Source organism: Salvelinus sp. IW2-2015, linkage group LG14 (genome assembly GCF_002910315.2).
Source record: "Salvelinus sp. IW2-2015 linkage group LG14, ASM291031v2, whole genome shotgun sequence".
In the NCBI taxonomy this organism is placed as follows: Eukaryota; Metazoa; Chordata; class Actinopteri; order Salmoniformes; family Salmonidae; genus Salvelinus; species Salvelinus sp. IW2-2015.
Window position 1 is genome coordinate 12,135,199 of NC_036854.1, and position 144,179 is coordinate 12,279,377.

A 144,179-nucleotide genomic window follows, 5' to 3' on the forward strand; every position below is an offset into this window, starting at 1 on the left:
TTGGCCTGTAATGCCTTTTTCGTTGTGTCAGACTCCGGTAAGACTTGCTGTTGCCATTGGCTTCGGCTAATGAATCTCCAATCCCTTTCCTTTCCTAATGGGGATCCATTATAGTTAATTTTTTCCAAGTTAATCACCAACCATCTATCTCCACCATACTGTGGGAGATCAAATGAAATGGATACCAAATGCTGTCACGACTGCAGTTTGGTAAAAGCCATACAATTGCCCTTTACTAAACTCCATAAAGATCTTATTTCCCACTGTGATCTTCTGACAAGGACACATTTCAGTCTTGAACCAGCCTTCATCATAGTGAAATGAAGAGACCTTTTTTCTGCTGTGTGATGCTGCAACAGTCCTAGCTGCTCTTCAGCTTCAGCCCTGCTAAACACAACAGCTGTCCTCTGGAGCCCCAATCCCCAAGCCTGCACATTGAGCCTGGGCTTGGATCCATGTGACRCACTAAGAACTTAACACCAGCCAGCCTGCAGGCCCAGGCCCTCCGCTGAGGCTTCAGGGGGAGAAGAGAGGACAGGGAGGCAGAGAGGACAGAAATCTGCGTCCAGATGCACCTCGACCTGGGCCAAGACAAGTTCACAACCTTGGATGCCCTTTGTGTCATGAAAGAGCTGCCAGCTGAGGTAAAAGAGGCAGTCTATCACTACTTAGGGTTATATTAGAGGCAGTTTGGCTCCAGAGGCAGTTTGGAACTTGGTAATGAGTGTTGCAACCGAGGACAGATGATTTTTACGAGTTACGCGCTTCAGCACTCCTAGATGTTTCCACTTCACAATAACAGCACTTGCAGTTGAGCTCTAGCAGGGCAGAAATTTGATGAACTGACTTGTTGGAAAGGGGACATCCTATGGCGGTGCCACGTTGAAAGTCATTGAGCTCTTCTGTGTGGCCATTCTATTGCCAATTTGTAACGGCTGTTTTCCTCCTCTTCGTCTGAAGAGGAGGAGTAGGGATCGGACCAAAATGCAGCGGTTGATGAATACATGAAGATTTATTAAAGCAAGACGAAACACGAAGAACACTTGAATAGATTACAAAATAACAAACGACGTAGACCGACCTGAACATAAGAACTTACATAAACACGAAGAACGCACAAACAGGTACAGACTAGCACAAACGATACAGTCCCGTGTGGTAACAAACACAAACACGGAAGACAATCACCCACAAACAAACGGTGTGAACAGCCTACCTTAATATGGTTCTCAATCAGAGGAAACGTAAAACACCTGCCCCTAATTGAGAACCATATCAGGCAACACATTGAACCCAACATAGAAACACATAACATAGACTACCCACCCAGCTCACGCCCTGACCATACTAAACACATACAAAAACAACGGAAAACAGGTCAGGAACGTGACACAATGTTTGTCTATGGAGATTTCATGGCTGTGTTCTTCATTTTATACACCTGTCAGCAACGGGTGTGGCTAAAATAGCCGAATCCACTAATTTGAACAGTTGTCCACATACTTTTGTATATATAGTGTATGTTGATGTTGGGGGGGTGCTGGAGATGATAAATATGAAAATGTAACATTCTGAAATGTTCCTTTAACATCTCCCTAAAACCTACTCTGAGCTAGGAGTATTTTCTTTCAGGATTCCAAGGACATTTTCTGAGATGCTTTGTGTTTACAGGCCCCGTTCTTCTGTCTCAGAGAAAGACCTACCGATAGAAAATGATGCCTTCAGACAACCAACTTCGTATTTCTTTCCAATATAAAATGTATAAAATATACCCACAATGAAGAATACAAACAGCGCAAGAGCTGTTACTTACAGTAGGTAGCGCTATGCAGGGGCCCTTTTAAGACACCTTTAGTGCTCTATTCTTCTGTTGATGGATGATGCAATCTCAGACACTCTTGCTGGGTTTTCTTCCTCTCACGGAGACTTGGTAACTCAATTGACGAGGAGCAAACATGCCTTCATATAGGCTGGCCACTAATTTAAAGCCACATAAACTTTCCACCAGACTTAATAAACTGAGCTCACTTACACACTCCTCGATAGCAGACGGGAGGTGAACCAGCCCAACACAGCACTATATCACCATTTCTACAGCAGCTGGGTCTATACGGAGGGTACAAAACATTAGGAGCACCTGCTCTTTCCATGACGAATTTAGACTGTTCTGAACGCAAAACGGGGTGCAACTAAATATTAGGCATGGTGTTCTTCGTGTTTTGTACACTCAGTGTATATCATACAGTCATGTTTTGGATGGGCCTGAGCCCTTTTTGGTATGGTGAAAATGGCTTTACACATTACACCCTGCTAAAATGTCCACTCCACCCTCCTAAAATGTTGATTTACTTGAGAAAGCGAAAAGGTTAGGGATTGGTGTGTACTCTACCGTACTCTACCTTGAAATGTGAAACTCAGCTAGGGCCTGTGGTGAGGGTGACAGGGGGGCTGGAGGGTATTCTCTTGTGGCATAGCCACACTGTCCCTGGCTGGCCCACTGTCCACGGGCCAAGCACACCCAGCAGGTGATACTGGTAGCTACTGTTTATGAAGCTGTTTTGTGGGCAGTAAAACCCAAGAAGAGGGTTATTAAGCCCTGTCTATGTCTGAGAGACCCAGGCCAAACGGTTCAGTAATTACAGCATATAAATGTTCAACTGCTTTAATTTTCATTAATTGTTGCTGAGCCCAGCAAAAAAAAAAATATTGTTGGACAAACATACCTAGTGTGTAAATTACTGAATGGCTGTCCTCCATCTATATTGACTCAACTGACTGTCTGATACAGTTCCAATGTGGGAGATTGCTAGAGGTTCAATAAGGTTTTCCAAACCAATAATGAATGGTACTGAACCAGGATACTGTGACTGAGTGACACTGTTGCTCACCAAAACATGAAAGAATTTGTTTGGAAGAGACTTGGCCAAGCCCACCTGACTGACTTCCTCTGAAATACCGTGGGAACATAATGGTGGGAACGTTCAAACTGAAAAGGTGAAAATAATAATTTCCTCAATAATTATGTTTAGGCTAAACAAACCCGAACCATACATAGAATCACATGATGCGTTGGCAGCATAACATACGATTTCATAATCATGGAGTAAACTTTGTCTGGGTTCAAGTTCATGAACATAACATCATTTTATTAAAAACCAATGTTGTGGGCAAAGAATGGGCTTAGTCTTCTTGAAAAACAAAAGAACGGCACATTTCAAGGTTTCATGTGGGATTTGAATTTCAGGTCTTTAAGAGAAGTGTACGTGGTTGGTAGTGTAATCCTATTTTCCACAGATACAGTGTTTCTGTTCTGATTAAGTACAGATCAGTCTATGTACTACTTTCTGCTGTATTGCTATTGTAATTAATTATCATAATGCTCTCTTCTATAATAGATTATCTATTATAATTTATTGTGCGTCATTTCGGGAAAGTTGTCTTGCATTCTCACAAACAACAGCACGCACATCAAACAGGGCTCATAATAGTAGACATAAATCACAAGTAATTTACAACAGACAACAGACAACGTAATGTCAGTTTGTAAACTAGGACGGGGAGGGGGGGGGGGTGGTTGAGCAGTTATTATTGAAATGACTTATGCTGTTGGGTGATTGATTTCTGGGCTCCGGCGGTTGTGCAAGATGGACTCTGTATGGGCGCCATGATGATAGGAGCTGGTACTCGCTGGTTGGGGGGGAGGAGGTGTGGAGGTGGCGGGTGCGTGAGGAGGGGGTTGGGTGGGTGTCGTGGTTGGGGTTGGCGTGGTTCCGGTCGGGGCAGATCTCGCTGCTGCTCTCACTACTCTCTCCAAGAACAGTGCTTCTAATGGAAGTATATTTGACAAGAATATGCTATATCACATTTTCCTCTTCTGCGCACTTTTTTCTTCACACGTAGTGAGAAAACACTATTTCTATGATCTGAAATAAATCATGAAAAGATGTGCAGGTCTTTCCTCTAGACTAGAACTAAAGGCTATCAGAACATTGTGAGAAGAGTGTTTGTACATACAGGAAGGAAGGATATAACATTTGATGAAAGGGACAGCGAGCCAAATGAAACACTTGTCTGATTTGCTATGGTTACCGTTCTTCACACTTTTCTATGGCCTGTGGACTATATTGGTACAAAGGCGTGCAGACATCAAGAGCTTAGTGCACTCACCTCTAGTACGTGGAGGGATGAACCCAGTCTCCTGGAGTGCACTTTCTGTGCATTAGCTTAGTTAAATGGTACTTAATCTTACTCTCACATTACTACCATGAATCATTTTCCATCTGAGAAACTATTTCAAAGTATACATACATATATGTACTACAGCTGAAGTAATTGTTGACCATAACAATGACTGAAGCATAAAGATGTGGTCATGCCCTAATTTATATCCACTTCTCTAGATGAGATGAGCTCATTGCTTCTGCTGTGCATTTTTTAAATCAACCCATAGAAATGATAATTGCTGTATAAATACATACAGTACTTTTGGACTCAAAGGTGTTTCTTTTAAAACCTTCATAAAAGCATACAGAGCTTGGCAGTGCATTTAAGTATGTGTCCAACTCTTTGTTGCCAATATCCCGAAGACTGACAGCAAGGCATTCGGAGGCGTGCGAAGCAGAGGTGGGGTTGCGTAGGAAAGAAATTCCTGATTTGTGCTCATGCGGGGAAAATTTCAAAAAGCAAAACACATTTAGTTGCGCATGTGGGAGGGTGTCTGCAGTTGTGCGCCATTTTGTCTTTCCATCAAACACATTGAGACTAAATACTTGCATTCCTTAGGTCTGTCACTTTACATGCTACTGTCYAGGGCAATGAGAGCTCATGTCCGTGAAGTATAAATCCTGAGTGTGTGCCTGGGTACACAGCTCCATTGTTAGTAAATAGACTTTGAATGGGCCTTCCCTTGAGTAAGGGCTTGGTTTTATTTGTCAGCATCATTTTGAATCAGCATTTTCAGCTGATTAGTTCTGGCAGTGGGATTGGGTTGGAACGTTAGACATTTGCCAATATACTTTGGGTGAGGAAGGATCTCTCTCTCTCTGGCTGTACTCAAGTCAAAGTGAAGGATTTGACGTCTCTGCTGAATCCTGGAGTTAGGTGGATTGCTTGCAGTGGTACCTACTCCCCTGTCCCCAATCCCTGTGCATATTAGCCGTTACATCCAGGTCTAATCCAGTGCATGTGCTTGGAGATAATGGGGGTCGCCAAGGCAACACCTCATTAGCTTCACCTCAAAATAACAGAATAATTAACAGATTAGACCTACACTACCAGTCAAAAGTTTTAGAACACCTCCTCATTCAAGGGTTTTTCTATATTTTTACTATTTTCTACATTGGAGAATAATAGCGAAGACAGCAAAACTATGAAATAACACAGTTGGAATCATGTAGTAACCAAAAAAGTAATTTGACCCTGAAGGCCTGGTTCACACAGTCTCCTCTGAACAGTTGATGTTGAGATGTGTCTGTTACTTGAACTCTGTAAAGCATTTATTTGGGCTGCAATTTCTGAGGCTGGTAACTCAAATGAACTTATCCTCTGCAGCAGAGGTAACTCTGGGTCTTCCATTCCTGTGGCAGTCCTCATGAGAGCCAGTTTCATCATAGCGATGGTTATTGCGACTGCACTTGAAGAAACTTTCTTAGTTCTTTAAATCTTCCATATTGACTGACCTTCATGTCTTAAAGTAATGATGGACTGTTGTTTCTCTTTGCTTATTTGAGGTGTTCTTGTCATAATATGGACTTGGTCTTTTACCAAAATGGTGCTACCTTCTGTATACCCCCCTACCTTGTCACAACACAACTGATTGGCTCAAACTTTAAGATGGAAAAAAAATCCACAAATMTACTTTTAAGAAGGCACACCTGTTAATTGAAATGCATTCCAGGTGACTACCTCATGAAGCTGGTTGAGAGAATGCCACGCGTGTACAAAGCTGTCATCAAGGCAAAGGGTGGCTACTTTGAAGAAGCTCAAATGTAAAATACATTTTGATTTGTTTAACACTTTTTTGGTTACTACATGATTCCATATGTGTTATTTCATAGTTTTGATGTCTTCATTATTATTCTACGATGTAGAAAATAGTAAAAATAAAGAAAAACCCTTGAAGGAGTAGGTGTTCTAAATCTTTTGACCGGTAATGTATCTAAACTGCTTTTATTGTTATGACAGGACACAAATCCTCAATTATTTTCACCTGATTGAGATTAGATTTGGGAAGATGGCTGGCCAAGAGAAAGCTATGTCTTGGATATGGCTACCAGACTACCATGGGTAGTAATAGGGTGGCAAAGTCCATTCTGCAAGAGGTTGTGCCATTTCCAAGCCTCTTCAAAGAGTTCTCTGTGAGTTGATTACTAATTAGCGTCTTGTTGGTTCCCGGTTTAACATGTTTGTTGTTTTGTTGTTGTTTGTGCCTGGCTCGGTTGTTGAAGGCATTTGCCTTGCTTGGCCTTCTCATCGTGCAGTAAGTGTTTAGCTCTTGTTCATACAGTACCTTAATAGATTTCTAGAACTCTCTTTCCATATCTCTCAACCCAACCCACTTGGCACAGACGTCAATTCAACGGCTATTCCACTTTGGTCCAATGTAATTTCATTGATATTACATGGAAACAACGTTGATTCAACCAGTGTGTACCATGTGGGAAGTTTTTTGTTGTTGTACTTCCATTTAGTAATTCCACTGCAACATGCTGTGGAAAACATGACAAATTATTGTCTAACAATCCTTAATGAAACATTTTGTATTTGTTGATGTTTTAGTACACAAACCATGCCATAGGGTCATTGTATATGCAGAGTTTTGGAAAATAGCAATGAGATCATTTAAGAACATAAACCAAATGGATTATCACATTAGTCCTGAGTACAATTACCATTTGTCTAGGATGATGGAGAGGAAATATGGCAGTATCTCTGATGTTTGGAGATCTCATCACTATTACTGCCCCAAGGTAGTGGCACTAGCATCTTATATTTTTTGTCCTCTGTTTTAAATGCCATTTAATCCTGTTCATTTGTGCTGCGTCCTCCTTCCTTCCCTCTTGAACATAATACACTGCTCAAAAAAATAAAGGGAACACTTAAACAACACAATGTAACTCCAAGTCAATCACACTTCTGTGAAATCAAACTGTCCACTTAGGAAGCAACACTGATTGACAATAAATTTCACATGCTGTTGTGCAAATGGAATAGACAAAAGGTGGAAATTATAGGCAATTAGCAAGACACCCCCAAAAAAGGAGTGATTCTGCAGGTGGTGACCACAGACAACTTCTCAGTTCCTATGCTTCCTGGCTGATGTTTTGGTCACTTTTGAATGCTGGCGGTGCTCTCACTCTAGTGGTAGCATGAGACGGAGTCTACAACCCACACAAGTGGCTCAGGTAGTGCAGTTCATCCAGGATGGCACATCAATGCGAGCTGTGGCAAAAAGGTTTGCTGTGTCTGTCAGCGTAGTGTCCAGAGCATGGAGGCGCTACCAGGAGACAGGCCAGTACATCAGGAGACGTGGAGGAGGCCGTAGGAGGGCAACAACCCAGCAGCAGGACCGCTACCTCCGCCTTTGTGCAAGGAGGTGCACTGCCAGAYCCCTGCAAAATGACCTCCAGCAGGCCACAAATGTGCATGTGTCAGCATATGGTCTCACAAGGGGTCTGAGGATCTCATCTCAGTACCTAATGGCAGTCAGGCTACCTCTGGCGAGCACATGGAGGGCTGTGCGGCCCCACAAAGAAATGCCACCCCACACCATGACTGACCCACCGCCAAACCGGTCATGCTGGAGGATGTTYCAGGCAGCAGAACGTTCTCCACGGCGTCTCCAGACACTGTCACGTCTGTCACATGTGCTCATGTGCTCAGTGTGAACCTGCTTTCATCTGTGAAGAGCACAGGGCGCCAGTGGTGAATTTGCCAATCTTGGTGTTCTCTGGCAAATGCCAAACGTCCTGCACGGTGCTGGGCTGTAAGCACAACCCCCACCTGTGGACGTCGGGCCCTCATACCACCCTCATGGAGTCTGTTTCTGACCGTTTGAGCAGACACATGCACATTTGTGGCCTGCTGGAGGTCATTTTGCAGGGCTCTGGCAGTGCACCTCCTTGCACAAAGGCGGAGGTAGCGGTCCTGCTGCTGGGTTGTTGCCCTCCTACGGCCTCCTCCACGTCTCCTGATGTACTGGCCTGTCTCCTGGTAGCGCCTCCATGCTCTGGACACTACGCTGACAGACACAGCAAACCTTTTTGCCACAGCTCGCATTGATGTGCCATCCTGGATGAACTGCACTACCTGAGCCACTTGTGTGTGTTGTAGACTCCGTCTCATGCTACCACTAGAGTGAGAGCACCGCCAGCATTCAAAAGTGACCAAAACATCAGCCAGGAAGCATAGGAACTGAGAAGTTGTCTGTGGTCACCACCTGCAGAATCACTCCTTTTTTGGGGGTGTCTTGCTAATTGCCTATAATTTCCACCTTTTGTCTATTCCATTTGCACAACAGCATGTGAAATTTATTGTCAATCAGTGTTGCTTCCTAAGTGGACAGTTTGATTTCACAGAAGTGTGATTGACTTGGAGTTACATTGTGTTGTTTAAGTGTTCCCTTTATTTTTTTGAGCAGTGTAGTTTGTTCCACATTGGATCTTTGTGTTCTGTCCAAAAACACTTGGGATTGTCTCCTTTCTATCACAGCGTGAACATTTTGAGAGTCTCTTTTTATTGAACAAAGGATGTTGAGGGTTCCCAAAAACTGTCTGGATGGTATGCAGGAACTAGCAGGATCAACATCCTCAGTCTTCTTTCATGTTGCTTTGCAAAACCTGTCCAGTCCCCATTGTTGGAAAGCACACGTACCCTCCACTTCCTGTTCAATTTCCGCAGTGGCCTGTCTCCTCCTTTTCTACATGAGTTGCTTACGCTCTTTTCCTCTCTTTTCATTCTGCTTCATCCAGCTAAATGGCCACGTCCCCAGTGTGCAGGTTTGTATGCTAATAGAAAAGCAGTATGCTCTAAGAATGCGTGACTCATTATCAGTAGCAAAGACACTGCCCCGGTAAATCTACTACAACTACAATCGCTTGAGAGGCAAGACAGTAGCCTATCATCTTTACATTTCATCTTCATTACATCTTCAACATAATCTACGCCTCATGTACATAGCCTTATATTGTGTAATAGCTTGCCAATGAAAATAAGTTCTGTTTTGACATTGGTGGATGTGTTCTTCAACTTGTTTGTTGATTGCATCCACAGCTTTAAAGTGGTGCTATGTTATACTCAGCATGCGGTATTGGCCTCTGAAAGTCATTTGTAGCCTACAGTCCTCACTAATCTGCTGAATCTAGTTAGCCCTTTCCTGCAGTCAATGACCAAAAGTGATATATTTGGCCTCATTGGTGGAATGTTATTAATATTTTTCATAATTTCATAGTAAATACATAATTTAAAAAAAAATTCTACAAAAATCCATTGTTTCTATGTTAAACAGTTTTGTTATATTTCAGTCTTCAGTTATGTATATAAAGTGTAATATTGGATGCAAACTCAAAATGTAATACATTTCAAGTCTATATCTGACATTGTACAGGTGTCTTCTTTTTTTAAAGCCCATAACCATGTGTGTGAGGTGTATACTTTTGTTTCAAAGTAGATTTGTTTAAGACTACCAAGAATCACTGTGTGGCCCTGATTTAGCCCACTGCAGTAAAAGGCCAACTAACCAGCCTGGCCTCAGAGCCATACGAAGCATACTATATATATTTGCATGTACCTTCAAGACGTATGAAATGTACTAATGGTCTAGTTAATTTAGTAGGGAGGTCGGTTGGGGAGGATGGGTGGGCGTATACCGTGACAGTCTAGCAATCCAAATGTTGCGTGTTGGAGTCAGGTTGGAGACAACTGTAGTATTTTTTACCTAATTCTCCTTTTTCATTTTAGTTCTCCTAACCTTTTACGTAAGTTATCCTAACCTTTGTTGTTAGTTCTCCCAACCACCAACCTAAATTGTCCCCCATTTTCTTCTTTGTTGTTATGATGCAACAAGCAACCTGGTCTCAGAGAAATATGTATAATAATATACGTCCTCCAAGATGTATGATAAATCGCTTCATCCAATTCATATGCTATTCTCGAACGGGTAAGACGTATGATACCATACGTCCTCTAATTATTATGATATTATATAACCGCTATTACCTTCATAATGTAACCTAACGTAACATAATACAGTATTACATACTAACTGGAGGTTGCAAATTTACAGACCAAATCCTATGGAGGATGTATATTATTATACATATTTCTCTGAGACCAGGTTGCTTGTTGCATCATAACAACAAAGAAGAAAATGGGGGACAATTTAGGTTGGTGGTTGGGAGAACTAACAACAAAGGTTAGGATAACTTACGTAAAAGGTTAGGAGAACTAAAATGAAAAAGGAGAATTAGGTAAAAAAATACTACTGCTGTCTCCAACCTGACTCCAACACGCAACATTTGGATTGCTAGACTGTCACGGTATACGCCCACCCATCCTCCCCAACTGACCTCCCTACTTTGCCCTGAGGCCATGTTATGGAAAACTCCAAAGAGTAATATGAAAACAAATATACATGTCAGAGGGTTTAAGGGTTTGCATTCTTGGTGTGATTGCAAAGTGTTTATGAATTGTATCTTGTGATATAGGCTACTCTGGTGATGAATACTTGGGCAAACTAAGGACTGTAGTCATTTGGGTGAAGGTAAGCTTTAGCTATTGCTAAGAGTTAGTGCAAATCCAGATTTAGCTTAAACACCGGATTTAACTGGTTCTGATTATCAATCATAACAGAATGATAATCAGAAAGTTTTTTTTTCCCTAAAGGAGATTTGGATCAGTTTACAGTGAGTAACAGTTTCCACTGGGCAGTCTGTTCTGCTCTGCACTCCTCCTACTGTCTAAAGCCATCTCACTTGCTTTGGGATTAAGAATTATATGTTACTACCAACTGGTCTTGTTTCGTTTCATTTGCATGAGAGGCCAGGTGGTATACAGTATGTACTGTAGGGTCTTTATTTTGTTACGCAAGTGAGAGGTTGACTTTGGGCCTGACCCAGTGACTCTCCAAGCCATTAATCACACATTACCTCTGGTTATTTCACTCTGTTCCCTCAGCGAGAGCAAGCGTATAACTGCTTACAGACCTCTCCCGGTGAAATTATTGCTATGGCGAATATGTACAGCATTGCCAAAAGAATCTTGTGCTTCAATGTGAAAGTGATTCAATCTCAAGCATATTAGGTATGTGAAATATAATGTAGAACTCGCCATTCCTGGCTGGATTTTCGAGATTTGGATCTTTCCATGGAAAACCAGGACCCAACTGGCTAAATATAGACTAACCAGCATTGCCTATGCACCAACCAGGCTACATTGTTAGCGACTGCTGATGTGGAAGTGTTAAGAAAATATACAGAACAGTATTTAGTGAGATGTGGAAATACTTGTGTGTGCCAGGAAAATTAGCTATGGTCTTTGTATGCATGCTACATACTGTACTTTCTTTATCATGACCTTTCAAAGAACAAAAAGCTGTCATGGTTCAAATTTTACGATATCCCATCCATCTAAATCCAAATACAGTATCTTGATTCATGGGCAGTGGCTTGAACTGGCTTCTAATACTTAGGTTAACTTGGACACCTTTCATGTTACCCTTAGCCACTGTACTGGCGCCGCGGTGGATAGCAGATGTTTTACATGTGTTTTTTTACGCTGACCTTAACTTTTTTTGTACATAATGTCTCCGCCATAAATTCCTATGACCGAAAACAGCTTCTGGACATCAGAACAGCTATCACTAACCTCAATTTGGATTACAATTTCTACTTCAACAAGTCGTCAGCTCTGGACGATCTGCTTACTCTGGACCAGGCCCTAATCCCCGGGACTTCGAAAGAGGCAGACGAGCCGGCATCCTGACTTGACTACGTTGGTGAGCAAAGAAGACGCTTCTACCCTCCGTTCTATTGGCAAACGTACAGTCACTAGAGAACAAACTGGACGAGCTCCGTTCAAGACTATCCTATCAACGAGACCTGAAGAACTGTAACCTTCTATGTTTCTCAGAGTCGTGGCTGAACAAGGACATGGATAATATACATCTTGCTGGTTTTTCCATGCATCGTCGAGACCGGTCGGCAATGTTCCCTCTAAACTGCACACGGGCGCACAGCTCCCCCGGGACTGCCATGCAGAAGAAATATAAGCCAGTGCAGGGAAGCACGAGATAGAACTTCACTCAAATTTCTAGAGTTTTCCCCTTTAGTTAACACTATCAACATTTCCCTTTACTGTGGGAATTGTGATCAAATCAACACAATATTAGCCACTTTCAATGGATCATACAGAAACAAAACAAACTCTGCAACACTTAGTATGCAAACTAACTATGCAAGAGATTTTGTAGAAGGCCGAGAGCATCGGAATAGGATTCTATTGCATTGACAGGCACGACTCAGGCCTTTAGTCTACACAGACCGGTGCGCTATAGGCAATCAGAGCCAGAATAGGCCTATATGCAAATAGACAATTTTTAAAATGTATTTATCCTATATTTAACTAGGCAAGTCAGTTAAGAACAAATTCTTATTTTCAATTACAGCCTAGGAACAGTGGGTTAACTGCCTTGTTCAGGGGCAGAACGACAGATTTGTACCATGTCAGCGCGGGGATTCAAACTTGCAACCTTTCGGTTACTCGCCCAACGCTCTAACCACTAGGCTACCCTGCCGCCCCAATTGKCATATATGGATTTGTGCCATTCACTTTGAACTGGACTGTTTTACAGCATGACCGGTTGTGATTAGATGCATTTGTTTTGAGATCAAAGCGAGAGCTACATGTAGCAACATGTGCACATTTGTTCATATCCTTTGCTAGTTAGTAAGTTATTATCCCAGTTATAGCAGATTTGTAGTCAGCAAAGTGGGAGTGATTGCTTCCTACAAAACCACAAAACGTACATTTCTAGCCATCTTTTTAAAGCGAGTCAGGCAAAGATTYTTTTTTTATTTAAAGGGCAGTGGTGTATTTTGAGACAGGCTTGTATAAGCTAAGTAGCAAATAGGCAGAGGGTAGCATAATTTGTCAGATTTTCTGTAATAATGGTATTGGAATAATAATGAATTGTATTTTGTGAAGTGGTTTCTTGCGTCAAACAACACAACAACATGTTCAGTCACCTCATTGTCGGAAGGACAAGTGGATAAACAGGTTAATGTCAAGACCTGCATGTTTTTTTTAAAAATCTCAAGTAATTAGGCTTACATTGAACACCACACATGGTAGGCCTACATTATGATCAAATAGCCACAGTAGTCTACTTGGCCACAGTTAAAACACTAAATAAAAAATGATAACGCACGCTGGAAGTTGCACAGAAGTTTGCGCTCAGCAAACCTCAAATGTTCTCAGTGCCCGAAAACGTTTTAGGTGAACATTAGGTCGGCAGCCTTTGGTAAGATGTTAAAAACAGCTGGTGCGCGATCTATAATGTTAAGTCTCAAGTTTTTGCTTGCCTGAGTTAGAATTCCTCATGATACGATGCAGACCATACTATTTACCAATAGATTTTTCATCTATATTTTCCGTAGCTGTCTATCACAAACTGATGCTGGCACTAAGACTGCACTCAGTGAGCTGCATAGGGCCATAAGCAAACAGGAACATGCACGTCCAGAGGCGGCGCTTTTCGTGATCAATGATTTTAATGCAGGGAAACTGAAATTTGTTTTACTTCATTTTTACCAGCATGTCACCTGTGCAACTAGAGGCAACAGAACTCTAGATCACATAGATTACTCCACACACAGAAATTCATACAACGTTTGCTATCACCCTTCCTGACGGGCCACCCCCAGGTGCTGAGGGTAGGCAACAACACATCTGCCACACTGACCCTCAACACTTTGTCCCCTCCTGTACTCCCTGTTCACCCAAGACTGCGTGGCCGTGCACGACTTCAACACCATCGTTAAGTTTGCCGATGACACAACGGTGGTAGACCTGATCACCGACGACGATGTGACAGACTAAAGGTAAGATGTCAGTGACCAGGAAGCGTGGTGCCAGGACAACAGCCTCTCCCTCAACGTCAGCAAGAGAAAGCTGATCGTGGACTACAGGAACAGGATGGAGGAGCATGCCCCATCCACATCAACAGGGCTGCAGTGGAGTGGGTAGAGAGCTTCAAGTTCATCGGGTTCTACATCACTAAGGAATGAACATGGTCCACACACACCAACACAGTCGTGAATGCACAACAATGTTGCTTCCCCCTCAGGAGGCTGAACAGATTTGGCATGGGCCCTCAGATCCTCAAAATGTTCTACAGCTGCACCATTGAGAGCATCCTGGCTGGCTGCATCACCACTTGGTATGGCAACTGCTTGGTCTCCGACTGCAAGGCGCTACAGAGGGTAGTGCGAACGGCCCAGTACATCACTGGAGCCGAGCTTCTTGCCATCCTGGACCTCTATACCAGGCAGTGTCAGAGGAAGTCTTTAAAAACTGTCAAAGACAACAGCCACCCAAGTTATAGACTGTTCTCTCAGCTACCGTACTGCGAGCGGTACCGATGCACTAAGTCTGTAATCAACAGGACCATGACCAGCTTCTACACCCAAGCCATAAGACTGCTAAACAGTTAACCAAATAGCTACCTGGACTATCTGCATTGACCCTTTTTGCACACTTTTGTGTAAGGACAGAAGCTAGGAGATGAGAAGCAAGTACAGAGAGTGAACATTTCATAAACAGCAGACATGAAACAGAACACGGACAGTGTCTGGACAGGGTAAACAAAACAACATTAATGCAGACACGGGAAGAAACTGAGGAAGTGACAGATATAGGGGAGGCAATCAATAAAGTAATAGAGTCCAGGTGAGTCCCATGAAGCGCGTAACGATGGTGACAAGTATGCGTAATGATGGGCCTCCTGGCGCCCTCGAGCGCCAGAGAGGGGGAGCGGGAGCAGGCGTGACACTTTTGACTCATCACATAAGCTGCTGTTACTGTTTATTATCTATCCTGTTGTCTAGTAATTTTACCCCTACTTATATGTACATGCCTATCTCAATTACCTTGTACCCCTGCACATCGACTTGGTACTGGTACCCTGTGTATATAACTAAGTTATCGTTACTCATTGTGTATTTATTTCTCATGTTATTACTTTTCTTTTCTTCTCTATGCATTGTTTGGAAGGGCCTGTAAGCGTTTCACGGATAGTCCACACTTCTTGTTTACATGTGACAAATAAAATTAGATTAGATTTGATTTTGATTTGATTCCAGCTACCTGAGAGACCCTGTTTTTGTGCTCAGTGCTTCTTCTCTGCATCTCTCTCTGCCTTAGGCTCCAGTTGTGTGGGACAAGGAAGCTCATTAACCATATGCCTCATATGCTGCTCACAGACTTCAAAAGCAAAAATGTCTGGGACACAGCTTTCTGCAATCTGTGGTTTATGTGCCTTGAAATAAATGCATAATAAAAATATGAATGTGTTGTTCTGTGTGTGTGTTTGTTGTGTGTGTGTGTGGTGTGTGTGTGGTGTGTGTGTGTGTGTGTGTGTGTGTGTGTGGTGTGTGTGTGTGTGTGTGTGTGTGTGTGGTGTGTGTGTGTGTGTGTGTGTGGTGTGTGTGTGTGTGTGTGTGTGTGTGTGTGTGTGTGTGTGTGTGTGTGTGTGTGTGTGTGTGAAAAATGTAATAAAAAAAGAATGCATTAAGTTTAATGAAGTGATGTTTTATGGCTGATATTATGGTAAGAACCCCTAAGAATGCTTTTAGCTTTCAGTGTCTGGTAACTTTTCCACAATTATTCAACTCTTCTATTTAAGTCAGTTCATAAAAAAATGAACTAATAAAAACACATAGTTCAGATACAGAACTGTTTAACTTTTTGTGTCCTTTTCCGTGGGAGGAAACGCTGGGGGCACATGCTCCTATGCTCTGGGACCCCACATTTCAGCACATACATCCTGCTATGGCTCGACTTATGGTGGACACTTCCAGGGCAGATCCCTAATAGATTGGGCATGGTGTTGTGTGCTTGTCTAACTGACAGTAAAAGTGCATTCGCACAAACCTACTTTGACTCAGTGCATGTCCTCGTGTTCATGAGACATGTTTGGAGCAGCTTTCCCGTGTTTAATAAAACCACATTGCTCTGTTTGGGGGCCTCCGTCCGGCAGAGGAAAAATTKAAAGAAAATGTATTGGGTATGAATCCAATTTGTAACCACAAAGAAAGCTGAGACCATTTGAGATCTGCTACTCTTGCCATTTAAAATTGGAAGCATCCTATTGTTTTCCTTTCCTTATGCTTATATAAACAGTTAGGAGTTTGTAGACAGCTCAGGAAACATGACTGAGCATGATATCTGCACTCACTGTGGATCTACCCATTAAAGAAGATCTGAGGTTACAGTACACAGGTAGCACAAACAGTGACTATGAGATCTCCTACATTTTCTCACATACATGTGGAATGGTTAGGTTTATCCAGCCTGGGTTTATACTCTCCGTGCTCGGTTTGAGTCTGATGAAAGACCTGCTTGAAGGGATGAGACATGATGCTCTGTTTCACCTATAATCCCTGCAACTGCCAGCTAGCAGCAGGTGGGATATTTCCATGCTGTGATTTTGAAAAAGCTGCACGTCGAAGTTTGTTAGCTGACCCAATAATGGTGACTGTAAAGTAAACAGGGTCAAGTCTGTGTTGTGTCCACAGCTTTGTCCTAACAAGAGATGGGAAACTGAAAGGCATGTAAAAAATTWAAATTAAAACTCGTAGGTCAGTTAAAAAATGAATGCTATACTGTCTAGTCAGGTCCATAATTATTGGCACCATTGATAAAGATGAGCAAAAATATTTATACAAATAATGAGCTGCTAAAAAAATATATATTATTTTATACTAATACAATTGCTCAGAGAAAGAGATTTTGTGTAACAAATAATGCAAAATCTTAAAAAAGAAAGGGGTCACAATTATTTGCCCCCCGTTTTCTATACTCCAGAACCCTCTCTTTGCCTTTTTCTAAAATGTTTTATGAGATTGGAGAATGCGTTGCAAGGGATCTTACAACCATTCCTCCATACAGAATCTTTCCAAATCCTTAACCCTACAGTATCAGTCCCGAGACCCCAGCAAAAATGGTATTTTCATTTATCTGACTATCATTTATCTGCATGTCCAGCTCTTCTATTTAGCCTCACAATTAAATGTTTTACCATTTTATTTTCAGGACAACCAGGGCTACAAGTAGAATACAAAACAACTTGACATAAACAATAAAATAATGTCCGCCAAAGCAAAAACCTGATAAAAAAAGGAATTTGTATGAATACTGTAATTACAGAAATGGTTTGATCAGTGGGGAAATTAATATCAAACTAGTCAATGACAACTGTGTGGAGTTTGGAGTTTGTGACAACAACTATGTGAGCTTAATACAGTATTATAGATCTTCTATGTAGAAGAACCCTTTATCTTCTAACGACTCTTGTGTAGCTTGTGAGCATCACAGAGGAAAACATACAGTACAGGTATTCGTGGGATTCTCAGCTTTTCATAAAGAGCTTTTAATAGTTTGTAGCTCAAACCATTCAGACTCTACAGATGATTTTGTAAAAAGACCCTGCCACAGGCCCCTTTGGGATACGTCCTTGTCTCACAAACACCGCTTTAGTTATGCCCCCATTAATCACACAAACTAAGGCAGAGGCAACCAGGTTTTTGGCAAAAAATGTCCTAGCACTGGGTAGAGTGCATGATGCCCTTGACCTTAACAAGGGCCCCAGAACCAGTGGAAGCAAAATATCCCCATAACGTCAAAAATCCATCACCGTATTTTACTGTATGGGGTACTTTTCTACATATGCTTCTGTTTTTCAACGCCACTAGTGTGCGTGGCCAAAGAGCTCTATTTTCATTTCATCTGATCATAGCACCGGTTCCGATCTAAGTGGTGGATTTGGCGTAGAAAAACAGAAGCATATGCAGAAAAGTACCTCATACCCACGGTAAAAAATGGTGGTGGATCTTTGATGTTATGGGAATATTTTTCTTGCAATATGCAATATAGCTCAGTATTTGTATTATATATTTCATATAGTCTTTTTTGCTCATCTTTATCAAAGGTTGCCAATAATTATGGACCTGGCTATATCTACCATATACAGTACAGTAGATAGTTTATCTCACTTCTGATGTGTTGTGCTACCCATTCATCTGTAGTTTTGCAAGCTGTCTTTCCTTTAGAGGGCAAGGGAATGGCTAATCTGTCAAAGATGCCTAATAAAACTKATTTCCACCCTACTGACATGATAAAAGGAATAAATAACTTTTAAAAGCTTATTTTGTGACGTGAAATATCTGTCACGGCCGTTAACAGAAGAGGACTAAGGTGCAGCGTGGTGAGCGTACATTTTCCTTTATTAATAAAAATGACGCCGAACAAAACAATAAACACTACAAAAACAAACCGTGAAGCTAAAGGCTATGTGCCCTAAACAAAGTAAACTTCCCACAAAGACAGGTGGAAAAAGGGGCTACCTAATTATGGTTCTCAATCAGAGACAACGATAGACAGCTGCCTCTGATGAGAACCACACCCGGCCAACACAAAGAAATAGAAAAACATAGAAATAAAGAAAACTAGAATGCCACCCTAGTCACACCCTGGCCTAACCAAAATAGAGAATAAAAACCTCTCTATGGCCAGGGCGTGACAGTACCCCCCCAAAGGTGCGGACTCCGGCTGCAAAACCTGACTCTAAAGGGGAGGGTCCGGTTGGGCTTCCTTTACGGCGGCGGCTCTGGTGCGGGACGTAGACCCCGCTCCGCCTCTGGCTCCCCCCACTTTGGTGGCGCCTCTGGTGCGGGGACCCTCGCCGGCGACCCCGGACTGGGGACCCACGTGGCGGGCCCCGGACTGGGACCCCTGTAGCGGGCCCCGGACTGGGCACCCTCGTTGCGGGCCCCGGACTGGGCACACTCGTTGCGGGCCCGGACTGGGCACCCTCGTTGCGGGCCCCGGACTGGGAACCCTCGTTGCGGGCCCCGGAATGGGAACCCTCGTTGCGGGCCCCGGACTGGGCACCCTCGTTGCGGGCCCCGGACTGGGCACCCTCGTTGCGGGCCCCGGACTGGGCACCCTCGCTGGGGCCCCCGACTGGAGGCCGTCGCTGGAGACTCCGGACTGAGAGAACGTCGCTGGAGGCTCCGGACTGGAGGCCTTTGTTCCATGACTCCTCACTGGAGGCTCGTGCCATGGATCATCACTGGAGGCTTCGTGCCATGGATCATCACTGGAGGCTTCTTGCCATGGATCATCACTGGAGCTTCGTGCCATGGATCATCACTGGAGGCTTCTTGCCATTGATCATCACTGGAGGCTCTTTCCATTGATCATCACTGGAGGCTTCTTGCCATGGATCTTCACTGGAGGCTTCGTTGCCATGGATCATCACTGGAGGGAGGAGACGTATGGGCAGTCTGGGTACGTTGAGCTGCCACAGGGCTCACCAGGCTGGGGAGACATACGGGAGGCACAGGCACAGGACTCACCAGGCTGGAGAGACATACAGGAGGCCCTGTCCTAGGCAGAGGCACCGGATACACTGGGCCGTGGAGGGCACTGGAGTCTCGAGCTAGGAGCCTGCACAACCCGTTCTGGCTGGATGGTTACTTTCGCCCTGAGATGCGGGGCGCAGGCACAGGACGCACGGGCTGTGCAGACGCACCGGAGACACAGTGCGCAGAGCCGGCGCAGGATATCCCGGGCCGTAGAGACGTACTGGCGGCCAGATGCGCTGAGCCGGCATCCTCCGACCTGGCTGGATGCCCACTCTAGCCCGGCTGATTTGGGGAGCTGGAAGGTAGCGCACCGGGCTGTCCACGCGCACTGGAGACACCGTGCGCTCCACCGCATAACACGGTGCCTGACCAGTACGACGCTCGCCACGGTAAGCACGGGGAGTTGGCTCAGGTCTCCAACCTGACTCAGCCCACCCAAAAAAACACTGCCGCCTCGCTCTTGCTGCCTCTAGTTCCTCCCGTGGACGGCGATACTCCCCAGCCTGCCTCCAGGTCCCTTACCGTCCAGGATCTCCTCCCAAGTCCAGGAATCGTGGAATCGTGCTCCTCCTTACCACGCTGCTTGGTTCGGTGTTGGTGGTGGGAAGTTCTGTCACGGCCGTTAAATGAAAGAGACCAAGATGCAGCGTGGTGAGCGTACATTTTCCTTTATTAATAAAATGACGAACAAAACAATAAAACACTACAAAAACAAACCGTGAAGCTAAGGCTAGTGCCCTAAACAAAAGTAAACTTCCCACAAAGAAGTGGGGAAAAAAGGGCTACCTTAGTATGGTTCTCATTCAGAGACAACGATAGACAGCTGCCTCTGATTGAGAACCACACCCGGCCAAACACAAAGAAATAGAAAACATAGGAAATAAAGAAACTAGAATGCCCACCCTAGTCACACCCTGGCCTAACCAAAATAGAGAATAAAAACCTCTCTATGGCCAGGGCGTGACAATATCACGTGAGGTCTACACCAGGCACCAGCTGTTTCTACTAGCTTTACTACAGTATGTATTGGTAGCACCGCCCTGGCCTTGTGGTCTGAACGGTTGAACAGGCGGTGGAAATGTAACTCAGACATTGAGGTTCACAGTAGTCTGTGAAGAAAATAAAGTTTAAAGCGCTGTAAAGCTGTTCTCATTTGAATCCTTGTTGTCTAAAAAGAAGCAATGAAACATGCATAAACACAGTAAAATGTTGTCTTTCTAACCTGACCACTGCACCAATGCAGTTACAATCACAGGACTTTATTTGACATTTATCAAGTATGCATGTGGTTAGCATCTGCGCCAGAGAGTCAGAAGTTGTAGTGCTATCGTTATCCATCACCTTCTGAATGCTTTCAAATGTGCTAGGACTACTGTTTGAAATGTGAAAATGCTGTGATTTAGTTTTGCTAATTTTGTTTTACATTTGAACTATTTCTGCCATTTAGTACTCAACAGTAATGCATTTGCTTTTAAACAGAGAATACAGATTGTTGAAACACATTTAAGATAACTTTATCTTAATTGAGTAAACTGCTGCTCTGTTACTTTTCAAACTCTGGCAACAGTTCTTAATTGGTATGTTCTGTTATGTAAATACATTATGTAATAAATATTTTTATTTTAAATGGTGTGTTTCYACTGTTTTTGTGTCTTACAGTGACATCTTGTTTAAAAGTCCTGATAAAAAGTAATTGTTAAATTAAAAATGTAGATTAATTAGCATCGGATCAAAGTCAAGCTTTTCTATTCGGCTCCAGCCACATGTGGTCTACAGACTGGATCCAAACATGTGGTTTTATTTAGCTTTGTGGAAAGGTTAAATAGGAAACTTGGATAACAGAAAAAAGTGCTGAGTCTTTGCATATTATGAAGTTTTCAAAGTCTCCAAGGCATTTTCACAACATATACTATATAGTACTTATCATTCTCTTAATATCCACGAGCAGGGGATCATATATGATCATTTGGGGGGAGGGGGGTTGTTACCTATGATAGAAGAAAGGCTACTGTAGTCTCAACACATGACAAATGTATCTTTTGACCATAATATCTATTTAATACCTATTTTTAAGGCACTTAGGTTCTGGTGGCCCAATGAGTCTGGACTATAGACACATAGACTGAATCAAGAAGAGGAAAGGCAGAATGAGGTGCATATGATGACAGACTTGTAAAGAAAGAAAAAATCTTTATTGGTTAAAATAGCCTTTCACAGATATAATTAATGAGTTTTGTTTCTTGCTCTCATGCACTTACACACTGTACAACAGTGGATTTCCATGGAATGACATTATCTGACCGCATAATTAAACAAATGTACACTGAAGTGTGTCTTGTATTCTGAATGGAGGCCCTTTGCTTTAGCCTTTTGAGATCATAGAAACCAGCGGTCACAAAAAAAGCCCTGTCAATGTATGTACTGTATTGATTTCTGCCTGGTGTAGTAACATGAATTAGTAACTTACATATCAGAAAACATTTGCCACTTTTTTTGCCTCATATTACACCGTAGTCAAGATCTCAGTGCAAACACCATTGTAGCTGAATAACCCATGAAACTCTCTGTTGACGTACCGAAATACCATGATGCAAAATTGGGAGAGAAAACCCCCCCACAGAAAACATGAAATCCCATCTACAAATGTTTGGTAGTTGTGGAGCTACATTGGCATATACCTTTTAATATATTTGACTAAATATTAGTCTAGCTCTATAAGCAGTCTTCTAAAAACTCACATTGGTGAAACAGTTAGCTTGAATTACAGTACTAAAAATCTATCTCTCAAGCAGCAATGATTACATTGAGTTCAAAAAAAAAATGTCACTCCAAAGGTAAAAGACAAATAATTATTCTACTGCCCTCTACCATCCTACAGGAAAGAAAAGAAAAAGCAGACGTACACTTTAAAATTAGGAAAAAATAAAGGCTTTCTTTCAAAGATGCTTCGAGACCCAAATGTAGCAATAGAAAACTGTTGCTCTGTATTTCTCTTACAGCAGCTTGAGTCCACAATCTGAAAGCAACCTCTTACCCACAAAACCCCAAACAACAAATATCAAATAAAACAACCGACACCACATAAATTCAAAGTTTATCAGGAAATGACAGTCCACGATAATAAAAGCAACCTCTTATTTGTTGAGAAAAATGTATTGTATTAATAATTTTTTATTATTATCAATAAATATGCAGTTGGGTGTAGTGACTTTATATAATTTATATGGATATGACCTTGGATAGTAGTACATTTTTATCTAGTGGTGGATGTACTTTTACTAATAAATAAATATTAATTCATGAAACTGAGCATCCTTCTTACAATCCTGTTTCACAAGACAGACTTGGAAGTCATACAGAAGATGAGTGTGACGGAGACATACAAGCCAAATGTTTTCAAACTACTTGCAAAGCATGGAAAAAGACACATTGCTATTATATTGAAGTGCAATCTTTCTAAATGGAATGTAACTGTGTGAGGCTATAAAATGAAACCTACAGGTAAAAACATGATAACTAACACATCGCCAAGGCATATTCTTCTAAAGTGAAACGTGGGCACAGTTATCGGAACAGGATCACATGTTCTTCGCCCACTAGATGTTTTTGTTGTTAAAGCTTGTTAGCTCCACTAGTTTCAAAGTCATCAATAAATGTATAGTACCTCCAACAGTGTAAGTATTTTAATGTCTCTTTATTGACTCTCTAGTTAGGACAGTGAATGGGCTATGCCCCGCCCTGCCCCGCCCCGCCCCCCTTGTACTCTCTGTTCTCTGGCACCAAGGCCACCGACAGGGGGGGCTGGGGAGGGGCTAGACATCTAGATCATCTGGCCTTGGCCGACTGCTCATGCGACTGCTGGCTCGACTGCAGGGCCTGGGGTCCATCAAGGCCAACGGCTGCAGCTCGTGCCCTGGGGTCAGTTTCTTACTCTCCTGGGTGTCGTCAGGYAAGTCAAAGGCCTGTGCATGGGAGTTGGAGATGGTGCTGCCATTCTGGCCCAGGCGGTTCTGCTCCGTGCTGTAGTTGGCCCAGTTTTGCTCGTTGGCTTGCTTGTTGTAGTTGCGAACGGAGTTGGTTCTCTCCCCAGTGGCCAGCTTGTACCCCGGGGGTGACATGGGTGACAGGGGGGCAGTGGGAGAGGAACAGCCATTATAGTAGGCATACTTAGTGGTGGASAGATCCTTGGGAGTGGGGCTTAATGTCCCYGTGCCAGGGTAGTGGARGGGCGGTTGTTTCCCCTTCACGCGGTCCTTGATCCTCTTGAACGTCACGTAGAAGAGCTCAATGACGTTCAGAACCAGGGAGACCAGAGAGACCACCAGCATGAAAATGATGAAGACGGTTTTCTCAGTGGGTCTGGAGAGGAAACAGTCGACTCTGTGMGGGCAGGGGGACCTCTCACAGGTGTAGACAGCAGCCAAGCTGAAGCCGTAAATGTACCACTGTATGACCAGGAAGCCCACCTCAAAGATGGACTTAAAGAAAATGCTGACGATGTAGGTTCTCAAGAGGGCTCCCTTCATCTTAACCTTCCCATGCTCCTCCAGCCCATGCTTGAGCTTTTTTAACTCAATCTTCTTCAGAGGTACGTCCACGTCGCCTCCGTCGTTCTGGATGGTTTTCAGCCCTTCCTCTTTGCGGTTAATCTTCTGCTCTATTCGCAACAGGTAGAACACATGGGCAAGGTAGAGAAGAGTCGGCGTCGAGACAAAGATAATCTGTAGCACCCAGAACCTTACATGTGATATAGGAAAGGATTTGTCGTAACACACGTTCTCACAACCAGGTTGCTGGGTGTTGCACTTGAAGGCGGATTGCTCGTCCCCCCAGGCAGACTCCACAGCCGTCCCCAGCACCAGGATCCTGAAGATGAAGAGGACAGAGAGCCACACCTTCCCTCCAGCCGTGGAGTAAGCCTGAACCTTGTCCAGTAGCCTCCCCAAAGCACTCCAGTCACCCATGATGGAGTTTTAGCTGCAATTAGACAGAAAATAATGAATATATTGTAAGTGTTCAAACATATTCCTATATACAGTAAACATGGTTATATAGCACTATATCTCAAGTTACATTTGTGAATCGGATCAAATCAAATCAAATTTTATTTGTCACATGCGCCGAATACAACAGGTGTAGACCTTACAGTGAAATGCTTACAAGCCCTTAACCAATGATGCAGTTTTAAGAAAATACCTAAAAAAAAAAAAAGACCAAAAAAAGTAAGAGATAAGAAAAACAAATAATTAAAACGCAGCAGTAAATAACAATATACGGGGTACCGGTACAGAGTCAAACCTATGTGTCAAACACATCTCAATGTTTGAGGAAAATGTGTAACAACTAGGAGTCTTGTGATGGCTGTAGTGACGCACAGAACAAATCCAATTGCCGGAAAAGACCTGAACAAGACCAATGTCAACGACCACCTTTCACTATGCTTAATAATTCATCAATCCAGAGAGCCATTTTAAAGCCTATTGTCTTCCTATTGGAAGTAATGAGAGGAGAATCACATTGTGTGGTCCTACCAGTGTTGATGGAACTTCTTAAAATACTGAGTAAGTGAACAGTGTAATGGTAGATGATAGGGCCCAGGTTGGTGAAACACAAGCGCAGACATTTGTTTCCCCTTCATCGGCAGAGTATGAAAACATGCGCCGGGGACCTGTTTCTCATCAAACCATTGTTTGTTAACAACTGTAATAAACATGAAACAAAGTAGAAATAAGAGACGCCGACCAAATTAAAAGATGTCAAATAGCGTGTATGTAAGCATTTGTCAATGTTAAATTGTGCCGTACTGTGTAATCTAAGGATTGCTATGCAAATACCCCCCAGTCTCAAAGAAATGTCGTGCAGTTTTAGACACGGTTACTGTTCCTCACATAACACATGCATTTACTAGTCAGCGGAGAAAATAACTAACCGATCTTCATAGTAGATGTGTCATTTTTATCCTCATTAACTATCATCCTCAGTAGATATCATTCCCAAAATCCGGAAGAAACTCCACCTATAACAGCCTATGAAGGAAGTGGACAGTGTACTAAGGCACGATACTGTAGCTCTCTGCTCTCAGTGTAAGCCTAAGACTGGGGACCAACAGCTCTCCTGCTGGGGAGTGTCTGGAACGCGCTCTCTCTGAGCCTCTGAGTCTAGAGCACAGGGCCCCAGTTCATTGTATGCATATTAGCGACCTGCCTAGCTCCGCTACAAAGACACAATTCTTACAGATACTAATGACACTGCATGTCAGATGGGAATCAAGTTTGAAAACATGAATACCATCTGAATGAAGATTCTGAGTGATGCCAGTAAACAAATGAAGTCCCTGGAATGACTGCACAATAAACAAACATAGATCAGTAAAGCGATCTGTTGGAGGGTGTACCAACAGCATGGCTTCACAGCTACTACTGTACTGCCTACAGTATAGTGGAAAATAACCAAGGACTGCTTCCTACTCAACAATGATGGTACTATGATAAAAATATCTATATATATATATATATGTTTCACTGAGTCATTTATAGGCCTATTTAATATCACAGTACCATTTGGAAACTTGAAGAAGAAGAAACACGTCCATGTAGACATTGCTGATCTACAGTAAGAAACCCACCGATGCCATCATCCGCCTGAGATATCTGATCTTGACATTATGTTATTACAGCAATTGAAACGAGAAGTTGGGTGAATAAAGCAATTTGTAAGGTTGTAAGCACATCAGCTCAACTTCAAGATGTCCTGACATTGGAAGAGGATTTAAACTGTGCTCTCAAGATGCAAGGAAGACCTTTAAAAATCTGAGTAGCCCAACTTGATCCCATTTCACGAAGATTTTCTATAAGGCCAAGGAAAAATATCAATGAAGCATGTCAATATGCTTGGTTACGATGTAGCTTGTTTTAAAACAAATCAATCCTCAGTTTACAACGTATACGCTGTTCAGTTAAAGTCCTCTATAAAGCTTGTAATAATTATTCATTCCATGCTGCTTTGAGTAATTTGCCTCAGGTTACTCGTTTATCTTAAAAGCACTCAACAGACGAAATTGGAAAAATAAAACAGCAAAAGAAACAGATGGATCATTTAAACTTTTGCTTGTTAAACCCAGAAAAAATGGAATGTTTTATAAAGGATATATTATGGACCATACTATAGCAGATAGCCTATAGAAATGCAATGCGTCTGGATTGACACAGTGTGTCTGGATTCTGAGCGCAAATTAGTTTCTCCGCATAACTTCTGACAGTGACAAAAATATATATAGATACGAATTTTTACTTCTTCATGTCAATAATGGCAGTTGAAATAGCGCAAAGCTTACCTGGAAAGTTACTGAGAAGTCAGAAGAGAGCCCTTAAAAGGACTTCTCCGTCACTTCTTGAAAACAGTCACCGCTTTCTTGAAATCCAAGTTCGGGACCACGGAGAATCTGAGACTGACTTGTCAAACTTTCCTTGCTTATAACAGTCCACATACGGGCTGGGGGAGAGAAAAAAAATAAACGATGGAGAGAAAAGTTTGGAGTCAGTCACCTGACCCCTACGTCAAGACTTAGACATCCTTACGCTCGGTTTCTGTACTTTTCTCCTACTGAAATGTAATTGTGCAATAGAATATATTTTTTTATAACAAAGATTAATAGCACCTTTTTCAGACCAACATGAATTTAAAACTTTACCAAGATCAAGTCTACAGCCTATACTAAAGCGTTCTGTGTTAGGTCCTGTGGGCAAACCTGTAAACTAATAGCCTAGTTGTGGAATTGGCTATGTTTTAATGGGTTAAAAGAATTCATATTAATCGCATGTAGATCAAAACATATTTGATAATCTTGTTTTTCATCATTTCTTATGCCATGCTATGTTGTTGTCCTAGGTCTCCCATTATGTAGTGTTGTGTTGTCTCTCTTGTGTTTTGTCCTATATTTATATTTAATGTATTTCTAATCCCAGCCCCCCATCCTGGCAGAAGGCCTTTTGCCTTTTGGTAGGCCGTCATTGTAAATAAGAATTTGTTCTTAACTGACTTGCCTCGTTAAATAAAGGTTCAATAAAAATGACAGACCATAAGTGTGAGTAATTCATGAGAGTAATTCATCAAGAAGCCTAACGATTTTATGTTGCACTATAATACGGAACTTTGACATGAAAGGTAACTTGTGTTGCGTGTGCTTATGTACATAGATCTAGACCTATAGATAAGACTATAACATATAGCCTATACTGTACTGCAGATCAGCAGTGCTGTTCACGTGATCTCAATCACCAAGTTTATGCTGCCATCTAGTGTATGCTCTGGGAATGAGTGGCTGTGTGGTGTTTTTCGAATTTCCTTTTACAGTATACATAGTCTGCCAAACATTTGGCATCACACTGTCAGCATAGAAATTAACTGTAACATGAACAAACACATACTCAATTCACTGGAATGTAACTTTACACTTTTTATATTACTTGTAGGCCACCCATTACAGTATGTCACTTCACAGAGCAGAATATCATCAAGTGAAATCTATTGGAAGCCTAACAAATGTTTTTCTCTTCCTCCAACAGTTCAGCTTCACTCTGGACTCTGTGAAGTGATGAGTGAGTGATCTTTATGTCCATCCATGTTACCGTGCCATGCTGATGCTGGATTGTAGAGGGTGGCTGTGTTCTCAGATGAGTTAATATGCAGTGGGCACTGTTTCTTGGCTCCACATTTTACTCTGGTGCAAATCAAATAAAACACCTCGACCACATTCAAAAGCAGAGACACAGTGGTCACAACAAGCATGAATATTATGAAAATGGTCTTCTCTGTAGGACGGGACATGAAGCATTCAGCACCCAGTTTGGAACAGGGCTCTTGTTGACATTGGAAGAAGGATTTCATGACAAACCCATATAAGTAGTACTGTCCCACAATAAAAGTGAGCTCTAAAGCTATCTTAAAGAGCAATAGGGTCATGTAGCTACGCAGCAGTATTCCCTTGATTTTGATTTCCCCCCGGTCATCTGTGTATTTGGGCTTCTTCAACGTGCCATTATCTTCTTGGCTGTGCAGTGTGGCTCTTAGCTTGTTCTCCTGGCTGATGACGTGCATGGCATGGCCCAGGTACAGAAGAGTTGGAGTGGAGATGAAGATGATCTGCATGACCCAGAAACAGATGTGTGATATGGGGAAGATCCAGTCGTAGCAGACATTTTCACAACCAGGTTGTTGCGTATTGCATATGAAACCAGATTGTTCATCGCCCCACACGCTCTCCGCTCCAGCACCCAGAACCATGATTCTGAACAGGAACAGGACACTCATCCATATCTTCCCAATCACCGTTGAGTGGGACTGCACCTTGTCCAGTAATTTAAAAGATAAGACCAGTCCCCCATTGCGGCTGATTAGTATCTATGGAATAAGAAAAGGAGTATTCTAATTACATTTTAMTCAGGAATCACTTCATAGAGAAATAGTGAAATCATACTTTGACTTTGATAGTAGACGAGTGAGCTGTCAACCTGACTGGAGAAGTACATTTGTTTCACAGGACTATTTTAAAATTAAGTTTAAATAATTTCTAATCAAAATCTATGATAGTTTACTGTATATTTCTATTGATATCTACATTTACATGAGATACTGTATTATCCTCAGTTTGTACAAAACTGATTTACTCACCAGTTTTGTTGCTCAGGTCAGAAATACATTTTCATCTACAAGCCGGAGGTGAGGAATAATGTTTGTGCCCATGGATTAGGATATTGAAAGACTGAAAGGGTAGGCCATTCTTATAAACCTGATGGGTTTGGTCAGCCTGACTCAGTCACACTGCATGCTTGTCACACTTTGTCTCGACTTCCGCCGAAGTCGGTCCCTCTCCTTGTTCGGGCGGCGTTCGGCGGTCGACGTCACCGGTCTTCTAGCCATCGCCGATCCACCTTTCATTTTCCATTTGTTTTGTCTTGTTTTCCCACACACCTGGTATTCATTCCCTCATTACATGTCGTGTATTTAACCCTCTGTTCCCCCCATGTCTGTGTGTGTAATTGTTGATTGTCAGGTTGGCACTCTTCCGGCTGGTTTGCGCCGGGTTCTATTTTACACCCGTGCTTTTTGACAGCCTGTACGTTGTACCTTGTTATTTTTGTACTTAGTGCTGCCTCGCCTGTTCTGAGGGCATTTGGTTTTGTGACGCAGTTGCGTTATATTAATATATTGCCTCAGTAAAGTGCCTTGTCCACTCATCTCTGCTCTCCTGCGCCTGACTTCCAATGCACCTGCTACACCCACACCTTGATACACTTTTACACCAATCAGACTTCACTTATGAATTTGACCCATGCAACAATGGGTCACTTCCTTGAAAAGTGGATGACCTTTTGATACTCCACCCTCACCTCATGTTAACTTCAGCACAAAGAAGATCTAAACATGTGAGATCCAAACACACTCTGTGGAGTCATTCAACCCTCTCTGACTGTATTGTCTGCAGAAAGTTAGTGATTCTTACCGGATGTTTGTCTTATCTGAATGTTTGTGTCAGTACTTGAAATGATTGTACACAGCTGAGATCCTCCATGAGCAAACGCATCTGTTGATGTTAGGCATCTTTGAAAAGTACCAGTTGCCTATTCTCTACAGTAGGTAAGAACCAAATACCATGGATCATGTTTGATAACATCCATGAATCCACCATGGCCTTTTGGATTTACAGACATTTGATTACTTCACAGGGATGAGACATTGGGTGTTGACTGACCAATGATGACATATTTAGTTGAAAAAGCAGTTCTGAGGAAGAACATGAGTTCCGCCTTCCTTGGTTTAAACATTTGTAAAGAGGAATGAAAGTCGTGCAGGGTGTCAGTGAGTATGGGGGTGGACGGTGTTGACATCATAGTGATACAAACAGATGTCAAACTGTAAGAGGAGAGAATCCAATACATCAAGAGAGTTCAGTAGAAAATAACTGGTGTGAAGAGACGGTGCTCACCTCTGAGGTAAGAAAGCTGCTTTGGTTTAACAGTTCTATTCATCAGGTTCTGTATCCTTTAGCTTACGCGGCAGCAAAACATGTTACTCATGAGTGGGTTGAGGATGTAAAAGGTGCTATGCGTTCGCGTTATATCACAGCTACCCAGTCAGTGAAATAAGAATTTGTTCTTAACTGACTTGCCTAGTTAAATAAACAAGAGATAAAATACAGACCTTCTAGTGGTTGTTCTAACCCAGAGAGTATCTTGGAGGGGAGGTTAGCTGGCTGGTGATCCCAAGACCTTTGAAGATGAGGATAATACACTCAGAAATGTATTTCCTGAAAATGTCAAAGATGAAGCATTATGTAGAGACTTTAAGAAAATGATTAGACAAAGCCCTAACCCATCTTTCCTAGATGTACAGCCCTTCACTTCAGGGAGAATCTAAATCACATCATGAGGTGCAGGATCCAGTTGATTGTGAAGCCACATCGGTTAAGAATCAGACAGACCCAATACTACTACAGCTACTTGAAGCTGTTCAAACTCAACATAAAACACTTGTGGATGAAGTGGCTAACCTACCAATTTGTTTCAAATGTTAATGTCCTAGCCACATAGCCAGGTGTTGTAACCAGAGTGTGAACCCCAACCTAGCAAGGGGGCAGGAGGCAAACCATGCCAGCTCGGCCGAGGGCCACGTGTCGGTTGTGGAAAACCGACACGGTTTTAGATACAAACTGTTTGATTGATACAGGTTCCACGGGGTGCATGATCACAGAGAGTTTCTTTAAAGAAACCTACACCTTGAAGCTGACGGTCTAGGTCTGCTGTCAGATTGTGGTTGGCTTGTGCTGAAGCAGAAAAGGGTCTAGACATCCCTTATGTAGGCAACCTAGAGTTGGATGTAGTGGTAATGGGTAAAACCCTTTCAAAACAAAATGTATTTTATTTTATATTTTATATATTTTCTCCCCAATTTTGTGATATCCCCAATTGGTAGTTACAGTCTTGTCCCGTACGGACTCTGGAGAGGTGAAGGTCGAGAGCCATGCGTCCTCCGAAACATGACCCTGCCAAGCCGCACTGCTTCTTGACACACTGCTCACTTAACCCGGAAGCCAGCCTTACCAACGTGTCGGAAGAAACACTGTACAACTGGCGACCGTGTCAGCGTACATGTGCCTGGCCCGCCACAAGGAGTCGCTAGAGCGCAATGGAACAAGGACATCCCAGGCGGCCAAACCCTCCCCTAAACCGGACGAAGCTGGGCCAATTATGCTCCGCCTCATGGGTCTCCCGGTCGCGGCCGGCTGCAACATCGAACCCGGGTCTGTAGTGATGCCTCAAACACTGCGATACAGTGCACCGCGATACTTAGACTGCTGCCCATCTCGGGAGGCCAAAACAGGGAATTCTGTCATGCCTGCTCCCACTCTTCCCCCCCGGGCGCTCGAGGGCGCCGGGCTCACCAGCATTACGCACTCCTGCCACCATCATTACGCACACCTGTGTCCCTCGTCACGCGCATCAGCGATTTATTGGACTCACCTGGACTCAATCCCCTATATTTGTCAGTTCCCCAGCTCTGTTCCCCGCTGCTGCAGTGACTGTCGTCTGTCTTTGTATATCCGTGTGCTGACGCTGTTCCTGTCTTGTTTCATGTCTGTTCCTAATTAAATGTTGACTCCCCGTACCTGCTTCTCGACTCCAGCGTTGGTCCTTATAGAATTATAGTGGTCAAGGACTCCATGGACCCAGATACCAGGGAGAGAAAAGGGGAGGTTCCAGGACTAGTGGGAATTAATGTAATTCAAAATTATTTCAGCATTCTCAAGCAGCATCATGGTCCACAAGACTGCCAGATACCAGTGTGAAGCCACATTTAGGCAGGCCTTAGAGGTATGTTGAGCCTAGGACAAACAGGACAACAAGTTTGTAAATCTTCTCTCCACTGCACACCTTTTAATCCCACTATGAAGTTGGTCTCAGCCACTGGCTGCCAGGTTGGGCTCAGCCCAGGGGCACCAGTACTGTTAGAACCTTTGACACCAGAGGAAGGTGACTTACCAGCTGGTATCTTAATCACCAGTGCCTTTATAGCTCAAGCAACAGGCCAGTTAATGATGCCAGTTATGAATGTGGGGGTAGAGAATGAGTATCTGGAACCAGGTATGCATTTAGCTTCCGCCCAGTCAGCAGAGGTGGTGTTTAGCAGTTCAGAAACAGAGGTTATGTTTACAGATATTCCTGATGAGAGTAGGTCTACTGTATTCATAGAACATATTCAGGTGTGTTCAAAACCAGATAAACCATCCATTTCACAACAGGTGAACAATCTACAGTTTCACAAATTGAGTCCATCTCAGGAAGAACAGGTCAGGGGTTTACTGCGTAAGTACTCTGATGTTTTTGCTAAAGGGGATGGAGATGTAGGATACACTGACCTGATGGAACATGAGATTCCTCACATAGATGATGTTCCAGTACGTCAGAGGTACAGATGTTTTCCACCAAGTCAGTAGAAGAAGGTCAAGGCTGACATCAAACTGCTGAAGAAGGATGGCTCAATAAAGATGTGGATGGATTACAGGAGACTGAATGCTACAACGAGACGAGATGCTTATCCACTCCCAAGAATTGAAGAATCCTGGATGCACTGAGTGGCGCCTGCTGGTTCCACACCCTTGAGCTGGTGAGTGGCTTCAACCAGGTGGAGGTGGCAGAGAAAGACAAACACAAAACTGCTTCTTTTTTTTGGGATGCCTGCGACACGGGACTAAGGGCCCAGGTACACAACAGAGAGGAGCAAAAAATAAAATAACAAACTAAATTAAACATCAACAATATGACCATACATATTTGTGTGCGTCACATTAAGCTACTGAGCTTGAGTGGCAGGTTTGTTGAGAGGCAGCCTCATGTACAGGCTGGAGGGGTTATTTAAAGTGTGCATTCAGAGCCTCAGATCCTATCACGGTTTTAATTTATTCCCAGTATTTATTGAGATCTATTCCTGTATCATGGTATGACCCAGTAACTTATTTGCATCATAGTCTTATATCCTAGTAGCACCCTCAAGTTCAACGCTATGTGCCCTGTCTTTGTATCGCTAGTTCTTTTTGTTAACAATTATGAATTATTGTGTAATTCAGAGTTTGAGTAGATTTACCCATGCAACACATCAGGTGTCAAAGATTAATCTGGAGTTCATTGTGCTTTATGCAACTAGCTCTCACAGTCTCACGTTAGAATTAAACGTTGGTCCATGTTTCTCAAATGTAAAAAATTGAAGTTGTTGAAAATGTAGTAAAATTTCCAAGTGTTTAATGTTAAGTTTAGGCATTAACTCCACATTTTTAAGGTTGGGGTTAAGTTTAGGCATTACTTCCTAAAGATTAGGCATTAACTCCGAATGGTTAAGGTAAGGGTTAAGGTTTGGGATAGGCTTAAAACAAAAATCTCAAAAACATCTTTCTATCGCTGGATTTCAACTTGCAACCTTTGGAATCAGAGGCAGATGTGTACGCCGATCCACCATCCCCAATGCCCTTGCAAATCCGAAATCTACTTGAAGGTAACAGCGCTCACTGTTGCCCCTAGTGGCCGGTTTCCACATCATCTCCCGACTCTCAAGCAAACTTTCACTGAATAGTACAGACAGTAGATGATTCACTTGTATTGAAAATCTAACAAATGAGGTACTTATACTTGCGTCTTATAAAATGAAACCATAATTGACTTAATAATACACTGTACATTCCTGCAGATATACATACAGCGTGTAGTCTACAGCCTCATTGCACACATATTTGCTATAGTCCATTATTACCATGAAGATTTTGTTGCACCTCTTGACCGAAGAAGTCTATGCTATATTTACAGCTTATATTTTGGTCTGAGTCAGTCAAATCACTGATACAGTACACACATCATAGTCCAGTTTTGCTGCACGATTGACTTTTTTATATGCTGTACATACAGTATATTGACAGGAGAAAATATGATGGTATAAAACATCACACCAGTCGCCTATTTATAGTTATTTAAACGTTTTCCTCATCTTATAACATAAAATACACTCCAGGCAAACTCACATTTTTTACATTTTATTTACAACCACATAAAATAAATACAAAAATCAAACTGACATATTTACAAATATTGAAAGCCACAAATATTTTCTGGATTTTGTTTTGGTCACTTTAGGTCAGTGTGGTTTCAATAACCCAAACAATGTATGATGAATCGCATTATATTAAGATTCATACATGATCACAAAAAGCCAATTCGATGACCATCTCACTGAGGAGCGACAAGACTCCTGAAAATTAAGCTGCATTGCATTTGATTTCCTTCTAGTGCACACCATGAACAAATACAACATGTTGGCTTGGTTTACCAGAGGACAATAAATCAAAGCTCAAAGTTTCGGTCCTGTTACACGTGTCATCCTTTCTCTGCCACTGAATAGTTGAGTGGTGATCAATGATTTCAGGCAGTGCTGCCTCCATCCAGACAGCTGTGCATTGCGATGGCTGGGACTTCTTGGGCTCGTCTTCTTGAGCCAGAGCCACACTTAGAGCAGATCAGATATAATATCTCCACCACATTCAGCAGCAGAGAAACACACGCCACCACCAGCATGAAGATGATGAAGATGGTCTTCTCTGTTGGTCGTGACATGAAGCATTCTACAGTGAACGGACAGGGAGCTCTGCTGCATTCAATCTTGGGGTCCAGAATAAACCCATATAAGTAATACTGACCCACTATAAATGCTATCTCAAGCAGAATCCTGAAGAATATATTGGCTGTGTAACTAGCCAGCAATTCACCTTTGATTTTGACATGACCCTTCTCATCAGAATACTTAGGCATTTTCCCCATCTCATTGCCTGCCTGACTCAGCCATTGCCTCAGTTTGTTCTCCTTGTGGATGACGTGCATAACATGTCCCAGGTACACCAACGTTGGGGTGGAGACGAAGATGATCTGAAGGACCCAGAAGCGGATGTGGGAGATGGGGAAGGCGTGGTCGTAACACACGTTCTTACAGCCGGGCTGTTTGGTATTGCAAATCATATTGGACTGCTCATCGCCCCACACCTTCTCCGCCCCTGCTCCGAGGACCATGATCCTGAAGATAAACAGGACGGTCATCCAAACCTTTCCAATGACCGTGAAGTGTGACTGCACTTTGTCCAGCAGTGATGACAGGAATCCCCACTCTCCCATTTTTGCTGATAGCTCTGGCTAGAAAACAAAGCAAAAGGTTGAGTTACACTATTGGCAACATTCTGACAAATGATTGGAAATCTATGATGAGAATGAATGAAAAAGGATTAAATAGGTTAAAAAAAAACACAGTAGATGAACAGAGAGCAGTCTGTGTTACGGAGAGAAGAACACAAGTTGTTTATGGGATAGTAAGGCTATTTCTTTGAGTAAAGTAAGCTATAAAACGCATTGCCTAAATGGAGAGATTCCACATGCTGTCTGTTATCAAGAGATTAAGTGTATTCTGAGTCAAAATCTGATGTATAATATTTTAGCATCAGACATTATAATTCAGTTTTTCAATAGCAAAATACAGTATATAACGTTTTTTATATATGTAGTACATTACAGTCAGACCCAACATTATTGGCACCCTTGATAAATGCACACTCTATAAAATAAATAATACAAATGCTAAGCCACAGTATATTGTAATATTATTTTATACTAATAGAATTGCTCAGAGATTTTGTTTAACAAGTCATTTAAAAAATCTAAAAAAGATACCGGTCAAAATGACTGGCAACTATGTTTTCAATAGCTTTCAATACCTCACCTTGCAAGGATAATGGCACTAAACATGTCCTGGTACTTGGTAGAGGGCCCAAGGACCAGTGGAAGGACAAATAGCTCCATTACATCAAAGATCCACCACCAACATATTTGATGTTATTGGGCTATTTCGCTTCCACTGGTCCTGAGGCCATTGTTAAGGTCATACGCATCATGAACTTTACCCAGTACCAGGACATTTTAGACCTGGTTGCCTCTGCAAGGAGGCTAAAACAGACAAAGGTGCATCTTCCAGCAAGACAATAACCTCAAGCAAACATCAAAATCCACAAAGAAATGGTTAATTGACAACAAAATCATCTCAGCCTCCGGACTTGAACCCCGTTGATAACCTGTGGTTTGAATTGAAGAGGGGATTCCAAAAGCACAGACGAAGGATATCAAGGATCTGGATTCTGTATGCAGTAATGGTCTAAGATACCTCCCAATGTGATCTCTAATCTACATCTCTAAACTACTGTATATCTCTTTCTCTGAGCAATTGTAATAGTATAAAATAATTAATATATTTGTTTGAGCATACATTTACATTTAAGTCATTTAGCAGACGCTCTTATCCAGAGCGACTTACAAATTACAATATAGCTCAGTATTTTATACTCCCTTTATTGCTAATCTTTATCAAGGGTGCCAATAATTATGGGCCTGACTGTACATTCTGTTTTGAGTATCATTTTTTAAACAAATTATTTCGATTTATTTTTATGATATGCCCAAAGTATGTAAGTGTAAAATGTCCCAAATACCACAAAATCAATATTTAAATAAAAACTCAAACTTTTGTTTCTAGGTTAAAGATATGTTTAAGCCTAGGTTGTCCATCTTACAATGGTTCAAGCTTATCCATAAATCATTTTGGTTTTGGTGATATTAGATTTGCATTCTTATGTGTTTTCATGTAAAGTGAAAACAACAAAATAGTTCATTAAATATGTCTTACCTTTAAACAGACACCTTCTGGGCAGAACACAACATCCACCAGTTGTAGTGACAAATGCTCAAATGCTACGTACTGCTACTAGTTTACCTTGAACTTTAGTTTTGTAGAATTACACAATTGTCTTGTCATGCGAGCTGACACGTTGTGCATGGAAATGACAAATCTGCTGTTTAGAATTATGTGTTCCTGGGAATGATTGTACAAGTTAATAATTGGCAAAACAATGATAAGGTACATTTTAACATTGAGTCATTTTGTATTTCCAAATGAGTCAGTAATAACCATGAAATAGCATTGTAATCTAAGGCCTAGCCTTTGCTAATGATTTCTCATTGAAAATGTGGGTGGTCTAGGTCTAGGTAGGCAAAGGGTAATATAAGTTCATGAAATCTTAAATCAATATTTTGGTGGGGGATTTCTTTGGGTAGTTTTCAGAGTATACTGTATGAAATTGTATTTTTGTTGTTGACAATGCTCTCTCGGAATATGTGCCATAATTGACATTAATAGAGTTCTGGCAAAAAATGAGGATACTTATTTTATTATACTATAGCTATAAGCCCCTTTATTGTGAGGGTTGGAGGATGTGCCATTCCTTATTTTCAAATTATGCCTATAGCAATATTTTCATATGCAGTGTACACAGTCTTGCACTCCTAGAACATTTGTCTGGATTGGTATTTTGACAAAGTTCTGGTATAATAATAAGCCACTTTATTTTGAGGGTTGGGAGACATACAGATAGATGTAGGATCTTAATTTGAGCCAGTTTGCTACAGCAGGAAAATAATCCTGCAGCAACAGGAAATGTGAATTATTAGGTGGATTATAATTTATGGATTTTTTTGTAGGGGTTGATAAACCTTAAATACACTACTGCAAGAAAATAGTGATCAAATTAAGATCTTATTCTTCAGTGATGTTCATTTAAAAGCCATATTTCCATAAATAATGTCCTAAGAGAATCAACTATTCCTTCATGTGTGTTATTGTAACATGTTTCAGTGATTGTTTGATGAGTTTTCAGTCTCTAAGGTTCATGCAACCACCATTAATACAAACATTTAAAACATTTTTTTTTACAATATATTTTATTTATTCCTTCAAAAAAATAAACACTGCATATCTAGATTGTATTGTAGGATAGACAATATCTCGGTTGTTAACATTCATCAGGCAATATACAAATAATTTCAAGACCCCAGGTGGTAGGGATTTTGGCAGAAGKCCTTTATCACCTTCTCCATGCTAGCAGATACCCATAGACTTCCTGTAATTGTGCTAACGCTAGCTAACATGGGCTCACTAAACTACCTCTAACTTCCTTCATACTGGACACGGAGACATAGAAATGGTATCCACAAATTCATCTGACTGGGGAAATAGATTTCCAAAATCCCAAAGCTTCCTATGACAGAAAATGTTACATAGAACATACCATTGGGATATTATAACTGAATGACATTTCTACTTCACAGATATCAAGGTTTATTGGCATTTAGGGGTAACATTTCATTTTGTAGTAGTCCACAATTGAACAGTAAACATTCAACATCAATACATAAAATACACTAACTACTAGTACACTGCGTTTAAATCAATAAACATAAGAAAGCAAAACAGGTAGTTTATTAATTCAGATTTTCAACAATACAAAAGATCAAGATACAATCATGGCTAATTAACTTTCACGTGTTTTAGTGGTGACCTAGCAACCTTTCCTCTTGTTTAGCTCCATCCAGACTACCCCCTAAACTCTGGCCACTCTCAAACTCCAGGTTCATCTTGTTCTGTCTCAGTGTGTCCATCTCAGTATCCACACGACCAGACCACCCAGAGGAGGAGAGGGTGGCGGGGTTCGCTGCTGAGGTAGTGTGATACCTGCGCCCCTTGGAGCCGCCACATCTCACTCTTGTGTAAAGCAGATAGAAAACCTCAATCACATTCAGAGCCAGAGACACACAGGCCACCACCAGCATGAAGATGATGAATATGGTCTTCTCTGTGGGACGAGACATGTAGCATTCTACAGTAAAGGGACAGGGAGATTTGGAGCAAGGGAACATGGGGACCATGACAAACCCATACAGGTAGTACTGGCCAACAATAAAAGCGATCTCTAGAATGATCTTAAAGAATASCTGGGTCATGTAACTGCCCAACAAATCTCCCCTAATTCTGACCTTCCCTGCTTCATCTGTGTATTTGGGCTTCTTCAACATGCCATTATCTTCTTGGCTGTGCAGTATGACTCTTAGCTTGTTCTCCTGGCTGATGACATGCATGGCATGGCCCAGGTACAGAAGAGTTGGAGTAGAGATGAAGATGATCTGCATGACCCAGAAACGGATGTGTGATATGGGGAAGATCCAGTCGTAGCAGACATTTTCACAACCAGGTTGTTGCGTATTGCATAAGAAACCAGATTGTTCATCGCCCCACACGCTCTCCGCTCCAGCACCCAGAACCATGATCCTGAACAGGAACAGGACACTCATCCATATCTTTCCAATGACCGTTGAGTGGGACTGCACCTTGTCCAGTAACGTGGAAAGAAAACTCCAGTCTCCCATGTTTGCTGATGTTCAATGGCTTTCTAAAGAAGAGAAAAAAATAACCAGTTAATTAATTTGACAGTAGAAGGCCCATCTTATCAATAAGTCAGGTTGTCAAACATTTTCCACTTCTCTTTTTACCCTTAATCATTCATTTGATTTTTGGGGCACGCACACAACGGCATCAAGACCAAGTTCCTAAAACTGATATCCCTCTATCATCAAGACAATATTTATATATTGTATGTAATAACCCTTCTATATTGAAAGATAACCCTCGTTCAAAAACAAACTTAAAATGTAAGCAGTTAGTCACATAATGAAAAGCAACAAAAAGCACATGACAGGCTAGATTATAGTTCATGTCTAGTATGTACTGATTATGAGGAAAAGTTGATGTATGCCTTATTTACTATTAATAATATGTTCATATTTTATGATATTGCATGGTAATCAGTACACCCCAAACACCTTACGTACTGAACAATCTACTCTTATAATGACTTTAATAAAAATTCATTAGATCCAAAAGAATTACAGAACAAACTACTACTAAATGACTCAAAGGATAGGAAAATGTGAAACGAGGAGAAAAAAGGTGCCTCCTACCTGGTCCTGACTCTATGGCGAATATACCTCTAAGACCAACTGATCGCTAACATGAGTTGAACCTTGAGTTTTGGAGGATGGTGGTAAGGATTGCGTCAGGTTCCCTGTCACGTTGTCATAATCGGCAAAATCAATTTTAAAAGTTAACCTGTACAGAACTGACAGGAAGGGCCATATATAATGACTGACAGAATGATACATACCCACAACAATAAGAAGCATGCACACAACAGACTTAACAGGAACACATCTAAATAAATAATTTTGTCTTGTAATGAATTGATAACACAGAGCCCAGAGTTGTTCCTAAAATAGGCATCATGGTGTCCGAAACATTCAAACCAAACACAATACCAGCCAGAATAATTTCCTTATAAAATAATAATTTATTAAATCAAGATTATAGTGTTATATGAATGACATCTACTTATACATGCAATGTCACAACCAATAATACAAATCCCCAAGAAATATTTAGAAAATTAAGAAATGCATCTAATATAAAGGAACATATTTATATTAGACAATATTTGTCTGTGGTACAAGCTCAAACATGAATCCTTTATCACATAAAAACATGATGAATATGTTATTTAATGTTTAGGAGAAATATGTATGGCTGTAGACTGGCATGCGAATCATTGAGTCAACATACGAGCAGGTTTTGTGAAAAAGAATGTGTACAAAAGCTGACACCTTAGATGTGGACTTCCCCCATGTTAGCAGTGTTTTCCTCAGAAGCCACACTTTTCGCCACCCCACTGCCCAGCTTCCTCCCCTGCAGCTCCAACTCCAGATTGACCCAGTTCTGGATCATCTGGTCTTTGTTCTCAAAGGCCTTCCTCTCCAGGACAGGGGTGACCGGGGTCACCGTGTAGTCCTGCCTTCTGTCCAGACACTCTTTGACCGATTTGACAAACAGGTAAAAGAGCTCAATGAGGTTGAGGAGTAGAGACACACAGGCTACCACCAGCATAAACCAGATGAAGACGGTTTTCTCTGTGGGTCTGGACAGGAAGCAGTCCACCTTGTGAGGGCAGGGGAAGCGAACGCAGATAAAGCGGGCCTGGAGGGTGAAGCCATACAGGTAGTACTGTCCCACGATGAACCCCACCTCTAGAAGGATCTTCACCAGTACGTGCAGCACGTAACTGCGTAACAGACGGCCACGCAGGTTAATCTTTCCATTGTCGTTGCTGTACTTGGGGACTTTGTAGCCTTTCTTCAGGAAGTCATTGGCCTGCTCATCCTGTGCTTGCTTCTTCATCTTCTCCCTGACTTTCTTCTCTACGTGGATGATGTGGAGGACATGGCCCAGGTACACCAGGGTTGGGGTGGAAACGGAGATGATCTGAAGCACCCAGAAACGGACGTGTGAGATGGGGAAAGCGTGGTCATAACAGACGTTCTCACATCCCGGCTGGTCTGTGTTACAGACGAAGTCTGACTGCTCGTCCCCCCACACCTTCTCTGCCCCGGCCCCAAGGACCAGGATCCTGAAGACAAACAGGACAGTTAGCCAGATCTTCCCTATGACTGTGGAGTGGGACTGCACTTTGTCCAGCAGCCGGCCCAGCAAGTCCCATTCACCCATTTCGATCAGTTAGACAGTTTGCTGTGGAAAAACATATAATTGATTTATCACATGTTGGATTACTGTTGACTACAACTGTAAAATGTATTTCATGTTTTAAGCAATGTTTTAGAGAATTAATTGATCTCATAACAGCATGAATTAAACTGTACTAATTCAAATGTARCAATGAGTCGTCAATCAAGGACCTTCTTTATCGGTTAGTTTGAACCATTGAGTACATTGATAAGTGAAGACCCATGAGGCCCAGATATCAGGAGCCATTACAATAACAGACCTTTCCAATCTGGTGAGAACCAAGGACCTGACCTTGTTAAACCCCCAAACATTGATTGCTTTATTCAGAAGGCACAAGAAGACATTACAATTATTTCCTGCCTTTCCATTACAGTTTTCTGTGCCACAATTTAATTCAGGGTCATTTATTGAACGCATACTCAAAATTGAATCTTTGCCTATCAACGTTTTCTGAGGAAAAACCTCTCACTGCAGATAGTTTTTCATCAAAGATGTACGCGTAGTCTAAGTATTGTTAAACAGGTATGTTCACATGTTATAAATACTATAATTATAGGCTGTCATTACTTTTTAGTCATGGTCAGCAAATCTCATGCACCCTTACAAAATATCCCTTTAATGTAAATTTCAATTGATTAACCTCACTGTCTATGCATTATTATAGTATTACCAACAACTAATCAGAGGCAATGCACTTAACTATTTTAAGAGGTTGCATTTTCGTAATAAAAGAAGAGKCCATTACATCTCACTTTCTAATGTCATGAATGCAATTTGCACAAACCTGGTATTTGATTATGTAATTATCATAAGTGAATTGCTTGCTTTTTCAACTTACCAACGGACAAGACTCGAAGAAAGTTTGGAGCGCTCAGTCTCTCAGGAGGCTGATGTCCGAGTGAAGCCGAGAATCTTCTCAACCTTCCCCTTTTATGGAGGCACCATCCAAACCACAACAAAGACTACATATCCCACCTCTTAGTCATGACACCATTCAATGACCTGTGGTAGTGTTGTTGCCCAAGGTGAAACCATAAAATGATCATTTAGGTTCATATATCTACTGTATGGCTATACCAAACAGAGGCAGGGTATGCCAATATCCGAGAAATTAAGCTTAAAAAACAAAAGTGAGACACTGCCAACCTGCAACAAGATTGAATTGACTACAGATCAAATATTGATATTCATACACAATATGCATTTTATGTGTCTAATAATTAGACATTTTGCCATTTCTTTGTCAGTTGTTACTTTCCAATTGTTCCATCAATTGTTTTGTTTTAAACAGCAGACTTTGCTTCACGTGTCCTTGTGAGGATTACAGACAATGACTGACCACATTTTTTCTAAAGAATATTCCATATGTCAAGATGGTTGGTCTTTCTAAATATAAATGATTTACAAAACTATCTTGTCTTTGTTGTTAAAAACATAGATATTTTATGTTCAAAAATGAAACCCTAATCAAGTACATCAACAAATAMTTATCTAGTAAGGATCATCTTTATTGAGATACATTTTTTATTATGCTGTGCATAACATATGCATATTCACCAAGTATAGACTACAAGAAAAGTCATTCACAAGCACACAAGTTGTTTCTGCAATCATATCACCAATAATTATAATCACAGCACATCACTAAATAAAAAATAACCCATTTCAAAATCTATTCTCAAGTATACTGTCCGTTGTTTCAAAACAACTCTTTACATAGGAATGCCAGTTAAACACCTCAATGATCACAGTTGGTCAAATAAACCTCAAATCACTGCAAAAAATATCTCCATCACCTCCCATATCTGTAAATTTCACAGACGTTATCAACATAATTTGGGCACTACACTCCTGGAGATTCTTTAGTATTATTATAAACTATGAATAAATATCATTTTTTATGCAATTCAAGATACAATCATTACACACACTAATTCACTCACTAGTGTAATATCATCTGTATGATGACAGTATGACTACCAGCTAGGCATAACTTTGTTGTCATGAGTTCAGTGGCTGGAGTTCCGTTTCTGGAGACCTTTCAGCATGAGCTTGTGAGCATACGTGACCCCAAGACCCAAATCCATTCTGGCATTGACTGCACAAGTCGAAACTGGAAAAGATAACACCAACAAGAGAGTCATGGTTAGTCTATAGTTTAAAATGGACTATGGCAACTAAATGTCTATCCCTCAACTCTACCAAGACCCATTTTAATCAGCACTGATCTGTGTACCTGCAGTGTATGGGCCCAATAGCCTGTGGTCCTGTGTGAGATGCCCAGAGTGGAGATGGCATGACGGGCATACACATCTGACTGCGGTATTAGCCACCCGCCTGCTGATGCTCCATGGGGCGCCACTTGGAAAGGTACCAAACTTTGCACAAAGATTCCCTGACGACCATATTCATGGTGCAGAGCACGGGAAAAGTTGTCAAGGTAAGCCTGAGAATAAAAAAGAGAAGAATCACAGCCATTTCAGTACAACAAAACAGTAGGCTGATAAGACCACAACACATTTAAAAACATGAACGTCAGTAGGGCGCACGCACGCACGACGCACGCACGGCACGCACGCACGCACGGACACCGACGCACGGCACGCCACGGCACGCACGCACGCACCCGCACGCACGACGGCACCAGCACGCACGCACGCACGCACCCGCACGCACGCACGCACGCACGCACGCCACGCACGCACGCACGCACGCACGCCACGCACGCACGCACGCACGCACGCACGCACGCACACACACACACACACACACACACACACACACACACACACACACACACACACACACACACACACACCTAATAGGGTGTATGTGTGTGCGTAGAATCTGACCGTAGACGCAGAGAGAGCAGCTTTGCTTGGAGAGGGTCTATAACATGCCCCAGAAGAGATGTTCACTACTGCTCCACGTCTCCTCTCTACCATGCCAGGTAGAACCAGGCGCGTCATCAGTGTGGTGGCAGCAATATTTCTGTTGATTACGTCCCATAACAGGTCTTCAGACAGGCCAGTAAAGTTTGGCGAGTTGCGAAGGGAGTCATCCACACAGTTAACTAGAAAGCCTATATCTTTGTCCCGCAAGGCGTCTTTGACAGGCTTGCAAGCTGCGTGGCCCTGACTGAAGTCTGCCACAAGCACCATTGTATCCACTCTGTGAGTCTCAGATATGGCCTTGGCTGTGTCACTGACACTGGCGCCCTCTTGGCTTATCAGGATGATGCAGATGCCCTGCCTGGCAAGCTCCTCTGCATAGGCTTTCCCTATGGCCTCTGAAGCACCTGCAATACATGGGCAGGGAATACATGATGAGAACCACAACATAAAAACCCTTTATGTGAACTATGGAATTATTCGCCGTCTATTCTATTGCATTTACCTTACCATAAATGACAGCCCATTCACCAAAACGGTGGCCAAGGCGCGTGCTTGGCATCAGTCGAGGAAGGAAATGCAACCTGACAAAGCTGTAGCAGTCCCGCACGAGGATGACAGCTTTGCTGGCTGTATACAGAGCACCCACAACGGCTAGGGTTTCCACACATGAATTGCATGACCGAGCAATTTCTCTGTACAAAAGCTCAAAACTGTCAACAGCAGCCATAGCAGTCACGGGTTGGTATTTAGCTAGCTAAACAAAACAAAAAAACTATAAACAATGGTTTCCAATCCTAGCCAATCTGTACTACTTATGTACTTCAATAAGCTAGCTAACGCTTTTCTGATTATATATTTTACTTGATACTTAGTTAAATTTTGTATCGTATTATGCCATCTAGATAAATAGCGGTTCTGACAGGTGCAATCTTGAGCTAGTTTGGCTTTTGATAGATGCTCCTTTCCCGGAAGYAATTGTAAACATGGGGACCATGTGACACCTAACACAGGGACGGGATTTAAAGGCACAGTAACAAGCATAACGTCTGAAAACGTAGTAGCTGTAATTTATTGCATATCATCATTGTCAATATTAACTTTATAAATATTCAAACATCCTTAAACATCCTCCACCATTGGTGTTTGTTTGCAACCCTTTTCTCAGCATCATCTTTGCCTGTGACCTTCATCTGCTTTGAATATCCCACAATGCACGAGTGTGAGCTAGCTACCCGTTTCCATAGAGACAGTGGTCGAGCCAAGCTGCAGCAGGTTTGAAATGTTTACAAACTATTCAACTAGCTAACGTTAGCTAGCTATATTGACTAAATAAGCTGTACCATATGTAGCTAGTAAGTCTTACACCGTTTATTACAATGTGATACATTTGAAATGGTTTGGGGAAATGTTGAACGAAGTTAGGTCATGCAAAGGACTTTATCTAATTTCCTTCATTGCTAGCAAGCTAACGTTAGCAACCGTCGTTAGCAAACTATGTTAGCGCCGTAATTGCAGAAATGTCAACAAACACAACATTAACTAGCTACATAGCAAGACAATGCGTGTACAGGTTTTTAATACAATTACATCGCTTGTCTAACTAGCTAGTTATCGCATTGGAGAAGCACTGTAGTAGCTAGCTAGATAACTAAATTGACACATTCTAATCTGAATTCTGCAGATACTGTATTTCTGCAGAGAAGAGTGAATCCACATCAAGACCATGTCTCAGTTCTCAGCTGAGGCTGAGGCTGAACTTCAGTCTCTGTTGAGGCAACTTCTAAAAAGCATCAAAGACAGAATCTCTGGTGCACCATCCATTGAATGTGCAGAGGAAATCTTGCTTCATCTGGAGGAGACAGACAAGAACTTCCATAAGTATTCAGAAATGATTTGCTTTCTCGATTGTTACCATCAAATCTATAGTAATTTGTATCCATTTTCATATAATTCTTGTTTATTATTGGTCTCTTTTTTAGTTATGAATTTGTTAAGTACCTGCGGCAGTATGTGGAAAGCTCTCTGGGAGCAGTCATCGAGGAGGAGACAGAGAGCTGTGCCCGAGGAGAGGGATATGCTGTTGGGTCTGTTCAGGACACCTTGGTCCATGCTGTTACAAGGAAGACTAGAGAATCTGGAGAGTATGTATGGTGTCTCTCCAGTGTCCATAAAGCATTCCCAGTGAAGACGAGATGACTAACATGACTCGCCACTTATTTCACAGAATATTCCACTGCTTACAGGGGGGAGTCTGTATGTGCTTGTATGCTTCACAATGAATACAATCTTGAAGCAGGAGTGTAGACTAGATCTGGCATTGCATTCACCCATCACATTTACTTTCTCATTTGTAGATACAAGCAAATGATGCAGACATTGAAGAACACGATGATGGTAGTCGTTGAATCATTGATTAATAAATTTGAAGAGGACCAACTGAGAAAGGAGGAGATGCACAGGGAGAGCCAACATCAGCAGTCAAARAGCCATTACACAGACAACTGCTCCGACAGTGATTCATCCTTCAATCAGGTAATGGCATGTACAATAAATAGCCTACAAGTCACTCTTGATGCCCTAATTGAATTTGGTCTGCAACTCCGTAGTCTGCTACTCAGCATTGCTATATAAACGCATGATGTGTTTTTGTTTGTGCTGGCAGAGTTCATATTGATTTATAGGGGGTTTAATCTAGGCCGGGACAAAGTGAGGATCCACCCAACAATCCACTGAATGGCTTTTTATACACTATCAGAGCAGTATCATTATACCTTATTAACATATTTATTTTGGTTTGGATAAGTAATACTATTAAACGTGTAAATCATTACGTTATAGGCCACATTTGTTTGTGTTGCCTCTGAGTTGCGTTGGTAATCAGTGTAATTTATGCTGTCTAATTATACCTTACCCAGCTCAAAAAAAGGGAATGTACAGTAATTACACATTAACTACAGTTGCAAATGCTTCCATGTTTCCATACAGAGTTATGCATTTATCAAACAAGAACAGCTGCAGGTTCTTGCTGAAAAGCTTGACCCTAGTAAGCCTAAAGAGGTAAAAGGATTTCAATATGATTTCTATCCTGTATAATTTGCTAGGTTATTACTAGCGGCAGAGATTTAATTGATTGGAGCCAATGTTGTGTGGTCCCTGAGAGTGAAAGTGATGTGTTGTGCAGGTGCGCTGGGAGGCCCTGCAGGCTCTGTGCTGTGCCCCGCCCTCGGATGTGCTAAGCTGTGAGAGTTGGAGTGGCCTGCGCAGGAACCTCTCTGCTGCCTTGGCTGACCCAGACCCTGACCTCAGTGTAAGTCACTGAATAATGCTCACAGAAAAGTTGGCTCCTATGATAACATGTTCTCAGAGAGATGCCTGTCTTATGACATTTTGAAAATCATATTAAAGAGCCAACAAAGGAGAATGAATACTGTCATCCTTGTTTTGCTTATACAAGGAAAAGAGCTGGCCAGCTTAGTTTGGCAACTGATGATTTCTAATATATTAACTCAAAGTAAAGTAAGCCATCTTCACATATAGTTGCACATTGTCGGTATACTTAGAGTAGACATTTGAAACCTCAGATGAATACAAGGTCCTTAAATAGAAAAGGATACTCTGATATGGGAATTCACCCCCTAGGGAACTTGTGGTCAACTTTAGTTGTTTTCAGTCTGATGAACATTTGTCACAGTGAAATTGCAACAATTCACATCTGTATGAGTCCTATTTCCCAAAGGTTGTCTGTTTCTCTCCTCAGATTTCTCAGTATTATTTTGTTTACTCTCTACTCAGGATAAGGTCCTGCGCTTTTTTGCAAAAACATTCTCCTGTTCGCCACTGAATGTAACAAGGGAGATCTACACCAGTTTAGGTAATTCATTTGTTTTTCCCATATATGTTTCTGAAATGTATAGTAAAAAAAAAAAAAAATCAAAGTCTGATGTGGATGATGCATATTTTGCCTTCTGATAAATAGCCAAAAGTCTGGAGTCTGACTTCCTGTACCATAAACTGAGCCTCCCTACTGGATCAGCGGGGATTGATGTAAACAGACAGGACATTACCCGTCTCCTAAAACAAGTATGCACCCTCTCTAATGGGATACTTTCATGGCAGTTATACCTTTTCTGAAAATGATGTCATTATTATACTTTTTTTTTGTTTTTTTGCCAGATGCGGTTAATGAATGATTTTCAGAAGGAAGTAACAACCTTTTGGATTCGGCACCCAGAGAAGTGAGATGTTTGTTCTATTTTATTAAGTGATCCAAATTAATAGTTTAATCTAGAATTAGATTTAGTATCTTCTTTCTGTCACTAGGTACATGGAGGAGATAATAGAGAGTACTTTCTCTCTCCTGTCCTTCTTCCCTGAACATGGGTTAGAGACACAAGGGTCAGAGAAAGCCTTGAAGCCCATGCACCTCATTGCTTTACTGGATATCAAAGCCACCTGGTTTAAGAAGTGGATGGTGAGCACAATATTAACCTTCTCTAAACACCACAAAAAAACAATCCTCCCCATAAGTAGTCAAACCAATTGTCAGTTCTGAGTGAATATGATGTCAATCCTGTCTCTTCCAGCATGGTTACTACAGCAGGACCGTGGTCTTTAGGCTCCTGGAGAGGAAGTACAAGTCTCTGGTGAGTGAGTGATGACTCATCTTTATGGTTCTGTGACAGTGAGGGTGGTGGATTGATGACGAGCTGATGATTGTCTCTGATTGTCCTCCTTCATGATGATACGTTTGTTTCCAGTTTTATTAAGATTAAAGTTTAGATTGCCTTTATAGCTATTAAAACCTTGCCATACATTTCAGTTTTCTCTTGCAGTATACAGTTGTTGGATGTTGAAGACATTAAACCTTCTATATATCTAGTTATATTTTATTCGCAGGTAGAGTGCTGGAAAATGTATTACCCTCAAACAAATGATTTACTTTACAGGTCTTCAGTTGTATTTTTTCAMTGTTTTCAACATTCCTTTGATGATTGTAATGAGCGCTGTTCTATCCCAGATTGTGGCAGCTCTTCAGCAGTGCATTCATTATTATGACTCCTGTGACCCAGTCAGAGATGAGACGGCTGAGGTCATCCACTCTATGGAGCACCAGCACATCGGTAAATTGAACTTTCATCTACACTGGTATTTCTCCATTCTATTCAAATGATATTGTAACCAAGATCTACTGTAGCACAACACCAATAATCAACATGCAGACCTATTTTGTATTTGGTTGTTGGAGAACATTTCTAATTATTACACAGGACATTTTAATCAGTAGAGGCTAATAGCTTTTTCTGTGGCTTTTCACCTGCTGTACATCCCTTGAGAACTCAATGCAGGCGCCAGGCCCTCCCTCCCAGCTCGCCTCCACCTCTCCCTATTCACCTGGTTCACACGCCTCCTTATCCCACTGAGTGTGGGGTGTTTAGATGCTGAATAAGTCAAGTCTTTTTGAGGCGGCCCGTATCTGCAGTTATCAGACACCCGGTGGTTTGTTTTCCTCTGTCTGTGGTCTTACAGTCTGTCCTCCTCTCCAGGCCCGATGGCTCTGCTGCTATCTATCTATCGCCAGGGCCGAGGAGGGCTCCCATGCTTTGAAAGAGATTACCACTGTGTATACTGTGTAGTCTGGGSAAGAGCAGAGGAGCTGCATAGTGAAATACTGTTAGGGATGGTGGGGTTGGAGGAAATCACTGACTGGCCAAGCTCAGGGAGTAGAATAGCAAAATGTCTATAATATCAGCCAGAGTATATTCAAGTCTGGTCTTTTGAGTCTTGAGAAGCCCAGATTATGTATGGCCATGTAATATGTATTCATAATTTGGTCCATGATACAAATAATGACTTGTGTGAACTAGAGCTCACATGTAATGATTATGCAGTGAGTCAGGAAGCAGGTGCAGAAAGAGAGTTTAATAATAAGACAAGGCAGATGAACAAAACAGGAGTAGTGTACTGAACGTGAAAACAAACCAATTCTGCCTGATGACTGAGGCTACTGAGAGCTAAATAAAGGGAAGGTAATCAAGGTGATGATGAAGTCCAGGTGTGGGTAATGATGGGGAGCAGGTGGGGGTAATGATCGGGAGCAGGTGTGGGTAATGATGGGGAGCAGGTGTGTGTAATGATGGGGGGTAGGTGTGTGTAATGAGAGGAGCAGGTGTGGGTAATGATGGGGAGCAGTGTGGGTAATGATGGGGGACAGGTGTGGGTAATGATGGGGTGCAGGTGTGGGTAGTGTGGGAGCAGGTGTGGGTAATGATGGGGAGCAGGTGTGGGTAATGATGGGGGTGCAGAGGTGTGGGTAAGGATGGGGACGGGTGTGGGTAAGGATGGGAGCGGGTGTGGGTAGGATGGGGAGGCGGGTGTGGGTAATGATGGGAGCGGTGTGGGTAATGATGGGGAGCGGGTGTGGTGTAATGATGGGGAGCGGGTGTGGTAAGGATGGGGAGCGGGTGTGGGTAATGATGGGAGTGGGTGTGAGTAATGATGATGAGCGCGTGTGGGTAATATTGGGGAGCAGGTGTGGGTAATGATGGGAGCGCGTGTGGTAATGATGGGGAGCGGGTGTGGGTAATGATGGTTGCCAGGACCGGTGGTTAGTAGACCGGCGACGTCAAGCCCTGGAGATGGGGAGCGGGTGTAGGCGTGACATCACCATGATTGTGCTAAACAACTAATTGTAAGCTATGTAGGAGGTAATTAGGTAAGGGAGACTGGGGTTATGGAAGTGCAGAAATTATTTAAGCATCCCTTAGGCTTTTTGAAAAAAACTTTTCCTAAGCCTGTATTCTAATTCAGACTAGCTTCTCTCTCTTCTCTCCCAATGCTATATCCACTGAGACCTAAGAATGGCCCATTATTTCAAAGGTACTGTTTCTCCTGAATACAGTACCTTTGATATTTCCTACAACCTCATGTATAGTATGGAAGGCCTAATAAAAAAGATGCGTAATGTCTCTATCCCTTATAGTTCTCCTTAAAACAGAGCGTGCCTCGTGTTGTCTTCTGTGGGGCAGCTCTGCCTTAGAATGAGGCTGCGTTCTTGACCTTGCATTGGATGAACACAGATAAACTGATCCCGTTGTCAGTGATTGTGCAAAAGGCTTTTTTTGTCCCTTGTTTGAACCTGTATTATCAGCACTGCCCGTAGTGTTTTATTGTTTCAGCATATGCTAAAAGGTAGGTTGGTGAAGAAATTGTATTTTGTTTCATATGAAATTACATCAGCATGCTATTTGTTACATGTCGTGAATGGAGTTTCAGCTGAATAAATGTTATAGGAGTTTAGACAGCATGTTATCTCTTTTGTTCCCACTGTTGAAGCATAATCTTGTTTCTGTCCAGGCACTGCTCAAAGGACTCTCTACACTACCAAGGAGCTGGAATATATGTATTTCGTTCACTCATTATGTGTGCTTGGAAGGCTTCTCATGTACACTAATGGGAGAAAGCTCTTTCCCATCACAGTGTGGAAACGCAAAGGTATGAACAGAAATGAATACTTTTTTAAATGGAAAAAACATAGTTTGACAGTTATTTCACAGAAGATATGTAGACCCCATCCTGGAGGAAGAGCTGTTGCATTTCTCTAGGTTGCCACCCTACTGTCTGATACATGTGTAATTTTCTTACAGATCRAGTCAGTCTGACAGACTTGGTTGTCATTCTGATTAGCATCATGTACCAACACCCCAAGCCTCCTCACAGTGACTCATCACATGCAGGTGTGGTTCACGTTGCCTCTCCCATCCCTTGACTCACTATCAAGCCTTCTTTTACACATGCTTCCCACCCTCTCATTAAGATGATGAATTAACTATGCAGAAGGTGCAACAACAGATGAGTTGTTCCACGAAATGAGTGCCTTTTGCATCCCTTTGATATTTTAAGTAGAAATATTGCATTTAAAAGCAAGTTATATTAATGGAAGTGCACTTTAATATAGACCACATGGAGAATTCAATACCTCAGATTTTTATAATGACTGAAGTCTTGTTAAAGTCCCAAAATGCAGCATTTTGATATGTCCCTCGGTGCACCCTTTTTGACATCTACGAAGATTTTTTTTCACCTTCGTTGGCCCTAGTTCTTTTGTTGCTTTGACAAAGTCATTTCTGAATAGTATTATTTATTTTGTCGTTCACGTCTGTCTGTCCCTCATTTTAACCTTTCTRGCCCAGGGYTTCCGCTAGCGGAACACCCACAACATTCCGCTGAAAAGGCAGCGCGCGAAATTCCAATTTTTTTTGTAGAAATATTTAACTTTCACACATTAACAAGTCCAATACAGCAAATGAAAGATAAACATCTTGTGAATCCAGCCAACGTGTCCGATTTTTAAAATGTTTTACAGCGAAAACACAACATATATTTATGTTATCTCACCACCAAATCCAAAAAAGCACAGAKATTTTTTCACAGCAAATATAGCTTTCACAAAACCCACAAATAGAGATAAAATGAATCACTAACCTTTGAACATCTTCATCAGATGAGTCATATGACATCATGTTACACAATACATTTATGTTTTGTTCGATAATGTGCATATATATACATWAAAAAAATCTCAGTTTACATTGGCGCGTTACGTGCAGTAATGTTTTGWTTCCAAAACATCCGGTGATTTTGCAGAAATACTCATAATAAACATTGATAAAAGATGCAAGTGTTATTCATAAAATTAAAGATAAACTTATCCTCTATGCAACCGCTGTGTCAGATTTCAAAATAAACTTTACGGAAAAAGAATAATCTGAGAACGGCGCTCAGAGCACAATCCAGCCAAAGAAATAGTCGCCATTTTGGCGTCAACAGAAGCTACAAAATCACTATAAATATGCACTTACCTTCGAATAACTTCATCAGAAGGCACTCCCTGGATTCCCAGTTCGACAATAAATGACTGAAAAGTTCCATAAAGCCCATCATTTAGCCACTTGTTGTTAGCATGTTCAGCCCACGAATCCATTTTCATGACGCACGAGCAATCCCTCCAGACAAAAACTCAAAAAGTTCCGTTACAGGTCGTAGAAACAAGTCAAATGATGTATGCAATCCATATTTAGGATGCGTTTAACATTAATCATCAATAAGGATCCAACCGGAGAATTTCATTGTCTGAAGAAAGAGCATTGGAACGAGAGCACTCTCTCTCGCTCGCGCGCAAAATGAGAATTTCTGAAGACCACTCAGTAAAATAGCTCATATGAGCCCCTCCTTTATAGTAGAATCATATAACCAAAATCTAAAGACGGTGACATCTAGTGGAAGCTCTAGGAAYTGTTTGCTTATCCATAACTATATGGGGTATCATTTGGCACTGTTTTGAAAATCGAGTTCTCACTTCCTGTTTGGAAGTCTRCTCAGGTTTTTGTCTGCCAAATGAGTTCTGCTCTACTTACAGACATAATTCAAACAGTTTTAGAAACTTCAGAGTGTTTTCTATACAATAGTAATAATAATATGCATGTATTACCTTCTGGGGCAGAGTAGGAGGAAATTCCGTTTGGGTACGCAATTCGTTCAAAGTGGAAACACTGCCCCCTGTCCATAACTTAAGGTCAACCTGTTACGTGAACTGAACTCTTGTTTTAATGTGGTGAAACTATTTATTTTTAAATATATATTTTAAAATAAACATTGAACATCTAATCCTGAAACCATAGTGTAAAAGCAGCTGAGCTGGTTCTACGATTTTTTGGGCTGTGTTCTGGTATTTTGTGGTTGAAAAGTGAGAGGGTCAAACATAACTTGTCAACCCTGCTACCCATAGATAGATAAGCTAGAAATGTTTTAACAATAAAGCCATTTTTGTGAAGCTTTCTTTCAATTGCCCCTCCCTGTTGCCCACAGCAAACTTCCAATTCCCCTGTCATAAGGGGATTTATGGCTGTTTTAAGATTACATTTTGGCACTTTATAGGCACTTACCATAGTCATTTTTTTATTTAACCTCGTGAGATGCGAAATAGTGCTTTATTTATTTAGTTCTTTATGACAGAATGTAAAAATTCCGTGAAATCTAAGTTTGTTTTTGCCCAAGTTACACTACTCAAAGGCACCCAATTGGTGGAACAACTCAGATACTCCAGTATGTGGCTTAGTTTTTATGACAGCCCTTTATCTTGATATGTGTGTTCTAGAGTACACCCACTTTGTGTCTGTCAGACCTTTGTCTAGAGAACGCTGTGATACTCACTGAGACGAGACATAACATCACTGAGACTCAACTTGTGTTGAGCCATTATACGCTGAGTGTACTACTGCTTTTTCTATGATACAGACTGACCAGGTGAATCCAGGTGAAAGCTATGATCCCTTATTGGTGTCACCTGTTAAATCCACTACAATCAGTGTAGATGAAGCGGAGGAGACAGGATATAGAATCATTTTTAAGCATTGAGACAATTGAGACATGGATTGTGTATGAGTGCCATTCAGAGGGTGAATGGGCAAGACAAAATATTTAAGTGCCTTTGAACAGGGAATGGTAGTAGGTGCCAGGCACAACTCAATATTAGGAAGGTGTCCTTAATGTTTTGTACACTCAGTGTATATTATCTGTTGGTGACACCAACACCCATTTTATTGCCCCTTCACTTTCATGAGCAACACTACAATACCTTTACCCCAGTCAAATGATCAATAGTAATGTACCTTCCCTGTCTAAACAGCATGTCCTTTGCCAGTATTCCACAGCTAAAGCCACAAACTATAGCTTAAAATAAACGTATATTTCATGGTCCTTGTTCAAATAATGATTACTGATACTTAGGAATTTTCGTGGCAGTTTCAAAAAATCTTAAACTGAACTGTCCCGTGTGTTTGTGTGCGTGGGTGTATGTGCATGTCTGCATGTGTGTCGTTGCAATTGTGTTTCTAGACACTCTCTCTCCCACCACTCTTGTAATGGAGTTGCTGAGGACCCTGGGTGACCGCACAGAGTGTGCAGTGGAGTGCCTTTACCAAACCCCTGTCATAGAGACACTGCTGGCACCCATCATCACCCTGCTCAAAGGAAAACAGGTCAGCATAAAACAGGTCAACATAAAGCAGGRCAGTATAAAGCAGGTCAGCATGAAACAGGTCTGTATAAAGCAGGTCTGTATAAAGCAGGTCAGCATAAAGTAGGTCAGCATAAAGCAGGTCAGCATAAAACAGGTCAGCATGAAGCAGGTCAGTATAAAACAGGTCAGCATGAAGCAGGTCAGTATAAAGCAGGTCAGCATTAAAGTGGTCAATATAAAGCAGGTCAGTATAAAGCAGGTCAGCATAAAACAGGTCAACATAAAGCAGGTCAGTATAAAACAGGTCAGCATAAAACAGGTCAGTATAAAACAGGTCAGCATAAAACAGGTCAGCATAAAACAGGTCAGTAATAAAGCAGGTCAGCATAAAACAGGTCAGTATAAAACAGGTTCAGCATAAAAAACAGGTCAGTATAAACAGGTCAGCATAAAACAGGTCAGCATAAAACAGGTCAGTATAAAGCAGGTCAGCATAAAACAGGTCAGTATAAAACAGGTCAGCAAAAAAGGTCAGTAAATAAAGCAGGTCAACATAAAGCAGGTCAATATAAGGCAGGTCAGTCAATAAAGCATCTGTTGCATTTTAGTTTACGTGGTACAATATCACGAAATAACTACACTAAAAAAGTACAATCTCTCAGCTCTAATGGTTATAAACCTGTATTTATTCAATATATGTAATGCAGTGTAAGCTGGGGTAAATCCAAGTGTTTATTTGGACATAATATATACAATATTTCAGTTCAGTTCTATATACAAATGAATGAACCAACATCCCCAGCATGATGTTTATTAGTATTGTAGAAATGTGTTGATGTTATGTGGTAAATTAGTTACATTTGCACTGTATGAGTTGTCTGTGTTATTTTGTATTAATTCCGCAATGTGCCCAAAGCCATTTCAATTGTGTTTTGTGTCACAGGCTAAATTAAACTCCCCAGAAACTACATTGATTCATATAGCAGACACTCTCGCAAGAATTGCCACCACTGAGCGAGGATTATCACTTTTCTTATATGAAAGAAATCTAGTTTCTGGTGAGGGGGAAGGGTAAGTAAAAACGTATTTTATACACAGGGTACTTATTCATTGTTTATTATTATGAATATTGCACTTTCAGCATCTTAAGTATACTACAAAAGTATGGCGTTTTTTCTCGTGTACTTACAGAGCACAACAATTTATGTTGGATTGTTAATCCTTGTACATCAAACAATTGAATGGTATACCAGTATGAGTGACGGCTCATGTAATCGATCAGGGTATTTTATTTGTGGTCTAGTATTTCAGCTGCCCATGTAATCGTTCAGTTCACCCAGAGGCTCCTGGCTAAAGAGCTGCCATTGTTARGGAATGCAGAGACATCCTATGGCGTGAGCGGGGCCTTCATCTTCGTGTGTCGGCAGATGTACAACACATGTGAAGGACTGCAGGTGCTCAGGCCCTATGGCCTGCATGAGTGCATCGCTGCAGCTTGGAAAAAGGTATGTTTTAACTCTACTGAAAAGGAAGCAATTTTCCATCATACTAATCAATTCTAAATTTATTGGTCGAGTACACCGTTTAGCAGATGTTATAGTGGGTGCAGCGAAATGCTTATGTTACTAGCTCCTAACAATGCAGTAAAATGTCAAACAGGTACACAAATAATCAATAAAAAAAATAGAAAGAACAAGAAATCTAGAAATAATGGAACGAATCCAATTAACAACCCAAATAGCACTTTAACAGTAATCCAAATGCAATCTATAAGTACTGTATCTATCTGTACTCCAGCACTTTGGATTTCAAATTATACAATGACTGTGAGGTTAAAGTCAGCTTTAGTTACAGCACTTTTTGTACATACAGTGGTTCTTCCTTTAAAAGTTGCGGCGTACTGCAGCACAGCTTGCGGGGTGCCGCAGAATTCTATGTCACGTTATTTAAATGTCAGCCATTGTTGCCAGAATGATGCAATTTACCACCATCTACCACAAATGGTCGCGGCATAAGCTSAAAACTTTGAAAAGAAGAACCACTGTAGTTCCCTCGTTTTAGGGGACCAATATATGAAGGGGAGAAGGCGGGTTAAATAAGGATTTTTAAGGCTTGAGACAATTGATACATGGATTGTGTATATGTGTCATTCAGAGGGTGAATTGACAAGACTAAATATTTAAGTGCCTTAGAATGGGTTATGGTAGTAGGTGCCTGGCGCACACATGAGTGAGTCAAGAACTGCCACACTGCTGGGTTTTTCACACTCAAAAGTGTCCCGTGTGTTTCAAGAATGGTCCACCACCCAAAAGACATCCAGCCAACTTGACACAATGGTGGGAAGCATTGTAGTCAACATGGGCCAGCATCCCTGTGGAACGCATTGTAGTCAACATGGGCCAGCATCCCTGTGGAATGKTTTCAACACCTTGTAGAGTCCATGACCCCGACGAATTGAGGCTGTTTTGAGGGCAAAAGCGGGTATTAGGAAGTTGTTCCTGATGTTTTGTACACTCAGTGTATACTATATCTATATATATATATACTGTATATATATATAAGGTTACATAAGCAAGATTTTAAACTTATCCTAAGACACTCCCAGTGTATCAGCAGTTTTACTAGTTTGATTACTCATTTGCCAGCTAGCATGTATGATATGCTGTTGGCTTTTATGAGCCATTGTCTACGCCTTTATCAATAGGAATTCTAAGTAATCCTTATCCCACATTCAGATACCAAACTCCACCCTCCTAAAATGTTCTCATAAACATATCATGTGAAATACAGTATTAACTATTGTACTTGGTAGGGGGAAGACATCAGAAAAATAATATTTTACCTGTTGAGTCAAATGTCAGAAAGTAAAGGTTGATGATGGTGTTGGAGTCGTGGGTGGCTACACAGTCGCGGGTGAACAGGGAGTACAGGAGGGGACTAAGCAAACACCCTTGAGGGTCCCCCGTGTTGAGGGTCAGCGTGGCGGAGGTGTTGTTGCCTACCCTCACCACCGAACAGTTACAGAGGGTGGTGTTCAGTCCCAGGGTACACAGCTTGGTGATGGACAATGATGTTGAACGCTGAGCTGTAGTCTATGAACAGAATTTTCAAATAGTTATTTCCCCTTTCGTCCAGGTGGGAGAGGGCAGTGTGAAGTGCAACTGAGATTGTGTCATCTGTGGATCTGCTGGGCGGTATGCTAATTGGAGTGGGTCCAGGGTGTCTGGGATGATGGTGTGATGTGTCTCATGACCAGCCTTTCAAAGTATTTCATAATGACAGCTGTGAGTGCTACGGGGCGATAGTCATTTAGGCAGGTTACCTTGGAATTCTTGGGAACAGAGACAATGGTGGTCAGCTTGAAACATGTTGGGATTACACACTGGGACAAGCAGAGATTGAAAATGTCTGTGAAGACACTTGCCAGCTGGTCTGTGCATGCTTTGAGAACGCGTCCTGGTGTTCCGTCTGGCGGCCTTGCGAGAGTTAACCAATTCTCAATTAGAGCTTCGCAACTACCCTCACAAACCCCAGAACAAAACTTTGCCTTCACAATAGCACCTCCACAAGCCAAATATCATGAAAGTTTAAACAAAACCATATTGTCTAAGGCCATTGTTTTGTGATGGGTGTTGCGTATCAGGCAGGCAGCTACAGGAGACAGAGAACTTTCTACACTGCTAATAATGAATCCCTGTGAGCCCTGTGCCTCTATGGAGGAAGGTAGAAAGACTGGAGAAATGAGATGCAGAGCCTCTAACATGACTGCTGAACTCCTCATTATTGAAGTTCAGTGTACAGGTTCAGGGGACAAAAACAAAGGCTCAAGCTGAAGGTTTCTTTTCTCTCTCACAGACAAGCTCCCTGTCAGAAAGAGTTCCCACCCCGGTTCCCGGAGCCATCCCCGGCACGTCCTCTCAGGAGCTGCAGAATGTGTACGTTTCTTTGTGTCTCCCCCTGCAGGCAAACAGCATCTATTATAATTATGTTGTGATTTTATTTTCAGTCACCCCTCTAGCATGTTGTTAGGAAGGATAAATAAGATGGAAAATAATGAGTCTTCCCATCAATCTTTCCTTCTGCTGTCTGTTCACACAGAGTGGTTTGGGAGGAGACTTTGCTGGACAACCTGCTGAACTTCGCTGCCACACCGAAAGGCCTGCTCCTCCTCCAGCAGACTGGAGCCATCAATGAGTGTGTCACCTACATGTTCTCCAGGTTTACCAAGAAACTACAGGTATGGAGAGAAAACACCATGGTAGGGATGAATAGGCAAAATTGAGTCCACTACCCTACTTAGTATTTATAACGCCCAGCTATATACAGTATACAGTTGAAGTCGGAAGTTTACATACACCAAATATATTTAAACTCAGTTTTTCACAATTCCTGACATTTAATCCAAGTAAAAATTCCATGTCTTAGGTCAGTTAGGATGACCACTTTATTTTAAGAATGTGAAATGTCAGAATAAGAGTAGAGAGAATGATTTATTTCAGCTTTTATTTCTTTCATCACATTCACAGTGGGTCAGAAGTGTACATACACTCAATTAGTATTTGGTAGCATTGCCTTTAAATTGTTTAACTTAGGTCAAACATTTCAGGTAGCCTTCCACAATCTTCCCACAATAAGTTGGGTAATTTTCCTGCTTCATGATGCCATCTATTTTGTGAAGTAAAACAGTCCCTCCTGCAGCAATGCACCCCCACAACATGATGCTGCCACCCCCGTGCTTCACGGTTGGGATGGTGTTCTGCAGCTTGCAAGCCTCCCCCTTTTTCCTCCAAACATAACGATGGTCATTATGGCCAAACAGTTCTATTTTTGTTCATCAAACCAGAGGACATTTCTCCAAAAAGTACGATCTTTGTCCTCATGTGCAGTTGCAAACCGTAGTTTGGCTTTTTTATGGCGATTTTGGAGCAGTGGCTTCTTCCTTGCTGAGCGGCCTTTCAGGTTATGTCGATATAGGACTCGTTTTACTGTGGATATAGATACTTTTGTACCTGTTTCCTCCAGCATCTTCACAAGGTCCTTTGCTGTTGTTCTGGGGTTGATTTGCACTTTTCGCACCAAAGTACGTTCATCTCTAGGAGACAGAACGCGTATCCTTCCTGAGCGGTATGACGGCTGCGTGGTCCCATGGAGTTTACACTTGCGTACTACTGTTTGTACAGATGAACGTGGTACCTTCAGGCGTTTGTAAATTGCTCCCAAGGATGAACCAGATTTGTGGCGGTCTTGGCTGATTTCTTTTGATTTTTCCATGTCAAGCAAAGAGGCACTGAGTTTGAAGGTAGGCCTTGAAATACATCCACTGGTACATCTCCAATTGACTCAAATTATGTCAATTAGCCTATCAGAAGCTTCTAAAGCCATGTCATCATTTTCTGGAATTTTCCAAGCTGTTTAAAGGCATAGTCAACTTACTGTATGTAAACTTCTGACCTACTGGAATTGTGATACAGTGAATTATAAGTGAAATAATCTGTCTGTAAACAATTGTTGGAAAAATTACTTGTGTCATGCACAAAGTAGATGTCCTATCCYACTTGCCAAAACTAGTTTGTTAACAAGACATTTGTGGAGTGGTTGAAAAACGAGTTTTAATGACTCCAACCTAAGTGTATGTAAACTTCCGACTTCAACTGTACATATGCTGGTACCGCTACACTGAATTTGATGTATTAATGTCTCTTTATGTAGCCTTACTGCCCAATGTATACATCATGTACTGCAAACGTGGGCACAATTCCCTGCTGATTTAATTACCTTCCTTYTTTTGCGTACATTTTGCTCCAGATTGTAATTAAGCTAATCTATTTTTAATTTGCGCCATTGTTTTGTAATTAGTTAAGAATCTTTACGCATGAAATCACTTTGTATTTACATTTATAAATGTTTTAAATCTTGCATTTCAGATTTTAGTCCTATCTGTAGTTAATGCTCATTACTTTGATTCATCCACAATATTGGTGAAAATGTGCTTGGAATCTGAGGCTTAATAGGCTTAAATTCTGTAGGTCTTTCTTGCATTTTCCACTTGTTGTTTTACTTTCATCTTTATTTTTGATCAATTGTTTGAGCTAGTGATTTACATCAAATCAATTAACAGAAATACGGTGTATTTATACATCTGAGTGCCATTTCGATAACCCAGAGGATAGAACAATGCCTCTGGCCTAACTAATGTGTTCCCATTTTCAGAATAAACAAATATTCTTCACACAAAGACATGCACACACATACACTTTTTGATTATGCAAGATAGTAAAAWCTTTTGGCTAATAGCAATTATGGGCTATTTTCAAATCTGTGAAAACGCTTTCCTCCAGGTCAGCCGATGTGAGAAGTTTGGCTACGGTGTGATGGTAACACAGGTAGCAGCAACAGCCCCCGGTGTGGTGGCTTTACACAGTTCTGGTACAGTAATACTACTAGTAAAACAGAGCATATTGTTATACAGTGTTAACACATGAGTTACCCCTCAGTATGTCCTGGCAGGTTTTGTGCAGGCCTTAGTGGTGGAGATATGGTCAGTCCTGGAGTGTGGGAGAGAGGATGTGAGGGTCGTTTACCCCAAGTCCACCCCCATGGACCCCATTGACAGGAGCTGTCTGAAGGTAAATTATTTTGCTCAGATCTTTACAGTGCCGTGTGTTTCAACGTCCATGGTTTTCTCATGCAGCCTCCTGAGGATAATCAGCAGGACAACTCAGCCTTGGTATTCACAGTCAGCCTTTCTTGGTCATCAGGTCAGAGAGAGGACTTACTACAGAAAGTGCTCATGAACGGGATGGATGGTTTATTTCAGTGAGCAGTGCTCTGATTGACATTGGTGTTATGACTGTGGGCCCTGTTCTGTTAGCTATTCATGGTGGGTGGGTCAAAGGTTGAGTGGTAGGTCTATATCATATTCAGACAGGATAGGAACCAGAATGACAAGAATGACAATAATGTTTTTGTTTTGCTGCCATTTATCCCCTAAATTAAATAACGGTATCTAACAGATAATAGCCTAGCTCTTGTTTTCGGTTGTTTTATTTCAATACGGTCTTTTATATTCACCAATCTACAGGAAGTAATCTACTCAGGTATTCACAGTTGGTGTTCATCAGTTTAAGATGATCTAGCAATATGTCAGTCCTCTGATACGCCTCAGCAATACACACTGTCTGGAGCACATGTGAATGTAATTGTCATCCCTTTGATCCTTTTTTATTGAAATGCAGTATAGATCATTAGACCTATAACGTTCCTTTTGAATAAATAGAATGTAGGAAAGAAACACAAAAAATTGCTGCACCCCAACCTTGTCATAAACCCAAACTCATTTCATCTTGACCTTAGCTTTTCAGAACAACCAAATGATGTATGACTGTATGACTGTTTTGACCRCACCCCTCCCCTTCCCCCCAGTCGTTCCTGTCCTTGGTCAACCTGCTGTCCTCCCCCTATGCTGTGTGGGAGCTCCTGGGACAGCAGCCTCTGCCCAACAAGGCTGAGTACAACCTAAGGGAGATGCCCACATCCATTACAGTCAGTCCCGACCCTCACACCCTACCAGGAGAATGCTGGACTTGACATACACTTGTATCTGTTTCCTATGTTGGATATGGTTTTAACATCAGTTTGTTCGGATTATGCTACCCATAAATAAAATGTATTGCTTCAGATATGTGAAAATGTGAAATATAAGATTATGCAGACAATGTCAAAGATAAGGTAGTACCAAAAGGTGAATAAATGAAGATAGTTCACTCGGGCCATTTACCATTGGAAAACAATGGTCAGTTCCGGTCTGCTTAACGGGGTGGTTCTCTCATAGACACCAATGCAATAGCAGCTGGGTCTGGTCTGCTTAGTTTATTGAATGTAATGTAACCAGAAAAAAATGAGGGAGTGGGGTGTGTCGCTTCATCTTCTGTCTCTGGTAGTACTTTTTAATGTGGTTGCAGTTCCAGGTTTTGCCATAGGAGGCCACACTTACATTGGTTGTGTGCAAACGCGGCTATTGTAACATGGTCCTACATGTGTACTTCTACAGACATAGCCYAATCAATAACTACTGCACACGATCAGGATGTAGGTAGAAATGTAATTATCTACCTTTCACATCATCACAATCTTTTCAGCATTTTCACTCTGTGTTGTACCTCTTTGCCACAGGATTTGATTGATAGGCTGATTGCTGTGAACTCAGATGTGAAAATTCATTCACTGTTCAACTACGAGCAATCTCACACGTTTGGCCTGAGGTAAGATCAATACTGTTCTCCGATCTTTCTTTCAGAATGAATGGGGGGCGGGAGCACAAAGGCACAGCAGTGCATGTATTGTGTGGTTTATCATCTGATTGGCCTGATTAGCCTGATCAATATGAGATTGACTCTTTGCTTTATGCTATTTTTATGCGACATCGACTGTCTGAATAATTCCACTGTATAAAAAGAGCTTTTCTCAGAATTGACTCGTATGTTTTCTTAGTTGAATTAAGGCTGTGTTACTGAGTCACTATTTTAGACACAGAGAAAGCAAATTAATATAACACTAAATAATTTGCTACAGATTAGACCCCACGACTGTTAAAGCTACCACAAAGGATATTCTTATTTTTGAAAAGTCCGTTTTTTCATTCTAAACATGATTTGATGTGAGTGTTTTGTTTTGTTTATATCGCTCACATCTTTTGTGAACTCTCCGGAAAATAATCTTCCATCAACCTAGTGATGTATATGGATTGGAAAGGGCAATGTATTCCACATCGACTTCAAACAAACACCAGGCTGCCTCAGTGTTAACATGGCTGGCTGGTTCTTTCACTTTTACACACTTCTAGTGGTTATAGACTTGTCACTGGATGACCTCTGCCTCACTCTCTGTCTCTCTGGGGAGAGGTCATCATTACTGAGCCACTGTCCCTCCTCACGTCCTAATTTCACCCAACAACTGTCACAGCCGTCTGTGTGTCGCTGGACTGGCTGGCAGGATATCACAGGGAGGACCTATCAGAGTGACGTGTACGGTGTCCATAGGACAGTCTAGACATGTCTAGTCTCTGACAGCACAGCACAGTGTAGATGTAGCAGCTGCTGTGTGTTTATGGGTGAGTAAACCAGTTTCCTAGTGGAGGAAGAGTGGATAAATAATGCACAGCACTGTGAGTACGGACCACCTGGTAACCATTTCTCAATGCTGGGGGGCTGTATTTCTTCTCTGGCWTGGAAGTAGCTCTTGGAAATGAGGAAAGTATTTTTTGTTCCACTTCCAAGCTGCCTTACTCAGGCTTGACTGGGTGTTAMCTCACTCACTGTTTGTTAGGGTTTCTCCACGCTAATTGTCCTTGTAACTGAACACAACATCTACATCTTGAAAAAGAACTGTAGATATAGGTTAGATGTTGACCTGCATGTTAAATAATGAAGGATGAGTTGGGAAACGGACAGCCTTCAGAACTCACAAAGCCATTCTGTCTTCCAATGGACGTCAAACTGAATGACTGAAGGTGCCCATCACACTGAGGGCGTGATGACAGTTGACAGCATCACAGAAATGAATCATCTTGCTTTGACAGAATGCTCCATCACAGCAACAACTCACACCTCTCCTTGCTTAACCAGATCACATCTCTGTGTACCGCATCGCAAAGGGCTGTCTCTAGATTGTTCTCTTACAGACACCTTATTGTTTTTTTAACACATTGCCCCTGAATTTTTCACTACTWTAGACTATTTTCTCTCTGCTGTTTTGAATGTTCTGTACTTCGCTGCCAGAGGGACACACTGGTTTTGAAGTCAAAGTGAATCCTTAGCGATGGCCGCCCCAGTCAGAAGGAGGGCAAGTCAGTGTTGGTGTTTCCGGGAGCGTGGCGGAAACTGCAGATGAAAGAGCCTGAGGGCCCCACTCAGCTCCACCAAATATGCAAAATGGATCAATTAGGAGACTCTTGTTTTTGAAGAGGAAGGCTTCCTGTTGACAAAACGCTGTGGCTGTGTAATTTGCTTGAACGGTTTTATTCAGTGTTCATTTCACAAGTGTCTCAGCAGCACGTTGGCTCCCATTTTTCATGCTTAAAATAATGATAATGAATTGCCCTCACGCTGCACTCCTTATCAGAGCCTGTAATGGTATGAACAAAGATGGAGCTCCTTACTCCCTGAATGCAGAACAAGCATTTATAATGTTTACTGCCTCCTGGCTGGCTTCTACACAATCTTTCACTTGTAGTTAATGATTTGACTGGTGGGATTATTTCTGCTCAAGGACTGGATCTTTTTTCCTGTTTACAAGAACTTGCATTCCTGCAGTTTGGTGTCTGTGTCGAAACAATTATGTTTAGAATTGCTCCAAGGGTCCCAAGATTGTTTTGGTCTTGAGTTAAAGAGCAGGCTGCAATGGAAGAACCATTTTGGTTGAGTACAGCTTCAGTACTGTATGTTGTGTTGCTGCCCAAATCCTGTTCAGTAGGCTTGTGTCACTGTCACTGTAAAAGGACCAGGCTGGTATGAACTGACTGCTCGGTAGGAAATCCCTTCATTATAGCCATTAGAGAGGGACATCTCTGTCACTTAACAATATAACCCAAGGTTGTCATATTTTACTGCTCACTTCCACCTGCCTGTTTTATGTCGTAGCTATGTTCTCCAAAAATACACAATGTCTCCGTCACATCGCTCCTGCATCCGCTTTCATGATTTATTACTCTCACAACTGCTGCATTAATGTTGAAATCTATTTCCACAACTCAGTTAGGGATTCTTTCTCCCTATTATGCAAAGCACTCTGGCTTGGTCCTCTGTGGAGTCTGTTAATACACAAGGCAATAAGGCAGGCTAGCAGAAACAAATGATAGCTTTCATAAGACCTGGGTAAAAGACAACATGCTGTCTGTTGTAGGTGTGTAAGCAGTAGGCAGCTAGACCCAATGGGTTGTCAGAGCAAGCACTCGAAATCAAGTGGCTGAGTCATTTTATAACGATTACGTCTGTACGATCTGTAATTCTATGTCCTTGAGAAGTAAAAATGTGTTTATCTATRTATTTTGGTGTACTTTCAGATTACTTAGTGTGATGTGCTGCAACCTAGACTCCCTCCTTCTTCTGGAGTCACAGTACAACATTTCCGACATGTTGCTGCAATGTCAGAAGGACAACATCACCGATCCATCGTCCGGTGAAGGGTATTTGAAAAGGGTTTTGATTTCCTGTGCCTCATAATGCTATGGCAGGCTTTGGTTCCACCGTTAGAGGTTAATCACAACAAAATAAGAAATGGATCATTTGCCTTGTCATGGAAATAAAGCGTAAACAAAAGGCAATTTCCAAAAGGGTGTTTTGAATGCCTCCTTAATGGATATTGCAACTGTTCATGAATTGAAATGCTCCATATTGTCCGGTCACAAAATAAATATATCTGCATGCACGCTAGTTTTATTTGTGAAGTGGAGATTTCTCCTCCCATCTTTCCTTCCCTCCTCTCCTCTCTCAGAGATTTCATCATTGATGGTCTATCTGTGGAGAGGAACCACATCCTGGTGCGTATGAGTGTGATTGGAGGACCATCGGAGAGGAGACTTCCCCTTAGGGTCCTCCAGAAGGTCAGTGCCTTTCTACTCACACCCCTTGGCCTTACATCAAGTCAAGGAAGTCCTGATGACTGAAGGAATTGTTTTCCAGAACTGTGTGTTACATTAAAATGCTATCATCTGCATACAAAAGGTTCATCATGGTAYCCTGTTCCAGGGATGCTGTGATATTCCGTGGCTTCCGTGACACAGAAACTAGTGACCTGGAAAGACATGCTTTCAATAGCACCATGTCTTCAATGAATGTAAATAGCACAGACAAGATGATAAGGATTAGCAAACAAAACTCCATTGACATTTAGAGTACTCTGAATCTGAAAAGTAAACCATGGTTCATATGTGATTTATATTCTAAATATTTACATGTGGAATAGCTCAGATTTCACTTATTACACAGCATCTACAGACAATCAGTAATACACCATATTTTTATTAGGTGTGTCAATAATATGAGATACGTACGCTTGTAGGAGTTTGTAAACAGAGAGATCACATATTTTAACATAATGATTATTAATCTTTTTTAGGGCACTGACCCTTATCCATGGCCGATGTTTTCATCATACCCTCTGCCCAAGTATTATATACTGAATCTTCCAAAGACAACCCGAGGTAAACAGGGTAAGTGTTACATACTGAATCTTCCAAAGACAACCCGAGGTAAGCAGGGTAAGAATTACATACTGCATCTTCCAAAGACAACCCGGGGTAAACAGGGTAAGCATTACATACTGAATCTTCCAAAGACTACCCGGGGTAAGCAGGGTAAGCATTACATACTGAATCTACCAAAGATAACCCAGGGAAAATAGGGCAAATATTACCTTATACATTGTCAGGAATTGTGAAAAACTGAGTTTAAATGTATTTGGCTAAGGTGTATGTAAACTTCCGACTTCAACTGTATGTCAATGTTGTTTAAAAGGTCAGGGTCACGAAAGAAAAGATATCTCTGATTGCATAATGGAGGCAAAAGACTCTACTGGAAGTTGATGAGAATGTGAATAAATGCATTTGGTAGTCGGAGTGAACAATGTATTTTTGTTTTGTCTGTAGACTGTGAGATAAGTGCCTTCCTGGCCTCCACCAAGAACACAGAGAKGGATGGGAGCTGGATGGATACCTGTAGGAGACAGTACTGCAAAGCCATGACCACCAAGTCCAACATTGTCTCAGGGAACGGTGGGTGATATACAATGATGTTATGTGTAGGGCAATACGTTTTTCTAGACCACATGGTCTAACCAGGAACAACTCTGGGCCCTAGATACGATACAGAGATATTCCTGGTCAGGTCACATGGTCAGAAGGGAAAAAACCCAGACCTAGACTTCTGACTTTGAATAGTTTATCAATAAAAACCCTGAATCAACATTTCAAAGTTCTTGCCATTACATGATATGCTACAATCAATATGTTACACACTGTATTTGAGAACAATAGTTCTGTTGGGTTATAACTCATCTGTTTTATATTCAAACCACAGACGGAGGACACAGTATGTTAACATTTGATAGTCCGTTAAGTTCCCACGAATAAATGGACGATCAATTTGTCAGTGGATGATCAATTTGTCAGTGGATGAAATGATAGACCCATATTGAGTGTCCTGAGTACTAGATAATGAAGAACCAATAGCTCTCTGCATATACAGTGGGGCAAAAAAAGTATTTAGTCAGCCACCAATTGTGCAAGTTCTCCCACTTAAAAAGATGAAAGAGGCCTGTAATTTTCATCATAGGTACACTTCAACTATGACAGACAAAATGAGAGAAAAAAATCCAGAAAATCACATTGTAGGATCTTTAATGAATTTATTTGCAAATTATGGTGGAAAATAAGTATTTGGTCACCTACAAACAAGCAAGATTTCTGGCTCTCACAGACCTGTAACTTCTTCTTTAAGAGGCTCCTCTGTCCTCCAATCATTACCTGTATTAATGGCACCTGTTTGAACTTGTTATCAGTTTAAAAGACACCTGTCCACAACCTCAAACAGTCACACTCCAAACTCCACTATGGCCAAGACCAAAGAGCTGTCAAAGGACACCAGAAACAAAATTGTAGACCTGCACCAGGCTGGGAAGACTGAATCTGCAATAGGTAAGCAGCTTGTTTTGAAGAAATCAACTGTGGGAGCAATTATTAGGAAATGGAAGACATACAAGACCACTGATAATCTCCCTCGATCTGGGGCTCCACGCAAGATCTCACCCCGTGGGGTCAAAATGATCACAAGAACGGTGAGCAAAAATCCCAGAACCACACGGGGGACATAGTGAATGACCTGCAGAGAGCTGGGACCAAAGTAACAAAGCCTACCATCAGTAACACACTACGCCGCCAGGGACTCAAATCCTGCAGTGCCAGACGTGTCCCCTGCTTAAGCCAGTACATGTCCAGGCCCGTCTGAAGTTTGCTAGAGAGCATTTGGATGATCCAGAAGAAGATTGGGAGAATGTCATTGGTCAGATGAAACCAAAATAGAACTTTTTGGTAAAAACTCAACTCGTCGTGTTTGGAGGACAAAGAATGCTGAGTTGCATCCAAAGAACACCCATACCTACTGTGAAGCATGGGGTGGAAACATCATGCTTTGGGCTGTTTTTCTGCAAAGGGACCAGGACGACTGATCCGTGTAAAGGACAGAATGAATGGGGCCATGTATCGTAGATTTTGAGTGAAAACCTCCTTCCATCAGCAAGGGCATTGAAGATGAAACGTGGCTGGGTCTTTCAGCATGACAATGATCCCAAACACACCGCCCGGCAACGAAGGAGTAGGAGTAAGAGTAAGAAGCATTTCAATGTCCTGGAGTGGCCTAGCCAGTCTCCAGATCTCAACCCCATAGAAAATCTTTGGAGGGAGTTGAAAGTCCGTGTTGCCCAGCAACAGGTCTGTGAGAGCCAGAAATCTTGCTTGTTTGTAGGTGACCAAATACTTATTTTCCACCATAATTTGCAAATTAATTAATTAAAAATCCTACAATGTGATTTTCAGGATTTTTTTTTCTCATTTTGTCTGTCATAGTTGAAGTGTACCTATGATGAAAATTACAGGCCTCTCTCATCTTTTTAAGTGGGAGAACTTGCACAATTGGTGGCTGACTAAATACTTTTTTGCCCCACTGTAACTGCAAGTGTATCAATGACCAATTTGTTAAGATTACTATCTTTCCCACGTAAGATTTTAATTTACTTTACTTGTAATTGACCATACTTGTCATGTGTCAGCTGTTGCGGTCTCTGAGGGTGTTCATGTAATTTATTGGTTGCTAATCATCGAAACCGTCATGATTCATTGTGTGTTCAATTGCTTCCTCTGAATGTCAATCTAAAATAGTTACATTTTGAATTATTGCTTGTGAAGGGATCACGGAGTGCAGAGTAAGAGACTTCTTGATTTCTTATTTAATTCAGAGACAAAGAAGCGCCCAGGACGAGGGCCTTTGATGTAGCTTAAATTATAWAAATTGTCTACACAGAGCTTCCTTTCTTCATATATTAGATAAACAAGATGCTTGATTACCTTCCTATTTTCCCGGCTGTGTGTACAGTAAAAGCAGCTCAATTTGTACTTGCATGATGTATCATTGAAGAGAGATGGCTTTTCAAAGGCATCTGTMATGTTCCTAAAACCCACTATGTGTTTCCTGTATCCGCCCACAGTCCTGGCTGATCTACTGGAGAAGGCTGTGTCGCACCTTTCTGCTTTGCCGTCAGAACGTTTCTTCCCACCTGCGGACTACATAGGTCAGTGTGGCCTAGTGAGTGAGTGATTCATCTTGCATTTTTGTGGATTTTGGCTTGAAGCTTTCCCAGCGGTGACACATTTATCAATCAAAAATAAAGAGCAAAGGATAAAATGCTGCCATCGGTGTCACATTCACAGTTTTTTTTTWATCTATAATGAACTGTTTTAATTAGTGATGAGTCTCTCATCTACAGTTGAAGTCGGATGTTTACATACACTTAGGTTGGAGTCATTAAAACTCGTTTTTCAACCACTCCACAAATTTCTTGTTAACAAACTATGGTTTTGCCAAGTCGGTTAGCACATCTACTTTGTGCATGACACATGTAATTTTTCCAACAATTGTTTACAGACAGATTATTTCACTTATAATTCACTGTATCATAATTCCAGTGGGTTAGAAGTTTACATACACTAAGTTGACTGTGCCTTTAAACAGCTTGGAAAATTCCAGAAAATGATGTCATGGCTTTAGAAGCTTCTGATAGGCTAATTGACATAATTTTAGTCAATTGGAGGTGTACCTGTGGATGTATTTTAAGGCCTACCTTCAAACTCAGTGCCTCTTTGCTTGACATCATGGGAAAATTAAAAAAAATCAGCCAAGACCTCAGAAAAACAAATGTAGACCTCCACAATTCTGGTTCATCCTTGGGAGCAATTTCCAAATGCCTGAAGATACCACGTTCATCTGTACAAACAATAGTACGCAAGTATAAACACCATGGGACCACGCAGCCGTCATACCGCTCAGGAAGGAGACGCGTTCTGTCTCCTAGAGATGAACGTACTTTGGTGCGAAAATTGAAAATCAATCCCAGAACAACAGCAAAGGACCTTGTGAAGATGCGGGAGGAAACAGGTACAAAAGTATCTATATCCACAGTAAAACGAGTRCTATATCGACATAACCTGAAAGGCCTCTCAGCAAGGAAGAGGACACTGCTCCAAAACTGCCATAAAAAAGCCAGACTACGGTTTGCAACTGCACATGGGGACAAATATCGTACTTTTTGGAGAAATGTCCTCTGGTCTGATGAAACAAAAATAGAACTGTTTGGCCATAATGACCATCGTTATGTTTGGAGGAAAAACGGGGAGGCTTGCAAGCCAAAGAACACCATCCCAACCGTGAAGCACGGGGGTGGCAGCATCATGTTGTGGGGGTGCATTGCTGCAGGAGGGACTGGTGCACTTCACAAAATAGATGGCATCATGAGGTAGGAAAATTATGTGGATATATTGAAGCAACATCTCAAGACATCAGTCAGGAAGTTAAAGCTTGGTCGCAAATGGGTCTTCCAAATGGACAATGACCCCAAGCATACTTCCAAAGTTGTGGCAAAATGGCTTAAGGACAACAAAGTCAAGGTATTGGAGTGGCCATCACAAAGTCCTGACCTCAATCCCATAGAACATTTGTGGAAAGAACTGAAAAGGCATGTGCGAGCGAGGAGGCCTACAAACCTGACTCAGTTCCACCAGCTCTGTCAGGAGAAATGGGCCAAAATTCACCAAACTTATTGTGGGAAGCTTGTGGAAGGCTACCCGAAACGTTTGACCCAAGTTAAACAATTTAAAGGCAATGCTACCAAATACTAAGTGAGTGTATGTAAACTTCTGACCCACTGGGAATGTGATGAAAGAAATAAAAGCTGAAATAAATCATTCTTTCTACTATTATTCTGACATTTCACATTCTTAAAATAAAGTGGTGATCCTAACTGACCTAAAACAGGGAATTCTTACTAGGATTAAATGTCAGGAATTGTGAAAAACTGAGTTTAAATGTATTTGGCTAAGGTGTATGTAAACTTCCGACTTCAACTTTATGTGGATATGTAATGTCAGTACAAATCAGCATCCATCCGCCACTCATATAGAATAGAACATTTTAAATCCAACTCAAATATAGTTTTTTCCCCTAGTGTTATAATKATTTTCCATGTATTATTTATCTCGTACAATGTGCTCCATCATGACATCTGGCTCTTTGTCCAGAAATCCAAAGGCAGGTTATTTACTGTTCAGTGAGAACATTCTCTCCATCTCATCAGTAGTTATTTAACTAACTTTCCCTTGAAGCTCAAAGGATCCTCAGTGCTTTGGTGTTCTTTTAGCCTCATTATGCTATCAACACACATCAACGTTTTCAGGGTCCAATGAGACCTCACTGCCCATTATCTATTAACGGGAGCTAGCTAGTAACTTTAGACCAGTCTGTCATTTCTAAAGCATTGGTGCTGATTTGAATCTTTATTTTCATGTTTTCTTGGAGCTTAGTTTTAGTGTTTCCTCAAACCTAGGCTAATATATCTTTATCACTGTTTGAGACCCCTTCCTTTATATATGTTCCGTCATGTGTTCCTGTAGAATTCTGTTAATAAATGTCTAATAGTATATGGTTGACTTGGTAACATGCAGAGGTGCGTCAGTGTTTCTCATTGAGCCCTCTATGTGTTTTAMTCCTGATCAATACCATGAATGTGGCAGGGCTTGCAAACTATCACAGATTACAAAGGGAAACCGAGCTGAGAGATGCCCAGTGATGTGAGCCTACCAGATAAGCTAAATTCCTTCTATGCTCGCTTCAAGGCAAGCAACACTGAACCATGCTGTCCCCTGACGACTGTATGATCACACTCTCCGCCGATGTGAGAGAATTTTAAGTCCTTTCAACAGGTTAACATTCACAAGGCCGCAGGCCCAGAGGGATTACCAGGGCGAGTACTCAAAGCATGCGCTGACCTGCTGGCAAGTGTCTTCACTGACATTTTCAACATCTCTCTGACCCAGTCTGTAATACCTACATCAGGGCTGCCCAACCCTCTTCCTGGAGATCTACCGTCCTGTGGGTTTTCAGTCCAACCCTAAATTAACACACCGGATTCTACTAATTAGCTGCTCAACAGGACCTTAACTAGCTGTAACAGATATGCTAAATTAGGGTTGGACTGAAAACCTACAGGACAGTAGATCTCCAGGAAGAGGGTTGGACTGAAAACCTACAGGACAGTAGATCTCCAGGAAGAGGGTTGGACGAAAACCTGACAGGACAGTAGATCGTCCAGGAAGAGGGTTGGACTGAAAACCTACAGGACAGTAGATCTCCAGGAAGAGGGTTGGACTGATAACCTACAGGACAGTAGATCTCCAGGAAGAGGGTTGTGCAGCCCTGACCTACATGTTTCAAGCAAACCACCATAGTCCCTGTGCCTAAGAATGCCAAGGTAACCTGTCTAAATGACTACCATCTCATAGCACTCACATCTGTAGCCATGAAATGCTTTGAAAGGCTGGTCATGGCTCACATCAACARCATCATTACAGACCCACTCCAATTCGCATACTGCCCCAACYGATCCACAGATGACACAATCTCTATTGCACTCTACACTGCCCTTTCCCACCTGGACAAAATAAATACCTATGTGAGAATGCTGTTCATTGACTACAGCTCAGCGTTTAACACCATAGTGCCCTCCAAGCTCATCACTAAGCTCAGGAACCTGGGACTGAACACCTCCCTCTGCAACTGGATCCTGGACTTCCTGACGGGCCGCCACCAGATGGTTAGGGTAGGCAACAACACATCTGCCARGCTGACCCTCAACACAGGGGCCCCTCATGGGTGCGTGCTCAGTCCCCTCCTGTAATCCCTGTTCACCCAGGACTGCGTGGCCGCACACGACTCCAACACCATCATTAAGTTTGCCGACAACGCGATGGTGATAGGCTTGATCACCGACGACAATGAGACAGCCTATAGGGACGAGGTCAGAGACTTGGCAGTGTAGTGCCAGGACAACAACCTCTCCCTCAACGTCAGCAAGATAAAGGAGTTTATCGTGGACTACAGGAAACGGAGTGCCGATACACCCCCATTCACGTCGACGGGGCTGTAGTAGAGCGGGTCGAGACCTTCAAGTTCTTCAGTGTCCACATCACTAAGGACCTATCATGGTCCAAACACACCAACACAATCGGGAGGCCCCCTCAGGAGGCTGAAAAGATTTGGCATGGGCCCACAGATCCTCAGAAAGTTCTACAGCTGCACCACTGAGAGCATCTTGACTGGCTGCATCACCGCTTGGTATGGCAACTGCTCGGCATCTGACCGCAAGGGGCTACAGAAGGTAGTGAGTACAGCCCAGTTTGGGGCCAAACTCCCTGCTATTCAGGACTTTTATACCAGGCGGTGTCAGAGGAAGGCCKTAAAAATACTCCAGCCACCCAAGTCATAGACTCTTCTCTCTGCTTCCACATGGCAAGTGGTACCAGAGCGCCAAGTCTGTGACCAAAAGGCACCTGAACAGCTTCTAGCCATAAGACTGATGAAAAGTTAATCACATGGCTACCAGGACTATTTACATTGACCCTTTATTATTATTTATTTATCTTAGTTGTTTTGCACTGACTCCCTTGCACTGGCTGTATGCACACTCACTAGACTCTACCCACACACTCACACTACATACGCTCACACACACAAAACACACATACACACATGCATATTGACTCCATACACACACACTCACAGATTGACACTTTCACACACTCTGCTGCTACTCTGTTTATGATATATCCTGATTGCCTAGTCACTTTTACCCCTACCCAAATGTACATACTGTATTACCTCAACTACCTCGTACCCCTGCACATTAACTCGGTACTGGTACTTCTTGTATATAGCCTCGTTATTGTTTTTATTGTGTTACTATTTCCTTTTTTATCCAGCAAATATGTGTCTTACTTTTTAACTCTACACTGCAAAGTAAGCATTTCACTGTAAAGTCTACTCGTGTTGTATTTGGAGCATGTGACAAATTACATTTGATTTTGATTTGAAGTGTTCTTTCTTCGCTTCGCTTGCTTAACTCAAACAAACACTGGAGTCTCTTTGTGCGAGACATGCTCATTAGAGCTGAGCTGTACTCTTGGGCTGTACTGTAGCTCACAAAGGAGGGTGAATCGTAGAAAAAGTCTAAAGAAACTTGAAAAGTCAAGAAAACCATTTCTCTCTCACGCTCTCCCATCTCCCCCTCAGACACACATGCACACACACACTCCCATGCCCTGTTTTCCCCTTMTGTCCTTTCCTCCGTGAAGTTATTCCTTTCACCAAATGGTCCATCAGGGGAGCAGTTGTCATAGCCTGTGCGGTTTAGCTCTCTTCCCCTCTCCTGTCATGGCTTGTGATTGACATTAACAACAGGCTCACAGATTTGCTCATGTCGAGGGGCTGCCATTATGTGGTGGAGAGTCATTTGCTGGAGTTCCTTCACCTCACTCCCAGGCCTTTCTCAGGGGCTCATCTATCAAGAAGAAACAATGGCAGACGGGAGAGAGAAGCCATTCATCTCCATTAGATAGTCATTTCAATCAGGGAGTGGCACTGATATTAATAAGGAGGGAAGAGTAGTTTCCACAGAGCTGCAGGTTTACTTCACTCTCATCAAGACCATTTTCTCAATTAAAGCATACATTGGTTTCTATGATGAATACAGAACGCTCGTCTGATCATCTCTGCAGTGTAACACTTGATGCGAGATTAGGGTMTGAGTCATTTCGCCAAATGAGCGAGCATTGCCAAAGGCACAGTCGCTTTGCTTTGCCACAGTCATTGAATTAACATTTTTATTGATGGCTGGGGAGCGCTAGTGAGTAAACCCCTGGTKATTTCCAGTTCCTTTATTGCGTGTTTTATAGCGTCGGGGAGCGGCATAAAGACTGGCAGCCTGTCGTCTGTGGACCAGCTGGGGATTCAGGCCTCTCTCAGGTAACGCCGTCTGCATCCTCAAAGTCTGAACCTCCCAGCTTTGTTCCTAATCCCCCCAGTAAGCACCAGCCATTTTCTCAGAGAGAGCAGGTACTCAACGGCCAATAAAGATAACAAAAAAACGATTATTACAGAATGATATAGTGATCAGCACTATTGCAGAGACATTCTAGAACAATAGGTAAACTTTCTATGAACTCAAATAAGATATTGCGTACTCTTTGGGCGATATGCTAATGAGAGATGAGCGTTAAGACAAGGCTCATTTAGGCTAATTATATCCTTCTATTAACCCTAATTGTTCTGATTGAACACCACATAATTTGTTAAATAGATGAGTCAAAGTGTGATCTACAGTAGAATCCTGAATGTTTGAATTTGTGTCTGTTTGTTTGTAGGTATGGGAGACATCTGAACTTACTGAGGGATAACTCTGAGCAGGACCTCTGTCTTTTGATGAAGCATTGCCAAGAGCTCCTATCTCAACAGAGAGCCAAACTCACGTCGGAGCTTTGTATCCTTATCAGCTATGTTTGACAACCATACGAATCACAATGGGACTGACTAAGCATCTGCTGACTATTCCAGAGTCAGTAAAGTGATATCTATTATTTTCTCTCAGAGGAAGAAAATATATTTTACACCTGCTTTTTTCAAGGACGCAACATGAACCCTCAAGAGGCTTTCAGAAACTTACATTTTTCTCAATTGAATGATACTTGAAGTTCTGCTGAGATTCCTCTCTTTATTACCTGATAAGAGCCTCTCATGACTATGCTCTGTTTTAAATTCAGATTCATACGTCTATGTTTATCATCATCGTCCACTCCCCTACAGTATGTGTCTGTCAATTAAATTGAGGAGGCCCACTGCATCCAGCCTCAGTCCCCTCAATCTTTAACCCCTCTCCTGCCTGCTGAGACTGGCCTGTGGTGCTCTGGGTGGGTTTTTTATAGTGGCCCTGACATTACCCCTGGTCTGGTTGTTCTGCTGGGGGGCCATGGTGATGTCCAGTCAGACAGGCCCAGATGTTGCACTCTGTCAGAGCCTCTCCATAACTCCCCTCCACRAGACACTCTGCAGGGAGCCTACCCAGGTCATGACTGGTTCGCCTCCACCGTGTTCCTCATCATGGCTGGAGACATGGAGAGAGCCCTCCGCCTCCTCCTCCACCTCTCCACCCTGCTCACATCAGCCTTCCTCTGGCCCGCCAGGCTCCACGGATCGGTGAGTCGTTCTTCCAGGAAGGGACTGAATACTAAGTTGCCTCCAGTCTGACAGATAGAGCGTAGCTCTTTTCTCCCCCTGCTCTCTCCCTCTGTTTCTCCCTGCCTTCTATTTTCATGCAGCTTTGGAAGTAGTCAAGGAAGAAGACGGTTAAAAGTATGTAAGGAGATAAACACGTCTTTCATTTGGTGGGAGCGTGTAATGAATCCTCCTGCAAAATTGMATTCTTATGAAATACTGTCATTTGTATGGCCATACATTGGAAAGATGAGTTGCATTTTAATGCTAAATATTCTCACCCAATTTATGCACCACAAGCCAAATCATACACGTTTGAGTTATGTTATCGTTTGTATCTGTGTAGACTAGGGATTCTTAATACTGCATGTTTTCTTGATGGAAATGGTGAATATGATACGATTATGCTGGAATAGTCATTATCAATGTCCCCACTTACATTTGGAAACAGCCATCTCTGGCTGCTGATGACGTTGAATACTCAGCCGTTAATAGCGTTTCAGCAGTAAGAATATGTCTTGGAAATGGTGGAAGCGCTTGCACAACTGATTACAAATCTTCATGGCTCTGCCATCCAAACAGCAGTGCATGCAAATCAGGATGTATGCAGGCAGATGGGAGTAAGCACACCATGTCGCAGATGAGGGAGAATTACTAAACAGTGGCGGCACAATCCTCTGTAAATTTTATGCGGTCGATGCTGTCAATACCTAGAAGAACAGAGGGACAAGTGATTAAGTGATAGTAGCAAATTCACACAGTGTACCCAGTGAAACACATACACACACGCACACAGACTGCGTTCTCCGAAAGCATTGGGCTCTGACAATTCTGTTTGGAGGAAATTGAGGAGTGAAAATCAGACCAATCAGCTGTCTGTTTGGCATTTGGCGTTTAGCTATTAACCTACAGAGCTTGGCTTTTGTAGTTAGTTACTATGCTTTGTAAATCTGAACTTCTCTTCACCTTTTAGGTTCACCTACCCATGGAGATTGCTCAGTCTAGCATCCATCCGGTCTACTCATGCACAACACACTATGTAGAGATGCTGCTGAAGACTGAAGTGCCTCTAGTTTTCTCTGCCTTCAGGATGTCCGGTTTTACCCCCTCCCAGGTATAATATCACCCTCCATCCTTTCACTTGTCCAAATGTTTCACTCATCAGTATGGTATTATAATGAAATGGACACGCTAAGGGACTATTTTGACCATGCTTATGACCATTAAAATGGGATAGAAAATTAGTTTTCATGAACCGGCATAATACGTTTCCCTCAAGGTGACAGTAGTACTTATTCTCCATATAAAAGTTCAGAACTGAGGCTGCGGAATCCCTCTGTTGTTCGGCTTGCCACAGTTGATTCCCTTGACGTAAACTTTCATCCTCAAACAAAAAGTTCACCTTGAAAAATCTTCCTTTTGATCTCATCTCCTTTTGGCTCAGTGTTTCAGGCGGACTGTCATCTCAGACGTAATGTGTGTCAACAGGGACTATAAGCCAAAGAGTCTCTCACAATAAAAAAAGTTTATAATATAGCTTTTAAGTCAAAGTCATTGAGTGCAAACTATTGAATGCACTTCCTCCCAGTTTCCCAATCARAGCTCTATATATAAATCCAGTATATTCTTTGCCATAAATGAAAATATACCCTAATAAGTTGAGTTTTGAAAACATGACAAATCAGGAATCACGTCATGAATCTGACCATCGGATGAAGGTCAGATTCATTCCTCCATCAGGAATGGCAAGATATTATTGTGCTCCTGGGTGCCTCGTTAAAATTCCAGCTGCAGCTACGCCACATCCTTTGGAGTTGCTAGGAAAGATATTCAGAAAACGTAAACATACAGAGTAAATTGCAGTGTGGAGTTGGTGGGCAGAGGTGGAGGGCCTAGCAGAACAGGCTGGGACTTGGGTTAGCTCTGTCTGACTGAATAGTTCAAGTTGAATTCACTTCTTTCCCTTCAAAATACTGTAATTGAAAATAACTTGAAAATACAATGCATTCTCAACATGCTCTTGGAGGCCCAGTTAGAAAGAACTGTAAAGGGTGTTCAGTGTACTGGTGATTCTGACAGGAAAACCAATTAGGATTTGTCATTGTTTTTATTGCTGCATTATATGAGCTTGATAGTAATCCATTATGCATTGAAAATAAACTCAGCAAAAAACAAAACGTCCTCTCACTGTCAACTGCGTTTATTTTCAGTAAACTTAACATGTGTAAATATTTGTTTGAACATAAGATTCAACAACTGAAACATAATCTGAACAAGTTCCACAGACATGTGACTAACAGAAATTGAATAATGTGTCCCTGAACAAAGGGGGGGGTGAAAATCAAAAGTAACAGTCAGTATCTGGTTTGGCCACCAGCTGCAATAAGTACTGCAGAGCATCTCCTCCTCATGGACTGCACCAGATTTGCCAGTTCTTGCTGTGAGATGTTGCCCCACTCTTCCACCAAGGCACCTGCAAGTTCCCGGACATTTCTGAGGGGATTGGCCCTATCCCTCACCCTCCGATCCAACAGGTCCCAGATGTGCTCAATGGGATTGAGATCCGGGCTCTTCGCTGGCCATGGCAGAACACTGACATTCCTGTCTTGTAGGAAATCGTGCACAGAACGAGCAGTATGGCTGGTGGCATTGTCATGCTGGAGGGTCATGTCAGGATGAGCCAGTCCAGGTAGTTCCAGACCATGACAGCCCCAGACCATGACAGAACCTCCAGCGCTGTCTTGGGCGTCTCACAGTACGGACATTGCAATTTATTGCCCTGGCCACATCTGCAGTCCTCATGCCTCCTTGCAGCATGCCTAAGGSACGTTCACGCAGATGAGCAGGGACATCTTTCTTTTGGTGTTTTTCAGAGTCAGTAGAAAGGCCTCTTTAGTGTCCCAAGTTTTCATAACTGTGACCTTAATTGCCTACCGTCTGTAAGCTGTTAGTGTCTTAACGACTGTTCCACAGGTGCATGTTCATTAATTGGTTATGGTTCATTGAACAAGCATGGGAAACAGTGTTTAAGCCCTTTACAATGAAGACCTGTGAAGTTATTTGGATTTTTACGAATTATCTTTGAAAGACTGGGTCCTAAAAAAGGGACTTTTTTTTTTTACCTATTGTCCTCTGTGTGCTTCAGTATCCTAGGTAGAGTGTTAAGTCTATTATGGTCAGTCAGGCTGTCCAGTTATTTTTCATGTAACCCCAGTTATTAAAGCACATGGTAGACTTACAACCACTCTGCATACTCCATAAAGCTACTGCCTCAAAGTCTTAATAGTCTTTTCTCCAAGTCATTAGATAAAAATAAAAAGCATAAAACTTTATTTTCATCACTTCAACCATCTAATTTTATGGTTTACATTCTTTATATAATTTATAAAATGTGTGGGCGGGTGTTTTTCCAGATGTGTGTGCAGTGGCTAGGCCAGTGTTTCTGGAACTACCTGGACTGGTCTGAGATCTGCCACTACGTGTCCACCTGTGTGGTGATGGGGCCGGACTACCAGGTGTACATGTGTGTGGCTGTGCTGAAACACCTGCAGCAGGACATCCTGCAGCATACACAGACCCAGGACCTGCAGGTCTTCCTCAAGGTGAGTCTGTTTGTCTACCTGGAGTTAGTGAATCGGTCTTCAGCAGATAACAGCAGAGTCCACGCTCCATCAACAGACTCTGACAGTAGTTTGAATAAAAGATCATGTTATGGCTGTATCTGGAGATATTCTTGTGATGAATTGTAGCATGCATTTTTGTAGCAAATACAGCTTGACAGAAACACACTTAAGCAGCCTCTTCACTGTCCTCGGTTCAACTTGGAAAGTTTGAAACATGCCATCTTGTATATGCTCATTGAGGTTCACACTTTGAATAATATGAGATGGGTTTAAGCTGGACTTCGGATGGGTTTGTTGGGTTTTTACATATCTACACCTTCTGAGTCTATATTTCATGTAAATAAAACATTGAAATGGAAATGACTTGGTACAATTGTTCTTGATGTCAGTCTGCAGCTTGATGCGGTGGAAGACACAAAGTGAAAAAGCATCGTCAGTGACTCAGATGTTACATGAAAAACTGAAAATAAAGCCTTTCTTTGTGAAAATTCTAAAGGAAATGTCTATCATTACACAATGCTGCCATAGGTTTTATCACCCAAAGAAGTGCTCCCAAACATTTTCTAAAGTGCCTTCCAACATGTCCACTTCTTCCCTTACTTACCTCTCTCTCACGGTAACAATAAGATCGAGGCTGRAGTACAGTTGGTATACCTTCTTGCTGTATGAATTGTTATCTGTTCACTATTTCCACTTGTTTGACGGTGTTTACAGCTCTTTTCTGGGTGACAAGTGATAAAGGGAAATTGCATTGGTCATTTTGATGGATTTTCATACAAAGATTGGCGTCTACAGAGAAAGAAACAGGATGTAGGATGTTCTTCATGCTAATCTCACATTTATCATGACGGCACTCTCATGTTTTGACAGGGTGATTAAGTGAATGTACTCCTGAACATACTGTAGATAACAGGTCTACCTTATGTCTGGCAATGTACTCAGACACAAAGACCTCGTACCTGTACCTCTCTACATCATTTAAAGCGTGAATTTAAGGATGTGAAATTAGCTTTGCACTTGTTTGATCAGGGTTGTTCATGAAAAAGTCATGAAAATGAAATGTGCTTTTTGATCTTAWTTGAAGGTTAGGGTTAGGCATTCAGATTAGGCTTAGCAATATGGTTAAGGTTCAGTTTAAATCAGATTTTATGATTTTGAGACTGTGCTAGCTAGTGACCACTGCATAGCTACCTCCAGGGCAAGATTCATGACAATAAATGCCAACCTGCCCTTTGGGTGCTGTGTTCTGTAGGTAGCAAACAGAATACACTTGCACTGCACACCGAGTGTTTTTCATTTTCATTGTCTGTGAACTTGAGAATAACCATAAAAGATGTGTCACTGAGAGTAATTATAATACCTTAAAGTAAATTGCTGACAGAACATTTAATTTGGTCATTTGTAATCTTATCCCTAGCATTTTGGCCTTGATCCAATTGGGGTTGTTAGGTTGTCCTTGCAAATTAGGTCATACCACATACTGGCTGTACTATTACAGGTTGTTAAGTCCACGTTGTTGTTGGTTGTATATTGCTATGCCACCCCCCTTACCGCACGCGCACGCACGCACGCACACACACACACACACACACACACACACACACACACACACACACACACACACACACACACACACACACACACACACACACACACACACACACACACACACACACACACACAGCCCATAACGCTCTGGACTAGGAGCCTAACCAGAGTTGTTGTGTTCTCTTCTCTCCCCTTGATTCCCATCAGGAGGAACCCATCCAAGGCTTCAGAGTGAGTAATTACCTTGAGTACATGGAGGGTCTGGAGCGCAGTTACAGAACAATGGTACTGACAGACATGAACAATATCTCCCAGAGAGTCAGCTAGCAGTGCTACGACACACAATAGTCTCCACTCACCAGGCTGCACTGGGACTGGTTATAACAAGGTAAAGGATTCTCAAGACGGGTTTAACATTTAATATTGCGTATGCTCTCTGTTTTTTTTTACCTCTAAGATCTGTCAATATTTCTCGCCATATTTAAAGATGTACAGTGGCATATAATGTATGTATGCCATATTATTTAACGGATTGAGATAATGTTATGAAATACATGGTAATTAACTTCTTGCTTGATGTACTTTCTTGTCTATTTACGTCTTCATGGATCGTCTTGAAATGTTATGATCATTCTCTATATTAATCCAACCTTAAGGGCATAATGATATTTACCTGTAAACCTACTGACCWCTCCTATCCGATACAGCCACTACGAATACCTCCACTAGACAATATGATGACTGTTTGTTTCCCACCTTTTAATTCTACTTCTACTCGTCAATGCATTACAGATCGTAAGCTCCTAACCGTAATGGGAGGTGTATGAGCTGTGTACGTGCCACAAGTGTAGCTTACCAAGTGTATCTATGTTGTGGGTCCATTCTCCTCATTGAGAGGCTTGATGGTGACCGTGGAGAGGCAGCGTGTTGTTGTTACAAGTCTTAGTAAACAGCCCATCTCTCTCTTTCAGCTGAACCATCTGATACGAGCGCCTCTGAATAATGAATGAGATCATTAAAGCCCTTGGTTACTCCAACACAACTGTTAAATATTATATACTGTTTACCATCTACGTAGGGCAGAGGTCGATAGAAGAGATAGAAATCAGTGCCACAAAATGTTTACCCGATAAGCACTTGAAGTGAGGTTTAAAATGAGTTTGACTTTTATTTCTTTATCTTTGATCTCCCATGTGTTAAATAAAATTGAACATTCAGTCTAGGTTTGATTGTCTGTCAGTGTCCTTTGTCCCCTGTTTGTACGTCCCATAATTCCGTTGTGCTAAATCAATTAATTTCAGTGTAATGAGCTGTTTATTTAAATGATGTGAAAAATCTCATCGGCCAACACTGCTGCATCTGCTGGAGATGGCGCTTAGATTACATTMTAGAAATGACAACAGCAACCTTTACAGTAATGATAACTCTAATAGTTCATCTCAATGATAGACTTTAAATTACAGGAACTAATTTGAATTGGCTAATTAGTTATCATTACACTGATTGTGGTAATTAAGGCACACCCTCAGCTGCTGTGCGACACTACCATGCCAAGCCTTTTCTTAGCAGATTCCCGATATTATTATTWWTTWWTTTTTTACTAGCATTTCAGTGGTTACTAATGCCTATGTTGGTGCGGTATACTGTTCACCTTGCATGCGTGTGGAGCAGGGTGGTTTGGGAATAACAACTCAATACCTCACACCAGACATATTGATGGGCAACCAACTCACAGAATAGTATAGGTCATTGGATGCCATCTGAACTTAGTATTTTACAACCACGTCTTTGCTGACTATAACAATTTGCAATTGTTTATTGATCCAAAAGTGCATTAAACAGCGGTAGAAACTCCATAACTGGAGTCTCCATTCCATTGCTGCCTCCCCTTTAATTTGAAATGGGCTGGTGTTGATTAAAATGCAAGAGGTAGACTCTCATAGTCCCTCTGCCTAAACCCTGCTTACGTCTACCCCTAGATTGACAGTTTGTCCCGTCTGAGAGAGAACAGAACGACGGAGAGAAAATAATACATTCCGTTCTCTTCGTTGGATAGAGGTGGAAGAAGGAATTGGATGGAAAGGACAAGATAATAGGGAGACCAATCAGGAAACTTGAAACAACTCTTGAAGAAAGATTCTTTGTCATGGGCACAGGTTCTGAATTGGTAGATATTCACGAGGCAACATTTTGCTTGGTCTTTTAAGATTGTAATGGCTTTGCTGTCCCCAACATAGTGGCTAAGTGGGTGGCTATATATGCCCTATCCATTTCTCCACATCTAATCTAATGCCTCCATGATCTAACATTTCATAATTGTATTAGTCCACAGTCACACTTCGACTTCATCATTGATCCGCATTATTGTTTGTTGCCGTTTGAAAAGCAGTTGTAGGCGTTTGTACAGAGATTTGTATAGAGCCCATGAGAGAGTAGAATGGTTTGAGAACCAAAGGCAATGAGTGAACTGTAAATGATAGCCCGGCCGTACAAACTCCCTCTAAGTGTCTATCAGTTGTAATCGCTGCATTGGCCACACTCCCCAAGTGTTTATTCCACTCACTGGTCCCAGGTCAGTGGAGAAGGACTGGACTAGAAAGGTGCAGAGGCGCGACTGTGGCACCTGGCTGGCAAAGAAATCAGCTTTGTATGTTTTCATTCTGTGTCATCCAAGCCGTTGCACTCTGACCCTTTGGGAGGCCTTGTGAAGGAGAACTGTAAATTGACCTGTAGATTGCTTGGAGACTCCTCGCTTTAGAGAGGAGAGGTGAGTGGATCGATAGCGCATTAATCACCCTGGTCAACTTGCTCTTATTACTCCCCTTTCACACAAATAACACCCTGCCACAGCACCCTCATATTCTTTACCTCTTTACAAAATATTCCAGATGGTCTGTCTGTTGTATCTGTCAGGGCTTGGTGACACAGGCAGAAGTGTAGTAATGAAGAGCTTCCAACAAGACATGTTTGGTGGTGTACAACTGAGAGGTGAGTGATAAAGGTTAACACTAATTTAACACTCATTTAATTAGTCAAAACTCTGGTCTCTTTTGCTTTCTATTTATACAAAATATATGGTTTTCAACGTCTGCTTCAACTTCTGCAGTTGAAGGACATCTTTCCAAAGAACACACAACATGCACTGGTCCATGTGTCCTGTTAGAATACTGAACAAGAGCCCTGAAGGAAAATAAATGAGAAATGGCAAAGAAACCCAGACCTGAACTGCAATACAGAGAGGAACACAAACTGATAACAGRGCACACACTCTCACCTCTCCTGCACGCACACATAAACACACACACTCACCCGCAAACATTAGGTTTCCAACCAACACTCAAGTAGCACTTATCCATCCAAAACAATGAAACAGGAAATCAAGCTGCAAACCAGTCATAATTAATAGGCTGGCAGTTGCAGAATAAGAGATGCTAGAGAGCCCGGATTGTACCAGTGTCACTCGGATACAGCCGTTAAATGAAGGGGCAGTACCTGAATAGGCACTGTGTAACGCGCGTGAAGGGCAATAAGTCAGAGCAGCTCCTCACCATACATCACAGCAACATGATAGCAGGAACACTTCCTCACGTCTCAGACACCCGCGGAGAAAGGTCACTAGCTGGAGACATCATTAGAAGGGCCTGACCGCTGTGCAACTAATGGATAGATCCTCTCATTCTGACTCAAGTGCTCTCATCACCTCAGCCCTCGTAATGGTCAGCATTGAAACATGATTTAGTCGTGTTGTATTCGTCTCAGCTGTGCTTCATTGGGATTCACACGTTGGCAGGCTGTAATGAATGACAGATGATTATGGCWAACCAATAACAGTCATGTTTTGGGACCATGCTCCGTACTAGCAACAAAGCAGCATGTCAGACAAAAACGTATAGTGTTTTTTTATTTGTTTATTTCACCTTAATTTAACCAGGTAGGCTAGTTGAGAACAAGTTCTCATTTACAACTGCGACCTGGCCAAGATAAAGCAAAGCAGTTCGACACATACAACAACACAGAGTTACACATGGAATAAACAAACATACAGTCAATAATACAGTAGAAAAAAAGTATATATATAGTGTGTGCAAATGAGGTAAGATAAGGGAGGAGAGGCAATAAAATAGGCCATAGTGGCGAGGTAATTACGATATAGCAATTAAACACGGYAGTGAAAGATGTGCAGAAGATGACTGTGCAAGTAGAGATACTYGGGTGCAAAGGAGCAAAATAAATAAATAAATACAGTATGGGGATGAGGTAGTTGGATGAGCTATTTACAGATGGGCTATGTACAGGTGCAATGATCTGTGAGCTGCTCTGACAGCTGGTGCTTGAAGTTAGTGAGAGAGATAAGAGTCTCCAGTTTCAGCGATTTTTGCAGTTCGTTCCAGTCATTGGCAGCAGAGAACTGGAAGGAAAGGCGGCCAAAGGAGGAATTGGCTTTGGGGGTGACCAGTGAAATATACCTGCTGGAGCGCATGTGGCGGGTGGGTGCTGCTATGGTGACCAGTGAATTGAGATAAGGCAGAGCTTTACCTAGCAAAGACTTGTAGATGACCTGGAGCCAGTGGGTTTGGCGATGAGTYTGAAGCGAGGGCCAGCCAACGAGAGCGTACAGGTTGCAGTGGAGGGTAGTATATGGGGCTTTGGTGACAAAAAGGATGGCACTGTGATAGACTGCATCCAATTTGTTGAGTAGAGTGTTATTTTGTAAATGACATCGCCGAAGTCGAGGATCGATAGAATAGTCAGTTTTACGAGGGTATGTTTGGCAGCATGAGTGAAGGATGCTTTGTTGCGAAATAGGAAGCCGATTCTAGATTTAGATTTGAGATGCTTAATGTGGGTCTGGAAGGAGAGTTTACAGTCTAACCAGACACCTAGGTATTTGTAGTTGTCCACATATTCTAAGTCAGAACCGTCCAGAGTAGTGATGCTGGACGGGCGGGCAGTTGTGGGCAGCGATCGGTTGAAGAGCATGCATTCAGTTTTACTTGCATTTAAGAGCAGTTGGAGGCCACGGAAGGAGAGTTGTATGGCATTGAAGCTCGTCTGGAGGTTAGTTAGCACAGTGTCCAAAGAAAGGCCAGAGTATACAGAATGGTGTCGTCTGCGTAGAGGTGGATCAGAGAATCACCAGCAGCAAGAGCGACATCATTGATGTATACAGAGAAGAGAGTCGGCCCGAGAATTTAACCCTGTAGCACCCCCATAGAGACTGCCAGAGGTCCGGACAACAGGCCCTCCGATTTGACACACTGAACTCTATCAGAGAAGTAGTTGGTGAACCAGGCGAGTTAGTCATTTGAGACCAAGGCTGTTGAGTCTGCCGATAAGAATGTGGTGATTGACAGAGTCGAAAGCCTTGGCCAGGTCGATGAATATGGCTGCACAGTATTGTCTCTTATCGATGGCAGTTATGATATCGTTTAGGACCTTGTGCGTGGCTGAGGTGCATCCATGACCAGCTCGGAAGCCAGATTGTATAGCGGAGAAGGTACGGTGGGATTCGAAATGGTCGGTGATCTGTTTGTTAACTTGGCTTTCGAAGACCTTAGAAAGGCAGGGTAGGATAGATATAGGTCTGTAGCAGTTTGGGTCTTGAGTGTCTCCCCCTTTGAAGAGGGGAATGACCGCGGCAGCTTTCCAATCTTTGGGAATCTCAGATGATATGAAAGAGAGGTTGAATAGGCTAGTAATAGGGGTTGCAGCAWTTTCGGCAGATCATTTTAGAAAGAGAGGGTCCAGATTAGGGGGGTCCGGCTGATTTGTAGGGGTCCAGATTTTGCAGCTCTTTCAGAACATCAGCTATCTGGATATGGGTGAAGGAGAAATGGGGTAGGCTTGGGCGAGTTGCTGTGGGGGGTGCAGGGCAGTTGCCCGGGGTAGGGGTAGCCAGGTGGAAAGCATGGCCAGCCGTAGAAAAATGCTTATTGAAATGTTCAATTATCGTGGATTTATTGGTGGTGACAGTGTTTCCTAGCCTCAGTGCAGTGGGCAGCTGGGAGGAGGTGCTCTTCTTCTCCATGGACTTTACAGTGTCCCAGAACTTTTTGAAGTTTGTGCTACAGGATACAAATTTCTGTTTGAAAAAGCTAGCCTTAGCTTTCCTAACTGCTTGTGTATATTGGTTTTTAACTTCCCTGAAAAGTTGCATAACATGGGGGCTATTTGATGCTAACGCAGTACGCCACAGGATGTTAAGCTGGCTGGAGACACGGCAATTCAGACAGCTAGCGGGCCGGGGCTAGCAAGCTAGCAGAAGGGCCTTTGAGGGACGTCGTGACTGAAGAAGTTTGTTGAAGCCTCCTCGCAGACCAGCCTTGATGGATTAGTAGGGTTCCTTGTAGTAAAGGTGCCCAGTRCAATTGGCAAAATATGTATAGTGGCCCAAGAAATTGGCCGATGGACCTATTCAGCTAACAGTCCGATATGCTCTAGACAGCTAGCGGGCCGTGGCAAACAGGCTAGCAGATGGGCATTCAGGGGACGTTGCGACGAAGGGTCCTGTTGGAAAAAGAACCCTCGAACAGATTACGTCGGTAGTCCAGTCGTGATGGATTAGTGTAGGCCTTACAGGTAGTTAATATCTTTAACTCTTCACAATGCATGCGTTTAACTCTCTGTCATAGTATTATGCACCTGCGGCTCAAGCGTTTTGAGTTCAAATGCTGTCCATGGGCATTAGTGTGCAGACGAGGGCTATTTCTGACAGCTTGTATTGGTGTGAGGAAATGTCAGGCTAGTGTCAGAGTGTTCATAGCTGCGTTAGCTGCTCTGTACTGTTGAATGTCACAACTCCAGAGACATTGTTTGGAGCGGAGCACGCCCGGTCAACAGCTGATGCTAAACTTTACGGTAACAATGGCTCCCTTTAAAGGTCAGAGCTGAATGTCACTCATTTTTTACAGGGGTTTAGTAGTGTACGTAGAGAAAGAAACCTGTCGGTCTAAAAGTGACATTATTTGTTGAGTGTACCACTCTAACATGCTTAAAACATATTTTATCCAGGGTTGGCGATGCCAGTGATAAGGTGCTTTATTTATTGACATGAATACAGTTTGTGTATACTGTGCATAGTGATACCCGTATAAAGGTGTCCATACAAAAGCAATGTGATTACAGAGACACTTTTTCTTACTGATCACCATGATTTATTACAGTGACATAAGGCAGTAAAAATAATCACTGGACTGCTTTGCTGGGGATGTGAAAAACAACATCGGGCGAAAGATAGATGAGACCGATGTATTGGGATGCAACTGTTCTCTATTGTATAGCCTTGACTGGGCAGATCAAACAAGCTGAACTTCGTGCTCTTCATGCATCAATACAGGCCCCTCAGGGGGAAGGAGAGACAAGAGTCCAGGGACAGTTCCAGTCAAATATTAATCATAATGTCACAGAGTATGAGTGCACTCTACAAGCTCCCAGTCATGGAAAAGTGGTCCACTCTGCAAGTCATGCAAAGAGATTAGATTGATAATGACAAGGCTTTGCAGACTCACTAAAAGTCTGAATTTAGCTCTTAGCCAGGCAATCTATAAAGCTAAACAAAAAGCGAATAATAATGTATTAATATTAATAGCTACGATGACTAACCGAGGGCGTTTTCCCATGGCGTCTTGTTGGCTGTCTTGATATTCCCCTTTGGATATGAGCAGCGGAGCAGTTTGGCAGTTTGAGAGAGAGGGTGTGATAAAAGTGCAACAGTAAATGAGTTTGGCCTGATGAGGTGCAGGAGTTCTCCCTGTACAGAGGAGATGAAAGGTCAGTAAGCGAGATGGGCTGAGTAATCAGATCAGATGGGCCGGTGAGCTCAGCCATGCAATAAACATGACCTCTGTCATCTATATTTTTTCACCAGCGACGGACGGCCAACAGCATCTCATCTGCTGATTTAAAAAAAAGAGATAACAAAAACAGATCACACTGCACCTGTAAAAGCAAGTCCTGGAATCACCCCCTAGCACCATACTGCAGGCAATGCATTTGAACTAATATTTAAATACAATAATATGACATAACTAAAACGTCCAATGCTGTTGTGTGCAGAGGTGTCCCGGTCAGGATGGAGTGAGTGAGGGAAGAAATAGAGAAGAGTAGATGGAGAGTGATTATTCAGTGGGGARGCTGACATGCATGGTAAATGCAGCCTGTCCCTTTCCTCGTATTACCATTTGAAATATTCCTCCAGTTTCATTAACCCTGGAATGTTCACATTCGTCATGCTGCTATTGATCCGACTGGCATGACCAGCAGAGGAGAGGWGAAGGGGAGGGGTGGCCCTCACATCGAGAGCTACCGTCAAGCTACATTATCTGGATGGATTCATTAGCAGTAGGTAGACTTGTAAACCATCTGTTGTCATGGTCAAAGTCTGTCCTTGTGCCAATCAATAACCTTAACCATATTCGTATCATGCTAAATCAATGTTTTGTATACAGTTTCTACTTATGTATTTACCAAAAATAGTTGTGTCAGGGATTATGCAATCAGTGTAGCTTCACTTCTTGAATGGCAGTGAAATGAGCATTAGAGCCACTGATGTCTGTGAGGGCAGTACAAAAATAGGAGACGCTCATTTACATCCAAATACATTGACATTAATTTGGTGGCAGCTGCACTAGCCCTGAAATCCCTGCAAAYTTCAGCATGGGGCACAGATTATACCAGCTCTAATTAAGGATGTGGCCCTGGAGCCTCGGCAACCAGTGATCAGAGTGGCAATGAGCTCACATATCAATCGACAGAGCACGCACACACACACACACCCTGTATGCACACACACACAGTATGCCCTCATTACCCCCATATACATTTGGATGAGTGCTCATTACTGAGGGCAAATCAAACAAATTCATCAACGATTTTAAAGATCCTACCACCTGAGCTTTTTGTAGATTACGAATTTTCATAACCATAGCCACTACAATTAGAATATGATTCCCACCTTCCAGACATACTATATCACAGTAAATAGATACTGGAGAAGAATATAATAAAAAGTTGCCTAGGCTTTCAAGAGGGCTTGTCACCATACTATGGATTGATTGCAACACATTTTCCTCCCAGACAAAGGGAGCGCCTTAAGAGAATTCCTCATCTTACTAACAAGCATCCTGTCGAGAACTTTGCAGTTCATCTGATTTAAATTACACATTCCATCATCCAAAATTTGCATCTGCACAATATCAGTAATTAAAGAGAGAGCTAGCGAGGCAAGTCGGTAATAATTTCAGCCTTTCTCACACTGAATGAGACACACAGTCGGAGAGGGAGGAATTATCACTTCCATCCCAGCCTCCTTTCAGCACATTCATAGACCTACAGTGTTGCTCTTTAGAATATACAAGAGCAGAGGTTATGTCCAAGCACACCTAGCTAGTGGATTACCCTGAGTCATGGTAGATGTCTGTTTAGGGTTAACATTAATAATGTTGTAAGCAGTAGTCAAGGATACCGTGTCTATTTATCTCATTTACCTTTTCATCAACCCATCGTCTTCTTGAACTGTCATTAGCTAGGTTTCCATCCATTTGGGGACAGATTTGAATGCAAATACTCTAAAATCTGCATAAAAACATTTTCAACTTTACCGATGGTTGTCACAAAAACTGTTGGGATTAATAAAAATGTGCTCACTCTGCTCTCTAGACAACTGTTTGTTGATAAAGTGGACAGCTTATATGATGAGATATGGATAAGAGCAAGATTATTTTATTTGATAACTGGCAGCCAAGCACCGATCATCATGTCACCAGCATTAAAAAAATTGCCTACCCTCGCTATTTAGCCTTTTGGAAATGAGCATGATCACAAAGCAACTGTTCTTTCATCATGACATGTTTAATCTGCCTTGAAACTCTTCATGCCTTTCCACCTCATGGAGGTAGGCCTACAACTTAACATATCATTGCGTGACTCCACATTTTAGTTGTTGTTGATATTATGGTTATTTGAGCAATATTTGCGAATAAAGCCATTTCCACTGCAATTTCTCTCATAATACATTTTGCCATGTCGAACGAACAAATTGTCAGTCGACATCTATGAATTTGAACCGACATTTCCGGGTTTCCATCAGCACTGTAGTGACTTTCTTTTTATGTGTCAGGTAATTCATCCGCATTGAAAAGGTTGGATGGAAATCTTCCTAATGGCACTTCAGAAAGCCTTGAATTGAAATGTATAAAAAGCGGACAGGCACAGATGGTCTCCATGGTGGCTGGGCACACAGTGCAATGCTCATGATGACATTATCATCGTCCTGAGAAAGGACCGTGGTTTATGTCTGTGGTTGATGGGGACAGTTAAGGAGGTGATTGMTTTTTTTACACACCCACAAATTGATCTGCCTTGACTCCATCACGTGGTGTCGTTATCAACACCGCAGATGATATTCTCTCTCTCTCTCCTGTCTCTCTATCTTTCTTATTTGGAGGTTCTGTAGGAGAGAGATCACCTCATCACCTGCTCTGACAGTGGTCCTCGTCTTCATAGATGAAGAGGGGGCTTGGGTAGTCATGCCTGTCCATTCGGATTAAATGGATGGTTTGTAAGGGGCTGACGGGCACATTTATATCACCTTGGAGGCTCTGATTTAGCCTACTGTGCCCAGGGTCTTCCTGCTCAGCAGTAAAACAGTCATATCTGATGAGKAGGCCCAGTATTGGACTTGGGTGGAAGTGTTCTTTAACACCTGTTTTTATATCTGAACAATGGTTGTCATTTGAAAGGGTGTCATTTTATAGGGTTAGAGCAGGAGTCAAATACATTTTGTTTCCGACATAGCTGTTGTGAGTGACACTCAAACCACTGTTTGGAAAGTTTTGCCCTTTCCCAGTGATGGTGTATCTGGGCGGAATAGAAAATACTGTATATCCCTAGTGACAGTTATGGGGACACAGTGTCCCCTATTTCCTGGTTATTGTGGCAGAGTAGAATATCTCCATTACTGCCATATTTKTGGTTGACAGTAATGGACCAATACAAGTGCCTGAGACCAGAGTCCAGTGACAGGCAAAAGACAAGGTCCCAGCCAGCCCAGGTTAAAATAGTCAGTGGAGGACCTCGGGCCCCTAGCAGCCCCACTCTGTCTCCTCTGACGTAGCCTAATATGATTTGAGTCTGGTACTTTGAGAGGGGAGGTGTGTGTGCGCGTTTGAGGCATTTGCACTGGCGTAATTCCGACAGGCCCCGCTTGAACTTGTCACTTCACCGTTCTAAAATACAGAGCAATAATCACAAACACAAGAGCTATTTCAGTATCCACAGGAAGGATAACAGATGCKATTATTTCCATTGGTGCGAGACGTTTTGCGCAGTCTTCTCTGAAATGCAAAAATGAAAGTTCAGAGCAGTGATCTGTGTATTCAAATGAATAGGTTGTGGATTTGTCAGCTAAGGATGGCAGTCTAGACATCAAAATGCCGCCTTGCTCAAACACAAAAGGGTCTTCATATTAGGCGCTGTGTATGGTGTGGCATGAAAAGGTGCCTACTCTCACAAATTTAAATTGTAAGGCATAAATTACAGATAATAAGGCGATTTTTGAAAATGTACCAGTAGAACAATTAGTCATCATGTCTAGACATGGCTTATGCTTTGTTTTTTAGCTGTCAAACAGAATTGGAGACAAAATGTAATAATGAGAGGCCGGGTGTTTGCTATTCAACCTTCCTGTCTTGAGCAGTTAAGTATTCTTCTGTTCTCTTGTTGCTCGCCAGGTAAAGCAGAAAACATAAGGAGGGGATTTGTGGGCTCAATTGGATTCATCATTCATAGAAATGTCATGTCAAATTATCAGATGGAAGCAATCTCTGCCTTGTTATTTTCAGAGAAATATTATTTTCTGACTAACACCTTCACAAAATACTTCAGTGTTTTTTTCAACATAAYCAGTCAGTGAGTGGATTTGCCCAATGAGTCCCACCGTGGTGGACTTCTAACCCCTTTAAAAATATTGCCTAGGGGTTAAGAGCGTTGGGCCAGTAACCGAAAGGTTGCTGGTTCGAATCCCTGAGCCGACTAGGTGACAACTCTGTCGATGTGCACTTGAGCAAGGCACTTAACCTTAATTGCTCCTGTAAATCGCTCTTGATAAGAACGTCTGCTAAATTATTTTAAAAAAGACAAATATTAATAATAATTAACAGGGGCTGAGCTCAAGCGTGCTTGTGAAACAAGGAAGGATCCCAAAGGGGCCGGGTCTTTTTACAAAAATGCCTGTAGAGTCTGAATGGTTTGAGCTACAAACCATTAAACGCTATCTATGAAAAGCTGAGACATGTTTTGCTCTATGATGCTCACAAGCCACACGACTCGTTAGAAGGTAAGGGGTTCTTCTACATAGATCATAGGAAATCCAAGGACATAGTGTCTATAGTACTGTAATAAGCTCACATAGTTGCTGTCACAAACTCCAAACTCCACACAGTTTTTACTGACTAGTTGAATATTAATTTCTTACTGAGCAACCTATTTCTGTACTTTTCTATACATTTTTACAGCTTTGGCTGACCTTTTATTTCTGGACATTTGTCAATAAAACTCATGAATGCAACTGTTTATGTCAAATTAATTTGTGTTCTACTTGTAGCCCAGGTTGTATTGAAAATAAAATGGTAAAAACACTTCATTGTGAGGCTAAATATAAGGGCAGGTCATGCAGATAAATTAAAGTCAGATAAATGAAAAGCAGATTTTTTTGCTGTGGTCTCGGGAGTGATAGGATTAATTCACTGATTAGCGATGTAAAAGGTTAACATTTCATTCACTCTATCAAGAATTAACAGAGAAATGTGACAGTAAACTAACTGTTGGTTACTGTTGTTCAGTTCTCCTCTCCCCTCTTGTTCATATTCCCATGTCACTCACACATAGCCAGTGTTCCCGCAAACCATATTCAGCATGAAAACTGACACTCCATTTATTATACAACGGTCATATTTGACTYATAAATGATAATGGTTCTAAATAAATCAGAACTTTCCAGCGACAAGAGGCCATTTGAAAAACGTGTTCCAGTTTTGTTTTTGCTGTTGTCTCTTTCATTTCTCTATGTCAGAGGGGGAGAATGATGGTGGAAGGTTGTTGAAACAATACACTCCCAGGAGGGGATGTCTGTCCTGTTTTAATGGATTCCTTCAAACAGTCCGATCGGCCGGTGCCCGCTACTCGTTCAGCTTAGGGGCGCGTGCAACATATATCCACTGCTCACTAAACAAGTTGGAATTCTGGCACCTCAGAACGCCATGCCATAGAAAATATCAACAACAGACAGCAGAGGGATTGCTGCTTTCACTGCTTGCTAGAAACGCTGTGATTGTTTTCTAAGCATTTTCACTCAAAAGACAAAGATTAGGACTAGAGGAGAGGAAGCAGACAGCATCAATGAAGTGATAACAACGTGTTTAATAACCGGCAGTTAAACAGCAGGATTGTGACTTGCAATTAAGTGCTGGAATCTGTCAAATAATCCTGCTCATAAAGGAGAAGGGGAGGACATTTTAGAAATCCTACCTTCAGAAACTTTGAGAAGCTATGTTTTTGGAGAACATTGTTTTTGAATAAAGAGATCTTTCTACTCTCACAGTAGAGAACCGTCTTAGTCAATACTTTCACAATAAAGTTCTAGATTAGCAGTGGAGTGCACATTTGCTGGTGTGACAAGTTTATCAAGCAGTACTGAAAGTCKGTTTTTTTAGGCTTTTGAATTGCCTCTTGAAGCATACAGCTTTTACAGTATGTCTATACTGAACTAGTATGAAAATGTATTTTAAAAAGACTATGCTAGATGAATCAGGGAATTACCACTAATACTGCAATATTTTGTAATCCTCATGTCCGGTGTGATATCACAATCCAAAAGTAGTAAACACTGGAGGGTAACTACTAAGGAATGCAGTAGTTTGTGGTGAGGCCATAGCAACATGCTTATAAAGAAACCTTAGTGAGCACAAAGCATAGGGAGTTTTTGAGAGCAGAATTGAGATGAGACAGAGGAGCTTCTTGGCCTGAACGCATCACAAAGCATACACACTCTGAGACCTCCATCTCAAACATGTAAATCTCAGTGAGCCATATCCTGCAGGGACGGAGAGAGAGAGGGAGAGAGGGGGGGAGCAAAGAGGGAGAGAGTTTCACTGAAGTCAGCCTCTCTGACTCTTTGCTCTCCATGGGGAAATCCCATCCTCTGCATAGTATAAAACTGCAGAGGTATGCAATAAAAAATCATGTAGAATACATATAGCTAGCTACATACGGTATGTCAATCTTTATCTATACTTCATGCTGACCCCAATCTAACCAACTTGCTCAAAGACACCGACCCAATTTTTTTATCTGCATACAGAAATGGATTTCTTGTAACAGACTCTCTAGAAAGTAAGACAATTCTCCCGGGATCTCTAAGACGACCAATACTTGGGAAACAACTTCAAAGGAGAATTTTTCCCAATAGCTGCTTATGTAGGCATCAAAGGGACTGTATTAAAGACATGCTCCGGAACTTTAACGACTACTAAGTAGTTTTTAAACCTCCCGCTTTGGGCTGGATGTGTCAATGTGTAGTTCATACATGCATAATCTATGAGCAGAATTGCTGTTTTACCTCAATTAGCCACGCAATCCCCTAGTTTAAAAGTGACTGTTTTCTGGAAGGTGTGCAGTGACATTTTCCCCACATTGCTAGCCCCCTAGCAATTTCAGCCAATGAGCTTGAGCCCCTTGCCATTTGAGTGACAGTTAGCAAGATGCACACACAGCGGAGCGAGAGAGAGAGAGAGCAGTGAAGTGGTGCCCATATCAGCACATATGTGATGTAGTACACAATTTTCAGGGTCCACTTTTGGCTCTTGAGCACTACTTTCAGAACTACTGGCTAAAAAGTATACAAAAGTACCAGAGATTTTAAAAAATTAAAAAAAATCATTGCAGCCCAACAGGCTTTAATGTCAAGATTTATATATGAAGCTGTGGGAATTGTTGAAATAAAATATAAATGATGAATGCCTTATGATACAGATGTGTATGCTGGGTAAGATTGTTATTATCAATATTATATTGTCAATMAATGTAATATCCCAATGCCTTTATAACAATCAGTTTGTGATATCCTGCAATGATTTTGATTTTAGAATCATACACAGGTAGTGCCAAAGCGTATTCATTCTAGGTACCTTGTGTGACCTTGAGTCATTAATCCTCAGTAAATTCATGTAATGCAGTATTAATTGCTCTACAGCACATTAGATTTTTTTGCATCTCCTGTGTATTCACCCACATCTCAGTAGATTCAAAAATATATATATGTTCTGTGCTTTGGTTCATTGACACGTTTATGTTTTCCAAGCTCCATCAATTCATCTGAAAATATAAAAAAATTGGTTACTGTGTTTGTCAATAAAAATTATATATCAAAAGATTCCAAACTCATTTGAATTCATATTCCGGTAGCAAGTAAGTGAAATAACCATGACACTCATCACCTGCAACAAAATATGCAAGGAATATCAAATAGTGCATCTCATAGATCCAGTACTGTATTGTTCTGCAGTCAGAGGATGCAGGGCACAGTATCTATTAGTGAAGATGTGGCCGTCAGTTCCCCTTCCCTGGGTTCCCTTGGATCATTTTCACAACGGTGTGTCTGATTTAAGGAGAGCTCTCCCGGGAAGGGTAAGAAGAGACAAACGTCAGGCCAGATTAAGGCAAAACCACAGCCATAGAAGAACAGCCTCATCCACTCCAACACTACACTCCTGAGTGCACTTACTCACCCTCATCCAGTCACTTACTCAGTTTCAAAACTCTCGGAGACAATGGAGACCTTACTGTCAGTGACAGCGATATGGACTACAGCTAAGAATGAAAAGGCCCAAGACCCACAGTTTGCTCACTCCTACAAGCGTCAGATCCAAGATCTTTGTGGATTATGGACTTTTGGAAGCAGTGAAGACAAATACTGTACAGAATATAGGWATTTTGCTTTGGTCATTGGAGAAAATAACCACAAGAAAAGCAATACGAAAGAGATGAAGAACATAGCATAAAACATGGATAGGGAGTTTCACCCAGCAACAGGGTTCTACCTATGATCTCTACCACACTGATCCAGAGTAACCCTGCTGTGATCCCCGGAGATTATACCAGCACCCTAAGAGTGGAAGGTTCTGATCCCAGATCAGTGGAGAAGGGCGCCCTGTTGGAGCAGATACATTATGGGATTCCTTTGAAAGTCCTCCCAGGGGTACGCAGTTTAATCTGTTTTTACCCTTTGAAGCATCTGCTCACAAATGAAATATTAATCCAAGATGGTTGAAGTAATTTCAATATATTCTCAAGTGCAACGCCGGATGTGATCTGTTGCCAAGAGCAACAGCGTATTCATATTTCTTGTAAACATGAACTGATAGTCGAGGGAAATGCATACAAAATAAGCTGTCAACTTCTTGATTATTCATCTTTATTGAGATGGAAAATGGTGATGATTTCTATTATATTTCCATCTCAGCACTGTGAGCAGCTCTCAACTTCAGTCAATCATTCTGGAAAATATATGCCCCAATAAAACTGTGTTATATAGTCAGTAGGGGACAAAACAGTTATGAAAGACAGAATAATGGTCAGAGTTTGAAAGGTTTCTCAAATATATGCACTCAAGGAAAAAAGRGGAACCCTCTATCTACAGTGAGCCCCAAAAGTATTGGGACAGTGACACATTTTCTGTTGTRTTGGCTCTGTACTCCAGCACTTTGGATTTGAAATGATACAATGACTATGAAGTGAAAGTGCAGACTGTCAGCTATAACTTGAGGGTATTCTTATCTGTATCTGGGGAACCGTTTTGAAATTACAGCACTTTTTGTAAATAGTACCCCCATTTTAGGGGACCAAAAGTATTGGGACAAATTCACCTATAGTACCAGTCAAAAGTTTGGACACACTGACTCATTCAAGGGTTTTTCTTAATTTTTACTATTTTCTACATTGTAGAATAATAGTGAAGACATCAAAACAATTAAATAAAACATATGGGATCATGTAGTAACCAAAAAACTGTTAAACAATTCAAAATATATTTTAGATTTTAGATTCTTCAAAGTAGCCATCCTTTGCCTTGATGACAGCTTTACACATTCTTGGCATTCTCTCAACTAGCTTCACCTGGAATGCTTTTCGAACAGGCTTGAAGGACATCCCACATGAGCATCWACTGGCTGCTTTTCCTTCATTCTGTGGTCCAACTCATCCCAAACCATCTGAATTGCGTTGAGGTAGGGTGATTGTGGAGGCCAGGTTATCTGAAGCAGCACTCCATCACTCTCCTTCTTGGTCAAATAGCCCTCACARAGCCTGGAGGTGTGTTGGGTCATTGTCCTGTTGAAAAACAAACGATAGTCCCACTTAGTGCACACCAGTTTGGATGGCGTATCGTTGCAGAATGCTGTGGTAGACATGCTGGTTGAGTGTGCCTTGAATTCTAAATCAATCAGAGATAGTGTCACCAGCAAAGAAACCCCACATCATCACACCTCCTCCTCCATGCTTTACGGTGGGAACCACACATGCGGAGATCATCCGTTCACCTACTCTGCATCTTACAAACCAAAAATCACCAAACCAAAAATCTCAAATTTGGACTCATCAGACCAAAGGACAGATTTCCACCGGTCTAACGTCCATTGCTCGTATTTATTGGCCCAAGTCTTTTCTTCTTATTGGTGTCATTTAGTAGTGGTTTCTTTGCATCAATTCAACCATGAAGTCCTGATTTACGCAGTCTCCTCTGAACAGTTGATGTTGAGATGTGTCTGTTACTTGAACTCTATGAAGCATTTATTTGGGCTGCAATTTCTGAGGCTGGTAACTCTAACGAACTTATCCTCTGTAGCAGCGATAACTCTGCGTCTTCCTCTCTTGTGGCGGTCCTCATAAGAGCCAGTTTCATCAAAGCGCTTGATGGTTTTTGCGACTGCACTTGAAGAAACCTTCAAAGTTCTTGAAATTTTCCACATTGACTGACTTTCATGTCTTAAAGTAACGATGGACTGGTATGTCTCTGCTTATTTGAGCTGTTCTTGCCATAATATGGACTTGGTCTTTTACCAAATAGGGCTATCGTCTGTATACCACCCCTACCTTGTCACAACACAACTGATTGGCTCAAACGCATTAAGAAGGAAATAAACTCGCAATTCATACCAAAGGTGTTCAATGGGGTTGAGGTCAGGGCTCTGTGCAGGCCAGTCAAAATCTTCCACACCGATCTCGACAAACCATTTCTGTGYACCTCGCTTATTGCACAGGGGCAATGTCATGCTGGAACAGGAAAGGGCTTTCCCCAAACTGCTGCCACAAAGTTGGAAGCACAGAATTGTCTAGAATGTCATTGTATGCTGTAGCGTTAAGATTTCCCTTCACTGGAACTAAGGGGCCTAGCCCGAACCATGAAAAACAGCCCCAGGCCATTATTCCTTCTCCACTAAAATTTACAGTTGGCACCATCCATTTTGGCAGGTAGCGTTCTCCTGGCATCCGCCAGACCCAGATTCGTCCATCACCTCCTAGACCTTAGTGATGCCTTTGATACCATCGATCACCACATTCTTTTGGAGAGATTGGACACCCAAATTGGTCTACACGAACAACTTCTGGCCTGGTTTTAGATCTTATCAGTCGGAAAGATATCAGTTTGTCTCTGTGGATGGTTTGTCTTCTGACAAATCAACTGTACATTTTGGTGTTCCTCAAGGTTCCGTTTTAGGACCACTATTGTTTTCACGATATATTTTACCTCTAGGTGATGCCATTTGGAAACATAATGTTAACTTTCACTGCTATGCGGACGATACACAGCTGTACATTTCGATGAAACATGGTGAAGCCCCAAAAAATTGCCCTCCCTGGAAGCCTGTGTTTCAGACATAAGGAAGTGGATGGCGGCAAATGTTTTACTTTTAAACTCAGACAAACAGAGATGCTAGTTCTAGGTCCCAAGAAACAAAGAGAACTTCTGTTGGATTTGACAATTGATCTTGATGGTTATACAGTCATCATAAAACTATGAAGGACCCCAGTGTTACTCTGGACCCTGTACTCTCTTTTGATGAACATATCAAGAATACTTCAAGGACAACTTTTTTCCATCTTTGTAACATTGTGAAATTCAAAAGCTTTCTGTCCAACAATTATGCAGAAAAATGTATCCATGCTTCTGTCACTTCTAGATTAGACTTCTGCAATGCCCTACTTTCCGGCTACCCAGATAAAGCACTAAATAAACTTCAGTTAGTGCTAAACACGGCTGCTAYAATCTTGACTAGAACCCCAAAATGTATCATATTACTCCAGTGCTAGCCTCTCTACACTGGCTTTCTGTTAAGGTTTCCTATAGAGATCAATTTTTATGGAATGGTCTACCTATCCATGTGAGAGACGCAAACTCGATCTCGACTTTTATGTATTTATTGAAGACTCATCTCTTCAGTAGGTCCTATGGTTGAGTGTAGTCTGGCCCAGGGGTGTGAAGGTGAACGGAAAAGCACTGGAGCGACGAACAGCCCTTGCTGTCTCTGCCTGGTCGGTTCCCCTCTCTCCACTGGGATTCTCTGCCTCTAACCCTATTACGGGGGCTGAGTCACTGGCTTACTGGTGCTCTTCCATGCCGTCCCTAGGAGGGGTGCGTCACTTGAGTGGGTTGAGTCACTGACGTGATCTTCCTGTCCGGGTTGGCGCCCCRTCAGGTTCGTGCTGTGGGGGAGATCTTCGTGGGCTACGTATACTCGGCCTTGTCTCAGGGTAGTAGGTTGGTGGTTGAAGATATCCCTCTAGTGGTGTGGGGGCTGTGCTTTGGCAAAGTGGGTGGGGTTATATCCTGCATGTTTGGCCCTGTCCTGGGGGTATTGTCGGAAAGGGCCACAGTGTCTCCCGACCCCTCCTGTCTCAGCCTCCAGTATTTTTGCTGCAATAGTTTATGTGTCAGGGGGCTAGGGTCAGTCTGTTATATCTGGAGTATTTCTCCTGTCTTATCCGGTGTCCTGTGTGAATTTAAGTATGCTTCCTCTAATTCTCTCACTTTCTTTCTCTTTCTCTTCTCTCGGAGGACCTGAGCCCTAGGACCATGCCTCAGGACTACCTGGCCTGATGACTCCTTGCTGTCCCCAGTCCACCTGGTCATGCTGCTGCTCCAGTTTCAACTGTTCTGCCCGCGGCTATGGAACCCTGACCTGTTCACTGGACGTGCTACCTTGTCCCGGACCTGTTGTTTTGGACTCTCTCTCTACCGCACCTGCTGTCTCTAACTCTGAATGATCGGCTATGAAAAGCTAACCGACATTTACTCCTGAGGTGCTGACCTGTTGCACCTTCTACAACCACTGTGATTATTATTATCTGACCCTGCTGGTCATCTATGAATGTTCGAACATCTTGGCCATGTACTGTTATAATCTCCACCCGGCACAGCCAGAAGAGGACTGGCCACCCCTCAGAGCCTGGTTCCTACTAGATTTCTTCCTAGGTTCCGGCCTTTCTAGGGAGTTTTTCCTAGCCACCATGCTTCTACATCTGCATTGCTTGCTGTTTGGGGATTTCGTCTGGGTTTCTGTACAGCACTTTGTGACATCGGCTGATGTAAAAAGAGCTTTAAAAATACATTTGATTGATTGATTGAAGCTTGATTCATCACCCCAGAGACCGTGTTTCCACTGCTCCAGAGTCCAATGGTGGCGAGCTTTACACCACTCCAGCTGATGCTTGGCATTGTGCATGGTGATCTTAGGCTTGTGGAAATCTATTTCATGAAGCTCCCAACGAAAAGTTATTGTGCTGACGTTGCTTCCAGAGGCAGTTTGGAACTCGATAGTGAGTGCTGCAACCAAGGACAGACGATTTTTATGCTGTTGTTGCTTTAGACGATTCCACTTCACAATAACAGCACTTACAGTTGACCGGGGCAGCTCTAGCAGGGCAGAAATTTGACGAACTGGCTTGTTGGAAAGGTGGCATTCTATGACAGTGCCACGTTGAAAGTCACTGAGCTCTTCAGCACGGGCCATTCTACTGGCAATGGTTGTCTATGGAGATTGCATGGCTTTGTGCTCGATTTTATACACCTGTCAGCAACGGGTGTGGCTGAAATAGCTGAATCTACTAATTTGAAGGGTTGTCCACATACTTTTGTATATATAGTGTATGTTTCTAAACACTTCTACATTAATGTGGATGCTACCATGATTACGGATAATCCTGAATGAAGCGTGAATAATGATGAGTAAGAAAGTTAAAGGCATAAATATCATACCCCCCCCAAAAATGCTAACCTGCCCTGTTATTGTAATGGTCAGAGGTTAGCATGTCTTGGGGGGTATGATATTTGTGCATCTCACTTTCTCACTCGTCATTATTCACGATTCATTCAGGAGTATCCGTAATCATGGTAGCATCCACGTTGAATGTAGAAGTGTTTAGAAACAAACAGAAAATGCATCCAACAAGTTTGTAAAGTCACAAGCTTGATGTAACTTTTTACTACGTTAATACACGTATAAATGAATTTGTCCCAATACTTTTGCTTCACTAAAATGGGGGGACTATGTACAAAAAGTGCTATAATTTTTAAACGGTTCACCCAATATGATTGAAAATACCCTCAAATTAAATCTGACAGTCTGCACTTTAACCTCATTGTCATTGTATCATTTCAAATCCAAAGTGCTGGAGTACAGAGCCAAAACAACACCAAACGTGTCACTGTCCCAATACTTGTGGAACTCACTATATTTCATTTCTGAAACACATTTCGGTTAAAAAACATCCACAAAGCAGTCTGTACACTTTGTTCCCACCATTCCAGCGCCTGACAGGGGGATAGTTCTGTATATGCTGCTGTAAAGAGCATCCTCACAACGGATGCACCAATCTAAATTAACAATTGAAAAGAAGGTACTCTACATAACTGGTGCCCCCTGTGAGGACTATTTCTTTTCACAGCTTTACTCTTTACTGTTTAAGATGCTGCCGTCCCCTCTAGTCACCCTCTCTATTTTAACTACAGACATACTCATTTGGACGAGCTGCTTTACATTTTCAATGCGGAACACTGTATTTTTCTTTCTGATTTCATCTTTCCCATCCAATTTTACAGTGTCAATAACCCCCAGCCATTTAAGCCTAAGGCAGTGGTTGGAAGAATACCCTTGAACATCCATATGATGCACCAGCCTTTTCGAATTTAATGAGAGCAAGAGAGAGCTGAGTGACAGTATCTGCAGGTGGGCAGGGAAACAAGAACTGGTGCTGAGAGCCTCTTTTAACACCCTGGTTGTGTGAAGTAGAAAACACCTCCTCTGGTGTGTCTTACAAGTGGGGATATCATGTAAATATCAGAGAAGCTACTGTCTTTGATATCTACTCATTCCAGTATGTAAGTGCTAGCCAGCTTCATTATTAGTGCTGTGTGTCTCCCTATGGGAGTGATCTTGTAGTGGGTTTATATAGCATCTCCATCTGAATCACACAACAGGGGGCTGATGGGACATGAAGGTGTAGTAGATGGATTTATAACTCCAGGSTGTGGCACACAACTTGGAAAAGCTGTTCGCATGCAGGAATAATAATAATATAACACATGAATTCACTTTAATCTGCAGGCTGAAGTACCTCTTTAACATGCCTCCACTGAATAACCTTGTTGGGAAGAAAACAACTCACAGCTCCCACTGAGCAGTACTATCAACCATATATATCTTCTCAATCATGGGCACCTGGTGGCATAGGTTGTGCGTGAGTTTTGGTAAGCTTACCGATCAGTGATTTTCATATGCACATTCTTGTGGAATGGTTTCATTTTAATAATTTGTTTCTCAAAATCATGATCAGGTGGTTAATTATATAAATCAGAATTGAAATGATAAAAAATCAAAAAGTTAAAATGAACTAATGCGAGAGCAACAGCCTGTGCCATATGGACACATTGATACACCGTGAGCCATTGTCGGCTTAAGAAATTAGCTTATGGAACTCAGAGATTGCCTATAGTCCAATGCAGCATGCCTATAACTTCCATTGTCAACTAAGTAAAAATACATAAAGCCGACAAATAAAAACATTCCAAAATATCCTGATGAAAACATATCCTCTATAAATCACATTGACTACGCATGGCAGTTGGTTCAGATTCTTTCAATCACATTCATCTCTCCATTCCGCCTGTCTGCCTCCCTTTCTGTCTGTGTTGACTTGAGCTATCGCTGGTGACTGTGCAACATTGTATCAAATCAATCAACAAGGTCCTGACGTCAATAGGCCTAGCTGATTATTGAGTTGCGGCTGTCAGTGAAAAGCATCTGAAATATGCCTGAAGATAACGTGTCTTGAGTATAATAAAAAATGTTGAGACAAGAAGAAGGAGAGAGGTGTGTGGCAAACATGTACAGTAGGTGTGTCTCTCCAGAATGCTCTCAGCTGTCCCCCACCAATTCTTTTGTGTTTTGATACAATGTTGCAAGTTCGCTAGCCACAGCTTCGGGACTGACTCACTTTATATTAAGTTGCAAGTTCACTAGCAACAGCTTCGGGCTGATGTGCTCCCTGCCCAAGTTGRGGCCTTCCCAACTGTAGACTATATGTGCTTGAGATTTGAAACAGTCCACAGCTATTTTTAAAAGAAGCAAATGATCCTCTGTGGCTAAGTCATGCTCTCTGGTGTAGTATTTAGAATAATATTTATTTATGTATAGACTGGGGTAATTATATAATTTTGGTAAATGTATTTCAATTTACTTTAGAGGAAGCGTAGTTTAGCCTATTGGACACGCCGCCTATGCCTGGTGGTAGCAAAAAGTGAGTGATGCAACTCATCATTTGCCATTAATAGCATAGGAGGAGGAGGAGATGGGGCAGTAGTGTTTTTTTTAAATGATTTATTCTGTTTATTTCCCCCTATAATAGCTCTACTAGGGTAAAATAAACGTATTTTTGATTCAGGTGTGTTAAATTAGTCTTAGATTTTTTAACAACCTCCCAACATAGTGATATTTAAACATAAACCCTTATTTGTTAAGTCTCTTGTTTATATGCAGTATGTGGGATCACTCATTCCCCTCCTAAACTGAACAAATAACAAATCTTCAGAAACATTAAAACCCCAACTAAATACTAACATTTTCCCAATATTATTTTGATGTGAAAGATACTTTAGGTTTGTATTAGTTGTTATAAATGGAGATTGATTTCTTTCTGTTTGAGTCTACTGCTAATTGGCCAGCCAGTATGTGTGTTTTAACGTGGCTGAAGAGATTGACAGGTAGCTATACAGCCCTGTTGTGCATCATGATCACAGAGTCATCGTGGTGTCAGGCTGCATCTGAATGAACTGAGCTGCTGCTTGTTAAATGGGCTCCACTTCATTTAATTACCAATTTTTCAAGGTAATTACATGCACCTCCGGGAAAAAGTATTCCACCGCAGCGGTCAATCATGATTTTTTTATGATTTTTTAGTTCGAACATAATATCCATATAAATGATGCAATCTCTATGAAATGTGTTCATACTTCAATTTACTAAAATCAACTTCAGCAAATCACACAGCACAGCATGCTTTCAAAACCTGTCTGTTGTCTGTAGCATCATTCTGCCTGCAGCAGAATTATGTGAGGAGCATACACATTGCTGTCGTCAGGTGAAAGAACAGGTCCATGTCAGCCAGATAGTTCTCCTTCATTACTGAGGCTACCCCTCAGAGAGATAACCCAGCTCATTGGGTATTCAGGTCCAGTCTCCTGCTCTGCTCCCACTTAACTCAGACCCACTTCTTGTGCATTGGACCTGCATCCCCGATCACTAATTACTTACAGTAAACATGGGCCTCAATCCTGGCATACATGGGGGAGAGGGGGTCAATACCCTGGCATACATGGGGGAGAGGGGCTCATTTTTGACACTGCATTACGGTTTTACAAGTCTGTATCCTTCAAAGCTAATGAGGTGTGTTTCTTTTTTCAAATAATATTTATCACAAAAGCTGACCAGAACAATAGAATACCACTACACGCTCCTGGAGAGCTATAGTAATGGCCGTGTACAAACAGGAAGCATAGCGCTGATGATTAAAGAACGACATTCCACGTCACTTGATTAAAGTACATTTGAATCAACAGTTGTGTAAAAAGTAAATGCACAAATTTAACATCACTGTAAGAGTTACATTTTATTTCAAAGACAACAGAGAGAAAGACATTGTTTACTGCAGGGATTTGAAGATTTAAAAAATATAGTAAGAAAAATATGGTAATTGTTACAAGCATAACCTACTCTATTAGCCCTGAGATACATTTCAAATGTGGCAGACCTTGTAGTACTGCATCTGAATGACACAAAATGTATCTTATTAAATGTGTGTATCTCTGGATACATGTAACATATACCAAAGCTGCTGGGATTGAAAGGCATATTCAGTGATCTGTGTGAAAAATCACTGATTCTGTCATTCAGGCACATTATTTATAGCGATTCTACAGAAATAAATCAGAGAGGGAAAGCAAATCTTTCAGTCCTTGAATTMATGTATTCCATTTTCCTCATTATATCATCAATTAATAATTCAGCGTTTGACGTGGTGAGACTGATGATTTCAACCCACTGATGGAGTCATTGCAATAATCAGCCATGCACTGGGGATGTGCAGTTATCTGAATTAATTTTATAATTGAATGGTTTTCATTTAGGCTCCATGTCGCTGTGTGCACTGGTGTCTGCTGCCTTCTATCAGTAAGTCCAGGGAATCTGTCACGCTTCCTCTGAGCCGGATGTAAGCCATGGGCCATATCCGAGCAGCCTCTCATCGGGGTGGGCCTGTCTAAGATCTCTCTCCCCACCGGGCTGCATCATTTGAAAAAGGCTCAGCAAAGCAGCATGGCCACAGGTAGATTTGCAAGGGATTCAGGATCTGCTTAGGGTTCCCAGACATGCTTGATATACACACTGTGCAGTGTCTGAAAGAATCTGAGGGCCAAAAGCTGTCAGTCATATGCCCACTATCTGTTATTTTCATTGTTGCATCCGTTTACTGTTGACAGATAAAGGAATATCCACCATAAGGCTTGCCTGACGACTCAAACTGAATTTTTCCGCTGCTTTATTGTTCGCTACATACTTCAGTCTGAGATTGCCATCATTGAAGTCGTTTGAGTAAATGTCAAAATGAGGGGTGTTGTACAAAACAAAGTCATCAGTGATTGGATCATCTCTAACCAATCAGAGTATCAAAGCCAATGACACATTTTCTAACCGCCGCTTTACCCACGTGTGTTCTGGATCTAGCTCAACCCATCGGTTTCTGGGACCAATCAGAAAGGCTAGAATCTTTTTCRGTTCTAGAAATCATCTAAGAGGTACTCAGATCCAGACTCGGAGAAGAAACTAACATCCTTGGGCGTGGCGCAGCGTTTGGCCGGCCAAGGAGTTTGGGTAGCCAGGCAACTGTAAGGTAACATCATCTCCAAGGTAACTGCTGAAAGGCTTCATAATTTCTAACATAATTCTCTGCTCTCTTCTGAAATATGACTATGGCGAAATATGTCCCACTGGGCACAGACGTCCATTCTATGTCTATTCCACATTGGTTCAATTTAATTTAATTGAAATGACGTGAAAACAAGGTTGATTCATACAGTGTGTGCCCAGTGGAGTAGCCTGCTATGGTAGAAGTAATGTAAAATGACAGTGAGGACATTAGCATTACAGATATGATGATCTGGACATTTTAAGGTCTGAAATCAGCAGGTGAAAGACCGGTATCAGAGCCCCAGTTCTATACAGCTTTCATCTGCCAGTGATTATAAGGTGGCCGTGTTACAGCATCCCTCAGGGTACCACTGGTATCCAGAGACAGGAGAGGAAGTCACACTCCGACTGTTCCATTTGCAAGCACCTTTCAGATCTGAGAATTCCCATCATGTAGCTATTCATCAGTACATGGTTGCCAGAATGGCTGAATGGTAGAGAGAGGGGACCCACTTTTATTCTCCTGGGGAAAGGAGAGCACATGTTGATATGTCTCAGCCCCCCCCAACCCCCCCCCGACTCTCATCACATAGATAAATATTTTTCAGGTTCATGACTCATAAGAGGTCTCTTATGTGGAAACAGCGTGGATCCGTCTGCCCTGGTTACATAGTTAACCAGGATAAACATTGACACTGACAATACAGGTCACGGAGATTCTAGCTATATGTGCCGCACTCAGAATTTCAAACAGGGTGTGCTCACTTCTGTAGCTGTACACTGTATGTCTCCGACAAATCCATGTGCTATAGTGGTTGACTCGCCCTTTCCCTTTGTTCAGTAAGTATTTAAGCAGCTAGCCTATTCCCCAAAACAGCCAGTGACTGAAACTGGTGACATTTTTCAAATGTGTCCTGATTTGCAGTATATTTAGATACTAATATACACTGAATGTACAAAACATTAAGAACACCTGCCTAAAATTGAGTTGCACCCCCTTTTGCCCTCAGAACAGCCTTAATTCATCAGGCCATGGACTCTACATGTTTCGAAAGTGTCCCACAGGGATGCTGGTCCATGTTGACTCCAATGCTTCCCACAGTTGTGTCAAGTTGGCTGGATCTCCTTTGGTGGACCATTCTTGATACACACGGGAAACTGTTGGGCGTGACAAACCAAGCAGCGTTGCAGTTCTTGTCACAAACCGGTGCGCCTGGCACCTACTACCATTCCCCGTTAAAAGGCACTTAAATATGTTGTCTTGCCAATTCACCCTCTGAATGGCACACATACACAATCCATGTCTCAATTGTCTCAAGGTTTAAAAATCCTTCTTTAACCTGTCTCCTCTCCTTCATCTACACTGATTGAAGTGGATATATCAGGTGACATCAATAAGGGATCATATCTTTCACCTGGATTCACCTGGTCAGTCTGTGTCATGGAAYGAATAGTGGTTCATAACACTCAGTGTATGTACAAAATGAATATGTAATGCAACCAAAGGCCAATTTTAATTGCTTTAATTGCTGATTGATTGAAAGGGTACTTCCAGGACAACTGTAGTCAGTCTAGTATCCCTAGTAGTTAGTCTAGTATCCCCAGTAGTTAGTCTAGTATCCCCAGTAGTCAGTCTAGTATCCCCAGTAAGTTAGGATAGTATCCCTAGTAGTTAGTCTAGATCCCCAGTAGTTAGTTCTAGTATCCCCAGTACTTCGTCTAGTACCCCAGTAGTTAGTCTGTATCCCCAGTAGTCAGTCTAGTATCCCAGTATGTCAGTCTAGTATCCCCAGTTACTTTGGTCTAGTATCCCAGTAGTTAGGTAGTATCCCTAGTAGTTAGTCTAGTATCCCCAGTATTAGTCTAGTATCCCAGTATTCGTCTAGTATCCCCAGTAGTCAGTCTAGTACCTAGTAGTATCTAGTCCCCAGGTAGTTAGTCTAGTATCCCCAGTAGTCATGTCTAGTATCCCCAGTACTTGTCTAGTATCCCCAGTAGTTAGGATAGTATCCCTAGTAGTTAGTCTAGTATCCCCAGTAGTTAGTCTAGTATCCCCAGTACTTCGTCTAGTATCCCCAGTAGTTAGTCTAGTATCCCAGTAGTCAGTCTAGTATCCCCAGTAGTCAGTCTAGTATCCCCAGTAGTTAGTTCTAGTATCCCAGTAGTTAGTCTAGTATCCCCAGGAGTTAGTATAGTATCCCCAGTAGTCAGGTCTAGTATCCCCAGTAGTTAGTCTAGGTATCCCCAGTAGTTAGTCTAGTATCCCCAGGAGTTAGTATAGTAATCCCCAGTAGTCAGTCTAGTATTCCCCAGTAGTAGTCTAGTATCCCCAGTAGTTAGTCTAGTATCCCCAGGAGTTAGTATAGTATCCCCAGTAGTCAGTCTAGTATCCCCAGTAGTTAGTCTAGTATTCTACGGGACAGCATCTCTTGCTCTCAAGATGAAAGTAGCGACTAATTGTATTAATGCATCTACATTCAAAGGAGAAATCAGCCCGTACACCCTCTTCTACTTCATCAAGTTTTATTTTCATTTCTCATTAGTTGGGGAGAACTCAAGGAGGAGTCGCAGTGTGCATCGCCATAAAATCCCATTGCCGTTAATACTCTAAATCTGCGTGGAGCTGCTGCGTGAAATCACAGTCGTGGGGGGTGGATTAGTTACAGTACCCCTCAATGAAAGAGAGAGAGAGAGAGGAGACCGGTTTGTCAATCAGGATGTGTTGTTCACCTAGCTAGCTAGCCACTCTGCAACCCATCATGAAAGTTAACCTGCACAGCAACCCATCTCTGTATACATGTTGGAGATAGAATAACGACAGACTGGCAATCATCACTCCTGGCTAGACGTTTGATTATGTACTGATGTTTACATCTGAAATCTATAGTTTTGTATAGTCCAAAATTATAGACAAATTAAAATCCATAGTTTAGAAAAAATGTATACAGGTTGTCCTGTCATCATGTCTTGCATTCAGTATTACAGGCCAACATTTATTTTCATTCTCCACAAATAATAAGTATGTTCAAAAAATTATATTGGAGACTGCTGATAAATTGTAGCAGTTTTGCTGGTAGTTGTACTTGTTTGTTTGTACCAGCTCTGAATGGTGAAGTCACAGACTTTACTTGCCATTAAGATTTGTTGTTAATTAGAAGTGAGAGGTGATGAAAATGAGGGAAAACAAGCTGTCTCCTGGGAGAAGTGATTACATATTTAACGACAGTATCGTTGATGTTGGAGAGAGAATGATTGGCAAGCCTGTCGATACAAATATTTAAATACTTTCCTGAGATACCTTTAGTGGCTTTATTCAAGCCATTGCCGTTACATAATCTTGTCGTCGAGTTGTATTTATTGTTATTTCTACTCTCTCCTCCTAGCATTCAACCGTACATACCCCTATGTTACATCTGTTTATGAAGGATAAATGTACAGTAAGTACCGAACAAGTTTTACTTATTCATGAGTATAGCTCAAAACAAACTTTGCTTAATCCCCTTCAATAGCTAGGGTAATCAACATCAGAACGCTGAGTTTCCATAGTCACACATGACCACAGCAAGTCCTAGCACATCTAATATGATGTATGAGGCGCTAGCCAACCAGCTTGCATAAAGTGTTTAATTATAAATGGGACGGAGGAGCATATTTTCCATGCAGTAAACCAAAACAGGGAACGGTTTGATGCACCAGGCAGAAGTCATTAGTATGCTCACTAATCTCTGAAACACTGGTTTTCCTTGCAGCTACAAAAAAGCTAAAAGCTCAAAAGGCACGGGGAGTCAGACTTCAGCTCAGTACCAACGCTGAAGCAACTTGGGAAAAGACACTCAGCAAGGAGAGAAGAAGAAGTAGAAGAACTTCAGTGCAGCCAGCCAAGTGAGAACAGATACTGTAGTCCTCATCAATTGAGGTCAACCTCCTGTGAATCACTCAGTGAACATACTTAACGCAAAATCACAATGTGCCCGTGTGCAAAATTAGGCGGAAAAGTGTTTTACGTGCTTGTAATCATCACAATAGGAATGCATCTCCTGGTGATTTATCCTCAAGGTTCCTGATTTTGTGTGCTGTAAATCAGACTGTGCTTCTGGCTACTGCTGCTCGCCTGCTTTACAGCCTGCAGGCCGATAAGGAGACAGATTTATTGAATGTTTGCCTGCTTCTTTGGGGCATTTACGAGCAATTCTGTGCTACCGCATCGAAATTAGAACCAGGCTAGGATTATTGTTTTGTTACTGGCAAGGCCTGTGTATCAAGCTTTTTACATCTTACAGACACTGTGAAACAGTCAGTCTCCTTCAGAGTGATGTGCGTTACTCTCAACAGGTGCTTGCACAACTCTAGCTAGACCTTGAGCCACACGTTTTACAAACTTTAAATAGACTCCTTCAGTTTTTAGATAAGCCAAATGTATTCAGCCTCATGTTCAATCAGAGTTGTTTTCACTCTCCTCTACTTCATAACTTATTTTCTTTCATTGGGTGATGACTGACGAGGGAAGGCAGGCAGTGCTCAGAGCGCTGAAATAATTGTCAACCGTATGAGCCAACGCCGGGCGTAGGGCGGGGGATGCGGTGTCATGGGAGTCGCTACACGGATCAGTCAGAAGTAATTACTGCAGGCAGCCACAACACTGAGGAGAAACGCTACAGGGTCCACAGGTCCCCAACACCCCACTCACTTCCTCATTAGCACGACACCTCCAAACCCAATCTCACAAAACACTACCACACTCACTACCACAAACTAAGTGCCATCCGTTCCTGAACAATTCAACCCACTCTCACACCAGAGCCTCTCCAGTCCAATCCTTAGTCCATTAATCCACGGCTAATACAGCTACCGGCCACAGAAAGTCTGATGTTCATTAGAGAGAGGAATAATTGGTCTGGGGTGTTTGTAAAGGTGTTGTTATCTCCCCTGATTCATTTTGAGTATTAGGTATTTTCCAGTGGTGGAAAAAGTACCCAATTTGTCATACTTGAGTAAAAGTAAAGATACCTTAATAGAAAATGACTCATGTAAAAGTGGAAGTAGCCCAGTACAATTCTACTTGAGTAAAAGTCCCAAAAATATTTGATTGGAATATACTTAAGTATCAAAAGTAAATGTAATTGCTCAAATGTACTTAAGTATCGAAGTAGAAGTTCAAGTATACATCATTTCAAATTACTCATATGAAGCAAACCATACAGCACCATTTTCTTGTTTTTTAAATTTACTGATAGCAAGGGGCATGCTTCAACACTCAGACATCATTTACAAATGAAGCATGTGTTTAGTGAGTCCACCAGATCAGAGGCATTAGGGATGACCAGGGATGTTCTCTTGATACGTGTGTGAYTTAGACCATTTTCCTGTCCTGCTAAGCATTCAAAATCTAACGAGTACTTTTGGGTGTCAGGGAAAATGTATGGAGTAAAAAGTACATACTTTTCTCGAGGAATGTAGTGAAGTAAAAATGGTCCAAAATATAAATACTAAAGTAAAGTACAGATACCAAAAAAAACGATTTAAGTAGTACTTTCAAGTCTTTTTACTTAAGTACTTTACACCACTGGTATTTTCACTGTTCTCTTACTCTAGCCTTGATTAAGAGATCTTGTATGAAGGAACTAACAGTCAAGTAGACCCACTGGTCAGCAAATGAATCAACATTAACATGAATAAGTCAGAGAATTGTCTGACAACTCTTTTCTGCTTTCCCCTGTAGAATATTGAGGAAGTACAGTACCATATTGAGCAAATCATTTTTGCAGCACTGCTTTGATGGACTCTACATTTATTGAAGTTATGAGCACCGTAAGCTGTTTTCGGAGCTCTAAAATAACATAAACGTGTATCTCACCGTGATTAAATGACTTAATCTGCTCAGATCCTTAGAAATGCTTCGATCAATATGAGGCTGATGATATGCATGTGAACACTCCACCAGTCTCATTCTCCTGCCACCGGTGCATGTCCCTATTAAGACATAATAAACCTTTTATTTCCAGCCCGTGCTCAGGGCTGAAGTAGGGTCTGGACAGAGATCATGTGAAAAGGTTGCACTTCAGGGATGAATGAAGGATGACTGAAGCAAAAAAGGCCCGGGGGGGGGTTGCGGAAAATTGCCCATATATCACAGCCCCCTGAGGTGCCTTATTGCTACTTTAAACTGGTTACCAACGTAATTAGACGAGTAAAAATACACGTTTTGTCATACCCGTGATATACCACGTGGTATTGAACCKCCCAGTTTATAGCACTTGATTGGTACCTTTTGAAAGTTTGATCCAATCAAAACAATACACATGATCACACTGAAGTGGCTTTATGTACTGAAGGGCTGAATACTGCAGCATGGATGTGGGAGGAAAACGAAGGAGGAATATCTGCTCTGAGTGTACAACATGGGATGCCTTATTCAGAAGACACAGATACACACGTTTGCCATGCAGTAAATTCATCTACCATGAGATGTTTCATACTTTCATGCAGTGCAATTTATCATAAACGAGTTGACCATACATAGGGCTACATATAAAATATCCGATAAGGACTCTTAAGTGAGATTAAAAATAGCACATGCCAGGTGCCTATTTCATACACTCCGCTCACCACAAAGGTGTAGAGGACATCGATATAAATAATATATGAAACACGATGTTGAACCTAGACCTAAATGTCCTAGTGTAGGTCTTTGTTAATAGTTGTAGCGATCATCTTGGATGAATTTCCAAGACAGGGGGACAGGGCTATAGTGGATGAGCATTAAAGGTCATGCTAAGATCATTTAGATAGGACTGCTTGATGAAAAACCAGCAATGACATGATATAGCTTAGAGAAATGTGTTTTCTCCCCTCAGCATACACACACACACACACACACATACACACACGCACACGCACACGCACACGCACAGCATTGGCTGACAAACTGCAGCATTTTTTAAGCTGGGTACAGAGTGTGTTCCTCCCTGACAGGCCTGCATCATTCTCCCAGTGTGGCTCCTCCGGTGTCTCCCTGAGGTCCTACTGATGTGGAGGAACAGCATGTTGCTGACAGAACCCAGATGAATTCCTGGAACCTCAGCTTTAAATAGGCCCCTGTATTAAAAAAAAATTCACAGCCATTCTCCATGGGCTCCTTCATCACTCCATTCTGCTTTGAGCTATGGGAGAGGCACTAAGCTTTACACGTGATTAAGATCCTATATACCCTGGCCACTGATGGTGGACATCTAGAGGTACACAGTAATGTTCTAGAAAACCAATTTTGATTTCTTTGTTGCAGCCAGCACAGCACACAAAAATTCTTTCCTTCTTGTTTTCCGTTGCAAAGTCGTGGCTAGTAGCTGCAGGGTGTTATGGAGTTAGTGTCTCTGTGGCCAGCTGTATTGATCGGCCTGAAGTTTGGATGGAGCCAGAGGGTCCACTGAGCAGACAGATAACTGTCTATGCCTGAGAATCAGACTTCCTCTCTTTAAGCACACAGACTAATAACATCAAACCCCTTTGGTCTGCCTGCCTGCCTGCCTGCCTGCCTGCCTGCCTGCCTGCCTGCCTGCCTGCCTGCCTGCCTGCCTGCCTGCCTGCCTGCCTGCCTATCTCACAGAGTAGCTCTGAACCGGCCGTCCAAAACCTCCTTTGTCTCAACAACTTGCTTGGAAAAGGCTGCTTTTACAAATGCTACACAAAAACGACATTGTTCTATAATTACAGCAGAAGATAAAGCATTCCCGGTAAATGTCATTCAGCCTTGGCCAAAAAAAACAGACAAAGCCTTTGCAGTACTCAGCGGAAACAGTCAAAAGACAGAGAGAGAAAGCTACTGTAGGACTGGAAAGTAGTTAAATTAATCATACCGCTTTGAAATTAACAGATTAATCTCACTGTGTTATCAATTTGGTGGTATTGGTTACAATAGATTTGCTGACATTAGAGAAAGGATGTGCATCTATTTCGAGGTCCTCTCTCTTCTCTCTCTCTCTCTCTCTTCTCTCTCTCTCTCTCTTCCTCTCTCTCTCTCTCTTCTCTCTCTCTCTCTCTCTCTCTCTCTCTCTCTCTCTCTCTCTCTCTCTCTCTCTCTCTCTCTCTCTCTCTCTCTCTCTCTCTCTCTCTCTCTCTCTCTCTCTCTCTCTCTCTCTCTCTCTCTCTCTACTCTCTCTCTCTCTCTCCTCTCCTCTCTCTCGGTCTCTCTCTCTCTCTCGCTGTCTCTGGTCATCTGTCTCGTCTCTCTCTCGTAGTGAGTGAACAGAACAACTGGGAGAGGCCAGTACAGGGGTACAGTAGACGTTCTTGTGTTACATGGATAGACGAGAAGAGTAGCCACACTGCCTCTGGGAAGTAACGCACAAATTATTGAGAATGCTGTTTTACCATGAACAATTTGTGGATTGTTCTCCATGCATGACTTCAGTCATAGCTGTGCCCACTGAGAATACACATTTCAGGTAAATGCACTGATGGTGCATTGGGAAAGTGCATTCGGACCCCTTCCCTTTTCCATATTTTGTTACGTTACAGCCTTATCTAAAATGGATTAACTTTTTTAAAAACACACAATACCCCATAATGACAAAGTGAAAACAGGCTTTTAGAAATGTTTGCAAATGTGTTAAAAATAAAAAACAGAAATATCTTATTTACATATGTATTCAGACCCTTTGCTATGAGACTCAAAATTGAGCTCAGGTGCATCCTGTTCCCATTGATCATCCTTGAGATGTTTCTACAACTTGATTGGAGTCCACCTGTGGTAAATTCAATTGATTGTAGATGATTTGGAAAGGCACACACCTGTCAATATAAGGCCCCACATTTGACAGTGCATATCAAAGCAAAAACCAAGCCATGAGGTCGAAAGTAATTGTCCGTAGAGCACTGAGACAGGATTGTGTCCAAGCACAGATCTGGGGAAGGCTACCAAAACATTTCTGCAGCATTGAAGGTCCCCAAGAACACAGTGGCCTCAATCATTCTTAAATGGAAGAAGTTTGGAACCACCAAGACCTGGCCGCCCGGCCAAACTGAGCAATCGGGGGAGAAGGGCCTTTGGTCAGTGAGTTGACCAAGAACACGATGGTCACTCTGACAGAGTTACTCTGTGGAGATGGGAGAACCTTCCAGAAGGACAACCATCTCTGCAGCACTCCACCAATCAGGCCTTTATGGTAGAGTGGCCAGATGGAAGCCACTCCTCAGTAAAAGGCACATGACAGCCTGCTTGGAGTTTGCCAAAAGGCACCTAAAGGACTCTCAGACCATGAGAAACAAGATTCTCTGGTCTTTTGGCCTGAATGCCAAGGGTCACGTCTGGAGGAAACTAGGCACCATCCCTACGGTGAAGCATGGTGGTGGCAGGATCATGCTGAGGGGGTGGTTTTCAGCTGCAGGGACTGGGAGACTACTCAGGCTTGAGGGAAAGATGAACGGACAAAGTAAAGAGAGATCTTTGATGAAATCCTGCTCCAGAGCACTCAGGACATCAGACTGGGGTGAAGGTTCACCTTCCAAAAGGACAATGACCCTAAGCACACAGCCAAGACAATGCAGGAGTAGCTTGGGGACAAATCTCTGAATGTCATTGAGTGGCCCAGCCAGAGCCCGGACATGAACCCGATCGAACATCTCTGGAGAGACCTGTAAATAGCTGTGCAGCGACGCTCCCAATCCAACCTTACAGAGCTTGAGAGGATCCGCAGAGAAGAATGGGAGAAACTCCGCAAATACAGGTGTGCCAAGCTTGTAGCGTCATACCCAAGAAGACTCAAGACTGTAATCGCTGCCAAAGGCACGTCAACAAAGTACTGAGTAAATGGTCTGAATACTTATGTAAATGTTATATTTAAGTTTTTTAAGTTGTTTTTTTTTACCTGTGTGTAGTTGATGAGGGGGAAAAACAATTTAATACATTTTAGAATAAGGCTGTAACTTAACAAAATGTGGAAAAAGTCAAGGGGTCTGAATTCTTTCCGAATCCGCGGTACATAATCAAGCAGAGAGAACAGTCTATGACTAGGGTGGCTGGAATCGGACGATTTTTAGGGCCTTCCTATGACACCGCCTGGCATAGAGGTCCTGGATGGCAGGAAGCTTGGCCCCAGTGATGTACTGAGCCGTACGCACTACCCTCTGTAGTGCCTTGTGGTCGGAGGCCGAGCAGTTGCCATACCAGGCTGTGATGCAACCAGTCAGGATGCTCTCGATGGTGCAGCTGTAGAACCTTTTGAGGATCTGAGGACACATGCCAAATCTTTACAGTCTCCTGAGGGGAAATAGGTTTTGTCGTGCCCGCTTCACAACTGTCATGGTGTGCTTGGACCATGTTAGTTTGTTGGTGATGTGGAGACCAAGGAACTTGAAGCTCTCAACCTGCTCCACTGCATTCCCGTCAATGAGAGTGGGGGCGTGCTCGGTCCTCTTTTTCCTGTAGTCCACAATCATCTCCTTTGTCTTGATCACATTGAGGGAGAGGTTGTTGTCCTGGCACCACACGGCCAGGTCTCTGACCTCCTCCCTATAGGCTGTCTCGTTGTTGTCGGTGATCAGGCCTACCTACCTCTGTTGTGTCATCTGCAAATTTAATGATGGTGTTGGAGTCGTGCCTGGCCGTGCAGTCATGAGTGAACAGGGAGTACAGGAGGGGGCTGAGCACGTACCCCTGAGGGGCCCCTGTGTTGAGGATCAGCGTGGCGGATGTGTTATTACCTACCCTTACCACCTGGGGGCGGCCCGTCAGGAAGTCCAGGATCCAGTTGCAGAGGGAGGTGTTTAGTCCCAGGGTCCTTAGCTTATTGATGAGCTTTGAGGGCACTATGGTGTTGAATGCTGAGCTGATTACAGCTGTGAGTCTTTCTGGGTAAGCCCTTTGCTCACCTGGATTGAACAATATTTCCAAATTATTATTTTTTATATTCTTCCAGCTCTGTCAAGTTGGTTGTTGATCATTGCTAGACAACTATTTTAAATTCTTGCCATATATTTTCAAGCTGATTTAAGTCAAAACTATGCTACTCAGGAACATTCAATGTCATCTTGGTAAGCAACTCCAGTGTATATTTGGCCTTGTGTTTTAGGGCATTGTCCTGCTGAAAGGTGAAAAGGTCTCCCAGTGTCTGTTGGAAAGCAGACTGAACTAGGTTTTCGCTCTAGGATTTTGCCTGTGCTTAGCTCTGTTCAGTTTATTTTATCCCCCCCAAAAAACTCCCTAGTCCTTGCTGATGACAAGCATACCCATAACATGATGCAGCCACCACCACGCGTGAAAATATGAAGAGTGGTAGAGTGGTACTCAGTGATGTGTTGTTTTGGATTTGCCCCAAACATAATCCTTTGTATTCAGGATATACAGTTCATTTCTTTGTTACATCTTTTGCAGTTTTACTTTAGTGCCTTATTGCACAGGATGCATGTTTTGGAATATTCTGTTCATTTGTCCTTCTTTTCAATCTGACAATTAGGTTAGTATTGTGGAGTAACTACAATGTTGTTGATCCGTCCTCAGTTTTCTCCTATCACAACCATTAAACTCTGTAACTGTTTTAATTAAAGTCCATATTAGCCTCATGGTGAAAGTCCTGAGCAGTTTCCTTCTGCTCCGGCAACTGAGTTAGGAAGGATGCCTGTATCTTTGTAGTGACTGGGTGTATTGATACACCATCCAAAGTGTAATTAATAACTTTGCCATGCTCAAAGGGATATTCAATGTCTGCTTTTTTTACCGATCTACCAATAGGTACCATTCTCTGCGAGGTATTGGACAACCTCTGTGGTCTTTGTGGTTGAATATGTGTTTGAAATTCCCTGCTCGACTGAGGGACCTTACAGATAATTGCATGTGTGGGGTACAGAGATGAGGTAGTCATTCAAAAATCATGTTAAACACTATTATTGCATGCAATTTATTATGTGACTTGTTAACCAAATTTTTAACTACTGAATTTATTTAGATTTGCCATGACAAAGGGGTTGAATACTTATTGACTCGAGACATTTCAGATTTTCATTTTTTATTAATTTGTAATTCCACTTTGACATTATGGGGTATTGTGTGTAGACTAGACACACAAAATCTACATTTTATCCATTTAAAATTCAGGCTGTAACACAACAAAATGTGGAAAAAGTCAACGGTAATCATATTAAGCATGCACGTTCAAGATAGCATGCATAGGTCATCGCAGGTCTGTGGAGATCTTCACAATTGCTGTAATAAACTGCGCAGAATCTCGAAACGGCATTGATCACCATGTTCTTTTAATGTAATCTTAACTGCAATCTAGGCCATTTGGTTCTGCTATTAGATGAAGCACAGCAATAACACATTTATCTATTGTATAAATAAACAAAATATCTGACATTTTATTCCCATTTGAACTTTAGTGTGCTTTTAAATGGTTGAAAGCACAGTGATGGACATTAAACTAAACTCAACAAAAATACGACATTGTTTTTCCATTGGAATTTGGTTGTGCTTTTAGATGGTTTAAAGCATAGTGATAAGTTTTGGCTGTCTTTTTGAGTGGGTGAATATAGGTTGTGATCTCATTGATGAACAACTCAACCAAATATTACCCAATTATCCACGCCGAAATGACCTGGTGTGCCCAGTGGGTATGTACACTTGGTAAACAATTCAATTGAAAGTTCACATTGTTCAACTCAAAGTCGGCCTATTAAAGAGCAAGAGGAAGTCAGTTCCCACTATTTACCAGCGAGAGCAGGCAACTAGATGCCAAGTCAAATATTTCAGTGTCGACTAATCACAGTAATTCCTAAGTACTCATCATGCCAAGGCATCCTTCACAGTCCATGTTCAAGAGGTTCTTAACAGTGTAATCTACACAACCACGTCGTCCTGATCTATTTTGAGTAAACAGTAATCTCGTCTCCCAGTGACTATCTCTCAGGTTGACAATGTTTTGCAGTCACCTTTGACTGCACCCATAACCTGGGGCCACTAAATGTGGTGAGAGGTTTGGAGAATGGCGTGCAATTTGTGTGAATGGTTCAAACATCTTAGAGTGCCTTATCGGAGTGCTGGAGTCACTGACGCGTTCTTCTGCATCCTCTCAGCCTCCTCTCTCGTTGTCGGACAGATACAATCTCGGCATAACAAAAGCTGTCCATGTGCTAAGGATGAAAGCATTCTGGACAGGCCCAAATGAAACATAATGGTAAGTCCATTGGTGAGTCAGTCACAGTGTTTTGGAGATCTGGGATGCTCTTTGCTGTGTTCTCTGGTGCACTTACCGTTTCGAAAGCCATATCCTAATTGGAGAGGTTTGCCTTTATGTAAAGTGCAATTTCCTGTGCACTTCCCCTGTCCTCTCACAAATACAGATGCTCCCAAATGTGTGTGCATTAGCATGTAGAGCAAAGATACTCCCATGGTATACTGTGTGGAGTGAGATAGGGGGTCATGTGAGTGATGGAGGGGGTCATAAAAAAATGTAAACCCCCTGACATTAAGCCTTCTTTTACAGCATGACATAATCACAGTAACTCAGTTCCCTGCATTCCCCAGAGATGGCTCCTGTATTATAATTGGGATATTTTCCTTCTTCCATCCCATTTCTGGGGAAATAAAACTTTGGGAGCGGGGCTGTCTATGTTATTGGCAACGCAGACTGTTTGTGCATCAGCTCACAGAAGCCAGCTGTCAGACCCAGAAAGTGATGAACTGTTCATGCTAAGTTGCTCAGCTCTTGTGCGATGAATTTGCAAATGAAGTAAATAATGAATTCCATTAGGATTTTGTAAATAGCTTTTCAACAGCAGAGTGTGTTCGTTGATGCACATTCTCAGTTTTTAATTCAAATCTGCGATTACGGCGCAGAAACGGGCAACGGCTGCAAAGTTTAGACCTATTTGGTATCGAAAATGGTTTTAATAGAACTGGGGTTGCTCTGGGATAGAGTTGCAAGCTCTGCTTAAATCCAGTCACACTTAACTGGCTCCGACAGTTATAAGAGAACCATGCATTTCAATTGAGCTGCTTTACGTACTCCTAATTGGCCAAAAGGCTCACTCTGCCCCCTCTCTCATACACATTCATGATGGATACTTTTTGMGGGATCAACAAAAGGAAGTTTTCAGGTCTTTGAAAGGTTACGGGACAGTGCAGAGCACACATACTCATTATTAGTCAAACACTTACTGTGTTGACATCTCTCGGAAACCTGCAGTCTCATCATTTCTTGTATCTCTGTTCCGCTGTATTTGGTGCCTCTCTGTAGCAGCAAAAATGATGCATCATCTCAGCCATAGCAATTATGGCTCACTCAGCATAGGTCTCAGTGGGGCTCCAAACCTGTATGGCAGAGAAGAGGATTACGTTTTCATATAAATTTATAACAGCATCTCCGCTGAGGATCCTAGAGGCCAGTGGTGAAGCAAATGAACATTGTTTTCTATCTCTGCTAAGCGGTGCATTACTAAACACACCATTGGAGCCCCCAGCACTTATCCTAATTGAGGGAGCTATGTTAATAATGTTTCTATCTATTACAGGGCCGAGCAGATAAGGCCTTTTATATCCTCTTGTATGGGAGACACTGGACTGATATCAGTGTCAATACTCAAGGGGGTGTAACATATAGATTCACATTTCTTTCAGTCTTATGTATCTTTATCTTTCAGCGTCTGTCTCCTCACTGAATGAAGAGTTATTTCGAAATCCGTCAGCTGGAAAACGAAATATACCTTCCCTTGTGCAGATCTCTGGAGGAAAATATTTCATGAAGTACTCCTTTTTGAAAGCTATTCATTAGATCTAGATTTATACTCTGTTGTGGCTGCCAGTTTTCTACCCAAAGTCCTCTAAGTATAAGTGCATGGTATAAATCTTGTGATTAAACATACCCTCTTTCCAGTTCAGAGAGTTGTTTGGGGTTATGACTCCACTCTGTTACACAATTCCTCTCACTCTGAGGTGTACGTTATATACAGTATAGTATGGCCCTTTTAATATTGAAACTTCAAGAAATTGTAATCAATAATCACATAGCCAGCTTATTCTACTGTGAACAGGACTGAAACACAAAATCAGCCTGGGCTATGGCAAAAATATTACATTACAAACATATCATCCCTTGATCCCTCATACTTGATTTTTATTTCTACTTAAACTCAAATGTGTTGAACTGAGATAAACCGTATTTCAGATATTTTTTTGTAAAAAAAACAAGTCTCTTCCCTCCAATTTTCCACAGAAACGGTCTCTTCACATACGAACAGAGAGATGTCGGTCGGCTTCAGAAGCCATCAGCGTGTGAATTACAGTGGTCGTGATTGAGGCAGGAAGAGAAGATGCCGGCTGAAATGAAATTTAAAATGGAGACACGTTCCCATCTTCAGATCTAAATCAGAGGTGGAGATTGGAAGCAGAGTGCTTCCTCTACATTAGCTGTCAGGCTGACCTTGGCCACTCTTGCTTTACACTCAGGATATGATATTTTTTTCATTGAGATTTACTCCCCAGCTCTCGCATGCTCATTTACAGCCTCTGCAATGTGCAGGTGTTTGCTTCTTGTTTGATTGACACCTCCCGGGCCAACGTATATGATTGGTGGGAGATTGATGTATGTGCTTGTGCATCCATTGCATTTCTGGGAGGCGCTAAACACTAATGCAGAGAGCAGTGGTGCACATGTATTAATTTATGAATAACTCAGTCAATCAAGCCTTTAGCTTTCAAAGTTCAACAATTTATCAAACCACACCTGGCATAGATGACAATGCTTAGTATCTGTTATTACTCATAGCCATAGCGAATAACATGCTAGTGTCTCTGACCACATGTTTATTTTTCTGTTTTCTATTCCTTTGCATCTGTCTTTGGGGAGAGCTAAAGGAGAAGAGAAGAGAGGGGTGAAACTAAGACAAGCCCGAATTTGGTAGTTTTGAAGAGATGCAAATTACAATGGAGAACAGTTATTTCATTTTCTAGCCTTTGAGCAGTGTTTGTTTCCAGAGGGAAATTAGCAGTCTCTTTATTGAATTCAGATACACAGACACGACAAGGCCACAGCTCTTCTTTGCTATATTAATCAACATTTACAATTGAGTTGCATAAAAATAAAATTAACTATTTCCAAGGCCTAATCCAACATAAGGTTCACTATGGTCAGACTGTGGTATTGGTTCACCTTAATCTATGGGGAACTGATACCCTCTCACCTAGAAGGGGAGGAATAGGTCTGAGTTGTTGAACTAGTCACTAGGGAAATATTATAATGAATATTCCTGTTTATAAGAATGATTTCATAATCATACAATGCAGTTCAGCCATCCAAAAACTTTCCATAGATTTCTCTCCTCATGAGCTCATAAATTGATGCTCTTAGGCCCCCTGTGTGTGGCCAGGACAACTATAAATCAGTAAAAGGCATAAGTGATTAAAGTCAATGACATTTGGAGGGAAACTTTTGGCTTTGGTGAGATAATTATTGAAATCTGTTAAAAGCATTAAAAGGTCTCTAGCAGCTAATAACAGCCTATCAGGTCCTGGAACATGACTGTTATTAGTTCTCTCCCTCCCCCTGTGCTCTCTACCAGAATCACTCAACAGCACAACTAGAGCTATGGAATACCATGGTGACAGTAACCCAAATGGAAACACTGTAGCTCTTGATCCTTACTGCAGTAAAGAAATCCGATTTTACATTCGGAGTCACAAATAGGTGGATTGTCTCTCAAAGTCATACATAGAATAATTTGAACTCTTTCTCCTCTCTCTTTCTCAGTGGCGATTTTAACATGTACATCTTGGTGGGGCATGCCAGCAAACCCACTATATAACACAACACTAAATAATACATTCATTGCACTATAACGGTGACAAACGGTGCCCACACACTGTTTGTTCCTACATAACATAGTCCCAACAACAGTCCCAACACCTTACCACTGCTACACCTGGCTACACCTGGCAGCGAAACAGTTAATTCAGCCTCATTTACTACCTTTTAAAACAAACATAGCTGAAATGACTGACTTGCTTAAACAAAATGTGGTTTCTACTGACAATTGAGGTGTACAAACTATGGCACAAGGGGACAATGAGAGGATAAGAGGCAATACATCATTTCGATTAAGACAATGAACGAGCTAGGATGTACAAAGTCAATATAACTATTTGTTCAGCACTTTTGAAATGTAGAGCGACAGATTTCAAGACATGGGCCGGTCTCACAGTATTCTCCCTGTACACCAAGTCAGAACCATAGGATAAATAAAGGGGGTATATGAGCAGACAATGAAAGCTCCTACAATATTCAATGATTACATTTCTCTACCAGGCTATTGGCTACATGTGCGCCATCAAGTCAGAACAGTATGTGAAATTAGAAGGGGAATTAGGAGGGGAAACAGGACCAAATTATTAGGGTGAGGCACATGGGCTACTAACAGCTTATAGGCTACTAACAACATACACTTAGTATTACTTTCATAGCTACAGTATACATATCTGCCTTGCATATTACATCATTTATGCGGGGGGACATAAAATACTGTTAAAAAAAGCAGGAAATCAGCTCCATGTCACGGCCGTTTAAAGGAGGTGACCAAGGCGCAGCGTGATTTGAATCCATACTTCTATTTATTAAACGAAGAACACTTAACAAACTCACAAAAACAACAAAACGAAACGTGAAGCCAACATAGTGCTCACAGGCAACTAAACAAGGACAACTACCCACAAAACCAACCTGGAAAATGGCAACCTAAATAGGCTCCCCAATCAGATACAACGATAAACAGCTGTCTCTGATTGGGAACCCATCCAGGCCACCATCAACCTACATACCCCTAGACAATACAAAATCCCCATAGATAACAAAAAACCCTAGACAAGACAAAACTAAACAAACCACCCCTTGTCACACCCTGACCTAACCAAATAATAAAGAAAGCAAATATAACTAAAGTCAGGGCGTGACAGTACCCCCCCCAAAGGTGCGGACTCCCGGCCGCAAACCTAAACCTATATGGGAGGGTCTGGGTGGGCATTTCTCCGCGGTGGCGGCTCTGGTGCGGGACATGGACCCCGCTCCACCTTAGGCTTGGCCCACTTAGGTGGCGCCTCTGGAGCGTGGACCCTCGCCGCCGACCCCGGACAGGAGGGCGACTCTGGCAGCTCCGGACAGGAGGGAGACTCTGGCAGCTCCGGACAGCAGGAGGGAGACTCTGGCAGCTCCGGACAGGAGGGAGACTCTGGCAGCTCCGGACAGGAGGGAGACTCTGGCAGCTCCGGACAGGAGGGAGACTCTGGCAGCTGCGGACAGGAGGGAGACTCTGGCAGCTCCGGACAGACGGGCGAACCTGGAGGGAGGAGACGGAGAGACAGCCTGGTGCGTGGGGCTGCCACCGGAGGCCTGGTACGTGGAGGAGGCACCGGATAGACCGGACCGTGGAGGCGCACTGGAGGTCTCGAGCACCGAGCCTGCACAATCTTTCCTGGCTGGATACTCCCCGTAGCCCGGCCAGTGCGGCCAGGTGGAACAGACCGCACTGGGCTGTGCTGGCGAACCGGGGACACCGTGCATAGGGCTGGTGCCATATACCCCGGGCCGAGGAGACGCACTGGAGACCAGATGCGCTGAGCCGGCTTCATAGCACCTGGCTCGATGCCCACTCTAGCCCGGCCGATACGAGGCGCTGCGATGTAACGCACCGGGCTATGCCTGCTCACCGGGGACACCGTGCGCCTCACGGCATAACAKGGTGCCTGCCCGGTCCACCTCTCTCCACGGTAAGCACGGGGAGTTGGCTCAGGTCTCCTACGTGACTTAGCCACACTTCCCGTGTGCCCCCCCAAGACACTTTTGGGGATTCCTCTCGTCCCAGCCGCGCTGCCTCCTCATACCACCGCCTCTCGGCTTTGGCTGCCTCCAGCTCTTCCCGGGGGCGGCGATATTCCCCAGCCTGTGTCCAGGGTCCTTCTCCGTCTAGAATCTCCTCCCATGTCCATGAGTCCAGATTTCACTGCTCCTGGTTCCCACGCTGCTTGGTCCTTTTTTGGTGGGTAGTTCTGTCTCGGCCGTTTAAAGGAGGTGACCAAGGCGCAGCGTGATTTGAATCCATTCTTCTATTTATTAAACGAAGAACTACAAACCTGACTCAGTTACACAGGCTCTGTCAGGAGGAATGTGCCAAAATTCACCAAATTTATTGTGGGAAGCTTGTGGAAGGCTACCTGAAACGTTTGACCCAAGTTAAACAATTTAAAGGCAATGCTACCAAATACTAATTGAGTGTATGTAAACTTCTGACCCACTGGGAATGTGATGAAAGAAATAAAAGCTGAAAMAAATWATTCTCTCTACTATTATTCTGACATTTCACATTCTTAAAATAAAGTAATGATCCTAACTGACCTAAGACAGGGACATTTTTATTGGATTAAATGTCAGGAATTGTGAAAAACTGAGTTTAAATGCATTTGGCTAAGGTGTATGTAAACTTCCAACTTCAACTGTGTCACGGCCGTCGTAAGGAGGAGACCAAGGCGCAGCGTGGTAAGCGTACATACTTCTTTATTTAAAGAACGAACACTGAACAAAACGAACAAAATAACAAAACAAACCGTGAAGCTAATATGGATAGTGCAGACAGGCAACTAAACATAGATCAAGAACCCACAAAACCAAAAGGGAAAATGGCAACCTAAATATGATTCCCAATCAGAGACAACGATAAACAGCTGCCTCTGATTGGGAACCAATTCAGGTCACCATAGACTTACTTATACCTAGATTTACCAAAACCCCTAGACATACAAAAAAACCTAGACAATACAAAACAAGCATACCCACTCTCGTCACACCCTGACCTAACCAAAATAATAAAGAAAGCATAGATAACTAAGGTCAGGGCGTGACAAACTGTATGTATACTGTAGCAAAGAAAGTAATACTAAGTGTATGTTGTGTAGTAAGCTGTTAGTAGCCCATGTGCCTCACCCTAATAATTTGGTCCTGTTTCCCCTCCTAATTTCGCGTTCTGTTCTGACTTGATGGTGCACATGTAGCCTATAGCCTGTTTTAGAGAAATATAATCACCAAATATTGTAAGAGCTTTCATTGTCTGCTTATACCCCGGACGGTAGAGGAAAGGGAGAGGAGGAAAGAAAGAGAGGAGGGATGTTGAGATGCGGACCCTCAGTCTGCTGCTCTCGCTCTCCGCTGAGACTGACCATCTGATGCAGGCACCATCAGCCGAGTAAATAAAAAGCAAATTATTTAAATATATTATCACTCAGCTGTACTTCACAAGTAATATAACAACAGATCTATTACCGGTGTGATCGTATAGCCTACCTTTTTTTTTCTTCAAAAGTCTCATGGAATGTAGGCCTACACTGAACACACACATTGGCTGCTACTGTAGGCTGAATGATAGAACAGCTATTTCTGTGTTAAAATGTTATGGGATGCATTTTCTCCATTGGTTTTGATGGTAGGCCCTTCTGGTAGGCCTACATTATGATCAAATAGCCCCAGTAGCCTACATGTCCACTGTTAAAACTGTAACTTAAAGCGAGTACAGCCTAAGTGTTCACAGTAAACACATGCTGGAAGTTGCAGAGAAGTTTGCCTCAGCAGACCTGAAATGTGATCAGATTCAAGAAACTAGGCGTATGTCACAAGTCACGACTTCAGAGTAGAGCCTTTTGAACGTAAAAAAATATTTTCTCGAACATGTGAACTTTCATGTGCCTTAATATCAAACTTGTATGTCATGTGTAAATACGAATCCAATTGTTAAATTACGAGCCTAGTTCGTTTAGCCACAGAAAAAGCCGGCAAACCTTCCCGCTAGCCATGATTGGCTGAGATAATGAGTGGGCTGGACATGCCGAGAGATGAGATTGGATTGCTCGGTGTTGGATCTTGTGTCTATAAAATGAGCTGCTTGTAATGCATAAATAATCGTTTCTACTGCATTTTTTTGGGGGAAAGATATGTTAGCCATGGAGAATTWCAAATATATTGCTACTGCTCTCAATAACATTGCTGCCCTGAATTTATCAGGCGCTTCGACAAAGGTCAGTGGGAAAAAGTTGTGATGAACTACTTTCTGGATGACGATCGACGTGCCATGCAATGCTAACTCTCTCATTTCATAACACGTTCTGAAATCAGTGGAACACAACCGTCCAAACAAGCTGTGCAAACTAAACGGAAACAGCACAGGATGTCTAATAAAAGGGGTTGCAGTCTGCCGTGAAGCTTTCATCCATGTATACAGGTAAGAATCTAGCTACAGATTCAGATATTATACGTTTCTTATTTTGCCCAAAAGTTGTTTTCGTTGCAAGCTAAAGCATACTGTTAGCTAGCCAGCTAGAGTTCGATGACTGGCTTGCTAACTAACAAAACTGAAATTCAAATTTTACTACATAAAACCGAATCCAGGTCATGAGTCACAAATTTGCTCAGTGCTGGATTTTTTTTTTTTTTTAGGGAACATTGCATGTGATCATGTTTAAATGTAAGGTTTGAAATGATTATGTTTTAGTCAAACAATATACATATCTGTGTGGGCTTCTTGCTCTTAATTTTTTTAATCAAGACCCAGGATGTGACCCAGATGCAGACACAGGAGGTGGATAGTACAGTTCTCAGATCATTTATTACAAACATGTGGCAGGCAAAGGGCAGGTCGAGGACAGGCAGAGGTTCGTGATCAGATCAGAGTCAGGCAGGTACAGGACGGCAGAAATACTCGGGGTCAGAGCAGGCATATGTTCGTAAACAGGTCAGTCAGGCAGGTACAGGATGGCAGGCAGGCTCGGGGTCAGGGTAGGCAGAATGGTCAGAACTGGGAAAAAACTCGGAAACAGAACTTGTGAAACAGGAAGACAGGAAAGCATGTTGGTAAGACCTGACAAGACGAACTGGCAACAGACAAACAGAGAACACAGGTATAAATACACAGGGGATAATGGGTCAGATGGGCGACACCTGGAAGGGGGTGGAGACAAGCACAAAGACAGGTGAAACAGATCAGGGTGTGACAAATTTGCAGTCTACAAATTATTTGTAATTATGTTTCGGGCCCCCTGAACTTCCGCTGTTTGTGCTAATAATGTGAAAACTACAGCTCTCTCTGTGAGTCTGCCACTTCATCCAACATTATTTAATATAAAATGTGTTTTACAGAGAATGAATTATGCTGATCGTAATCACAGTCTAAGTGTGGTACAGTAGTTGTCTATGAATATACCACACAAGCTTACAGTGAATGAGGATGATGCAAATGAATTATGCTGATCGTAATCACAGTCTAAGTGTGGTACAGTAGTTGTCTATGAATATACCACACAAGCTTACAGTGAATGAGGATGATGCATGGCATGACCTGGTGAATTTGAGACATTTTAGATGAGGATAAAGTACATGACAGGAGGAAAAGCATTGCTTTTAATATTGACAGTTCTGTTTTATTTGATCCTCATTCTGTCACGCCCTGATCTTTTTCACCTGTCCTTATGCTTGTCTCCACCCCCTCCAGGTGTCACCCATCTTCCCCACTTTTCCTCTGGGTATTTATACCTGTGATTTCTGTCTGTGCCAGTTTGTCTTGTTCGTTCAAGCCAACCAGCGGTTTGTGTCAGCTCTTGCTTTTTCCAGTTTCTCTTTTCTCGTCCTCCTGGTTTTTGACCCTTGCCTGTCCTGACCCTGTACCGGGCCGCCTGACCGCTCTGCCTGAGCCTGCCTGCCGTCCTGTACCTTTGCTCCACCTCTGGATTACCGACCTCTGTCTGACCTGACCCTGAGCCTGCCGTCCTGTACTTTTGCCTCTACTCTTGATTATCGACCCCTGCCTGCCTTGACCTGTCGTTTGCCTGCCCCTCTTACATTAAACATTGTTACTTCACACAGTATGCACTTGGGTCTTACCTTGATTCCTGATACATTCAGGAAGAAGATGAAATTAAAAAAGACTGATGTCAAGAAAAACATATAATTAATAGTTTGAAGCAAATACTGCAGTAAACATAAATTAAACTGTAATCTACTAACACCACAAGCCTAAAGCTAAATAATCAAATTCATAGCCACCCCAGACTCCCCATAACTCTTTAATTTGTATACCAGGGTAGGGTAGGAAGGGATGTCACAAACCACTTAGCTCATTTAAGCAGAACAATAGATAAATAGCTTCCTCTTCACACAAGACTAACATCAAAGAGAAAGGAGAAGATTAAACTGATTAAAATGATGAGGTTCACCTGAAGTGCTTTGGTTCAACAGAGAAGAGCATGACATTATATGATAACCATAGTCTGGGGAGTTATCTTTGCAAAAAAAAAGAGAAGCTCCTCTTGTTTCCTAACAGGTAGGGGAAGTTGTGCTGAGGGGAAGTGGATGTAGACAGAGAGAGAGGGTCTATCCATCCTTAGCAGAGATGAGAAGAGTGCCTGGAGCGAGCTTCACACCAGGGATATGAAGTGTACAGTATATGTCTGTCTCACTGGGTTGTGTTTGTTAGAAGCAACTTCTCATGTTCCCTAAAGCAGCATACAGGAGAAGTTATGTATTTAATGAAGACCTCAATCATTGCTGGCACATATAAAACCTCACTATGATGATGTGCCTGTCCTGTTGGAATTCAAATACTCCCTCAGTGTGGTTACAACTGCTGAGGAGATGGCAAAACTTGTTAATAGTCACATGTAAATTTCCCTCAGGGCATTTAAATTGACTTTCTGAAATGAGTTCCATGATGTTCTTATAATCTAGCATTTTGCAGGCAGAGGCCTAACCAAATGTAATTTGCCATCTGCTTCGTAATAGGTTTCATCTTTCAATATAAATGTTAATAACCCATTCTGTAGACTGAAACTGTGATGCTGGAATTCACAGAAGATTATTGAATGTCTGCTTCTGTAGATGCAAGTGAAATAAAAAATATTTGTGCATTGACACACCTGTACTAGAGCTCGCCAGTCCTAAATTCTTTTTATAAAACCTCTGGTTCGTTCAGCCATTCCTATGGGGGAAATTAATGGGGTTTTGGGATAAACACCGAAAATAAGGTCTGAGGTTAACACAGGCTTAAGAGGTCTTATACTTTTTGTTCTATGAGAAAATATCAGTCAGTTAACATGACGTTTATGAACTAGGAAGCTTTTATCTGCTTTATGTGCTTATTTTGATTACATAAATGCTTAAAAATTCACAAAAAGTGACATTAGCTGATCTCAGACCTTATTTTCCGAATTTCCCCAAAAAACTACAAAAAAAACACACATTTCCCCATAGGCTTTAGCCAACAAGCTATGGCAGAGTTAGCCTCAGTTAGTGCCTACAAAAAGACCCCTAAACCATTGCTCTCTATTGTGTCTGATTTAAAGCTAAGAAACTGTTCAGAAAATTATTTTGGCACCATTCCAATACTCTGCCATTTTATGAGCTTTCTTCATTCTAGCACACAGCTCTCTCTCTAACTGATTCCATGTCTATTCTCTCACCTAACCACAGTGACAGGTAGTCAGTGTCATCACCATCCTGTCTCTCCCTGCCTGCCTCCCAGTAAAAATGCAAGCTATCTCCCTTCTCATTCCCCATTCGTCAAAGTCACTAACTTGCCTTTATAATAGCTGAGTAAAAGGCCATATTACAGTAGGCCTGCGACAAAGCAATGGATTAATTCCCTCTGATCCAAATGCTGTCAGACCATTAAAAATGTATGCAATTTTGCATTATCTCCTGTGCTCCGAATGTTTGAATTAAGGAAAAACAACAGTGAATTAATCAATGCCTAATTTGTACAATTCAGTATGTCTGCACCATTTCCCCCGCCTCGCCCCCAAATGAAGATAAGGCACGTCTCTTATTTCTGCCCGTCAATCATAATTCAGTCATGAAATTACATTCACTCCTCACTCTGGCATAGTATTTCTGAATGAGCACAGCGGTGCCATCAGTGTTCTGTCACAACATTTGCAATGTGAAGATTCAAAAGGAGGAAGTGCTTTCAAAATGTCTCCTTTTTTTAAAGAGAAATATAATAAACAAGGAAGTCGTGTGCTTAGAGCCTTAATCATTTCCATATCTCCTGTGGCAATTTATACATACTGTATGTGTCTCTCTCTGCCCGAAGTGAATGATACTCTCTTTGACTCTCTCACATTTAGAGTACTGCACTTAATTCTTCTCTAACTATAGATTCATTCAAATTGGATTCCAATTCAGATACATTCAGATTGTACCAATGATGACATATTTGCATAAACAGTATATTGTACAGCATACTGTATATATGATGTCTATGGATCTCAGACATTGCAAGTAAGGTAGAACAAGTAATGTATTCCAATGCTAAACAATAGGCCACTGATATCTGTTGTATTGTTTGCCTATTTATGTTCAGCCGGTTCCCGTGTAAATGCTGGATAAAATGGCCTCCAGAAGTGCAATTAGCTACAGCAACAAAGCACCATTCTGTGCTCCAGACATGAAACATATGCTAATGTTTTTAGCTTTTTGACAGTTTCCTTTTCACCACAAACACAGATCCAGATGGCTGAACGGGTGGTGAGACTAATGTTGAGCATCTGTGTGTTTGCACACTGCCGATTTATACATATGTTTCAACTTGTTCAACTTTACAAATGGGGACATTTCCATAATCCGTATGTTTCACCAATGAAGAAAGCAAAAGGTAACAGTTCAAAAGCTAAATAGATGGCACTGTATCGGTAACTTACGAGAATGGGTTGCCCTGTGAGCGTCTGTTCTCCACTATAGCAGCCTGGTCTCATACACTAGATGTAACTTTGTAAACATAAATTCGGCACACTATAATTAATGTGATATTTCACATTTGGTATGGTTACATAAGGTAGATGGTTACTTAAGGCAAAAACTTATGCAGGGTGGTTGATCGGGGTAGATGGGTAGGCGCAAACGTCTAGAAACGCAAAGGTTGCGAGTTCCAATCTCATCACGGATAACTTTAACATTTTAGCTCATTTCAACTACTTACTACTTTTTAGCTACTTTGCAACTAAACTCAGCAAAAAAAGAAACGTCCCTTTTTCAGGACCCTGTCTTTCAAAGATAATTCGTAAAAATCCAAATAACTTCACAGATCTTCATTGTAAAGGGTTTATACACTGTTTCCCATGCTTGTTCAATGAACCATAAGCAATTAATGAACATGCACCTGTGGAACGGTCGTTAAGACACTAACAGCTTACAGACAGTAAGAAATTAAGGTCACAGTTATGAAAACTTGGGACACTAAAGAGGCCTTTCCACTGACTCTGAAAAACACCAAAAGAAAGATGCCCAGGGTCCCTGCTCATCTGCGTGAACGTGCCTTAGGCATGCTGCAAGGTGGCATGAGGACTGCAAATGTGGCCAGGGCAATAAATTGTAATGTCCGTACTGTGAGACGCCTAAGACAGAGATACAGGGAGACAGGATGGACATCTGATCGTCCTCGCAGTGGCAGACCACGTATAACAACACCTGCACAGGATCGGTACATCCGAACATCACACCTGTGGGACAGGTACAGGATGACAACAACTGCCCGAGTTACACCAGGAACGCACAATCCCTCCATCAGTGCTCAGACAGTCCGCAATAGGCTGAGAGAGCCTGGACTGAGGGCTTGTAGGTCTGTTGTAAGGCAGGTTCTCACTAGACATCACCGGCAACAATGTCGCTTATGGGCACAAAACCACCGTCGCTGGACCTGACAGAACTGGCAAAAAGTACTCTTGACTAACGAGTCGCGGTTTTGGAGGTCGATTTGGAGGTGGAGGGTCCGCCATGGTCTGGGGCGGTGTGTCACAGCATCATCGGACTGAGCTTGTTGTCATTGCAGGCAATCTCAACGCTGTGCGTTACAGGGAAGACATCCTCCTCCCTCATGTGGTACCCTTCCTGCAGGCTCATCCTGACATGACCCTCCAGCATGACAATGCCACCAGCCATACTGTTTGTTCTGTGCGTGATTTCCTTCAAGACAGGAATGTCAGTGTTCTGCTATGGCCAGCGAAGAGCCCGGATCTCAATCCTATTGAGCACGTCTGGGACCTGTTGGATCGGAGGGTGAGGGCTAGGGCCATACCCCCCAGAAATGTCCGGGAATTTACAGGTGCCTTTGTGGAAGAGTGGGGTTACATCTCACAGCAAGAACATGCAAATCTGGTGCAGTCCATGAGGAGGAGATGCTCTGCAGTACTTAATGCAGCTGGTGGCCACACCAGATACTGAGTGTTACTTTTGATTTTGACCCCCCCTTTGTTCAGGAACACATTATTCCATTTCTGTTCATCACATGTCTGTGGAACTTGTTCAGTTTATGCCTCAGTTGTTGAATGTTGTTATGTTCATACAAATATTTACACATGTTAAGTTTGCTGAAAAAAAACAGTTGACAGTAAGAGGACGTTTCTTTTTTCGCTGAGTTTACTTAGCATGTTAGCTAACCCTAACCCTTTTAGCTAACCCTTCCACTAACCTTAACCATAAACCCTACCCCTAACCCCTAGTCTAGCTATAATTCCTAACACATCATATTGTACGTTTTGCAAATTCATAACATATAATACATATTGTAGTTCGTAACATATCATACGCAATAGGTTATGGACATCCACAAATGAATACATACCATACGAAACATAACATATCATACTAAATGGCTTGTCTCAGATTTACATGCAGAATAATACGAAATGCTCTGAGACCAGATTGACTATAGACATCATCAGGTAATTCACAGAGTCCAAAATCTTCCGGTTCTATCAACCTTTCTTAACAGAGTAGAGAGCAACAACCCCACTGTTTTAACACACCATCAGTATCTCACTGCTCTCCTATACCAGAGAGACATTGAACTCCGTGTGGCCGTCTCTAACTAATGCATCATAATTCGACAGTGACATTCATGTTGCTATTCATGTTTCATTTATAGGGGGACCTTCAGGTTACAAAGGATAGTTTGTGTAAATTGAATTGCATACTTTTACAGGAGCATGTTGGTAATGACTGATGGCAAGTGGAAATGAAATTACTCTGCAGTCCAAAGACACTTGGGGCTCCAAAAGCACATACAGAAACCCCACAAACTGAATAGTGAGGCTTGTTCGCTATTGTTCATACTGTAGGATTCAATGACGGTTTGTACCAAGGGTAATGAAAGCCGAGAGATACAGTGCGCTGAATGACTGGTCTTTGGGTTTAAACCAATGTCCTTAGCATGATGACCAGTGGTGATTATATGACAAAGTCATGGTCAGAGAAGCGCAGAGCACAAAATCCCTCAGCATGCCCCATTCAACTGGGAGAGAGAGAGGAGCAACACGGAGGAAATGAAGAACTCCAAGCTCGACTCCACATGTAAACAACCCCGGGGCTACGTACTAACAATGGAGCCCGTCCATTCCTAAAACACCCACTCCAAACCTTAATCTTCTTTTTAACAATACTCCATTCTTACCGAAACAAAAGTGTGCACTGTATGCTGTAGCACATTAATTAAGAGCCCCTACGCTCCTCCTTACAGAGTGTGTTCAGACTGTGGCACCTCGTCTCAGAGCCGGGATGGAATTGAATGTGCCACCTCGTCTCAGACCTGGGATGGAATTGAATCTGACAGCGTTTTGACTTGAGGGATTAATGGATAAACATAACCTTGGACCTGTCTAGAGGCTGGGTGCCTGGTCTTAATGCCGACTTCTTCCCTTTCGAGTGTGACCGTCATGGGACTAAACCTCCAGCGGGCGAGGCAGGGCCTGGAGGAAAACCTCTTGTGGGTCTGTAATTGATTTCACAGGGCTTTATCAAAAATTAATAATGTTGGTGAATCATTCCATTAGAGGCACAGATGCTGGCAACATATGTTTTCCTAAGCAACACAGGACAACATATTGTGGTTCTCTCTCTCTCTCTCTCTCTCTCTCTCACTCTCTCTCTCTCTCTCTCTCTCTCTCTATCTCTCTCAACATAAAAAAAACAAATATGAAATCAGGTTCTCTGATAGATGTTTTAACCATCTTAACACAGGGACAGTCAGAAAGACATAGCAGCTTCTGCCACATCTGTGTTGTCATGAAAGCCTTTCTCTTGTCAGCTTGACAGACAGAGGCAATCAGAAACTCTCAGCTCCCTATGACAGGCCAAGTGAACTCTACGCCATTAACCAACTTTAAGAAGTATCTGCCTTGAAACAAACTTCAAAGAGCAACAGAAGTTTGCCAAACTGACAGACAGACCACACAACTCCACACTGTGACACCACACAACGAATGCTTAACAGGCCATCAGAAATCTCTTGAACGGGTGAGGGAAAAAAAACTGGGCTCCTTAAAATTGAAAAAAGCGGCTAATAAAGAATGCTTCACATTTTCAAAGAGCTCGCTCTCCAGCTTGCATTAGTATTACATAAACAGCTTGTTATGTTTGGGCGCTGTCATCTCCAAAGAAAACAAGAAGTGAGACATTACTTGTTTCACAACTGAAAGCACTGAAAGCACTGGATGACCTTTATCTGGCCTGAAAGCACTGGAAATAAGATGTGTGAAGCGAGGGGCCTCCATGGGAGATTTAGGGCCCCTCGCTTCACACATCTTATAGAGTGCTAGAGAGGGGAAGAAAATATAACTAGACGGAGGTATTGCTTACAACTATCCAGTCATCTCAGCTCAGTGGAGGGGATAGCGTTTTGGAAAGAAACGCAGTCTAGGAGTGACAACATCCTCAACGCCATAATCAATGCATGATTGTGTTGAAATAGTAAAGCTGGAAAATTGAAATGGAGTTAAAACAAAAGTGTGTGGTCAAGTGTGTGGAGCTATGTGAGAAAATCCCAAATTATGCATTGGAGTGTCTACTTACTTACACATTGGTTGACTTGCTGGCTGAAGCTGCGGTTAACGTCTGGCAGGGTGAGAGGGAGGCAGAGTGGAAATATGAGCTGATGTCAAGAGGCCACTGAGCTCTAGTCAAACCCCTTCACTGTGCCCTGGCCTGCCCTGCTTCTGGTACATACATGAGTCTGTGTGAAAGGCTGGAGAGGGTAGGGAGGTACTGGTGGTGGTGTAGTCCAGGTCTTCAACATTTTTGTTGTTGGTATGTTTTATTATTTTTTATCACGTAGCCAAACATTGCGTTATCTTCCATCTGTATCTCCAAGGAGTCAACCAGAAGGGTGTTGATTTGGCACAGTCATTTCACGTAATGGCTTTACCTGGGAGAGGCTGCTGGTGGTTAGAGGTACATAGTGGCAATAGCTGAAGGACATCTTTGCCAGAATATTTTCCTTTCTGAGGTTGCAAGAATGGATCCTCAGTGTGGGACAATTTTTGTTGAGGATTTTATGTTAATTTCCATCCCTCTGCCTTTCCATCAAAAAATAGCCCAGAAGAAAATATCTTATAATTTCTAAGGACCATTCTGAGGACTTTATTCCATCTCCGGAAAGGAAGGCCTCTCTCATTATAGTTATTTACTCAACTACTGCAATAGGTGCAAAGTCATGATCTGAGTCTGCCACTTTTTCAGTTTCCCCAGCACAGGTAGATTTTGATCTGTACCTGAGCTCCACACTGTTAGATATATGCACGTAAAGAGCATACCGTGCGAGGCTATTTATATGGATGAATCCTGAAGCACTTTTTCAAAAGTTTAGAGTGGGTGCTATTTTCCCTAGCTGTCAAACTCCTCAGTCATTTCTGTGTTGAAAAAATGATCATATTTTCTCTCAGTTTCTCCGTAGAGGTAGTTTATTTAAGATTCCCAGTGGAACTCACATAAAGATTCCAGCAAAAGTGAGACAGTTACAGAATGAGACAAAGGTTCCCGCTGGAAGAGAACTGCCAGTTCCTCAACGCGTCAATACCTCTTCCTGCACGTTTCAGTGCCTCCATGACAAATCTGCTCATTTCATGTTAACACATCATACAGTACAAGCCTTCCAATGTGCAAGACCATGTCAAATAAATGAATACAAGTCATCTTAACCAGATGTCAGTTTTACTTTTACTGTAGGAGAACTACAAAGGGGAATAGACGCATGTTCCCTGAAAACTGAAGGCCCTACTGTGTAGATATACGTTCTATTCTTATACAGTAGTTGCCACTAGTTGAATTGACTCTTAATTAACTCATTAGAGGAAAGTGGGGTATGTTGATACATTTTTTACATTCAGCATCACTACGTCAAGGGAAATATAGTATTATTTTTAACAAAGGTGTGGTATATTGTATATCTTAAATGTATGCCTACATTCAGATATAGATCTGTCACGCCTGCTCCTGCTTCCCCTCTCTGGCGCTCGAGGGCCTCAGCCGGCTCGTCAGGCTCCCACGCCTCAGCCGGCTCGTCGGGCTCCCACGCCTCTTCGGGCTCCCACGCCTCTTCGGGCTCCCACGTCTCAGCCGGCTCGTCTGGTTTCTACAGCTCATCGGGCTTCTACGCCTCAGCCGGCTAGTCCAGCACCATGCCTTGGCCCAGCCCGCCGTGCTCGCCCGGGTGGGGGGCTGTCACCCAGGCTGTCCTCTCTCTGGCGCTCGAGGGTGCCAGGCTGCCCTTCATTACGCACACCTGTCACCATCATTGCGCGCATAAGCGCTCATTGGACTCACCTGGACTGCCTTACTTTGTTGATTGCCCCTCTAATATCTGTCTGCTCCTCAGTTTGTTCCTTGTGTCAGCACTGATGTCTTTCGTTTCCCCCTGTCCAGACACTGTCCTTGCTTGTTTCTTGTCTATTTTCCATTAAATGTTCACTCCCTGTACTTGCTTCTCGTCTCCCAGCGTCGGTCCTTACAGAATGCTGACACCACTATTTGAAGCGTCAGGGAGTTTTTGTTGGTGACGTCGGGTCCTGGTGCCGCCGCCAATGAAACCAGGGGTGCCTCAGCTGGTTCGTCGGGTTTCCACGCCTTAGCTGGCTCGAGAGGTTTCCTTGCCTCGGTTGGCTCGGCAGGCTCCCATCTCACGTCATGCCTCAGCCGGCGCGTCAGGCTCCCACACCTCTTCCGGCTCGTCGGGCTTCTACGCCTCAGCAGCTAGTACAAAAGCACCATGCCTCAGCCGACCCGTCATGCTCACCCAGGCTGTCACGCCTGCTCCCGCTTCCCCTCTCTGGCTCTCGAGGGTGCCAGGCTTCATTACACACACTTCCCACCATCAATATGCCATCAGCGCTCTTTGGACTCACTTGGTTGCCCCTCTATATCTGTATGCTCCTCAGTTTGTTCCTCATGTCAGAATTTATGTTTTATGTTTTCCCCTGTCCAGACGCTGTCCTTGTTTGTTTCTTGTCTATTTTCCATTAAATGTTCACTCCCTGTACATGCTTCTCGTCTCCCAGCGTCGGTCTGTTCAATATCACTTACCCTTCCATTTCTTGACCAGTTGTCTGGTTACAGGGATTTCGTTTTGATGTGCCAATTCGTAGGCAAGTTCTCTGTCTTTGAGGCTACTAAGCCCATGAAACTGGTCTGCGAGATTCCTGATATGTTTATCAAGCTCAGACTCCATGTCATCAGATAAGTCCTTGTGTGCCTCTGCTACTCTATCATAGCTTCTCTTTCGCACAAGTAATGTTCAATTTCTTTTTTTGTCAATGTACAGGTAACTGCCAAATAAAGGAAATACTTGAGTAAATTAGGGATACAAAGTATATTGAAAACAGGTTCTTCCACAAAGGTGTAGTACCTGAGTTAATTAAGCAATTAAGATTCCATCATGCTTAGGGTCATGCATAAAAATCCCCTGTTGCCCTTTATTTAAGAGATCTCAGTTACTTTGAAAGAGGGATCTCAAAGGAGCATAGAGGGTCTAAAGGGTGTGTGTGTGTGTGTGTGTGTGTGGTGTGTTGTTGTGTGTTAGTCACCAGCTCACAACCCAATTGAACAAGCCTGAGACAGTGTTCTACCATCATTAACAAAATACCAAATGATGGAATTTCTCGTGGAAGAATGGTGTCGCATCCCTCCAATAGAGTTCCAGACACGTGTAGAGCATATGCCAAGGCGCATTGAAGCTGTTTTGGCGGCTCGTGGTGGCCTAACGCCCTATTAAGACACCCAAGTGGCGCATCGGTCTAAGGCACTGGATCTCAGTGCTAGAGGTGTCACTACAGACCTTGGTTTGATTCCAGGCTGTATCACAACCGGCTGTGATTGGGAGTCCCATAGGGCAGTGCACAATTGGCCTAGCGTCATCCGGGTATGGCCGGGGTAGGCCGTTTGGGTAAATAATAATTTGTTCTTAACTGATTTGCCTAGTTACATAGAGGTTAAATAAAAAATTAAATAAGTAAACGACACTTTATGTTGTTGCTTCCTGTTGTTACCTGTACCTCGAGTGTCATTCAGTCAAATGTTTCATCTCTTGCTGCTACTGGAATGGACTTCTTTCCTTCTCTCACTTCCTTGGCTGCTCTCTCAAGAACCTCAAGGGGGCTATACATGGGGCATGATGATGTCTGCTCTGTAACAATAAAACTCACTCAAGTTCATATGCATGACACAATGCAAAAACACTACGCAAATTATGCATAAAACTTGAAAAATGTCATTTTTATTTGTATGGGGTATGGTGGTCATTGGCTCAACTTACCCCATGGCCATTGGTTCAACTTACCCCACACAGACAAGGATGCACTTTCATGCTAGGTTTAGCACCTCATATTGTAGCTTATAGAGACCCCAACTGATGTATAAAACAATCTACTTTGGTTTAGATTACAAGCATCATGAAACCTATAACTCAAACTCATTTGACTTTGACTTTGTGAAAATCATTTTTTTATTTTAACTGCACTTGCTTACCACTTTTTCCATGTGGTTTCTCCCTTCACTGAATCCATGAAAGGATGACTTCCTCCTAAATATTTGGTCACATTTATTTTGTTTATGGTTTCCTAGAAACAAGGGGTAGTTCAACTTACCCTTTAACTCAACTTACCTCACTCTCCCCTACTGTTTGATTATCCTTAAATCACCCTGTAGTGATAGTCATCACTGTCTTAGCATTAGCAATATAGCCACCCAATTATCACAGTATAATTTAATTATA

At 42.2% G+C, this 144,179-nt stretch overlaps 6 protein-coding genes and 1 pseudogene across 8 annotated transcripts; 1 reads left to right on the forward strand and 6 right to left on the reverse strand.

Annotated features, from left to right (window-relative positions):
* Positions 1 to 23,078: 23,078 nt before the first annotated feature.
* Positions 23,079 to 27,128, reverse strand: gja1b (gap junction protein alpha 1b). Its single transcript, XM_023999844.2, has 2 exons — positions 26,974 to 27,128; positions 23,079 to 24,617 (listed from the first exon to the last, which is right to left on the reverse strand). The coding sequence occupies exon 2, from the start codon at positions 24,602 to 24,604 to the stop codon at positions 23,453 to 23,455; it is 1,152 nt and encodes a 383-aa protein (XP_023855612.1). The 5' UTR covers positions 24,605 to 24,617; positions 26,974 to 27,128; the 3' UTR covers positions 23,079 to 23,452.
* Positions 27,129 to 28,211: 1,083 nt separating this feature from the next.
* On the reverse strand, positions 28,212 to 29,023 carry LOC111972923 (gap junction Cx32.2 protein-like; annotated as a pseudogene).
* A 5,677-nt stretch (positions 29,024 to 34,700) lies between these two features.
* LOC111972486 (gap junction Cx32.2 protein) lies at positions 34,701 to 37,490 on the reverse strand. The gene is made up of 2 exons (XM_023999487.2): positions 37,401 to 37,490; positions 34,701 to 35,863 (listed from the first exon to the last, which is right to left on the reverse strand). The coding sequence occupies exon 2, from the start codon at positions 35,843 to 35,845 to the stop codon at positions 35,102 to 35,104; it is 744 nt and encodes a 247-aa protein (XP_023855255.1). The 5' UTR covers positions 35,846 to 35,863; positions 37,401 to 37,490; the 3' UTR covers positions 34,701 to 35,101.
* A 1,021-nt stretch (positions 37,491 to 38,511) lies between these two features.
* LOC111973605 (gap junction Cx32.2 protein) lies at positions 38,512 to 40,637 on the reverse strand. Its single transcript, XM_024000988.3, has 2 exons — positions 40,565 to 40,637; positions 38,512 to 39,996 (listed from the first exon to the last, which is right to left on the reverse strand). Exon 2 carries the CDS (start codon positions 39,971 to 39,973, stop codon positions 39,098 to 39,100), a length of 876 nt encoding a protein of 291 aa, XP_023856756.1. The 5' UTR covers positions 39,974 to 39,996; positions 40,565 to 40,637; the 3' UTR covers positions 38,512 to 39,097.
* Positions 40,638 to 41,018: 381 nt separating this feature from the next.
* Positions 41,019 to 43,071, reverse strand: LOC111973283 (gap junction Cx32.7 protein-like). Its single transcript, XM_024000598.1, has 2 exons — positions 43,015 to 43,071; positions 41,019 to 42,179 (listed from the first exon to the last, which is right to left on the reverse strand). Exon 2 carries the CDS (start codon positions 42,156 to 42,158, stop codon positions 41,262 to 41,264), a length of 897 nt encoding a protein of 298 aa, XP_023856366.1. The 5' UTR covers positions 42,159 to 42,179; positions 43,015 to 43,071; the 3' UTR covers positions 41,019 to 41,261.
* A 740-nt stretch (positions 43,072 to 43,811) lies between these two features.
* Positions 43,812 to 46,038, reverse strand: LOC111973464 (inactive hydroxysteroid dehydrogenase-like protein 1). The gene is made up of 4 exons (XM_024000834.2): positions 45,578 to 46,038; positions 45,029 to 45,474; positions 44,413 to 44,622; positions 43,812 to 44,289 (listed from the first exon to the last, which is right to left on the reverse strand). The coding sequence occupies exons 1-4, from the start codon at positions 45,795 to 45,797 to the stop codon at positions 44,218 to 44,220; spliced, it is 948 nt and encodes a 315-aa protein (XP_023856602.1). The 5' UTR covers positions 45,798 to 46,038; the 3' UTR covers positions 43,812 to 44,217.
* A 233-nt stretch (positions 46,039 to 46,271) lies between these two features.
* On the forward strand, positions 46,272 to 84,844 carry LOC111973098 (TBC1 domain family, member 32). 3 transcript variants are annotated; one of them, XM_024000315.2, is made up of 34 exons: positions 46,272 to 46,342; positions 46,752 to 46,948; positions 47,050 to 47,211; positions 47,425 to 47,602; positions 48,056 to 48,127; positions 48,252 to 48,377; positions 48,863 to 48,941; positions 49,047 to 49,150; positions 49,244 to 49,305; positions 49,391 to 49,541; positions 49,654 to 49,713; positions 50,088 to 50,190; positions 52,424 to 52,561; positions 52,714 to 52,803; positions 55,964 to 56,121; positions 57,031 to 57,158; positions 57,391 to 57,592; positions 59,943 to 60,022; positions 60,186 to 60,324; positions 62,426 to 62,513; positions 62,595 to 62,713; positions 63,510 to 63,629; positions 64,260 to 64,348; positions 67,147 to 67,269; positions 67,578 to 67,686; positions 68,202 to 68,295; positions 68,731 to 68,856; positions 71,343 to 71,426; positions 77,137 to 77,206; positions 77,605 to 77,720; positions 78,279 to 78,433; positions 79,425 to 79,565; positions 81,865 to 82,053; positions 83,830 to 84,844. In XM_024000315.2, the coding sequence occupies exons 2-34, from the start codon at positions 46,794 to 46,796 to the stop codon at positions 83,947 to 83,949; spliced, it is 3,930 nt and encodes a 1,309-aa protein (XP_023856083.1). In that variant the 5' UTR covers positions 46,272 to 46,342; positions 46,752 to 46,793; the 3' UTR covers positions 83,950 to 84,844. The 3 variants fall into 3 exon arrangements, with proteins under 3 accessions (XP_023856083.1, XP_023856082.1, XP_023856084.1); XM_024000314.2 differs by having other exon boundaries at positions 55,964 to 56,106; positions 71,343 to 71,444; XM_024000316.2 differs by having other exon boundaries at positions 55,964 to 56,106.
* The last annotated feature ends 59,335 nt before the right edge of the window (positions 84,845 to 144,179 follow it).

Bases quoted from the DNA above. Each gene is read 5' to 3' on its own strand.
- LOC111973464 (XM_024000834.2), bottom strand. From the start codon at position 45,797: ATGGCTGCTGTTGACAGTTTTGAGCTTTTGTACAGAGAAATTGCTCGG. The intron at 44,623-45,028 runs GTCAGATTCTAC...TTTTATTCTCAG, and splicing joins CTGCTCTCTCTGCGTCTACG to GCTTACCTTGACAACTTTTC. The intron at 44,290-44,412 runs GTACACAGATCA...TATCTTTTCCAG, and splicing joins ATTGGGCCCATACACTGCAG to TTTCGACTTGTGCAGTCAAT.
- LOC111973283 (XM_024000598.1), bottom strand. From the start codon at position 42,158: ATGGGTGAATGGGACTTGCTGGGCCGGCTGCTGGACAAAGTGCAGTCC.
- LOC111972486 (XM_023999487.2), bottom strand. From the start codon at position 35,845: ATGGGAGAGTGGGGATTCCTGTCATCACTGCTGGACAAAGTGCAGTCA.